Source organism: Carassius auratus, chromosome 29 (assembly GCF_003368295.1).
Source record: "Carassius auratus strain Wakin chromosome 29, ASM336829v1, whole genome shotgun sequence".
Lineage (NCBI taxonomy): Eukaryota > Metazoa > Chordata > Actinopteri > Cypriniformes > Cyprinidae > Carassius > Carassius auratus.
This window is the reverse complement of record NC_039271.1, coordinates 15,726,100-15,827,615: the sequence shown is the minus strand read 5'-3', so window position 1 is coordinate 15,827,615 and position 101,516 is coordinate 15,726,100. Positions and strand designations below refer to the sequence as shown.

At 36.5% G+C, this 101,516-nt stretch overlaps 3 protein-coding genes and 1 long non-coding RNA gene across 5 annotated transcripts; 1 reads left to right on the top strand and 3 right to left on the bottom strand.

Moving 5' to 3' along the window:
• Positions 1-4,834: 4,834 nt before the first annotated feature.
• gnai1 (guanine nucleotide binding protein (G protein), alpha inhibiting activity polypeptide 1) lies at positions 4,835-24,176 on the bottom strand. Its single transcript, XM_026209862.1, has 9 exons — positions 23,758-24,176; positions 13,857-13,899; positions 13,626-13,767; positions 13,168-13,325; positions 10,191-10,319; positions 8,132-8,261; positions 6,935-7,088; positions 6,576-6,783; positions 4,835-5,890 (listed from the first exon to the last, which is right to left on the bottom strand). Exons 1-8 carry the CDS (start codon positions 23,873-23,875, stop codon positions 6,593-6,595), a joined length of 1,065 nt encoding a protein of 354 aa, XP_026065647.1. The 5' UTR covers positions 23,876-24,176; the 3' UTR covers positions 4,835-5,890; positions 6,576-6,592.
• Positions 24,177-28,155: 3,979 nt separating this feature from the next.
• LOC113048218 (platelet glycoprotein 4-like) lies at positions 28,156-39,347 on the top strand. The gene is made up of 12 exons (XM_026209861.1): positions 28,156-28,422; positions 32,434-32,594; positions 33,424-33,568; positions 34,244-34,390; positions 35,599-35,690; positions 35,929-35,978; positions 36,302-36,371; positions 37,254-37,438; positions 37,536-37,654; positions 37,750-37,823; positions 37,932-37,986; positions 38,863-39,347. The coding sequence occupies exons 1-12, from the start codon at positions 28,300-28,302 to the stop codon at positions 39,040-39,042; spliced, it is 1,401 nt and encodes a 466-aa protein (XP_026065646.1). The 5' UTR covers positions 28,156-28,299; the 3' UTR covers positions 39,043-39,347.
• On the bottom strand, positions 28,549-31,916 carry LOC113048220 (uncharacterized). Of its 2 annotated transcripts, none has more exons than XR_003276421.1 (3): positions 30,471-31,916; positions 30,085-30,206; positions 28,549-29,236 (listed from the first exon to the last, which is right to left on the bottom strand). It is a non-coding gene; the product is annotated as an uncharacterized LOC113048220 (long non-coding RNA). The 2 variants fall into 2 exon arrangements; XR_003276420.1 differs by having other exon boundaries at positions 31,688-31,916.
• A 1,246-nt stretch (positions 39,348-40,593) lies between the features above and the next one.
• LOC113048216 (semaphorin-3C-like) lies at positions 40,594-86,004 on the bottom strand. The gene is made up of 18 exons (XM_026209860.1): positions 85,746-86,004; positions 81,899-82,064; positions 67,871-68,031; positions 67,176-67,238; positions 65,705-65,824; positions 64,045-64,135; positions 62,438-62,557; positions 61,785-61,927; positions 61,505-61,619; positions 59,680-59,743; positions 54,920-55,064; positions 52,072-52,294; positions 50,018-50,106; positions 49,307-49,348; positions 49,031-49,188; positions 46,411-46,478; positions 44,202-44,332; positions 40,594-43,686 (listed from the first exon to the last, which is right to left on the bottom strand). The coding sequence occupies exons 2-18, from the start codon at positions 82,029-82,031 to the stop codon at positions 43,300-43,302; spliced, it is 2,253 nt and encodes a 750-aa protein (XP_026065645.1). The 5' UTR covers positions 82,032-82,064; positions 85,746-86,004; the 3' UTR covers positions 40,594-43,299.
• Positions 86,005-101,516: the final 15,512 nt, after the last annotated feature.

Below are 101,516 nucleotides of genomic sequence, written 5' to 3'. Positions count from 1 at the left end.
AGAATATTGAGTGTTAAAGTTAGAGGGTCAAATAAAGATGGAAGAGATGAATATATCATAGCATCTAGAATACAACTCTAGACTGTTTCCAATGATAAATGGGTCTCTGGGAAACATATTCAGCTTCATTTTGATGACTGACTCCATGACTCCCATTAAAGAGCTTTGCCTTCCCACACAGGAAACAGCAGAGCCCCTGGGAATGAATTAATCAATCCCACAACACATGACTCTTCGTTAATGCACAAGCTTTCAGAAAAATATTAGTTTAACCATAAACACTATTTGTTTACATAATGACTTTAGTACTTAAACTAAAGTACTTGTATATTAGGTGTTTGATGTCTGCTATATTTGGCATATGTGTAAAAAAAAAAAAACTCCTCAGAAAGTGTGTGTGTGTGTGTGCGCGCGCGCGGTGAACGACTCATTCCTCGCGTGTCCTCTGGGTGGCGCTGTGACACAGGACAGCGTCTTCCACTCAGTAAATCAGAATGAGGAACTGAACAGCTCGGCGTCTTTTCATTTCGAAATTGAGAGGGTGTGAAACTGCTGATTGCTTTGACCTAACCCACAGTAAGTATTTTCCGATTGAGCAATTGGACACTTTTTTGAAACACAGTATGTTGTGTGTTAAGGGAACATTATGGCTAAGTGGCTATGGCTAAATGTATTGGCAAAATGTTATCAAAATCCTGAGTTATAGGATAAAAAGTGCTTACTCACTAAAGTCACTAAATCACAAAAAATGAAGCAGCCATCATTTGAGCATAAAGTGCTCGTCCACATTTAGCATGCATGAGGAATGAATTAAGCCTGTGCATTTTTCATCCTTATAAATTAGGGAAGGAGTTTCTGAAAGCAGCAAGTCTAAATGACAAATGAACTGATTGAATATATATCTGACGGAGCTCCAGTCATTGATTAAGTGTTTAAACAGTGGCCCTGCTCTGTGTGGTCACAGTTTAATGACTGGAGGACAGATGTTACTATGCTACCTGCTCAATATTCATTAGCCATCTTCATCTGATCACATCCATTTTGTTGCAGGTTAAAATGGTGCAACCAAAGACTCTACGAGTACCAGAACCGAGCCGAATAATGGCATGATGAACATTTCTGTTTGTGTAAACACATTGTATTTTCTGTTTTCCTTGTTTACAGACGCAGGAGCGTTTGTGGGCTGCCGCTCTGCATATTAATTGTGTCTTCATGTCACAGTATGAACTCAGACTCAGAAATGTAGGCCATGCTTTGGATGATTCATTCAAGAACTCTCAGCGTTCTGCCCACAGATTCTCTCGATTCGGTAAAACAACATAAACACATGCTGCTATTTCCAGCAAGTCATCATCCTGTGATGCAATGCAGAAATATAACAGATATCCATTGTTTGTTTTCCTATTTGAGCCTGGACTGAAAGTCTAAAAAGTGTACCAACTGAAACATTGAAATAAATTACTCAATTCAGTTATTCAGAATGAATGAATTTTATTCAGCAAGGATGCTTTTTAATGGATTAATAGTGACTGTAAGAATTTTCATTGTAAAAATATATATATATATATATTTAAAATAAAAAAATATTAGTTTTTGCACAAAAACAGGAAAATAATTGCATTTGACGATTTATTTAAGTATTAGTTATTTAAAATCTTTATAATATTTCACAGTATTACTGTTAAAAATAGAAAAATAAATGCATTAAGACCCATTATGATCCTTAAAGTGCTGCTAGTGTGAGTATATGAGAAGTTCTCATCTATTTTATTGTCAGCTGTACAAAAATGATCTGACTCTTTCAAGTTATATTCATGTTTGTATGAATAAACTGTGTTTTTGTTGAGTTTTCCTAAAATGATATGAGCACTGTGCCTCTGTACTGCGTACTAAAGCAGCAAGATGTGGGAGGAATGTATGCGTAACACGAGAAATTAGCAATAAAGAGCATAAAGGGAGAGCGAGAATGAGCGCGAGAGAGAGACCAACAAACTGATCAACGAGTGGGCGACGAAATCGTTTTGTGACCCACTTGAACCGCTTGCTATCAGCTTGTGGAAAATGATAATAGCCTCTTTTCACTGTCGATGAATGTTCATTTGTTTTTAAATGGACTCTTTAGTGCTATTTCTAGGTAGCTGTTTTATGAAAATATGTGTTCAACTGACAGGAACCACATCAAAAATGGGCTCTGAGAAGATCTATAATAGCCCGAAACATGAGTCCATGTGCATCTTCACGCGTGTCACAGTGAAAACATCAGGAGCTATTAATAACAGCCCGCTGAACGTATCACCAGACCTAAGGAATATCTCTGTTGCTATGGAGTCCAGAGTGGATGACATCACGGGGCACGCGTTAATATGAAAGAAAGGCTGCTGGTTACAGGTCAAAGATATCATACACGTGCATCAAGCGCAGCTTCTTTCTTTATTTATTAGGTTTGTGCAACTTATTTCAAGTTATAATTTCTTTAGATTACCAAAGCTTTGGGTATGTAAACCGAAACGCTAATTTGTGTGGTTGGTTGTGCGGTTTCCATGTTCAAAAGCTTCTTGCTTCGGTGGAAGTGCTGTCTATTAATCAAATTAATGCTTTACAACATGTCTAATTGCATGAGAAGGTCACTAATGGAAAATCTAATGCTTCTGGTCTCCCACACTCAACTGAGTGCTCAACAATTAGACACACTCCTGATTATCATCAATCACTTTACAGTACACGAGCCACCAAAAAGTGGTTATATAACTCCATTAATATGAGCCTTTAAAAGATTTCAAATAGAAATGTTAAATTCAGGTGCATTTTGTCAAACAATTTACTCCCTCCTCACGCCATCAAAATTGAAAAAACACAATCAAATCTGTTTTGACGAATGTCTTTCTGAACTGGAGCTGTTATGTTACGAAAAACCACCTTCTGAAGCAATTTGATAAATTAATCTGAGGAACAAAGACATCTGAGTTATTGTCAAACAGCTTTGGGAGACTTAACAGAGGATGTACAGATGTCTTCTATCACACTTTTATAGTGCTTTTTTCATTTATATGTTTTTGAAACCAAGGTAAGGCAAATGGCATTCATTCTGTGCTAAATAGGTCCCTGATACTGACATTGTGCACAGGGCTGGAACAACACTGATAAGACTCATTATCACTGCTCTGCTAACTGGTTTTCACAAACACTAATATGTATAGAAAGAAGCATTACGGTAATGCTCTTTGTTCTCTGACAAACATCAGTCGTTCAGCTTATTTGTGTCCGAGTTTGTCAGCAACGCAGCTATTGTGTCAAACTGCTACATCATCATCCCCACCAGCCCACCCCCTTGTGACATCATCACTTACTTGCAGCATAATCTTTTCATCTCGTCTTGTCTTGTTCTTCCTCCACAGGCGTAAATCCTAGCATAAACCTGCACTCAAGAACGTCAGCCCTGAATCAAGTTGAAGAAAGAGAGAGTTGGATCTGCACCGTGGTTTAGCTGTCTGGGAAGGTGGGGAAATGTTCAAGTGAGTACAAAAACGAAGAATATTTACATGAGCACCAATGCTTCTAGTTACACATCATATTAGATTAGCAAGAAATTTACAGTTTTCCATTAGAAAACCTGCTTTTGGCCTTAACTTTTTGGATAAGCTGGAGTACACTTTTTGTGGAGATGGTTAAATAGCACAGGCACTCCTAGTGGACATTTAGTTTCAATCACCTAGAAATGTCCATCACTTTCTTGAAAAAAAAAAAAGGAAAAAAAACAAGTTTACTACTGATTTCCCAGTTTCAACAAAACTATGAGCACTAAAATGCTGTAGGCAATTTTCTATATCCTCCTCTACTGGCCCCCTGCCTTGTGACCTATATTCATGCCAGGTTTTCTAGATGATTCCCTACAGTAGCTTGTAATCTTCAGTGTTTCCATTTGCCCAGCTCTGGATCCAGCAACTACACTTGATGGCATGCTTTCACTATAAACGGGTTAGGAAAACACCACCCCGAGTCTTATATGAGGCAACAGTGAGCTGTAATTGTCTGAAACTTACATTAGCACTGATATAATTACATTTTTTCTTGGCAGTCAGCGAGCTAGTCATAATGTTAGCCAATAGCCAGGCAGCTGTTTGGGAATTGTTTTAGAAAACTCTCATTCAAGACTGGCTCCATTTTTCTTTGGAACAACCCCCTCCTGATGGATAAATAAAACTCCATTTGTACATTATTTTCCCATTTCACTGGGAAAGAAACTTTACAAAGTACACTGAATGTTGACTGACGAGGATATGAAGGCCTTTATATAAACATCCTAGAGACTCCACAAACCATTAGCAGAGTTAGCTTTTGCTCCAAAACCCAGTGATCTGCCTCGCTGCCTACTGTATATTGGCAGTCTCTTTCTAAACATGGAAACATTTTGGCAAACTGTGTCCAAAAAAAAGAGTCTTATTTGCTGTTTTATAGTGTAGCGATGCACAAAGCACTGCACACACCAAATTCACTTTCGAGTTTTATATTCCACTCAGGAGATTTGATTCAAAATTTATTTGAGTGGAGTTTGACGTTAGCATGAGGCTAAGCTAATAGTGTGGTATTCTGGTTCGGAAAAAATATTAGGTAAAATAATCAATTTTAAAGTACACCAATACTAATAGCAATACTTTTTGGTACAGAATGAAGTGTACTTGTACGTTGTTTTGCCAATTTTGGATTTGCTTTTTCACTGAGCTTGTTGGAACTTCATTTTGTGATTGCTTTCTCCTCGTATCATACATGTCTTTCTCAAACCAGTGAGAAGATGGGGATGAGTAGAGGGTGACAAATACTACAAATACACAACCCGGGAAGTAAATGCCTTTTATTAGCAAAATAAGGGAAATGAGTGTACAAATGTTCCCCCAATATGGAGAACACACAGAGGTGGCAGTTTTCTTTAAAATCAATCAGCAGTATCGCTTGCCTCAAACGTCTGTTTGCAGACATGATCATATTGTTGTTGTTTTATTTCTCCGTGAATCCCGAACCCCTTCTCAGTCCCTCTGTCTCTTAGTGGCGTTCCTCGTGATATGTAATTCTCCGAGCAGTACGCCGTTAAAATGGCGGCCAGTGTCTGATGACAGGTGCTCGAGAGACAGATTCCAAGTCCTGTGTCTGACAGCTGAACAGCACTCATCTCCATCTGAAGTGGCTGTTGGGTCTACTCTTGTTGCCATGGAGACCCACAGGTTTGGACCACCGCTCACTGTATTAACCATTAGTTTTCTCGACATTACGTATTATTTATATATATATATATATATATATATATATATATATATATATATATATATACGCAAACAGATAAACACAAACTCTCTCTCTCTCTCTCTCACACACACCCACATTATGCATATGTGCTCTGATTAGTAACATCCAGTATGAATTGTTTTAATGTTGGAGAGATATTCAGCAGGCTAACTCAAAGCAAATGGACAAGGACTACTGAAACGCATGCGAAGGCACGAGAACCAACAAACTGGATTGAGAAGCACAATCTTCCTCTCTCCCCATAACAACAACCGCAAAGGCAAAAAAAAAAAAAAAAAAAACACATTTTACAAGTAAAGGGGAACTCCTCTGATGCAAGAAAGCGAAATAAAAAGAAATCCATCGTCTAAAAGAAACAAACTTGTGTCAGGGTGAAAAATAAACAACATGGCTGCGACAGCAACGACTGTACGAACATTCGACACAATTCATTTTTCAATGCTACGTTTGAAAATTTCCAGAGACAGAAACCATAAATAAAGCCGACAAAAGTTGCGTAATGTACAGCACTGGTCCAAGACCAATTTTCTCCGGACTTATTCTTGCAATCTTTCTCCAACAAAATGCACGTCAAAACTGGCTTCCGTTGCACCTAAAAGAAAAATAGAAAGAAGAAAGAGTTACTTAAATGTGACAAGCCATATTCGAACAAGGCATAAAGAGTAAACTACTTACATTTAACATCATGATTAAAGAGGAGGATAAGATTTTGTGCTTATTCTTTCAGAATCAAAAAATACATTAAAAAGTAATAGTGTGAAATAATAGTATTATTACAATTGCACTTAACTGTTTTCTGTTTTAATATATTTAAAAATTATACTTATTCAGATCAAAGCTGAATTTTCTGCATCATTACTCCAGTCTTCAGTGTCACATGATCCTTCAGAAATTCAAATATGCTGATTTGGTTCTCAGGAAACATTTTTAATTCTTTTAATATCTTTGATGAATAGAAAGTTCAAGTTTTTCATCTGAATGCCTCTTTGCGGAGTAAAAATATTAATTTTTAAAAAGCTTTTGCCCCCTAAGGAGGTAGTCCGGCCCTACACTAATGCCATGAAGAATCAGTTCACCAAAAATGCATCATTCTTTACCAAAACAATGAACGAACTGAACACATGACCTTCAAACCCACATTTGTTCTGCAGTGTTTATTCCATGATGCCTCCAGGCCAAGTATGTGACTTCCTCCTCACTATGAACATTGATTATTTTGCATATAAACACACCAGCATGGCATAGGCACGCATGACTTTTACGAAGCTGATCCTCACCAGATACAAGCCAGCTTCTAGAAGAGTCCACAGTCCTTCAAGTTGTTCTTGATAATGACATCGGTCACTGCGTCAAAGACAAACTGCACGTTCTTGGTGTCTGTGGCACAGGTGAAGTGAGTGTAGATCTCCTTGGTGTCTTTCCGCTTATTCAGATCTTCAAACTGACACTGGATGTAGGCGGCAGCCTCTTCATATGTATTAGACCCTGTGAGATGGACAGGAAATATTTTCTATATGAGGAAGTGATGTCACGTGTTCCTGTGGTATAAAATAACTGGAAACAATGGTATATATAAAGGACCACTCAAATGTTTCTCTATCAGTATATTGTTACAAATCCAGTATGGGGGTCTGACCTGCGTATTCTGGATAGCAGATGGTCAGCGGGCTCTTCTTGATTTTCTCCTCAAACAGATCTTTCTTATTGAGGAACAGGATGATAGAGGTGTCTGTGAACCATTTGTTGTTGCAGATGCTGTCGAACAGCTTCATGCTCTCATGCATTCGGTTCTGCAGAAAGAGAAATTGGTTGATGGAATATAAGAAATGAGGACTTTGAGAAATAGAAAGGGGGTGTTGATTAAGCATCTTGGCTTGGAAGCAATTTTAAACACTACACAGTTAAATGTTACACAGTGAATATACACAGTCTACTCAGAGATTATTTACTGTAAAGACTACATCTTTGTATCGAGTTGCCATTCAACACAACTCAAAAGCTTGATTTATGGAATACAGACTGGGGATGGAGATGTGCTTTAGCCCATTTATCATTAAATCAATTAATACCTGTTTGAAATCCCTTATTAAAGTAGGACTGAAACTGAATCGATATGACTTTTACAGATTATGTGATAAATGCAAGAACTGGTTTTCTCGTCAGGCTTAATTTACCCTCCATTCACACATTCAAACAGATTTCATATAATAGGAGGACCTGTATACAATATGATCATTATAAAATCTAATAGGTTTACAGGGATAAAAGTGTTATGTAGCGGAATGTCCTAGTTGCTAATAACTTAAATGACAGATTGTTGCTCAAACAAAGCTATCAGAAGAAGATGACATTTACAGAATTTTCTTTTTTGGGCAACTATCGATTTTAGACCACAGTATACAGATTAACATTTTCTGTATAAAATACAGAAATACCAATGCTTGCAAGGCATTTTTTTTTCTTTTACTTTGTTTTTCATTTAATATTAATATTTGATTTGATTTAAGCTTTATTTCAGTTAACAAAAATGTTTTAATAGTCTTTTATTCTTAAAAAAATGCAAGTAGAAAGAAGACTTATCACAATTCTATACACAAATAAACTCTTAAGAAATGTAAGAAAAATATATTAATCTTTCACTGGGCATTCAAAAACGAACATTTACTACTACAAAAAAAGAAAGTTTGGATCAAATTTGCACATTTCATGCTTCCAGCTTGAACCACAAAACGTAATAACAAATTAAAGAAAGAAAACATGGATTTTCTATACACACTGCCTTGCAGGCACTGTAATTTTGTATTTTTTGAAACCACAGGAAGTACTTTGGTACCATCTCTTCATCTTCGGCCAGCACCAGGTCATAATCGCTCAGTGCCACGCAGAAGATGATGGCAGTTACACCTTCAAAACAGTGGATCCATTTTTTTCTCTCTGACCTTTGTCCCCCAACATCAAACATCCTGAAATACATGACATTTTAAAATGGTTATCAACTTTCTGTAACTCTGTTCTAAACTAGAGAGCTGCCTTACTAAGGGAGCATACTAGCTGACGTGAAACCACAGAAGTGATCGTTGTGGTACTCGCAATAGTGTGCCCCCGAAAATAGTGTCCTTATGAGACATGCACCTGAGATAGTTGCTTTTAATAGAGTTCAGTGTTTGCATGTTGCTAAGCTATTGCTGCTCTGATTGGCATAAAAATACATAACATACACAAATAGTGAGTTGAACAATAGAGAGGTCTATAGCTAAATATGGGCATAAAAACTGACGATATGTACTTCCTCTTCCTGTCTGAAACAGAGTGCAAACCAGTCCGAGACTGACACTTCTCCATTTGTCTCTCTCTGCTTCTCTTTTCTATCACTCGTGCACATGATTACAATCACACACTATCTGCACGGTTAATACTATAAAGTACTTCCTAATAGTTCAATCCGTGGATAAGCAAATGCATATGATATTATATTAAGTGTAATAAAGCTAATACATCACTATGGAGTCATATTTATCCTTGGAAAAAAAAAAAATATATATATATATATATATATATATATATATATATATATATATATACAGTACAGACCAAAAGTTTGGAAACATTACTATTTTTAATGTTTTTGAAAGAAGTTTCTTCTGCTCATCAAGCCTGCATTTATTTGATCAAAAATACAGAAAAAAATGTAATATTGTGAAATATTATTACAACTTAAAATAATAGTTTTCTATTTGAATATACTTAAAAAAAAAAAAAAAAAAAAAAAAAAAATTCCTGTGACGCAAAGCTGAATTTTCAGCATCCTCACTCCAGCCTTCAGTGTCACATGTAACATCCAGTCTATCACATGATCATTTAGAAATCATTCTAATATTCTGGTTTATTATGAGCATTGGAAACAGTTCTGCTGTCTAATATATTTGATGAATAAAAGGTTAAAAGAACTGCATTTATTCAAAAAAAGAAAAATCTTATAATATATATTCTAATAATATATTTTCTTTACTATCACTTTTTATCAATTTAACACATCCTTGCTGAATAAAAGTATTGCTTTTATAAAAAAAAAATCAAAAATTACTCACCCCAAATTACTGACCAGTAGTGTATATTGCTATTACAAAATATTTATATTTTAAAAACATAGAATCTTTTTTTTTTTTTTTTAACAAAGTATCCTAAAAGTATCACGTTCTGAAAAAATATTAAGCAGGAGAAGTGTTTCAACTTTGATAATGAATCATCATATTAGAATGATTTCTAAAGGATCATGTGATAATGATCCTAAAAATTCAGCTTTGCATCACAGAAATAAATGATAATTTAAAGTATTATAAATTTAAAAACAATTATTTAAAATTGTAATAATATATCACAATATTACATGTTTTTCTGTATTTTTGATCAAAGAAGACAAATTTTTTTTGAAGAAGAAACTTCTTTCAAAAACATTAAAAATAGTGATGTTTCCAAACTTTTGGTCTGTACTGTATGTATGTGTGTATATATATATATATATATATATATATATATATATATAATATTATATTGTTTTCCTACATATTTGAACAGTTAAAAAAAAAAAATTGTTTTATAATTTCAATGACAATTAAAAAAATCCCCAAAATTCCATTACTGTATAATACTATCATAATGTATGTACAATTATATTCTACAAGTGTACATTATGGTAATAGTGAAAAGTAAGAGATTTTCTTGCATTATTATAAGCTACTGAGAATTGGAGAACAGAAAATGTCCAAAATGGTCCTAAAATAGGCTTGATTTTTGTGCATACTATAATTTCTTTTTCTTGTGATTTTGGGTTGATTTGCCAAGAATATGTTTTGGATATATTTTTTTGAATAAAGCAACCCTGAAGTGCTCACTTAAAGTGGAGGTCTTTGAAAGTGAAGTGTGTCTCAACAATGCCTGTGGTTTTGACTCGAGTCCTCAGCACATCCTGTTGAGTGGGTATATAGGTGGCCTGTGATATTCTGTCCAAATCATTCAGGTAGCTGTGGAGATATAACAGGGAGGGAGGTTTTAGTTCAGATGAAATGAAAACGTCTTGAGTGCAGTTCGTGCTTTCATTAAATCTCTTGGCACAGAGGTCCCGACTGGGTCTCTCACAAGACGGGAATGGGTGAAGACAGGGATTTAAAATTTCAACCTGCCAAAACAGATTTTTATTCGCGTCCACTCAAACAGTTGCACAACAGTCAGCAAGGCCGTTTCCTGAAAAACAAACAATGTGTTGTCACGTCTGCCAACTGCCTACTCCATATGATGTTCATGGTCCTGTCTAAAATGGTGAGACAGAGGCTACACTTTAGCTCGCAATCTGGTAATGCTTAGTAACAGCGTAAAAACAAAATCCAAACACCATTATGCACTCACAAATATACAAATGAGACATCTACCACATACACACAAATTTGCATAGAAGCTCTGTTCCAAAACCTAGCGAGCTACCCACTTTTCTAAATGGCATCCTTATATCACGCTTCATTTTGGATGAACTGTAAACCACATTGAAATGAGTCTTTAACAGAGAAGGCAATCCCGGAATACCAGATCACTCCACACCGTACTGGTTCAGTTTGCGCAGAATGCATATAATGTGGGCACTAACCACGGAACTCGAGACACATCACACTTTCTGCACGACATAAGTGATAGATTAATTAAGAAACATATTGCGCATGTGAGAGAACCAGGTGTTACTGCACCACAAACAACTCGAACTAAAAAGCCACAAAGTTAGCATTAGGACGTACTCCATTGTGCTGAGCAAGAACTCGTTTCTTCCCCTATTTTTTACGCTTGAATCGTAGTGCCGTAAGTGTGCTCAGGCCTGTTAAAGTGCAATGTGAGTGCAGGGCAGCGGGACATTGAGAGGGGGGACAATCGTGCCTGACCACTGGCAAGGCAACTGTGCCCTAGTGTACCTCAAATAGACAGTAAGACAGCTCATTAGGTTTTGGAACTGAATTAAAGAAACTCAAACACAAACAGTTGTACGAAAACAGCACTGCCATAACAGTTCGATTAAGGGGAAAAGGAATTTCTACGTACACTTCATAACTGTTATCTCGAATTGATTTAACTTGTTTATCTTTATCACCAGTTTGATTCAACATTAAACTTTAACATACATCCACACATATTTGCATGCTTCAACTGTAGCATGTGACACACTTTCTTCTGTGTATTTCTTTTAACGTGAATATGAACATATGTGTGTATATGTGTGGCTAGTGTCGGACGGAGGTTTTCTCAGTCCAGGGCAATGGCATGTTCTAGTAGGCAGGCAGCTATAGTGGGGCAAATATTGACAAACTCGTTCAGTGAGAGTCTGGATAGGGTAAGACAGGAGATCTCAGTGTACCGGATAAAGCTGTTCGAACTTGCTGTTTTGGCAGTGGCTGGTGTTCAGTGAACAAGAAAAACAGAAGGGGAGGGAACTAGAAAAACAGAAGGGGGAATGAATGGTTGAGCACCCGAAAAGGTGAACAGACTGAGAGAGATAGGAAGTGAGGATGGTATGTGAGGTAGACAGATAAAGAAAGATAAATAAAGAATGGCTGTGGAGGACAAAAACAAAAAGCTATGAGGTGATTCATGTTCGTCTCAACTTGGTGAAATGTGAAACAGCCCTGCGGAAAGCAAAATACTGTGCGACTTGAAAAAAATCAAAGCCAGTGTGGGCTTTCAGTCATAAAACGTTACAAATTATTTTTTTAATATGTAGCTGTGTTGAGTGGAATTTTGAGCCAATGAGAATTCAATGTGGGCGGAGCAATTAAAACACCGTGAAACAGTGTCTGCCCACTTTTTTAACTGCCTTGGTTCCAGAAGTACAAGACTCTGTACTTAACGGCTTCAATCCAGGAAAACACTAACAGGCCCATTGTGAAAGATAGAATCAAATTAAAACATAAATTAGAAAACCGTTCATTTAAACACTACATGTATTGAAACAACATATTTTACATTTATTGCACAGTAATCATATACATGCAAATATTTAAGCCGTTTGACAGTGTAAGGCGACTGACTACGTCATTCATGGGAGTGTTAAAGTGTTCTTTTGGTGTGATTTGCTTCTGATCAAAATCATGGGTAATGTTGTTTTTCTGTTAAGCAGGAATTCCACTATTAAACATGATTATAAAAAAAAAATGTAGGCTGATGGCTTCAACCGAAGCATATGCCATTGATTAACAACCTCAGAAATCACAAGTCTCAAATTAATGGTTTTTAAGTTAAGGTAAAAAATCTATTCTCCTATGGAAAAAATGAATGGGATTTTTACTTTTGGAACCTGATTGCTGTACTCTATAGAAACCAAATGACTCCCAATGTCACAAAGAACAGAGATCGCCGAGATGTCCCAGAGGAAATCTCCAACCAAGAGGTTTCTCAATTACGTTTGATTTAAGAGCCAACTTTGACTCTTAAATCTGTTAGAAGTCATAAAAGTAAGAGTTACTGTAAGACTTAAATCATGCATATAATGAAAATTGGATACCATAGCTACTAATATGGTTTTTTGAAAGAATTTGTTGAGAAATGTTGAGGTTGATTGCAGGCTTTGTTGTACGGGCAAAGCCGAGTACAGTTCTATACATTCTGAAACCCTAGAAGAGACACAGATTACTAAGGTCATTATCGTAGATGCTAAAGTTTCAGTTTGCTCTCAAATTGAAATATTAAAAAGATCTCGGATGTGATTCATCACATAACATATCGCTTCACACTTGGTTAGAATGTGGTGTAAGGTGAAGCAGAGAACATATATGCAAAAAACACATGAAAACATCATGGGGGCTTAAACGGCTAGAGGAAGACAAAGATACCCACTATGCTGCTGAATCATTGAGCTGGTACTCTCTGGATCGACTGAAACAGGCCTGCACTCCACTGTCCTTCCACAAACGCTTTATCACTCCAGCCAGCTCTGCTGTCATGAAACCCTCCTCAGCGCTGCCCGCCAACACAAACAACTGCCTCGCATCATCCTGAGACACAGAGAGTACAGCAGCTTTCAATTCTTGCACACATTCAATTAACGTTGTCCTGTTTTATTGCAACAAAAAAAAAAATCTTAAAATTTCTTAAATTAAGTGTATTTCAAGTGTACTATTTTTCATCAACTGCAACATTGACTATCAAAGGCAATTCATTTAATTGAACTTCCAGCTAGCATACTGACCAGTACAATTTCTCCTGTTCATTCACATTCTTGTAGTGTCTGTGAATCTACACAAGTGGGCTGTAGGTGACATGAAGGGCACCAGGGCACCAATCCTGTGACTCACCGCTCGTGCTGCGTCTCCGAAATCGATCTTAAGTCGGCCCATGGCACGAATGATGGCGATGATAGACTGAATAGTGTTGCTGTAGACAACAGCTTTGTACTGTTTGCACTCCTCCTCCGAGTAGCCTGCCTCGTGGATGATTCTATGTAGAGAGATATGAGTAACCAATAAATCATAGTCAGACTAAACCTGAAGTCTAATTAGATTAGAAAATGAAAACGAGTTACTTACTTCATTTGTTTGACTATTGTACTCTTCCCAGACTCTCCAGCACCTGTCAAAGAGCAGTTGCGTAAGAGATAGCTTACGTCTACAAACAAAACAAGAAGTGCAAGCGTCTAGACATAGTGAATTTCAAGAACAACAGTGGCTTAATGAAACTCGTATGAGCCCCACAAGACAGAAAATGAAAATAAAAAAGATGCAAAAGCCTGACAGTTTCATCTTGACGCTTTGTTTCCGAGGGGCCCCCCCTGAATTTTTAAAACCCTGTCGAGCGATGTAGACATGATCCTGAAAATACGAGATCTAAGACAGTGAACATTGTTGTACATAGTTGTTCTAACACTTTCATTATTTCATTATTGCCTATGAATATTTCATTGACTTCTCAGAGTGGTGCTTGAAGGAAAAACATTTCTCACATTTACTCCCTGGTGTCATTCCACGCAACTACAGCTTTCTATCTTCAGTGATGTAGTTTCAAAGAATGTTTATGGAGTCGGGACAGTCGCAATCTCCATCCTCTTTCATTGTATGAAAAAAGCAGCGTGAACATTGTGCTAAACTTCTCCTTTTATGGTTTATAGAAGAAAGAAGGCCATACGGCTTGACAAGAGAGTGAATAAATAAAATGCTGAGTAGATAAAATCATCAGACCACACCTGCTGGTTCAGTTCCGTGTATGTTTACAAATGTGCACTGCTGGTAAACTCTGTCAGCCTTCTACTGCTGCATTGATTGGTTCAATAATGGCTCCACTTATAAAATCCCATTTAACCTGCTTATCTACTGGGATATCGTTACCTAGCACAGAGACCGGAAACTCCACTGCTATGTGTGTGTTGTCTTGACCTGAACAGAAAGTTGAATGTGCGTGTCTCGCTTTGTGTCCGTCCGGCAAGCGGGAGAGCAAAAGTTTTTCACCACAGTCAAAATGTTGTAGCTTATTTGAAAGTCTAAATTCCAACAAATATGAACCGAAGCAGAATATTTCTGTAAATAAAACGAGACTTTTGGAAATGATTACATACATTATTTTTCAATACATTTTTACTTTTGTATGCTCTGGAGTTATTGGAAATGGTTGAATCAGATTAATTGGAAAATAAATTATAAGTAGCCACCACTGGAATCATGGTCCATGAATAAATGCATCTGTAATGATAGTATGTACAGTAATAATAAACATTGTCACAGTCGCAAAAAAAAAAAAAAAAAAAAATTATTAGCTTTTTTTATTTTACAATATCAGTCTTTTAGCATTACACTAGCATAAAAATAATAATAGGCATTATATTATTATTATTATTATTATGATTATTTCGTCGTAACATTGAAGTAGGCTATTATTGATAACAGCAAGGCTATAGACTGGATGACAGCAGTTGTTGTATTGGAAGTGTCTACCCGGCTTTTTTCCGAACAGCAATTTTAGCTTCGCAATAGAATATAAAAACAACTAGAACAAAAGATCCTAGACGACAGTTACGTGCATCTTTAACCATTGGGGAAAAAAACGCAAAAGCAGAAATTATACGCGGTCTGTGTATAATGGCGGATTTGTGTTATTTATCTCATTGTCTTATCTCATCTTAAAATTATCTCAGTTTAAAAAGAAAACATTTTAGATTTTAATTCAGCTTTATGGAAAAAATAAGGTATTTCCACCCTTATGTGTTTTGCTCCCTGTTATCAGTGTGTAAAATCAGCTCCTGCCATGGAAAACAAAACAGATGTTTCATTTCTATCCAACTGTTTTTAAAAGCCAAAACATTATTACACCTGTAATGCAAGAATTACGACAGGTTGTGGCGGAATATTAAACCACTCAATCGGAAAACAGAGGTGGTATGTTTTTATAACAAGAAACTGTGTGAGCAGTGCTGGAAACAGCCCTTCAGGGCTAGAGCAACCTGGGAGAGATCTTAATAAAGCAACGGACAAACCCAGAGAAACGTGCCACTAGAGGAACAAGGTGCGAGCCAGTTTCTATTCGTGAAAATGAACTGTGAAGGAGCTGTGAGCCATGGCACAATTACACTCATCTAGCTTTTGTCTGTTTGACGCATAGCCGAGTCCGGACTCTTATCACACTGCCATAGAAACCAGGCCTGTTTCTGAGGACATGCTGCCAAACAGGGCCCAGATACCTCATATGCATGCCTTTCCAGTAATGCATGATAATCCCTATTTGTCATAGTAACTTGCTCTTGGCTTCCTGCTGATTGTATGCAAAAATGCTTGTGCCAATTTACTGTGGCAGATAAACCTCTTCTCTCTGATCGTTGTTTCTGGCGGCCCATGTTGTGTGGTCAAAGGTCTGGATGTAAATATGCAGTGTAAATTGTTAGAACTGTAATGATTTGTTGACATAACCATCTAGTATGAAACAAAAAAAGGGTGTACATTTAAGTCAGTCGTAAATTAGTAATTTATTTACAGTAGAAGATTTAAGCTGTGCTTTTTGACAACATCAAGATTCCAAATGGGAGAAATCATCAGATAAAGCTTCACTTAGTTTGCCGTTTAGCTGCATGGTAGTAAAAAATGACTACAGCTCCAAAATTAGATCGTTTATGAGAAAATGTCAACATTCGACAAAACAGCTGATTAATCTGCCTGGCTGATAATTCACTGCATCTTTTGTGGACTGAGCGAACCAAGCAGTTCCTCACGAGAGAACACACACCATGGACACACTTGAACACCTTGTACAACTTACAAATTAGGTCAGAGTTTTGGGACGCGGTGAGCAGACCTGCTGATACGACTGCTGGAGCGTGATAAACAAATGTCAACAGATGCTGGAATTGCTTTGGATGAAACCATTTCCTTCTATGGTGTATCTCACAAAGTAGTTTTTAGGTTATATTTCACCCTAAAATTATTTTGAATTAAAAAGCATTTTTTGCCTGTTATAGATCCCATTCAAATATCTTAATAAATACAAATTTATACATTTATATTGCCTTGGAAACTAGGGATGCATCATAAATATCGCCTGATATTTAATGCGCATCTTACCGCTGATTACAGAACCAAAGATGCGCATTAAATATCGGGCAATATTTATCATGCATCCCTATTGGAAACTATTTGTATTGTGAAAAGCATTCAAATACCTTTTTTTTTTCACAACATAGTAATTATATGTCTGATTAATTAATAGACAAATAAGCAGACTTGCAAATACCAAGAAATATGTATTATTTCTGACATTTCAAAAATGACAATAGTGCATCTATCTCCTACATTTGTATGAATTTCTACGGTTGAACCCAAAAGAAGATATTTTGAAGAGTACTGGTAAATAAACAGTTGCTGGTAGCCACTGACATCCATAGATTTGTTTTTCCATACAGGTTTGGAACAACGTGAGGGTGAGCTATCGCTTTAATATATGAGGGGGAACCTCTGACACCATGACTACTACTTTCTGGACTTTCAAGGATGCCTCTACCCATTTTTGTACAGTTAGCAATTGATAACAGACTTGCATCACTGCCCTATCTGTGAAACACAACTCCAGGGTGTCTCAATACACTGACACCATGTGACAACTTTAATGCAATGCTTTGTCGCACTGCCCGGTCTTATTAGATTACAGCAAACACACGCTCCGTATTACATTACACACTTTAAGCCCTTCCAATGAACCTCATACGCAGATACATTTTCACGTCTTGTTTTTGCAGGTGAGATCAGTTAGCATTTCAGAATATTCACTAGCAAATTCATAAAGATGACGTGTGTGATTTGTAGTGTAGTAATATGCATTGCTAAGAAATTCGTTTGGACAACTTTAAAGGCAATTTTCTCAATATATATATTTTTTTTTTTTCCAACCTTAGATTCCAGATTTTCAAATAGGCCAAATATTGTCCCATCCTTACAAACCATACATCAATGGAAAGCTTAGTTATTTTGCTTTTTGAGACTTAAGACTGGTTTCGTGGTCCAGGATCACACATATATGCATCTTTTAAGTGAATTTTTTTTTTTTTTTTTTTTTTTTTGATGCAGATTGTGCCTGTAAATTTATTTACTAATCAGCCAAGTAAAGTTATTTTCCTGGCAGACACATATGAGAAAATTGCAAAAACTTATGTCATAATCTTGGTAGCATCAGTAAAAAGGGGTTGAATATAACAAACAAGAAATCGGAAATTTTGACATGTATGGAGTTTTTCTAAATGTATTACTTGAATTGTCTTATAAATGTCTTAAAAATGTATAATAACTGTATTGTTTGAATTATTGATCTTTTGTTTTGTTTTTTTAGAAATGAAAATTTAACATTTGATAATACGTAAAAACTGCTTAATTTTAATGTAAAATATCAAATCATACATCTATATAAAATTCAGAATTTAACTTTTGTGAGACCAACTGAACAAAATTCTAACCAGCACCTCGTCTACTATTGGTCGAAAAACAGTTAGCCCCACCCCGAACTCACGCCATTGGTTGAATCATAAGTTGACTGCTTACACAAACAGATCAGATTTGAAAGCACCACAGGGTCAATGTACAAACAGCTTACTTTTGCAGAAAAAACAAAATGAAACGGAAAGAAAATACACACTTTTCCTTTAAATCCCAAAGCACACTCTACAGTAGCTACTCTATTACTTTTAATAACAGCTCAATGTAAACATTTGACCGGGCAGCGACATAGATGAACAGACACCTGTAATTGGAAAGACTCCTTCAGAAGGAAAGAGAACAGGAATAGAGAGGCCACATTATTTTAATTATGTCTCACCACAGAGGCCTGTAGCCCAGGGGGACTTATCAATGTACCCATCCATGAGAACGCCAGCAGGAAACACAGAGCCTTGCAGATGCAAAGAGTTTATTAGATGACCCAAGATGAACAGTTTGTTCTTTTGGAGCCCAATAAAAACAAGATGTGAACTCTCATTTGAGCACGTAAACACCTAATGAGGATTAACAATCACATTTGGTATTCCCAAAACATCATCTACTGAGCTGACTCATCAAACAGCTGATGCTCACAGGAGTTCTTTGGCTTTTTCATTTGTAAACTTCTTCATTCTCTTCTGCAGGGTTTGGATTAACCTTAAAGTCAAACTGTGATGGCGTTAAACTGGATTTAAAAAAGGATGTGACTTGATTAGGTCAGGAATTGACTTAAAAGTGATTTTACAAAAACTTAGAATGCCTAAATAGGAAGTAAATCAATTTAAACTTGTAATTATAAATAGTGCATATTTACACGCCGACTCCAAAATTGTTACAATCAAAATAAAGGAAGCGTGTTTTATAATATATTGATTTTTAATAGACTTTCAAAGACAGCAAATATCACAGGCCGGTATCACAGATAGGGGTGCCAATTCATTCATTTATAAATCAACAGAATTTTTTTTATTCTTGGTAAACAAATTATTTTGTATAAATCATTTTATTTGATTTTACCAATTATATTTTAAGATTAATCTCTTTTTTTATCAATTTCTAAGAATGAGTAAATAGTCATTTATTATATTTGAAAAGTGAATAATATTATATTTATTGTATTATATTTTAAAAGTCCTATATTTGAAAGTCATTTTTTTGATTAGCAATTTTTTATGTAACAGTACAGTATAACCGTACACATTAATGAATGTGTTTATTTCCTCAGCCCTACAAAATTGTTATCAGCCGAATAGGAAATTCTTTTCAGAGTTGGAGAACGTGAACACAAAAGGACATGTCAGCCAGAAAAAAGAAAGTCATCATTCACATGCACCATGAATAAATGGTGACTGAGGCTGTCGATCACTGACATTTTTCAAAATATTTCCTTGTGTTTGAAGGAAAAACAAATCCAACATACGGTCATTTTTGTTTCTGTGCTGACTTTAAAAGGCATTACAATACTACACAAGTGAAAAACACTCAAATGTGTTGAAGTGCTTTGTGATGGTAATTTATTGAACTGACCCTCTGATGACATCACCGGTATGCACATCAGAGCCTCTTAAAAACCCTCAAACGGTGACGCGTCAAAAGGCCGATCTATGCTTTTGCTCACCCACACAAACAGCTACCTTATAACAGATAATAACACCATACACCAGCTTTGAAAAATGACCAAGATGAAAAAGCTTTTCCATGACGGATATATTCTGCACTGAACACTCTTCTTGATTCCTTGTGTTTTTCATTAAAGGAGATATTCAAGGGTATGGTGATGCTAGGGCTGTGCAATTAATCGAAAAAACGATTCGATTTCAATTTCGGCCCTAACGATTATGAAAATACAATAATCGAGATAAAATGATTATTGCGCTCCATTCCGCCCCCTTTGCAGCGATGCGTTTGTTCATGCATAAAGCCCAATTTATATAGTATATTTATTCATGTTTTTAAAAGCGTGAAAGAGAACTTGCAGTGCTCCTCAGGAAGAGATATAGCCTAAGCCCAGAGGCGGAACACAACTCGGACATGTAAAGTCATCTTATAGCTCAAAAATGTGTCAAAATGTTGCGCTTGGTGATTTTTCATATATACCTTTGTTTGCCATGTAATTAATGAACGTAAAGACTTGAGAATGAAAATATGCGTGTAATGGTCATTTGGATCTGTGCAGCTCTTAAAGGGACAGCGGGCTATGTTTTATTTTACATTTGATTATTCATTTCTGTAGGAGGTTGTACCACGCTACATGAACCTTTTCATATAAAATAAAATAAATACACATCAGAGCCAAACTGAAATGAGACATTGAATAGTATAGTGAATAAATAAAATAATAATACTGCTCGATACTTGCATGAAAAAAAAAAACATTAAAGCACAGTTTGTTTCATTTGTGTCTTTTTATTCTGTTGTATTTGTCTTTGTTTTAATTTCTGACAGTTTAATTATTTTCAATAATTTTCAAGACTTTTTTTTTGTTTTTTTTGAAATTCCGCTGGCCTCTGCAATGTAGATGTCATAGCAACCTTAATTAAATTAAATTAAATGTATGTATTTACAGGAAACAGATATTTAGATATTGATCGCTATATTTTAAATAAATCACTCGTATAAAGTTTTGGTCATATGGCTCCCTCACAATCGTTTTAAATAATTGTGATTCCAAAATTGACCAAAATTATCGTGATTATGGTTTTTGCCATAATTGAGCAGCCCAAGGCGGTGCATCACAGTAGTGTTTCTGTGTGTAAGTGATCAAGAGAGAGATGGTCTGAGCGGTTTACATAGACATTAGTGCTGTTACATTAGATCCAGTCAGTTTGCTTTCATCCCTGCAGCTCCACACACACACACACACACACCTCCGCTGAGACCAGCTGTCCAGCAATCAGTTGGGTTATCACACACAAGCTTCAGGTTATGATCCGCAAAACACCACACCCTGATCTCTATGGTGCACAAACACTAGCCATTTCCTGCCGAAAGCTGCTAAAGCAACATCTACTGAAAATCAACCAAACTGGAAAAAAGAGACGGTGTCAGTGATAGACTGATACATATCAGCCAAAAAATAATAATCGGTCAACATTTAGCTAATTTGATATTTCAGCCAAAAACTGCACTCACTTTGCTTTGGAACAGAAATGTTAATTTTGTGTAAATAACCAGAGACAGCCTTGTTAATGGACCGACCTTTTGTTTTTTAAAAAGCATAATGTGTTTCTGGTTTTAGATATTTTTTGTAAACTTTGAGAAAATATTGTCTAAATAAACTAATCACCTGGTAACATTAAATCAGATTATATATTTTAGTTTACATGTAATTGATAATGTACAGTCGGGCGATCAATACCGCAAAAGATTCCATTTGCTTATTTTGTATAAACCACCTGAAAACTAATTTAAATTATCATTAAATATTAATATTTAACTATAATTTATGTATTTGTTATAATGTGAGAAAGAATATTTAAAATAGTTCACCAGCGAATGCAAACATTGACCAATCAGTACAAAGAGCTACATGATAATTCAACTAAGGTCACCACTGAGAATCGACACTAAAAGAAAATCATATTTGCTCCACCATAAATCATTTTGAGCAAATCTGTTATGTATGTATGATAAATTACTTTCATATAAATCTACAAGATTACTGTCCAAAAAAGCCATAAAAAATCTCATATCTGCCCATGAAATATATAAAACGTCTCTTTTTTTCTAATGGATTGGATTTCAAATATTACTGGATCTTGATTCTTATCACAGTTGAACCGCTTATTGAAATGCTCATATTACACCATTTTGAAGCCAAACATTCGGCACGTTGAGCGATTGCTTCATCGTGTGAGTGTTCTGGCTGTTAAACCATGTCAGGTGTCAATGCACCCCAGTGTAAGACTCACGGGCTCGACTATGACCCTGTGCCCGGTACGGTTCTGTTTTAGACAAACAGATGAAGTCACCAAATCCTCCATGTGCTAGTTATTTCAGCAAACCAAAGAGGCTCCATATTTAATGCTCTTAGAGAGAGAGAGAGAGAGTGTGTGTGTGTGTGTGTTGGTTCCTTCCTTTCACCAGACTCCATTGGTGCCACTGTTATGGGTAATTTCCTAATTTGAACACATTAAGTTTGTGTGTCTGTGTGCATCTGCGTGTTGCCTGGAGACGAGTGGCAGCATTTGAGACACCATCTCGCTAGCATCTTAGTTGAAGCAGCGTGTACTGAGGTCAAGATGACTGCAGATTCAAAATAATTCAAAAGAAACATCATGAGAAACGCAAATGATGTATCTCTTGACTGGTTTAGAGTATGATATCTAGCAATCTTTTACCTTCTCGCGCTCACTGAAGAATGGAAAACTATTATTTTGTAGCCCTTAAATACATCACAACTGCTGTTTCATAAAAAGGCTGTAAACTAATATTTTATAGCAGAACAATAATAAATTGCTCATGACAGTAAACAGTTTATGAATAAATGAGGTCTAGTGTTAGTAATTATAGACCAGGATTAAGGTTAGATAGTTGGGGTTAGAAAATAATTGATACAGATTACCAAGACTCAACACAAAAACAGTAAGGCATATATATATATATATATATATATATATATATATATATATATATATATATATATATACATACATACACACACAATTGCATTGTACTGTGTTCTGTGTATGTTGTTTTGTACTAGTGACAGCTATATTTTCAAAAATCTGAACTTGTAACATTTACATTTATTTAATATTTGGAGGTGGATTCGATATGGGCGGAATTTAGGATTCAGTTGATGATAAAAAATTGGGGTTAGTTAGACAGTAACATTTAATGAGATTAGTTAGTTCGGGTTTGGATTAGGGTTACAGCAGTCCAGAAATCACCCACAAATACGACTCATTTAAACACGAGACTTGCCATCATCTATCATGAAGAAAGCAACAGGTCCCCATTGACAGTCCTCTTCTATAGATGAAACCATCATCAACACAAGCAGACCCTTCAAAAAAAAAAAAAAAAAAAAAAACTTTCCGCCCATTTAAATCTGTTTCCAGGGCATCACATAGTGTGAACTGGTTTGTTTTGAGTGCACTGCGACAGTTTTCTATGACAGCTCTGTTACTTTGTGGCCATTGAGCCTACTGGGACGACCAGTAATTCCTTCTGACCAACTGTTTCACTTATTATATTTCTGAACAAAGTGAAATGTTGACCATCTCGACAGTTATCAAGGAAATAAAGCAATATAAAGATATCAAAACTATAAAAGTAACATCCCGAGTGCTGACGGGTTGAGTAGTGTAACGTTAGCCTAACGGGTGGGCATCAAAATACTTACCATTACCGCACAACCAAACTTTCCGTTACTTTTTAAATGGTAACTACAGCGTAATACAGTTTTAGTGACTGTGTAATGCAGTTGCAACCAAGAAACGAGACAGTTTAGGCCTCTCGGATGTGTTGAACTGTGTCTTACCGAGCAGCAGGAGTTTGACCTCTCTGGCCGCTTTCTCTCCGTCGTCTCTCAGGTTTCTGTCGATCATTTTACTCCTCTCCACTGCCGCCTTATCCTCCGTGCTTAACGTGCAGCCCATCCTCGCGACGATCCGAACCGTTTAAATCTCACGCGCAGTACTCAACATGCACCAGCTCTCTCCGGAAAACCACACGCCCTTCTTTAAAAAAGAAAACCGAGGGCGAAAGGGGGTCTTTAAAATCTGAAAAATCTGAGGATGAGGTCTGGCACTTGCCTTGTTTGATCCAGACGGTTTCTTTTGCCGCCGTTATTTCACCGTAAATCCCTTCAAAGGGATGAATAAAGGTCCGTAAACGCGTAGCGATCCGCTCCCCAGCGCGTCAGTCCTCTTTGACGAGCTCGCGCTGCTTCCTGTTCGCGTGCATGCAGGCGCGTTCACGTGTGTGCGAGGCGTTCGGTCGAGACGGGGACGCGCGCTTTGCCTCAGCATCAGCAGTAAAAGGACATGAATGATGGAGGGCGCTGGTGGAGCTGGCATCTCTTGATGCCAATGAACTGCTGCTTTGCTCTTCTCATGTCCAGTGTCAAACAGACTGACAGGATGAATGGGAGCTTGCTCTTGAATGATTGTTGTGGGGTTCAATCTTATAATGTAAGATTACAATGCAAGGAGTTGTACAACTTAAATATTGTTGGATTCGTGTACTTAAGTAAATATCTTGGGTGAATTTATGTTAAGCTGTCTTAATGGCCGAAAAAAACAGCCATAACTGTTAGTTAGCCTACTTTTTTCGATTAAAATATCAAAGCGATAGATTTCTTAAATAGTTTCTAGCCAAACCCTATAAAGCCTGTTATATTTTATAAATTAATTTCTAAGGCCTCTAAATGATCAGAATGATCAAAACTTGCCAAAAAACTGGCTACTAAATGCCTTCTGATTGATAGTTTCTACATGCATTCTAGAAAGTGTATGCATCAAATATAAAACACTAGGTTTTTGATTAGTGTTTCTATGTACATCTCCTCTTCATTTTATTGCATTACTTTTCATTTTCTTTTTTTGGCTACAAAAACTTTAATGTTCACTTTGCTCAGTTTGAATGAATAAAAAGGATTGGATGAATAAAGGTTTTTAATTTTCTTCTTGAGTAGCTCAATATTTTCCTATATCATACTCTATGGGCCATAAAAGCCTGATATATCAAATATGATACAAAACTTAAAACAAATATGCAAACTTTTGTTTTGTTTTTCATTTTTTTTATATTTTATTTATTTATTTATTTTGAAGATTCAGTGAACTGTTCCATTTCAGAGTATCTGTAAGAGTTAAATCATTAACAGCGCATAAACACTCATCAAATACAATAACAATAACACAACACAAGAGTTACTCAAAAAGGGTAACGTAAAGTAAACATGGCATCTAAATCAACAACAACAGTGTAAATAAAAGCGGAAAGTAGTCAAACAATCAAGCCATATTAATTATTCATGCTCCAGTGCATGCAGGGACGAAGGTAAAGGAGACCAAATCAAAAAACCCTTTTTTGAAGGGCTCTTTGAGTTAACACATTTAAACTTACATCCTCATATTTTGTTTTCTCTGGGTTTTTTTTTTTTTTTTTTTTGGATATGCCATTAAGGTAGCTCTTTCAGGTAACAACTGCACATGCTGACTTTTGTTTCCTGGATATTCTTTTTTCTATTCTATTCTTTTCTATTCCCTTGTCATCCTAGCATTTGCAGAAAGAGCTTCAAAAATCATTACACTGTCACTCCTATGCTGTGGATCAGCCTTTTAATATACGAGCATGACTGAGGTTAAAGCAGATAAATTAGGCAGTGACCACAGACCTTACAGTTGTTTTGGGCCAGGAAAACACATCTGCTTTGAGTGAGCATTTGCATTGGATCTCAAAGGGTTACAGCACTGTAACCACACATTTACATATCATATGAGGGTATTACAGCTTGTATGCAAAGTATGTGACTGTCTGACAACAGTTCTACAGTTCAGCAAGGACATGTGCGAGGCGATAAGACAAAATAAAAATAACGTGTTTGTCAAAACTTTGGAACCGGACATAATCTGTTATTTAGAGAGTTGACCTTTCGTCCCCTTGGAATTGTAAGGTTCTATCTGCGTTCTGAGTAGTTTTGGGATATTGAGCTTTAAAGTTTTTGTGTTCCACAGACTTCTGTTGATGGAACCTTTTTGTTTTTTCAATAAAAAATCCCAGAATGTACACAACTTAAAATAAAACATCACATAATGTAAATAAATTGTCACAGAATAAGAATATGTGAATAACTCAGTTTTGACAAAAATGTCAGATAGAACCTTAATAATTCCAAGGGGACGCTTTACATTTTTGGCAGCTTCTGTCAATATAGCCATCATATGCCACAAAATGCCCCATTTTTTTAATTTAATTTTAATTTATTTTTATTATTTTTATTTTTATTTTGTCTATCATAAATCAAATATATTAATAAATTTACTATATTTGGCAATGTTAAGCAGAAATCTGGTAACACTTTACAATAAGCTTTCATTTGTTGTTATAAGTTAACATGAACTAACAATGAACGGTACTTCTACAGCATTTTTTACATTTTTTAAAACCAGTTTTAAAATCTTACACCAATACACTAACTTGAACACTAACATGAACACAAAGAATACAGTTGTATTTTTATTAACTAATATTGTCAAATATTAAGAAATGTTTCACAAATATTGTAAATTGACAACACTAACAAAAAAAGACCTTGTTTAAAAGTTTTAACTATATATATATATATATATATATATATATATATATATATATATATATATATATATATATATATATAACAAATTTAGTTTTATTTAAAAAAATATATATATATATATATATATATATATATATATATATATATATATATAATAATGTTGCTACACATGCTGAGAAGTTAAACTCTAGTGATAATAGCTCTGTGGACATTAACAGTTATTCGATAAATATTTAAACATTACTGTAATACAGACACAGATAGTCATTGTCATTCTGAAAATTGCAATAATTCCTGTCACGGTTTAATGTGACGTCACGGTAAAGCCCTACCAAAATTAGCCAATAACCATTAATACGTTTTTCACAAATACCTGAACACTGCCCTCTAGTGCCCTATAGATATGAATGTGCGTTAATTAGCAGACGTATAGAGTGCACGGGAGAATACCACTTCATCAAAAAGTATTTTGCACAATTTAGAAACAGAGAAAGGAAAATGTTTGCTTATATTCGTATTTAGATGTATGCGTTTTATATTCATTTTCTCCAATGCAACTTAGTAAATTCAAGCTGTCCGTTTTTACTAGTAGCCTTTGCCTGTACCCTGAAAGGACCCCACGAAGCCCACAGGTAACTACAGTTATAGTGTCTCAACCCACTCTGACAGCCGTGTCATGAGACATCATCACACTACAGGCTTACAGACCCATGAACACTAGAGGACAGTACAAACTAAAACTTCATTCTGATAAAAACATTACTACTCAGATAACTCGGAAATAGAACTCTCTTTTATAACACACACACACACACACACAGAGAGAGAGAGAGAGAGGGAGATGTGAAATGTACTCCCATAATGCAGGGCAGCAATAACAACCGTTGAACTTTTTATTGATTTACTGTGTGATATGTCCATTATCTATAGATAGCTACCTCCACAGCTGCTTGTAAATATAATATTATTTTAAATGTCAGGAAAGGAGCATGTTTGTCGTATGAAGTGAAGTGCTCGATTCTGATTGGTTAGTTTGATGCATTTAGTGGTCTGATATTCTATTCCATTTTCTATTGTCATTTTTCCTCCCTCATGGTTGTCCGGGGTTGATTCTGATTGGTCAGTTGGAGTATTCACTGATCTGATCTATTCTGTTCAATTCTATTCTAAATTACACACAAACACATAGTTACCTATGCATATATGAGAGTGTGTGAAATGCTTTATTCTGATTGCTTAATTGCATATAAAATTTTATTTCTATTTCTATCTATTTTTTAATTATTCTGTTCAAATATTATAACATAATGCTCAAAAGTAAATTAAACGCAACATTTAATAAATAGTCTATTAGGTAATGATAGAATCCATTGCATTTGCATTTATTAGTGTTATATTTAGTGTTGAAAGAACTCATTTTTTATATATATTTTTATTTTTTTCGAGTCTCCCAGGTCTTTTCGAAGTCGATTAGATACTTCAAAGTCGCTCTTGAGTCTTGTGTTAAAGCTCAGTCAGCTCTCTTCTGATAGCGACTTTGGCCTTGGCTGCTGAATGCCCGCTCCCCGCCCCGCAGCGCGTTATCGCGCTCAGATAACTCCGTCTTAACAAGGGTCTCCGGGTGTGATAGGCAGCAGTCCAGACCTAAACCTCCTCCTCTGCAACCTTCGGTCGCTGGAACTTACATAAGTCCCAGGACGTCCTCGTGCTCGCACCTGACGCGCCTCCGCTCGGTGTTGGTTCAGGCTGCTGCTCGCCATCATGACCTGCTGTGATCTGAAATGCGGGCTCATCACAGGGACCGTGCTGGGCGCCTTGATCGCCGTGCTGGGCGGGATTCTCATCCCTGTGGGCAACGACTTCATTGAAAACACCGTGCACAAGGTAAGTCAAGTCGACGTGTTTTCATATCAATATTCGGCGCACATGCATGTGCAGATCCCCCAGAAACCTATGTACATGATGAAGTTTTAAATATTATGTATAATTTAGAAACTAAATTATTCTACACTGTTAATTATTTGACTGTAAATTTACAATAAATTGCAGGTTAATAATTGCATGACTTTCACAGTAAGTTACTGTAACATTTTTACAGTAAATTATTGTGAAATGACAGCTGTATACTGTGACTTCACAGTAATTATGACATCGCATTACTGTGATTTAGCGGTAAGCTGCTGTAGAATTAATGTATTTAACTGTGAAATTAGTTAGTGTCTATCTATTACTGTAATTTAGCAGCAAGCAGCTGTAGAATTCATGTATTTAACTGTGAAATTAGTTAGTGTCTATCTATTACTGTAATTTAGCAGCAAGCAGCTGTAGAATTCATGTATTTAACTGTGAAATTAGTTAGTGTCTATCTATTACTGTAATTTAGCAGTAAGCAGCTGTAGAATTACTGTACATAACTGTGAATGTCTATCTATTACTGTGATTTAGCATAAATGATGGACCAAACAAAACTGATAAAAACAGTGACATAAAATACAATTTAATTACATGAATAAAACACTGGGCAACAGGGATTGACACTGGGTAACAGGAATGTGTGTCAAAAGAGAAAGAAGGAGACAGAGAAGAGAGAGTGAGGGAGAGAGATGTAAGAAAAGACAAAAAGGTGGGAATAGAGAGGGTCGCAGGTGTCTCGCTCCTTCCCTCGCAGCTGGCACCTGCATAGTGTGGGTTCTATCCACTATATACAAAAGATAAGAAGGACAAAAAGTTTAAGTTACTCTGTGGTGGACTGACTCCCTGTAAGTATGGTGCTCGCATTGTAACACTAATCCTAAAATGTCTACAATTTAAGTAATTTCAACTATTAAAAAAAAATTATGTGAATAGTACTCTCAATTAATATTAAATCAACAAACCAGGACTCTAATCACTCCTGTTACTTTTACCCAGTCCTATTATTTTTAACGTGAGTAACAGGACTGAAAGTAACATGATTGAGGTTAAAAGGTTAGTTCACCCAAAAATGAAAATTCTGTCAGTAATTACAAAGCACAAATTAAGATATTTTTGATGAAATCTGAGAGCTGAATCACTCCTCCATCGGCTTCTAAGGGTTTGAAACTTGCTGGCCCAGAAAAATGTATTAAAGACATCTTTAATATAGTCCAAGTGACTCCAGTAGCACAATCTTAAGTTTATAAAGCAACGAGAATACTTTGTGCGTAGAAAAAAAACAAAAAACAACTTTATTCCACAATTCATTTCCTTCTATGTGGGCCTTGAGTTTTTTCATGTAGTATAACAGCGTACACAATATGTAAATAGGAAAATGTTGGCGTTATTATTTCACTTATTGGGAGCAGTATGCTAGCTGGAGCCGTTTACCTCCAGTCTTTGTGCTAAGCTAGGCTAGCGGTGGGTGCCTCAGACAGACTTACGGCAAGCACGGAGATGAGAAGGGTATGTATAGACTTATCTAACTCTGGGGGATACAGGGAATAAGATAAAGTCACAAAAAGTCAGCGTGTTCCTTTAACACAGATACTGTGTTTCATTAGTCCGTTCTTAAATTGGAACACAGCTTACATTAGATTGACATCCATTCGAAGTCAATGAGCTTCCTGATAAGGGTGCAGACTTGCTGGTTCATGTGACCTCTCTGCCTCTTAGATTTTGTGCCCGTCTCTGGGTTGATGCCCAAGAAGCACCTACAGACAAAAAGTCAGAAGGAACCTGTTAGTTTAATTCAAGTGTGATGAAAAAGGTGTCAGTTCCCAGTCACCACCTTCAGTGGGTCACTGCTTTTGCAGTACAGAGTCAAACTAAAGTTAGCTCAGTTTAAACAAAGGTGTAATTCAGGTGTAAGTACTGTAATTCAGAAAAAAAGAATGCATGGAACTGAACTGAAAAACATTTCCATCACAAACACAGTCAAGAATAGACCTTCACCAAAGTAGAGGTGTGTGATTTACCTAGGCAAAGCATTCGCACACAACAATTTACATAATTTACATGTTCCGTTTGCAGAGGATGGAGTAAGAGCCTGTTGCCTGTCCATCTCCCTATGGCTGTTTCTACTTGTACTCTTCCTCCTAGAATTATTACCCGTTCACAGATGATGTGATAAACATTTCATTTCTTATATCTTTTTCACAATAAAGCACCCAGTTTTCTAGTTGTTTCTGACTTTTTTTAAGCTTTGTCTCTGGTCTAATCTGGTCCGGTCTCCAGCACAGACACACAGATTAAGGCCCCGTCCACACTACTGCGTTTTCGTTTAGAAACGGAGAATTAAAACGAATACGATCTCCGTCCACACTTTAAAATGAACAGTGTGTAGTGTAGCTAGAAAGCTACATCACCACCCTGTAGGCTACTGGAAACTAAACTATACGGTTTGTATTTAAGTTGTATATACAAACACCATTACCAGATGATGATTAAAAGACAATAATTACAAACGTATATCCTACAGATACGAATCACTGCAATTACTTTGGACTGTCTAGTTATAACCAACATTAATGTACTGGCAAAACACAGATAAGTGCACATTGGTCTAACAGCGGGAAAACTGCCACGCAAAACATTTATTTTGGCAGTGGAAAATTCCAGAGACAAGATAATTAAAAAAAATACATGGACATGCGCACTTCATTTTTCTGTTGACGAGAAAGACAACGGTTGCTCCGTTTCACACACACAGAAGGGAAGAAAATTATAAAGTTACTAATTTGAGATGAATTTAATCCACCTTTGCCCAAATCCACAAACACCATAATTTATCTAGTTGATAATAACTGTCATAATACCCACATTAAGGCCACATCTTACCGTATAACTTTATTTATCGTCGGTCAATGTAGAAAATGCTGTGGTAAAAGAGAGAACGCTGTTAGAGTAACTAAGATAAGCTTTAAGTAAAGCTAAAGTTAAATGTTCGACGGTGTATCTAATCAGACATCTCAACACGGTTAAGTTAACTTAATACGGTATAATTAACACTACAACCAACGTCTTTTCATTCAAATTTGCACGCTTAAATGTCGATGCAAGTCTGCTCCAGCTAAGTTACAAAAACATGACAACAGAACCTACAACTAACGCTAATTTGGTTCATACTTTTAAATTACATGCACTATCATATAAAAAACATCAAATTGATAAAGTTTGACATTTAAACTCTTACCGCTGTCTGAATCCACCGAATGAGACCACGTAGATCAGAGAGCTCTGATGACGCTGCCGCAGTTGCCACTCAAAAAAGATGGCATTTACAGTAGTTTCTTGTAAAAGCCCCGCGCCTGCATTATTTTCACAGTAAAAGTCTAAATACGGTATTATATTGTGAATTATCACAGTTAAAGCCTGTGAAGTGGTAATAATGTAATTAACTGTGAAATATTACAGTTATATCTTGTGAAAAATTTTACAGTGTAGGATACAATGTACTATCAATGATGTAGGAGATTAAATAAAAAGGGGTTTATGGGTCAAGGGTTTTTTTCATAAATGTGTGGTTGGAGCCAGTCTTATTGATTGATTTGAATTTCACATCTGCTCTTTAATCAACTTTTTATTTATTATGTTTAAATTACGCTGAAAAGCCATTAAATAGCTTTTATTTTTAATAAAATATGTGTATCTTAGATAGTATTTTATATTTAATGCATTTAAACAGCAGGTTCTTGACTTACATCATGGTGTCAAGGTCTATGACTGTGTGCATTAAATGAGATATATTTCTATATTTAGGCAAAAAAATAAAATTAAATAAAAAATGGAAATGTCCGGTAACATTATTGTAGATACATTATTCACTAGTTCGTGACGAACTGCCCCGGCCTGCCACATTTTAAATTATAGCCTACCCAAGTACACAATGTAATATAAAAGTGTATAGAGTATATGATCCTATGTTTTGTGTCTCTAAAGGAAACGGTGTTGGAAAACGGGACCTTAGCATTTGACACCTGGACGTCGGTAGACATTTCAATATACAGGCAGTTTTGGCTGTTTGACGTGCAGAATGCTGACGATGTTGTAAAACAAGGGGCCAAACCTGTGCTAGTGCAGAAAGGACCATACACATACAGGTAAGACTTGCTATAGAAATAGATTTCCGATCAATACTCGTGTAAACAAACCATTCCTCTGTATCTCTCAAATGTAGAGAAAAATTCACTCTTTATAATTTACTCAAGAGCATCCATATCTCTTGAGCTACCTGAAATAACGCAGAGAGAATTCTGTTATGTTCTAAAATAATATAAATAGCAGTTTACTGAACCGTGTATACTTTTGCATGTTTTATTTATTTATTGATAATTTATTTTATTAATTGAAAATTGGTCTTTTATCTATTTTTGTTTATATATATATATATATATATATATATATATATATATATATATATATATACACACATATATATATATATATATATATATATATATATATATATATATATATATATATATATATATATATATATATATATATATACACACACACATATATATATATATATATATATATATATATATATATATATATATATATATATATATATATATATATATATATATATATATATATATATATATATATATACATACATATATATATACATATATTATATATATAATTTATGTAGAACTATTTGTATTACTTTTATATTACATTAGGGGCATCAGTTGACTTAATTACCAAAGATACAAATACTTAATATAAGTTATTCATAATCTACTTGGCATGACATTTCTGTTATACATTCTTAAAGTATGGCTTTTGTTCAGCTGTATAGTAAAATGACTAGTAAAACACCACCTAACCTTCCTTTTCATGGCAATTTTAAGCCACTAAATGGTCTTAATGTATTTCTTAGTGGTTTAATATACTCCCATGCTCTCTGTTGTCCTCTAGGACGCGTTTTATCCCCAAAAAAGATATCACCTTCTATGATAACTACACTGTGTCCTTTGTGCTGCCGGCGGGTGCCATCTTTGAGCCTAGTATGTCAGTAGGCACAGAGGAGGACACATTCACATCGCTCAATCTAGCTGTAGCGGTATGTATCATGACAACCATCTCTTGCCATCTTTCTCTGTCCTCCTTTTCATCTGTTTTCTTCCCTTGTTCTCCATGCCTTGTTATTGTGATGCATGGCTATCGGTTAAATAAATGTTCAAAGGAAATTGCATGTTCATATATAATAAAATAGAAAATATTTATTTTAAATTGTAATAATATTTCACTATATCACTGTTTTGCTGTATTTTCAAATAAATGCTGCCTTGGTGAGAAAACATGAAAAATCATACCAATCCCAACATGTTGAACGATAGTGTCAGTGTGGGTATAATAAAATAAATACATGAAGTCTTAATTTTTGCTCACGTGCCTAAGACTGCCGACCCCTCATATTGATTACATTGCTTCACATTGGTTGTCAGCTGTGAAGAAAATCAGATAAAGTTTATCATATCATCAATAAAATGTTGATATCTGCGATTATCTGTCTAGAGTCAGCACAGCACTTATGTTATTATGTAACCAACAATGCTGCACAGTCTTCACCTTTGTAAATGATTATATTCTTAATCACTGGTGATGTTTAGTCATACGTGCTGTAGAAGTAATAAATGCAAAGGAATTTTATTTTCATTAGGCAGGTGAATTTATGACAGGTTATGGTTTCATACTTGTGCTTGATCAACTTGAACTTTATTTTCTTCTCTTCCAGGGTGTTTACAGTTTAATGCCTCATTTTTTAGCAAACATTCTCATCCAAAGCTCCAGATCCACACTCTTCCAGAAAACAACGGTTAAGGAATTGTTGTGGGGCTACCACGACCTAATGCTGAACAGCACACTTGGAGTTTTTTATCCAGTAAGGTTGCTTACACTTGATGGCATTCACTTAATAAAACATATTTATAGCTTCATGATTGATAATGCAGACAAACAAACGCAGTTTTTATTACAAATAAGAAGACCTACAATACAACATATGCAAATATATAAGTTTGTGTGTAATAACAAGAATGTAAGGTGTAAGAATATTTAAAGGTATAGTTCACCCAGAAATGAAATTTGTCGAATATTTAATATTCGTCAGGCCTCGAAGATGTAAAGGAGTTTGTTTCTTCATTGGAACGGATTTGGAAAAAATTTAGCATTATATAGTTTGCTCACCAATGGAGTGAATGGGTGCCGTCAGAATGAGAGTCCAAACAGCTGATAAAAACATCACAGTAATCCACAAGTAATTCACACAAATCCAGCCAACCAATTTCACTTGTCTTGTGAAGTGAAAAGCTGCATGTTTGTACTAAACAAATCCATCATTGAGGTGTCTTAACATTAAACTGTTGCTTCTAGCCAAAATATGAGTCCATAATCCATAATAACGCTTCCTCCAGTGAAAAAGTCCATGTCCCGTTGTCCTCTCACATTGAAATCCACTGAAATATTAGAATTCTTCACTTGTAAACAGTGCTTCATCTAAGCATATTTCTCTCCTGATTCAGATAATTAGGCTTTTTTACTGGAAGTAGAATTGTTAATATGGACAGATGACTTTTACATTTTAATGCTGTATTTGGTATGTATTTCTTGCATCACACAACAATAATTGATTGACTGGAGTGGTGTGGATTATTGTGATGTTTATATAAGCTGTTTAGACTCTCATTCTGATGGCACCCATTCACCGCTGTTACTAGTCCATTGTGGAGCAAGAAATGTAATGCTAAATTTCTCCAAATATGTTCAGATGAAGGAACAAACACATTTACATCTTGGGTAGCCTTAGAGTGAGTACACTTGTGAGTACAAGTTTTTGTTTTGAGTGGAATGTAAGTAGAAAGGTACATTTTATTTTTAAAGCACGTTTAAATTAATCTTACACGGATCATAGTTTAATGAAAGCTGGTTATAGATTAGCCTTGAAGCTAATCCATAAAATGTCTCTTTCTTCTGAATGTCTTTAAATAATAATAAAAACATGCTTATGTCTCCAGTTATGTTTCCCCATTTGTTGTTATTTATGCTCTAACATTCAGAGAAAATCTTACCTTTTTTTCTTTTTTCTTTTAGTACAATGGCACATTGGATGGACCGTACACTGTATCCACAGGCAAAGATGACATCAAAAAGGTAGCCACGATTGAACGCTGGCAGGGTGAAACGTGAGTATATGTTCCACTAGCATGAAAAAATGGTGTAAAATGAAACATTTATAGAAATCTTCGGGTTGTAGATGGGTTTGTAGTTCTCTAAAAGAAAAAAACGACCCAGACCTTAAATGTAGATATGGTTCATAGAGAAACAACTGTCACTCATTTTCTTTATGTTTTAAGTAATCAATGAATCAATCACATTCATATCTTCAACACACAATCTCATTAAAAACTTGATGTTGTGCAGATCACTGAGTTACTGGAATGACCCTTATTGCAACAAGATTAACGGAACAGGCAAGTTTACCTCTTATTACATTGATATAGAAATAATTGTGACGTAATTACATTATTGTTGACATGTAAGCAAATATATACTGTAGTATGACTTCTGTCCCAACGCTACTGGCCTGAAACCTTGGCGTATGTGTCCAATAAAAACATAGTGGGCAGGTCTCAATGCTGTAAATTTTCAACTCGTTTAATTATTAATCATCTTTTGATTGTGAGCACTTCTATAAGGACACCATGTGTTCAAAAATTTCTGATATAAAGGTTCAACAAATGTAAACTGTCCCACATTAATCACATTATTCAGTTTTGTTTTCATATGTTAACAGATGGTTCCTCCTTCCACCCGTTCCTGGACAAGAAAAAACCCCTGTTCTTCTTTTCTCCTGATATCTGCAGGTATTTTCAGTTTGCTTACTTTTAGGACAAAATATGAAACAAAGGATCTGCAAACATCTGATATTAGACTTTTTCTCAAAATTCATTATCTCAGAAGGCACTTTTAACTAGCTGCTCTCAAGGTGATTAGTCAAATGCTAATGCTTATCTTTCTTAAAGAAATAAATACCATTTGTTACGGCATTCATACATTTGATTGGACGCATTAATTTCAGAATCCTTTATGAGGACACTGTTTATCTTGAAATGCCACTCATCAGCAATGTTCTCATAATCTATTGATAAAGTCTGTTCCATGAGGGTTCGTGGACATTCATCTCTGCGCATCTGATTAGATTTGATCTGGAATCCTATTTTTTAACTATTAAAAAAGAATGCACACCCGAGGCGGTGATACATGTTACAGAAATAGTGTTCCTGTAGCTCAATTGGTAGAGAATTGTGCTATCAAGCATAGGGTTGGGGGTTTGATTCCCTGGGAACACATGATACGTAAAAACTGATAGCCTGAATGCACTGTAAGTTGTTTTGGATAAAAGTGTCTGCTATAAATGCATAAATTGAATTTAATTTAAATGGTGTGTTTCAAATTGATGCTCTTATTTAGATTCCAGCTATTTTAAAATAGAAAACAGTTATTTTGAATAGTAAGCATTTTTACTGTAACAATTTTGCTTTGCTGAGCATAAGTGATTTAAATAAATAAATCATACAGACCCCAAACTTTTTGAATGGTAGTGTATTATATCAATTATAAAACCATTTATATACTGTTTCATTTAGAAGACTGAGACTACTCAGACACTTTCTTGGGGGTCAAAAGTTGATGAAACATTCCTTGTAACACTTACACTTGTGATAAATATTGTGCTTGTCCTCTAGGTCAATATCTGCTCAGTATAATAGCACTATTGACCTGAAGGGAATCGATGTGTATCGGTACATGCTGCCCCCTGAAGCTCTGGCTTCTCCAGTGGAGAACCCAGATAACCAGTGCTACTGTACAGACCCTGTGCTAACCAAAAACTGCACTACGGCAGGACTTCTTGACCTCACTGCCTGTAGAGGTAAGCACTTTAGGCCTCTTATAATGTTTAAACTGAAGTATACTGAATGCATTGTTCTTTTACATTTGAGTATGTTCTATTCTATATTTTTCAACAGGAGCTCCAGTGTTCCTCTCTCTACCCCACTTTCTCTTTGGCAGCAACGATCTCCTCCAAGGTGTGATCGGACTGAACCCGAACTTCGATGAGCACTCCATATTTCTGGATGTAGAACCGGTGAGGAACCCATCTGAGTTTGCATACATTTTCTTTTATTAAAAGGATGAAGCTTTAAGATAAGATAATGGCTATGCATCTTGTGTCATCTGTAGATTACAGGTTTCACTCTGAGATTTGCAAAAAGACTTCAGCTTAACATGTTGTACGGCCCGTCGGATCATATTGAGTATGTAAACCGACATCACACATTGTCATGGATGCATGTGCAATAGTTCACTTCGCGTAATTCATAAATGCACGTCCTAACATAACTTCTTGTCTGTCTTTCTCACAGAATTTTGAAAAACATCACGGAACACACAATTTTTCCTATTTTGTGGGTGAACGAGGTGAGCGCTAATGAACCATCTATTTCATTAAAGCATATTGGTCCAGTAAAAGAGCTATAATAACCTAAGTATTACTAAGTACTATATATAAAATAAATGTGTTTGTGTGTGCATATGATAAATTATTGTTGAATTAAAGAGTTTATGCTCATATAAAACATTTAGGTTGAATTAATGAATATAAGTCCAATTAAAGAATTCATGCTCATATAAGCTTAGATTTAAATAAAGCATTTAGGTCCAGCTAAAATATGTGGGTCCACTTAATGCATATAGGTCCAAACAAAGCATCTAGGTTGAATGAAAGCATATAGATCAAAATAAAGCATTTAGGTCCCACTATAGCATTTATGTTTGTCTAAAACATTTAGGTTTAATTAAAGCATTTATGTCAAATAAAGCATTCTGCTCCAAATAAAGTATTTGCTGAAAGGTCCAACTAATGCAAATTGGTCAAAATAAACCATTAAGGTCCAGCTAAGGATACGTCTAACAATAGTTTTTTACGTCCAACCAGTGATCTAAGTTAATCAAGTCACTAAAATCATATTTAAATCCTTTTTTTAAATACAGCATATAATATATATGTGTTATGTATAGTGTATGATTATATGCTGTGAGTTGTGATGGGTCCAGCATTTAAATGCAATAAGTCCAGTCTGTTATCTCAGCTTTAAATAGGTACTTTAGACCAATGGGGAGCAACAAAGTATTTTCTGTAATCTTGTATCTGATATATCAGAAGAATTATTATGGTCCATAAACAGCTAATCTATCACATGTCTGACCCCTGCACCATTTGATTGCTTCACCGGAGCAGTATTAGGTGCCGCCTCACTGCTGACTGTAAGGTTTTTGTCTCTTATTTGTGTTAAGACGGCAGCGCTGGACGATGAGACGGCTGAAATGTTCAAGAAAGAGCTGATTGGTCGGATGGAGTTGTTGGAAGGCTTTCAGATCGGACTCATAGTGGTTGGCTTAATCTTATTTGCCAGCTGTTTAATTGCATTGATTGTGGTATCCATGAAACCGAAAAATGCAAACTTGTTTAAATAAATAAAGGGAGGGATGCTTGGTGCTTTGCGTGTTTGATTTTTGATATCGCATTTTGTGGGAATTGTATATTGTAATTGTTATTTGCGCTCAGAGTATCGCAATACTATTTATATAATTTATGCACTCTGCATTTTTGTGGAGCAAAATTTTTTCTTTCTGTAATTTGCTTGATATTGTATTAAGCCATACTTTAAAAGTTATCAGAGCAAATATTCTGCCATATTGTGGTACTTTATTGTGGTTAATTTAAATATGAAATAGTTTTGTATGTCAGAGCAAGTTCAGTAAAACAAAGAACTGTGAAACTTGGCCTCATTGTCATTTTTGGTTTTCTGGTTGTTGTCTTTTTTTTTTTTTCCTTCTTTTTTTTTCTATTCACTTTGCGTAGTTGTTGCTTTCTACACATCTCAAATCACATATCAACTTTTGCCTTCTCATGCGTAAGAACAAGGACCAGACTGAAAAACAGGAACAGAAGAAATTCTGGAACAGATTTCCTTGTTATACCTTGTAAATCCATGTGACAAATCAGAATAGGAGGTTTTGTAGAGCAAGATGCTTGTGTTGAGTGGGAAACTGGTTTGTTAGTAGGCCTGGGAGCGACCCCCTCTCCTGCTTTATTATTTCTAAAATACAACTGGTCATCTCCGACTGCTTTGGTTGGTTTGGATTGGTTCTTTGGTTTGACCCATGGGTTTTAAATCGCTTAAGGCCCAAGTGAACAACATGTAGGTTTATAATCTACCTTGGAATAAAGACTTGGTGGCAAATAATCTTACTGCTAACATAAAAATATACACAATTGTTTTTAAACAATGACATTCCAACAACTCTTCAAATAATATAAGACCATATGATGCAGTTTAAAATGGGTGCACAATATATCAGGACCAAATTGGTATTAATGAATTGGTATTAGAGGTTTTTGTTTGTATTGTACTGTATATCGACTGAAATTACTAAGATTCATTGTGTGTGCTCATTTCATTCATTTATAATGCTGTGGTAATTAAATTTTTATCATTTAAAAAAATATTTTAGTGTTATATTTTTTGAATATCGCCCGTTTATCGGTCATCATCATTGTAGTTAAAGGCCATAAAGACATGGTAATATATACATATACATTTAATTGCCCGATAAAAAGTAACATAGTAATTATAATAGCTAACGTTAAATAGGCCCATATCAGCTGTCTGAATAAAGCAGAAAATTAAGTATTTAAAAAATTGTCTAAGAATATAAAAGACCGTTGGCACCTGTCCGATCTTTTCTATTCTCGCGATAATTAGGCATTCATTTGCCAGTAACCGACAACAGCTTGTGTACCTGCGTGAAGCGGCCCATAAAACTGACCGCAGCTACTCCTGTGAAAGACTGGATCTTCAGATGACACATATCGTTTCTGGTTCTTTGTAAGTTATCGAAACCACACATAAAATACCCTTCAAACACCAAAACGCACGAATTTGCTGCGCAACTGGTTGTCCTACATGGTTCCGTTCACACGGCACATAATAATAACAACCGACAGTAGGCTACGGTTGTATGTTTTTATGTTTCATATGTCAACTTCACCTTGACTTACATTTGAGTTTAATCTGAATACTGTTCCGTAACGTTACAGATAATGAATCAATTCTCAGATTAATTTGTAAAACATGAGAGAGATTCAGTTTGTTTAATGCAGTTGTCCAGGCTTTTATCATTAATAAATATGCCTATACAAATCAAGACATTTAATAAAGTAACATTAACATTCACAGGGAATACAGCATATAGCCTATTATATTAAAACATTATTAAAATAAATGTTCTTTGAAGAGGACACTAAGTGAACATGAAATGTCTGCAAAATGCAGATTCAGTCAAAAACATCTGAAGTTTGGCATTAAACAAAATCCAATTCATCCAACAAACTGTGTGAATGAAGAAAAATCTATTGCCAAACTGTGTGACTCAATTTCTCATTTGTTCTCACTATTTACAGACGCTCAAAATACAAAAAGAGATAAGTTACACAGACATAGATTAATCCAAAAATCAGAAGCTGTACAATGCTATACATCATCTAAAATGAGAGACAATCACATTATGGCTGTGCACACTGAGCAAACCACAAAACATTAACATGACATTCATTTCCAACATCAATGTGTTCCTGTATAATGATGAACCATGCCTGATCACATTCCTTTTTTGGCCTATCCCTACGTGATTTAAACGCTATGGTATTTCTGGGGCTAAAGCAAATGTTCTTTACAAAATATAGACTTTAAACTGATTCATTGTGGTTCAGTATTCACTTTATTTTTCAAGACAAGAGCAGAATGCAGCCATTTGGAACTTGAATATGTGAGGCTTCCATTGTCATTCACTTTCAATTGTCCATATTGCTGCTTGATATTAAAAACTGGGGTTTCTTATCGTATTATTTTAATGTATTGCCATGATTGTAAACACTAGTTTGAAGCACATATAGTTTTACTGTTTACTGCACTTTGTTATTCTAGTTTTTTACATTTTGCGGCTTATAAATCAGGAGTCTCACACATTCACAGAAAATAGATTACTCTTCTGTGTTGCAAAATAATGTGGATACCGTGTTAGTAAAAGAAGAAAACGTGCACATACATTTTAAACCAGTAGTTCACCTCTGAAAATTCTGTCCTAATATTCCCTCATCTCATCCTTTCTTTCAGAAATACAACAGGAGATATTTTGAAGAATGATAATGCTGCTCTTAAAACATGACCACTCTGTCGTCTTTTAAAGGCTAAAAAAGTTCCATAAGAGATGTCCATATGACTTGTGCACTATATTCAAGGTTCTTCTTGTTTGGAAGGTCACGAGGGTGAGTAAATGACAACTAAACTGTCATTTCTTTAAATTATGTGTTGTGGATTAATGATGTTTCCCAAAGCACAACACTTGGCAAAAAGACAACACTCTTTAGTGTTATGAGGTCAGAGAGCCACCTGTCTGATACAGTTTGAAACGTCTCCAAACCATCTTCTCTCCCTCTCACTTCCCATACGAACATCTGTGGTGCATCTGGGTTGATGTACTTTGGTCTAATGTGTAATCTCCAATGTCTCCAAGAAATATTATTCTAAACTGTTCAGAAACCATAAACATTTAGTTTTTTAACTAACAAACTGGAGATACTGTAAGCTCTAATCCACAAATGATTGCCTTAATTCAGGGGTATGGAAGAGTTGTAGGTAGTAGAATTGATACATTTGTTTCATTAATGGCAATTTTCCAAAATTGCTTGGCCTAAACATGTCATGTAAATCAAACTTGGATTGCTAGAATAAACGCATTTATAATCCCAATGTTCTGCAAGGATATTAAAGAGAACGTACAAGGTATCAATACTGAGATTTTGTGGATTTCTGTAAATTTCTTTTCACTTAGAAGCTAAATCTAATTCAAGTTTACATCTGTAAGTTTACAAATTCTCTAATGATGCATATCTAATAAGATATGCATTAGAAACTGAATTTCTTTTAGTTTATGAAGTCTTAATTTGAGAAATCTTAAGCATTTGCAATTTACAGTCTTTATCTTCCAGTAAACAAACCAAAATACTGATGACACCGGTTGCACTAAGGGGTATATCCAAATGTATGTCCAATGAAATGCACTATAGATTGAGACCGTCCCATTTGGCAATACTTCACTAGCATTAGCAAGAATAAATAAAAGTTCATGTCTGTAATGTAAACTAAAGGCTGTTAAAAAAGGGATTAGCCTCTCCATATGTCCCGCCCCAACTAGGAAATAAATCAAAACAGAATAAAAACCCAGAAAAAACCTTGTCCTCATTAGCTATTTCACTGGGACTTGAAGGACATTGTATTACTTCATCGTTTGTTGTGAAATGTCACATGCACATAAAATGACAACAATACTACTGGATGACAGATGTGGCATCTTGTATAATGCAGCTTGAAACATAGATTGGCTTGAGTGCCTGTGTGTGAGGGTGTCCCAGAGTCCTCTGCTCTGGGTGTTCATGTATATAAGACTGCCGAACAGGAAGCACCTGAGATGCTTTAAGTTTAAAGAAAAACAACAAATGAGGTTCATAACACAGGAATCTTCTCTAACGTTCTCCTTTTTTATTTTCCATCCGGGTTCTCTCCAGATGCATGTCTTTTATTCCTTTTCATCATCTCTCTATCCATCTCCTTCCTTTTCATTATCTCTGCTTCGATCTCCTTACTTTACATTTCAACTCCATTCCTGTAGTCAGTGGTTCCGGCGGTTCCTGCTCTTCCTGTGGTCCAGCAAGGGTTTGAGTTTACCCAGCTCGCCTCTCATGGGGCTCTGTATGTTCTGCAGACTCTGCATCTGTTTGCGTTCCTTGCAGTATTGTTGCATGGCCAGTGTCTCAGCAGGGCTGAAGGCCGACACCAGGGCTTTAGGGTGCAGTGAGGCTGCCCAGCCCCAGGGAGAATATTTATTGCTCAGAGCGCTGACCAGAGTTTCGCTCAGAACCTGGAGACGGATTTTAGCAAGTGTGCGCTTGAAGCCATTCTCTGTGGCCAGGCAGTAATACACACCCTTATCTGAAGAATGCACTGAACGGATGAGCAAACCGTGATCGGTGGACACCACACGATCACTCAGCTTCACCTGCACACAGAGAAAAGAGTGACCGGTGAATGTGTCATTTTTAAATGCTTATTAAATGCAAAAACAGATGATACGCATGGGATCCTTTTGGGTAGGGACGTGTTTGTTCTGGTGAATAAATGTATTTTATTTTTTTGCAATTTAATGAACTCCATGTTTATTTTACTTTTATGTAAATCGAATTACATTTGCATAAAATCTACAAGTGTGGGAGATTATGCTTTATTTAATAATAGCACTTACATTATCTATAGAATATTGAATATTGAACTTGTAAGCCAGACCTTTAAAAGACAAAGATGTTTTTAACATCCCTGTGCATCCATTATTTTCTTATTCTTCAAGCACAGAGGGACCAATGGCAGTTTATGAGGATTCGGTCTGTTTGATGATTACAAACGATTGATGATATTTCATTGTAAGCATAATCCACCCAATAGCATGGAGCAATATACTATGCATTGGCTGTCGAGTATCAGGGTTTAATGTTGTCATTTTGGAAAGGGTTGTCTGACCTCTTTCCTGCGATCGTTGTCTCTCTGAATGAGCCATTTAACTGAGGCCTGTGGAGATTTGGGCTGACACTCCAGGAAGGTGGTGTTGTTTTTGACTCCATACTGAGTCATCTCCACTGCATTCCTGTAGGCTGAAACAAGACCTCAAGTTTTTCTCTCGCACAGTTAGTGCATACTAATTGTAATTGTTCTACTGCAATTCAACTGACAAGCTAACATCTGCGGATGAGGGTCATGGTGGGGTTCAAGTTCACTGAGGATGCAGTAAATTATACTCTGAAGAGTGGTGGGCCAGATTAGTGTGTAATTGGATAAGTGACCCTGTACACTGGCCAGTGATGTCATACATTCAACATCTGTTTTGACATTATGCTACTTTTGTTTTGTGCATACAGCTGGGATAACTCGTCCCCTCATCAAGACTGCTATTAAATAATTCTGATGCATCCAAGTGTTTAACATCTGGACGACTGACAAAATCAGTGCCAATTGTATTCAACTGAACAGGTCTTCTAGTTCCATGACAGATTCTTTCTGAAGGAGAGAAAGAATTCAACAAACGTGAGAGGGAAATAAAAGGAAATGAGCAGTGGAGTAAAAGGGAAATGTGTGAGTCAATTAGCATTTAAGTTAAGCACCGAAATGTATTTCACTAGGAAAATACATTGTATATGTATAAAAATATGCTAGTATTGAACAACTGTCAACACATCATAAAATGACTTCGATGCATGTGCATTTAAGCATTAGCTTTGGTTGCGTTCACTTCAGTATTTGCATAATTACAAGATGACAACTTTGAGATTCTACTACGAGCAGTTTGAAAGGATCAGATTCTATGGCAACGTTCATAACGCCAAAATGCATCCATTTGTGTCAGTGTTGTTGATGAGTAAAAATACTTAGTCACTAGATTGATTAACCTAACCAGACTTCATTTCTAAAACAGTTCGTCCTCACAATTAGATAGCAAAAATGCAGCACAATGTGGCAAAGCCAGTCATTTCATTAGGACTTCACATGGAATTCTGTGAAAGAGCTGAAGATTTCCGTTTTCAGGTTTTGCAACTGGTTGAAGTTTGTCTCGCAGATTCACTGTGCTAACACACAGCTGCTTGGTTTGAAAGAGGCATCTGTGTGAATGCTGATTCATACAACTCTACACTGTTGACAGCAGACAATGGATGATGGCCCGCAGCCATATCACCCTGTAGCCTATGGCTGGTTGCCCACTGAAGCTAAGCAGGGATGTGCCTGGTCAGTACACTCTTCAAAATAAAGGTGCTTCATGATGCCATATAATAATTTTTTTTGTCCAAATGGTTCCATAAAGAGCTTTTAACATCTGAAGAAGCATTCTGTTTCACAAAAGGTTCCTTTTTTGTCCCAAGAAGGTTCTTCAGATTATAAAAAGGTAAGAAAGAGGTGGTTCTTTAAAGAACCTTTGACTGAATGGTTCTTTGTGGAATCAAAAATGGTTCTTCTATGGCATCGCTTGAAGAACCTTTCGAAGCACCTGTAGTTTTAAGAGTGTACCTGGATGGGAGACCTCCTGGGAAAACTAGGTTGCTGCTGGAAGAGGTGTTAGTGAGACCAGCACGGGGTGCTCACCCTGTGGTCTGTGTGGGTCCTTTATGGTGACGGAGACAATATAATAAAAAAAAAAAACACAGTCCTTTGGATAAGATGTTAAACCGAGGTCCTGATTCTCTGCGGTCATTAAAACTCCCTTGGCACTTCTCATAAAGTGTAGGGGTGTACCCATGTGTCCTGGCCAAATTCCCACCACTGGCACTTGTCAATCATGGCCTCCTAATAATCCCCATCCACTGAACGGACTCTATCTCTCTCTCCTCTCCACCTATAGCTGGTGTGTGGTGAGCACACTGACACCATTATACTGTGGATGAGGCAGACTGGTGGTGGTTGAAGAGAGACCCCATCATATGATTGTAAATTGCTTTTGGTGTACAGCAATACAAAATAAAGCACTATATATATATGCTTCATTCATTTGCAATTGTGAGATATAAAGTCTCATTATGAGATATAAAGTTGCAATGACTTTAAATTCAATAAATGTAAACAAGCTTTTCAAACTGCCAGTCACAAAACTGCTTACTGAAATCTTAATTAAATTCTCTCAGTACATAACCTTGGGACTTTTTCTTTTGCCTATCCCAAGTGTTGACATGCAGGTACTCATTACCTTTTAGATTGAACCCTCTGCAATGAGTCAGTGGATTCCCATGCATAATATCCTGCCTTCTGTTTCTCCTGGAAAAATATTTGCATATGATTAATCCAACATATTTTCATATGCAGGTGCATCTCAAAAAAATTTGAGCATCATGGAAAAGTTTTTATTTTTGTGATTGAATTCAACGAAACAAACTTTCTTATATTTTAGATTCATTGCACACAATCTGAAATGTTTCAAGAGTTTTTTGTTATAATTCTGATGGATATGACTTATTCAGTCTCTCAAAAAAAAAATTGAATCTTTCCTCAAAGATCAATCAAAAAAGATTTACAAAAAAAGAAATGTCTATGATCTCCACAGCAATTTTAATTAGGCACTCAATACCTTGTAGGGGCTCCTTTTGCACAAATTAATGCTTCAGTGCAGCGTGGCAGATCTGTGACACTGCTGAGGTGTTATTGAAGCCCAGGCTTCTTTGATAGCGGCCTTCAGCCCCTCTGTATTGTTTGTCAGATGTTACTTATCTTCCTTTTCATAATACCCCATGGATTCTCTGTAAGGCTCTGGTAAGGTGAGTTGGCTGGCCAGTCAAGCAAAGTAATATAATGGTCATCAAACCACTTGGAAGTGGTTTTGGCACTGTGTGCAGGTGCTAAAGTCCTGCTGCAAAATTAAATCAGCATCTCTGTAAAGCTTGTCAGCAGATGAAGCATAAAGTGCTCTAAAATCTCCTGGTAGACAGCTGCATTTACTTTGGACTTGATAAAACAGAATGGAACAACACCAGAAAACATTACGGCACCCAAATCATCACTGACTTCAGAAAATTCACTCTAGTCTAGACATTGGAGTCTGTGCCTCTCCAGTCTTCCTCCAGACTGCAAGAGGACTTTGGACCATTGAGCAACAGTCCTGTTCGTTTCCTACTTAGGTGAAATGCTTCTGATGTTTTTTTTTTCTGGTTCAGGAGTGGCTTTGTTTTAGGAATGTGACAGCTGTAGCGCTTTTCCTGAAGACCACTGAGTGTGGTGACTAGGGGTGCACTGATCGCGATCGCCGATCGTTAATGTGCATCTCACCAGTAAAGCCGGTTCTCTAATCAGCGGCAAATTCCATCAGGTGCGTGATTTAACACAGAGCCGTTGTTAACGGAGAAGATGTGCAAATAAACACTGAAAATGAACATGGATTTGCGCAGCTTCTCAGTTAACAATGGCTCTATGTGAAATCAGGCACCTGATGGAATTTACCGCTGATAAGAGAACCGGCTTTACTGACGAGATGCGCATAACGATCGGCCGATCTCGATCGGTGCACCCCTAGTGGTGACTATTGATGCGCTGACTCCAGCTTCAGTCCACTCCTTGTGACACTCTTCCAAGTTCTTGAATAAGCTTTTCCTCACAACCTTCCCAAGGCTGTGATGATCCTTGTTGCTTTTGCACCTTTTCCTACTACATTTTTTTTTGCTTCCAGTCAACTTTCTATGAATATATTTTGATACAGCACTCTGTGTACAGCTAGCCCTTTCAGTAATGACCTTCTGTGACTTACCCTCCTTCTGGAGGGTGTTGATGAACATCTTCTGGACAACTGTCAAGTCAGTAGTGTTTCCCATAATTGTGGTTGTATGTTCTAAACTACCCCAAGAGGTACGCAGTATTTATACTCAAAATGAATCGAACTAATCAAGCTCTAAATGGAATATTCTAATATTTTGAGATACTGAATTTTTTTTCACTAAGCTGTAGATCGTAACCATCAGAATGAATTCTGTTTGAGTGAAATGAATGTAGAATATAAAAAAGTTAGCTTTTTTTAAAAAAAATTTATTACAAAAAGACCTTTTCCATGAAATTCACATTTTTAAAGATGCACCTGTATGCATTTTTATCTTTCACTCTTACATTCTCTCACTTTTTATCAACATCAGTGCCTGGATATTTGCACAATTTAGTTTTTATAAAACACATTCCTTGTCATGAAAGTAAAATTTGATTAATTTCTCAAAACAAAAACAAAAAAAGGCTGTGCCTTCTACAAACATTTTCCATTATTAAAACATCTGGCATTAAAAAAAAACAGTTTGGCTAAGGTATCAGATTAACGCCCCATTCTGAAAGAAGCCACAGTTTAAATACTCATGAATATGTTATATGAGGGCTGTTCTGTTTGATTGACAGACTGTACAGTATGTGTGCGGTCAGAGTTCTGAAGACTGGGCGGTTTCTGAAGTGTTGCCACACTGTTACTAAAGTGTTCTGAGGGATTTTTACTTGAGCTGCTATGCACTTGCTAGGGTAGTTAATCACTGGCCCAAATTAGAAATGTCTGCCCTCAAATCTCTGATATTCTAGCCCTCAATGTTTTTTTTTTTTTTTTCATCTGTTTTATCGTCTGCCAGGAAAATCTTAAGCCAGAACTCTTTAAATGTGACACTGAATTTGAATATGTAGGTTAAGAGGTTTATTCAAATTCTATGAATAATCTTTCGACCCAGACTATGTATCTGCTTTTATGACTAAATGAAACCAAAGCAGTGTCTCATCATTTATTTCTGTCCCACTGCTGCTGTCGTTTATGCCACCCTTGTCCACCCTGGGTGTTAGTGTGTGTGTCTGTGTACCTCTTGCTAGTAGGGTAGAATCGAGAACAGCTGAGCCCATCCCAGGCGCAGTACGGGTCCCGTGCTAAACAGCAGTCCGCACAGGCAGAGCCATATGCGTTGCAGCGGTGCAAAGACACCTGGGACACTCCATGCTCAGAGCTAACATACAACTGTTGCTGTAACGAAAACAAGCCAGATATCTCAAAAGCTGCTCCTTTAAACCACAGGACTGGTGACAAGATAATTACGCAGAATTAAAGCAACAACATTTCCTCTGCCACTCCCACTAGTTACCTTTTTAGATGAGATTCTTAGGTCGGTGATAGGAGATTGCTTCTGAAAATCAAAAAAAGTAATTGGATGAAGTTAAATGTAAAAAAAAAAATACATTTTATATATATATATATATATATATATATATATATATATATATAAAAATACATTTTATATATATATATATATATATATATATATATATATATATATATATATATATATATATATATATATATATATATATATACATTTATATATTACATTTCAACAGTATTTTTGGTAGTAAAAATATCAAGGTGGTGTAACTGTAAGAATTTGATATTTTTTATGAAATTATTTTCAACAGTGTAGATTCAGTGTGGTGCAACCATCATGGATGTGATAAGACAATAAGAAAATAATGTAAGAGAAATTGCCTATTTCAGGTGGTTTTGAGTTTTGATGTGCCAATTTGTGACTGTGTTGAGATTTAACTGAGCTATGTGTGTGGCATTACATAGTCCATGAATTGATTCTTTGTGATCATTTCGATTTCAAGCCACTCAAAGCAGATCATAAGAAACGACACAAGGTAACCTTTTCCTTTTCTCATGCCCAGTCTTTGTTTCTATAAAAAAAATCTGCATTCCCTTAGAATAACAATGAGTTTAATAAACGCTTTGTGGCACTGCCAGCTCTGCTCCTACAGTCTCCTCTTTAGATACTTTGATATGTGGTGAGAACTCAGACCTTAAACACTTCCAGCTCCTCCAGGATTAGATCCTCATCCAGAGAGCCGTTTGACGGCAGAACCACGACCTTCTGTACTGTGCCTTTATCTGTGAGCAGAATATCAGAGCATCAGGAGAGCATGGACAGTCCGGAAAGCAAAAACAACCTCAGTAATGCGGTCTGGGATTGAACCGCATATGAACTTTCTATTGTTCACAGATTTTCTCTTTGAAATCTTTTAGCTAGTGTGCATGTCTGGGTTGGTTTTTGGTGTTGTTGAACGTCTGTTCTGAGAAACGGATCTGCAAACTAAACTTCAGAGGAAAATGTGTGGTTGCCTAGGTGTTCTGGGTGGTTGCTAGGTGATTTTCATGTCATAAGAGCCCACCCACTAATCCCTAGATATGGCCCGTGGCCCTACTTAATGTAAGTTTAAGCTTTTTATTTTTGGTCATCTGCTTGGTGGAAATGATTGGATATCTTGAGTGGTGAATTTGATGCCACTTGCTGCTAATGACCATTAATTGTCAAGCTCGTTAATTCTGTGAGCTCATGATAGGGGTGTATATTTTGCTGCAGACCCTCAGAGAAATGGACGATGGGGAATTCAGCTCAAACCCTGGAAATTCCCATTTTAAATAGCCAACATTTCTAGATGAAACCCTGCCAAGGAGAAAGCAGGTTGCTGCGCACAATGCTCCTGGCTTTCCATCAGGAATTTTGACATGCAAATACAAACAGCTGTGATTTTGAATTCTCTCCAAATGTCCCTAGTAACTACAGAGCCTGTCTGCTGTCGTGTTTCTGAGTCTGTTCTCAAACACACACACACACACACACATACACACACACACACACACACACTCTCTCTCTTTCTCTCATTCTTCCATTGCCATCCCAAAAGTTAAGTGTATCTTGTGCTGTCTTACAGCAGGAATCATAATTTCTTCCATTTAGCTAATACAGAAGACATAGAAAAAAGAGGTTTATGATAAAAATGATTAGTTGATAATAACTGTTTAGCTTGTGTAGATTCTCTGCCCCCTAGAGGTGCTCAGGGCAGACCGATTTATGTCTGTATGATCTTTTTTATGTATTTGTTATATTTCTGAGAGGAATGAAGTGGTAGAGAATCTTTATTTTATTTTTTTGTTTAATATATTCTACAATATTCTACTATATTAATATATTCTATTATTATAGTATTGAATACACTTTACAGCACTGGTTATCAACCTTTTTGAATCAAAGGCCCCACTTTATTCAACATAATTTTTTAAAGGCCCCCGTATAAAGGAAGACATTTACCACAATATTTCTGCTGGGGTAAGCAAAAAAAAAAAAAAAATTAATTGAAAATATTTGTTATATTTCTTGATTTTATGAATAATGTTTTAGCATTATAATTAAATTAGAGTATTTAATTTTTTGAATAATAACAATCATTTGAATATGAATCTGCATTGTACTGAAATATTAAAGTCAATATAATATTAAGTGATCCTGCGGCACCCTTGGAAGTTTGTTGAGGCCTTATAATGGATCCAGGCCTCCTGGTTAAGAACCACTGCTTTAAAATATAGTATAGAAATGGTTTAGAAGATCTATAGTAAATGGGACATGTTGCAGGCCAGATTAAAACCTACATCACCTACATTAGCACCACAGCTCAACATTTCATGAGCATGGGAACTAACTACTGCAATGCTCCTCTTAAAACGCCGTTTTAAAATTAATTAAAGCACAGTATCATTTTAAAGTATATTAAATAATGCATAATTTAACTGATAAAATACTTTTAGTAAAACCTTATCAGTCGGTAAAAGATTTTCCAACTTTTCTGCCTTTCTCATTTTTAGTTGGAAAAAGCTACTTAGTCTGTTGAAAAGGTCAACAAGCAGTCAAGTAAAGTGTGCCAGTTCCTTACACAAACAGATTACATGAGGTAGTGGTTGAAATCTGTTTTGGAACATTTGAATTATTTTCATTTGACGGTTGTAACTCTTGAGAATGTTAATGTTCTAGTGTAGTCGCTTATTTTTCTTGAGATTTGTCATGATGTGGGGTTGTACCTGTGCCCAGGAATAGAACGTGGTAGTGTCCGTCTGCAGCGGGGACCTGGTCCACAGCTATAGAGGTGTATTTATAATCGGCATGTGTCCGCACCACAAGAGGTTTCCTGCCGACCGGGTAAATGGGGTTAAACATGACGGGGTGATTCCTCACGAACGTCACCACATCATCTGGAAACTCTTTAGTACTCTGAATATGAGGGGTGAACGCGCCACCAGGACACTGACAGGAAGAGGATCAAACAATTGAAGGATTAGATAATCATGCTTTAGATTATGAATGCTCTGTCACTTTAACTGGGTCTTTTTGTCACTCAGACTCAAACTAATATTAGTGAATCTTTATCTACTTAGTGTGCTTAATTTTAAAAGTTCCCCCTAATACTAAAAGTACAAAACTTTATTAATTTAAGGTTTAAGTTTGTTTTTATAATTGAAATACACACAATAATAGTTATGATGATTATTTAGTATTACATAAATAAAATTGTATATATATAAGATATAATAATTTTTTTTATCTAAAAAATAAATTACCATAAAATATAAGTTCTTCAGTCAGAGGATGAATGGGAAAAGAAACTGTATATATATGTATATATATATATATATATATATATATATATATATATATTAGTGCTGTCAATCGATTAAAAAAATTCACTAATTAATCGCACAACTTTTTAAAATTAATCGCGATTAATCGCAATTAAAAGACTGAAACTTTTTGGATATGTAAATGTAAAATGTAAATAATTAATGTAAACTCAAGACAAAGAAACTATTTAAATTCAAAATATGATTGTTTATTGGAATTTTTGTTTAACTTGTAACACAGATTTTCTCATGTAAACAACATACCTGCAATAAACCATCAATATCCTCCAAATTAACTGTTGGCTTGAAAGCCATATTTATTACAGAAATAAAAACACAGGCATGTAAGTACCATTTGAATTTCAAAACAATCAATGCCAATAAAAAACAAAAATGATTTCCATGTGGAATTCTAAGTGGACTGCAAAAAAATTCCAAAGTATAGTCATTGCCAGTGCTTTAAGTGGGCCAGTACACACCGGTACTCAGTACCGCCACTTCCAAATATAGCTCTTGAGCGTACCGCCACCTCTCTGTGCGCCCAGAACATGCTTTTAGCGTACCGGTACGCTCATTTGGACATCTGTTTTAATAGAGGTTTTAATCTTTTACCTGCACTGCCGATTTTCAGAGCGCCCTTCACAATGCAAGCTTCCTAATTCATCCCACCCAGAGCAGAAACTACATTACCCATTCACCCTTAAGTTATACAAGTGAATAGCGCATGTGTCGCTTTTCCCACTGTTAAGTGTCAACAACTCAACGTGGCCGGAGAAGGTGTGTGAAACTCGTTGTGAGTTATACTAAAGCAAAATCTTGAGTATTTATTGTCTGATAAACATTAAAAACTGTCTGCGGAGGTTGAGTCGATCCCCCGCTGGCTGTTCATTGGCTGCAGCATCTTTTTTCTAAGTTCTAAAAAAATACCGTAGACGGCAAGGCACAAATTTAGATATTCATTTATCTAATTAATCTATAGCCTATGCACAAAGACAATATGATCTTTTTGTCCCCTTTTTGTTTTAAAGCTTGATGAAGAGTGAGAGCGCAAGTTGCTGCAGCTGCAAGGAGGACAGTGATGCACGCGTACAGGAGTGATTGACAGTTCGTGGCACTGTGTACAAAAAATACTCCGCTACACAATTATTTCGTTATTTTCGTTTAAGCTTATTAACGTTAGCGTTACAGAAAGGTCTGATTTACGCACTGTTACAGTCATTGTTTTTTTTTTTTTTTTTTAAACAATGACATTTGAGTTCATGATTTTAATGTTGCTGTTTCTTGTGGCAGACTAAATGAAGAGTAATGTTTCTTGTGGCAGACTGAAGAGTAATCCGGCAGAGTTTTATACTGAAACTTTCCGTCTAAAAGTCCTTCCTTGGTCTTATCCATATTTCTTTGCACGTTGAACACACATAGGCCACAACTGGAAATAAAAAAAAACTGCAACCGCGTTAATTGCGTTTTTTTTTTAACGCGTTAAATATTTCAAATTAATCGAATGCGTTAACGCGCTAATTTTGACAGCACTAATATATATATATATATATATATACACATGTGTCTATATATATACATGTGTGTATATATGTATATATTTCATATATATATATATATATATATATATATATACATACATGTGTGTGTGTGTGTGTATATATATATATATATACATGTGTGTGTGTATATATATATATATATATATACATGTGTGTGTGTATATATATATATATATATATACATGTGTGTGTATATATATATATATATATATATATATATACATACACATGTATATATGTATATAGTGATATTATTTTATAGTCAAATATTGATTAAAAAGGGTCACTTCCTATATATAAAAATAATTTACCATGAATTATAAGCTAGAGGTTTGAAAAACAATATTTTATATATATTAATATATATATATATATATATATATATATATATATATATATATATATATATATATATATATATATATATATATATATATATATATATTGATTTATAATCAATTTTTACTACTTTTCTCTAAAAAATAAATGGCTTTGAAATATAAGGATGACTGAGGACAGACCAGATTTCATGTATGAACTAAACTAAACTAAAAATAAGATTATGATTATGATTATTTCAGCAAACATTCCTCCCCTGTAATTATTTGCATTTTCAACTAAAGTGTGAATCACAAATATTTACTCAGTTTAATGGCATTATACACAGAGAGACATTAATGTGTGTGACTCACGGTTCCCGGTCGTGGGTATGGGATCCGGCCCTGGAAAGCCACCCACTGAAAGTGGGGCCCTTCCCTGTGTGCAAACGGTCCGTTGAAGACCGTCAGGACGTCGGCCATGTTGTACACACAGACAGCAGAACCTCTGAACACAGAACTGGATGGAATAACACAAAACACACAGACCAATTTAACATGAAGCAAGTCAGATGGTAAAGAGACGGTCTTGCGCATCCTTCCTAAACATTTGGGTGGAAGGGATGATGTAACACAGTTACACTGGAGACTCGATCCACAGACAGTGGAAAATTGCAGTGTAAAGGAAAGGGAACACCACTTTGGTTGAAGTGTGGTTTGGCTGGACATCGTAGATTTTGATCAGACAGCAAGACAAAGCGTTTATTTGTTTGATGTCAAAACAAGGGGAAAGAGGCAAAATATAATGATAAATAACAGAGCAGGTCATGGGCAGAGAAGCTGTCGCTGTTTGGATTGGCCTCATTAGGAAAACCACAGCGATTCAACGAGGTTGGAGAATAAACCACAGTTCGGAAACCTTGAACGAAATCTCACCTCATTAAACCACAACTTACATACACCCAAAGAAACCCATCATAACAAGCATAATGAAATGATCCATAGCAAATATCCCAAATGACACCTCATATCTGAACTGTTTTGCCTAAACAACGAGATAATAAATGAAGACCACTGGCTTCTCGGATCTTTCTCTTAAGGAAAAACAAAGGCATTTCAACGTCTCTAAATGTGCTACAATCAAACGACTTCTGTACTTAAACATTTTTTTATCCAATATTATCCAGAGTTATGCCTGTTGGTAGTGTTAAAACTGGCATTACTTTATTATTTTTTGAAAGAGACGTTTGCCCCTAGAATTTATTTTTGACCTCTTATTTATATAAAACGCAGTCTGCCATCCTTTTTGTGTTGAAGACTTCAACATTAAAATATAGAAAATATTTTTATAAACATTTTATAAAAATTATATAAATATTATGTGTAAGAAAATTATAAATTATTATAAAGTAAATATAAATTATATATTTCAGAGTATACTATACTGTATAATAGATACAAATGTTTACAATCTAGAATATATACAAACATTTACAATAATAGTAATTAAATATATTAATCATGTGCAATAAAAATACATTTATAAACTCATATTATTAGATCAAATTAAATATTATAATAGTATTTATCAATGAAATAGTATAACAGTATACAGTTCCTTCTCAAAAAATGAGCATATTGTGATAAAGGTCATTATTTTCCATAATGTAATGATAAAAATTAAACTGCACACCAACTGAAATATTTCAGGTCTTTTATTGTTCTAATATTGATGATTTTGGCGTACAGCTCATGAAAACCCAAAATGCCTGTCTCAAAAAATTAGCATATTTCATCCGACCAATAAAATAAAAGTTTTTTTAATAAAAAAAAAAGTCAACCTTAAAATAATTATGTTCAGTTATGCACTCAATACTTGGCCGGGAATCCGTTTGCAGAAATGACTTCTTCAATGCGGCGTGGCATGGAGGCAATGAGCCTGTGGCACTGCTGAGGTGTTATGGAGGCCCAGGATGCTTCGATAGCGGCCTTGAGCTCATCCAGAGTGTTGGGTCTTGTGTCTCTCAACTTTCTCTTCACAATATCCCACAGATTCTCTATGGGGTTCAGGTCAGGAGAGTTGGCAGGCCAATTGAGCACAGTAATACCATGGTCAGTAAACCATTTACCAGTGGTTTTGGCACTGTGAGCAGGTGCCAGGTCGTGCTGAAAAATGAAAACTTCATCTCCATAAAGCTTTTCAGCAGATGGAAGCATGAAGTGCTCCAAAATCTCCTGATAGCTAGCTGCATTGACCCTGCCCTTGATAAAACACAGTGGACCAACACCAGCAGCTGACATGGCACCCCAGACCATCACTGACTGTGGGTACTTGACACTGGACTTCAGGCATTTTGGCATTTCCTTCTCCCCAGTCTTCCTCCTGACTCTGGCACCTTGATTTCCGAATGACATGCAAAATTTGTCCAAAAGTCCAGTGCTGCTTCTCTGTAGCCCAGGTCAGGCGCTTCTGCCGCTGTTTCTGGTTCAAAAGTGGCTTGACCTGGGGAATGCGGCACCTGTAGCCCATTTCCTACACACGCCTGTGCACGGTGGCTCTGGATGTTTCTACTCCAGACTCAGTCCACTGCTTCCGCAGGTTCCCCAAGGTCTGGAATCGGTCCTTCTCCACAATCTTCCTCAGGGTCCGGTCACCTCTTCTCGTTGTGCAGCGTTTTTTGCCCCACTTTTTCCTTCCCACAGACTTCCCACTGAGGTGCCTTGATACAGCACTCTGGGAACAGCCTATTCGTTCAGAAATTTATTTCTGTGTCTTACCCTCTTGCTTGAGGGTGTCAATGATGGCCTTCTGGACAGCAGTCAGGTCGGCAGTCTTACCCATGATTGCGGTTTTGAGTAATGAACCAGGCTGGGAGTTTTTAAAAGCCTCAGGAATCTTTTGCAGGTGTTTAGAGTTAATTAGTTGATTCAGATGATTAGGTTAATAGCTCGTTTAGAGAACCTTTTCATGATATGCTAATTTATTGAGATAGGAATTTGGGGTTTTCATGAGCTGTATGCCAAAATCATCAGTATTAAAACAATAAAAGCCCTGAAATATTTCAGTTGGTGTGCAATGAATCTAAAATATATGAAAGTTTAATTTTTATCATTACATTATGGAAAATAATGAACTTTATCACAATATGCAATTTTTTTTAGAAGAACCTGTATCTAAAGACTAGAATATGTAAATGTAAGAAAAAATATTTCTTAACTCATTTTCTAAATGGAACACACTGATCCATTTAAATCATTCAGTGAGTCCTCCTTATAATAAAAATATTAAATTCATCAGAGTGAAAAGCTATTGGATGAACTAAGATTAGATATTTGTTTGTAAAGGAGTGACCTTTCCCTTCATTTACCACTCTCCGGTGTGATCACATTTTCCCAGAAACCCTGTCATCCCCTCAGCTCCAACCCTGTCTGACCTACAGTATTGTTCAAAATAATAGCAGTACAATGTGACTAACCAGAATAATCAAGGTTTTTCGTATATTTTTTTATTGCTACGTGGCAAACAAGTTACCAGTAGGTTCAGTAGATTCTCAGAAAACAAATGAGACCCAGCATTCATGATATGCACGCTCTTAAGGCTGTGCAATTGGGCAATTAGTTGAATTAGTTGAAAGGGGTGTGTTCAAAAAAATAGCAGTGTGGCATTCAATCACTGAGGTCATCAATTTTGTGAAGAAACAGGTGTGAAACAGGTGGCCCCTATTTAAGGATGAAGCCAACACTTGTTGAACATGCATTTGAAAGCTGAGGAAAATGGGTCGTTCAAGACATTGTTCAGAAGAACAGCGTACTTTGATTAAAAAGTTGATTAGAGAGGGGAAAACCTATAAAGAGGTGCAAAAAATGATAGGCTGTTCAGCTAAAATGATCTCCAATGCCTTAAAATGGAGAGCAAAACCAGAGAGACGTGGAAGAAGACGGAAGACAACCATCAAAATGGATAGAAGAATAACCAGAATGGCAAAGGCTCAGCCAATGATCACCTCCAGGATGATCAAAGACAGTCTGGAGTTACCTGTAAGTACTGTGACAGTTAGAAGACGTCTGTGTGAAGCTAATCTATTTTCAAGAATCCCCCGCAAAGTCCCTCTGTTAAAAAAAAGGCATGTGCAGAAGAGGTTACAATTTGCCAAAGAACACATCAACTGGCCTAAAGAGAAATGGAGGAACATTTTGTGGACTGATGAGAGTAAAATTGTTCTTTTTGGGTCCAAGGGCCACAGGCAGTTTGTGAGACGACCCCCAAACTCTGAATTCAAGCCACAGTACACAGTGAAGACAGTGAAGCATGGAGGTGCAAGCATCATGATATGGGCATGTTTCTCCTACTATGGTGTTGGGCCTATTTATCGCATACCAGGGATCATGGATCAGTTTGCATATGTTAAAATACTTGAAGAGGTCATGTTGCCCTATGCTGAAGAGGACATGCCCTTGAAATGGTTGTTTCAACAAGACAATGACCCAAAACACACTAGTAAACGGGCAAAGTCTTGGTTCCAAACCAACAAAATTAATGTTATGGAGTGGCCAGCCCAATCTCCAGACCTTAATCCAATTGAGAACTTGTGGGGTGATATCAAAAATGCTGTTTCTGAAGCAAAACCAAGAAATGTGAATGAATTGTGGAATGTTGTTAAAGAATCATGGAGTGGAATAACAGCTGAGAGGTGCCACAAGTTGGTTGACTCCATGCCACACAGATGTCAAGCAGTTTTAAAAAACTGTGGTCATACAACTAAATATTAGTTTAGTGATTCACAGGAAAAAATGTTTGTACAAAATAGTTTTGAGTTTGTACAGTCAAAGGTAGACACTGCTATTTTTTTGAACACACCCCTTTCAACTAATTGCCCAATTGCACAGCCTTAAGAGCGTGCATATCATGAATGCTGGGTCTTGTTTGTTTTCTGACAATCTACTGAACCTACTGGTAACTTGTTTGCCACGTAGCAATAAAAAATATACTAAAAACCTTGATTATTCTGGTTAGTCACATTGTACTGCTATTATTTTGAACAATACTGTATATTTGGCAAATATACACATAAAAACATGCACATGCATATTTATACACACATTAGCGGCAAGCTCAATATTGCTATTGGCTTTACCTTGTAGAGGTGAAAACTCCAAAGATGAGGAGGCCCCGGTCCGTCTCCAATAAAAACACATTCTCTGGAAAGAAAGAGACAAACACTCACTCGATAGCCGAACATCTGTCCTACAACATTGTGACACGGTTCTAGTTTGGCTTAACAAGAACAAAACAGGTGAAAGCGTGTAAATCCATCACAGGCTTTAACTCTCCAGTGTAAACGGTGTGTGCTGAGTGTTTTATGATCGTAAAATGATTTTAATGAGGTGAAAAGATTTACAAACTTCCGAGGTCCGTTGTTGGATACTGAAAAACACCAAAATGGCTGGTTTATGATTAATGACCAGTAATTATAGCAAGCTGTTTAATTATACTGTGAAATTTGTAAGGCTTTTGAAGGAGTGTTTTGGGTTTAATACAGGTCAAGACTGCATCTAATTAGGATACAATGGAGTTAAAGGTCCCTTAGGTTTTTTTTTCTAGTCCCAAAATATATGGCAATGTGTATATATATATAAAACATATATACATATACACACACACATTCATCAGCCACTTTATTTGGTACACGTTCAATTGCTTGGTAACACAAATTGCTAATCAGCCAATCACATGGCAGCAATTCAATGCATTCAGGCATCTAGATGTGGTGAAGATGACTTGCTGAAGTTCAAACCGAGCATCAGAATGAGGAAAAAATTAGGAAATGGTTGTTGGTGCCAGACAGGCTGATCTGAGTATTTCAAAAACTGCTGATCTACTGGGATTTTCACACACCACCATCTCTAGGGTTTACAGAGGATCTGAAAAAATATCCAATGAGCGGCAGTTGTGTGGATGAAAATGCCTCATTGATGTCAGAGGTCAGAAGAGAATGAGCAGACTGGTTAGAGGTGATAGAAAGGCAACAGTAATAACAACTCATTACAGCCAAGGTATGCAGAAAACCATCTCTGAACACACAACACATCGAACACTGAAGCAGGTTGGCTACAGCAGCAAAAGACCACACAGAGTGTCGCTCCTGTCAGCTAAGAACAGGAAACAGAGGCTACAGTTCACACAGGCTCACCAACATTGGACAATAGATTGGAAAAACGTTGCCTGGACTGATGAGTCTCATTTCTGCTCTTACAATTGGATGTTAGGATCAGTATTTGGCGTAAAGAACATGAAAGCATGGATCCATCCTGCCTTGTCTCAACGGTTCAGACTGGTGGTGTTGTAATGGTGTGGGGGATATTTTCTTGGCACACTTTTGGCCCCTTAGTACCAATTGAGCATCATTTAAATACCACAGCCTACCTGAGTATTGTTGCTGACCATGTCCATCCATTTATGACTACAGTGTACCCATCTTCTGATGGCTACGTCCAGCAGGATAATGAACCATGTCACAAAGCTCAAATCATCTCGGACTGGTTTCTTGAACATGACAATAAGTTTACTTTACTCAAATGGCCTACACAGTCAACAGATCTCAATCCAATAGAGCAGCTTTGGGATGTTTTTTTGCATCATGGATGTGCAGCCGACAAATCTGCAGCAACTGCATGATGCTATCATGTCAATATGGACCATTATCTATGAGGAATGTTTCTAACACCTTTTGGAATCTATGCAGCAAAGAAATAAGGCAGTTCTGAAGGCAAAAGGGGGTCCAACCCAGTACTAGCAAGGTGTACCTAATAAAGTGGCCAGTGAGTGTATACATATATATTTCTTTCTTGTTACGGTAAGGGGATAGAAAATGCAGTTTGTAAAGTAGAAAGTTTATTGTGCCTATGGAATGCCCCCTTAAAAAATAGAAACCCAGCATGTGTGTGTGTGTGTGGTCTCACCGAGCTCATCAAAGTGTGTCTCTGTACTGTCCTCCTCTAGAACCGAACAAACCAGCCGAGCTTTTAAAAACGTGGTCCACTTGTTCACCAGACTGCGCTGACCACCAGTGTCATTCTAAATAGAATTTACAACGACACACAAAAAATTACTAATACATTTATATATTATACAGTTCATATTAATGATATTCATATTCAAAATAAGATTGAGATTGCACTAGATTGAAATTCATTTAAAACAAATGTACCTCCCTGAACATGATTGCATAACTTGACTTACAGGGCACACTCGGGCCACCATAGTGTGGATGTTCTTAGTGTTTCCACTACTGTCTGTCAGTCTCTCGCGCAGGAAAAAGTAAAGTTTGGCGTCGTTTGGGTCTGAGCCATCAGGAATCAAATGGGCATCAATGAACACTGGCTCTAGTCAAAATAGAAGAATAACTACAGCTTAAACACTCAATTTGCTCGACATCAACCACAAAAGAGAATGAGAAGATTGTACTGTATCATTTCTTGCCTAAAGAATCCAACCTCTCCGCATGATGCTAATGTTTATATGAAACATAATATAGCTGCTGGTGAACTGAGTTAAGAAACTGCATCCTACAGACCCTGACCAAATATGCATTTCATTGTGTTAAAGAAAAATGTTGACGTCTTGAGAAAACCATCATGCATGTATGCTTTCATTTTCCTGGTGGAATGATTGTGAACAGATATTAAGTCCGCCCTGTCTTCAGCTATTTCCTTTGACATGGGAAATTAGGTTTTTACTTTGTGGTGTACTGTTTTACCGAAATGGCATGGAAGGTGAACATGTAATTTAATGCTCCACATAAATAATTATTTGTAGCTTCAAGAAAACATGCCCAATTTTCTAAAAGAACAGTCATAATAATGTAGATGGATAAAATCACATATGGTTTGTACCGCTCAGCCATTTGGAGTTATGTTGGTCCGTCCTCACTGCGTTCCTTGTGGTCAGGCTCCTGAAGATAGCCGCGTCTGTCCCCATGAAGTCAATGTGCATGCCAGAGAACAGCTCCTGATCTAACCACAAACAGAATCAGTGTCCCACTGTTGCTTTATACAGATTTTCTTTACACATTTTCATTGTGCTAGGTATGGGTTTCATATCTTCTCAGATGAATAGGAAGGTTGGGGAATTAAACTAGGAAAGAAAATAGATTCAAATAATTTAGTAGGATTCATCTGATGTAGATCATTGTGAATTTGAATTTTCTTGAACTTTTAAATTATATATTATATAATGTAATCTATTTCTGTAGATAGTTGTAATACATTCAGTTCCACATTTTAAAATGTACTGATGTGGAAGACACTTAAATAAATAAAAAGTAAATAATACATAAATCAATAATAAAACCTTTACGGCACTTGATTGCATGTACGAAATGTTTTTGCTTTAACATTTCTGTGATTGACAGAGATTTTTGTTGGTGATTTGTTGGAGCTTCAATAATTTAATGTTATTGAAAGTCAACTATAAAATAAAAATGACAAATTATTTCACATATATGAAATATTCTATCTGGGACTGATTTATAAGTAAGTTACTTGTAAAATATTACATTCATTTTAAATGAGTGCTTAGCTATAGGGTGTGTGTGTGTGTGTGTGTGTGTGTGTGTGTGTGTGAGATCTGTTCTAGTCGCGTTTTAATAATTACACAGAACAGATTGAAAAAGTCATAATGTCAAATCAAATAAATGCATTAATGTAATTTCCTTTTTTTAAATAACGCTATTAAACATTTAATCCTGTGCGTCAACATTAAATTTGACAGCCCCGTTTAAAATACATTTATTTTGTAAACTCAAACGCTTAAAAAAAATGTTGTTTCTGCTACTGGCTGAGCACATCTGTCTGTTGAATGTGAGACCTATGGATTTATTGTGGCTGTGCTTTTCTCTGCGGTGTGCTCCACTAATGACCTGCTCAAGTCTCCATTCCCCAAATCTCTCCTTCCTTTCATCAGTGCACTACTCCATCACTTCATCACTCCATATTGCTGGGGCCCATGGTTGACATGTGCGGCTAAGGGCCAAGTGTATGATGGAAATTGTCAGACGGACATCCGACAGAGAAAGCTGTAGGCTGTCATGTCAAGGACTGTCAGTCTTTGCTGCTGTCTAGACGGGTAGGAACTTTTACTTAATAGTATAACCACTTAAAACCTTTTCTCATATACAGATGATTCATCGATGACTCATAACATTATATTTAGGTGTGCGTATGTGATTTTTGTAGGCATGTATGTGTGGCACATGCAGTTAGTTCTCATATGAGTGCATATGTGTTTCAGGGTTATTACAGTTAAACCAATACAAAAGAGCTTAAAATAAAACTAAAAAGCTAGTTGAAAGGCAACACCCTCAAAACACAACAAAATTACTTGTTTTTATGACACTATAGGGTCATGAACAAAGAGATCACAGAGAAATTGTTATACGTGTCCGAGACAAAACGGCACCTGTGGTTAAACACACAAAACACTACAGACACACAGCACTTACTGAGCATGACCGAGACGGTGTTGACTTGTGGGTTAAAAGAGCATCTTCCTTTCCCTGATTCTGCTCTGGAAGAGATTTGGAACACTTGCTCCTGCCAATGACACCAAAAACATAAAATTTCTCATTTCACACATACTCAAAAAATCTATTTCAGATAAACCATCCAGATAAAACAGACAGTGCTCAGTCCTTATATGTTGGTCTTTCTGCAAAGTTGACCTTTTAAGTCAAATAATCGACATATGCTCTTGTTATCATTTTATCCCATTTACCATCATCAAAACTTTCAGCTCGATCCGAAATGTTTCACAGCCAGTCTATATAAAAAGATTTCTGAGTAATTTCCTAGCACTCATTAGTGCAGTGGTTCTAGCTTTCTTCTGATTGGTTGGACAGACTTGCCCAGAGGCTTCCAGGTTTCCGACTGCCGGGCCAGTCAATCCTCTCCTTTGGGGTCAAGATGTTGGGCAGTTACGTGAAGTGAGAGAAACCAGAGACGTAGAGAGCCTCTGCTGGTGGTAGAGCTTCTAATTTGTCCAGGGGACATGTGTATTCATTAACGAATTGGCTCTTTACATCACACGCAACTATAGGCAAAGATGAGTCACATGGTCACTCCAGGGTGGCCATGTCATTATGTCTCAAAGCTACTCTGCACACTTTTAAAGGTCATAGGTCACCCTATTGCAGAGTTTTCATCTTCTGTAATAGTCCAGCTGGTGTGCAGCCAATAGAGATGGACACAGACAGAGGGCTGAGAGAGTAAAATGCTTTTCAAACAACAAAAAAAGAATGATAGAAAACAAGCTGATGGCTAGCAGGACTGCTCCTAATCTCATCTGGTCCCCTCTCGTCTCATCCCATCTCAAGGTTTTAATTTTTTTATGCACGCTTAGGAAACGTACTGTTCTGGTGATGAAATTTATGTTGCGCACTGAAGTATAATTTGGGCTTTATTTGCTCTCCTCTCGATTGCCATGTCTTGCCTAATCTCATTTTGTCTCACCTGATCTTTGAACTCCTGACTACCTTTATTCCCTTTCTGGCCTAAATTGTCAAGGGCTTTTTAAAGGAAGTATGATGTTGAACTTTACAGCAATACATAAATACATTTGTACCAGGAAATTAGTGGAATATATGCCTACAGTCTATTTCCCAATACAGCATTTTAGAAATCTGAAGCAGTGAAAGTGACGAGACATGTGGCCAAGTATGGTGACCCATACTCGGAATTAGTGCTCTGCATTTATCCCATCCCAAGTGCACACACACACAGCAGTGAACGCACACAAACCGTGAACACACAGCAGTGGAAAGCAAATTCTTGCTGTGGCACCCGGGGGGCATTTGAGGGTTTGGTGCCTTGCTCAAGGACACTTCAGTCATGGTACTGAAGGTGGGAGAGAACGCTGTACATTCACTCCCCCCACCTACAATCTCTGCCGGTATGAGACTCAAACTCGCAAACTTTGGGTTACGAGTCCGACTCTCTAACCATTAGACCACGACTTCCCCCAAAATGAACACAGAGCGAGCCAGCCAGGAGTCAAACCTAGAATCTTCTGATCCATGGTCAGACACGTTATCCATTGCACCAGTGGCCCACCCAGTAAGGTGAAGCTGAACTAAATAACCTTTTCATTAGCAAGTGTAAACTGACCTCAGGACGCCTGCCGCGGTTAACGAATGCACACACTGGGCTGTAGGCTCCACTGCCGCAGATGAACAGATGCGTCCTGTTATATGGCTGGATCACTCGTAAGAAGTTTCCACATCCATGCTGAGGTGAACAAAAGAGAGAGGGAGAGATCAGTGTTCTTGTTCTTAAAAGTTAGACTAAAATCTCTTTGAGTGTAATTTGAAAGTCATTTAGTGCTACATAATTCTATTAGCAAGCTGATACACTTATTTGAACCTGACAATGTCAATTCAGATTACAATTTGAAAGACAAAAAGACAATTTATTTTGATTCACTGAAGAAGTTAAAGTTTATATAGGAATTCAAGGCCTATCTTAGAATATGGGAATCCCAAACTAAACTGACTGCACATGATCCAGCCCAAAGAAAGAGTGAGAGAGGGATGAGTAGAGAAAGAAAAGCACCAAGGGAGCAGTTAGGAACTTGGCAAAGTGTGTCAAAACAGCAGCTGCATGAGCTCTCGGTTTGCATGCGCACACACGAGTCCTTCAAGAGCAACTCCAGAAAATTAACAGCACTTCCAATAGCACACACCCAACCATCCACTCCTCCCATTTCCCTTTGATCTCTTTCACATGTTCTTCATTAATAGTTCTTTTTTTTGTGGCACACATCAACATTATAACTGTATCCTCTACTGGCTTGTATTCACTACTAATTTATGGTAGGAATCCTTTTCCTTCAGCTCCATAAACACGTCTTCGTATCATTTACAGCTCTGTTAAAGAAACATCTTAGTGTTTCCCAAACGATGCAGAAGGATTCAGATCAAGTGAGGTCACACGCTGCCGCTCCTGTGGCTATAAATTAAAATATTTGGCCATAAACCAGTAAATTGGGACATTTTCGCTCATCTCAGTGTCAAAATGTAGATAGGTTTACATTCATTTGCCCTATTTTCCAGTCACTTGCAATTAAAATATACAACTTCATTTAATATTTCAGTTCAGCGCACAAGTCAATTCCTGTATTTCATTAGTATATAAAACATAGGTTTAAAATTATAAATTGTGGTATGGGTGTGAAGCACAGTATTTTTCTTTGGCCGGTTGAGAACAAAAGTCCGTTCCTGCATTTAATTTGGTTTAAGACACGTAGTTGATGACAAATAGAAGATGTGGCCCCCAATTGTGCTACAGATAACATATATGGAACATATATTGCTCGTGCTTTTAGGCACTTGATCAAGAACCATCTGTTTCTGATCCAACACTGATTTAAAATCAGCTCATGCTTGGTGCTCTTATGATTGATTTGGGACAAGTTTAATTAATTGCCGATATTCACTGGATTCACTGGACGGTCACTTCACCAAGAAACAGACAAATAGGAGTTGAATCAATAATGCTGCTGTATTCTCCGTGAATTAGAGGCAGAAAAGATCTGGCCAACCATAACATCCCAAGAGTTTAAAAGTGTCAATGTTCTTACTGTGGGGTCTTTGCCAGCCATCTGACACTCCTCAACCTTACTAGTGGATGGCGGCCAGAAGATCTGAGAAAAAAAACAATGAAAAAATTGTTATATTATTTTGACTGACAAATTTATGTTACAATGCACGTCTAATGGTACTATTACACAAGCAAAAATGTAATAAGCTAATTTATTAAAAAGATTTTAATCAATATTTGATTTAGAATTTTAATAAAACTTGACAAACTAAGCAAGTATTAAACTGATCAAAAGTCACCGTTCATTATATGCACAAGGGCAGCCTAGACATTCTGCCAAATTTCTCCTTAGACTTTCATGAAAAAAAAAAAAATGTCTAGTAGTCATTTATCCAGTTGTTAAAGTAGATGTACATTAACTCATTCTGTATTGTACTCCAGCTTGGGTGAGGCTTTTACTCGTGAACTCATGTTTGGGGTTGATCCCTGCACTGGAATGCAATGAATCTCTAAAGTTTTGCCAGCCTTTGCTGAATGAGGAAAGATAAACTTCCATAATCTTTGCCAGTTGTGTTCAAGCTGTCTGCTCAAAAGCCAGCTCTGTTTAACCGAACTGCCACACTCCCATTAGTCAAATAAGAAGGAAAGAAATGTGGTCGCCATTGGTTTCTACGGCTGCAGAACTGTTGTGCTGCATTTCATGTGGATAGAGAGAGGTTTTGACTGCTCTCTCACCTTCAGTGTGGTCTGGCTGATATTGTTGATGTCCATCGAGAGTACATGGTCTTTGCAGCCGACATACATACGGTCTTGATCCTCATCCATGAAAAGGATTCTATAGTCCATGGCCTTCTCAGACAAAGTGTAGAATTCAAAAGACTGGGTTTTCTGTAATTCTGTAATGCAAACACAAACATGTTCTTTGCATTTGTATGTGAGGTTTAGGTGTTTCCTTGGCAATCTTTAGCCTTATTCCAAAACACACACACACACATACTCTCATACTTATACAAAGACTCAAGGCCCTTCACCATACCATCAAACTCTCCAAAGACCAAACTCAGGAATATTCATTGCTGTTTCTCATTAGTTATTCACTAATTTATAGAGAAGTGGAAGCCACTTTGGTCATTGACAATGATTCTAAATACAACCCCTTATTATTTTTCTCTTGAGTGACCAGATAACTCCAACTAGTCCCAATAAAAGTCCCATTTCTCTTATCTACAACCAATTTATTTTCTTTCACGTTTCACGTTCGAATAAGATGTCAGTATAAAGTACCTGCCAAATAGGTTTGTAAGTTCACTAAGCTGCCTATAAACACGAAACCTGTGCAATTCCCACCTTTTTTTAACAGATTTGAATTATTCCATAGATTTAAAGGGACCAGCACACAAGACAAGGTGAAGATAACCCTAGGCTCTTTGATCAACATTGACAGTAGACAGCATGTCTCGCCAGACTATTATGGGATTGTATTAGGCCTTGTCTTACTCGTCATTCTAATGTAGGCTTAATAAAAAGTGGTGTACAGGGCAACAGATTATATCAGCCAGGCTTCAAAGCACCACTGATAGCATCTTAGTAAGAGAAGAGTGGCATTATTACTGTTGAAAGAACTCCTTAGGGCAAGACTGAAGTGAGTGCTTGAGAACCAGACGGAGAGGAATGAAGACAGATGATACGGTGGAGGAAGCATATGTGAGGAAATAAGCAATCAATAAAATATCTCTGATGCGGGAGCAAAAGAGAGAAATCCCGCTTATGGTTAGGTTTCAGGAGACTAATTAGAAACATGCAGCTTCTGTAACCTCAGACAGAAATCCCAAAATCCCATTTCACCCTATTCAGCAGACTCATTTAAAGAAATTTAAATTGCGTTGTCAGGTGCCTTTTAATTTTTCAGCACATTTCAGCTTTTGTTTCAGGCTCTATCTAATATGACAATGCTGTGTTGCTCAAAAATCTTAAAGTACGTAACTTAAGGTTAAGTTTCTTTCTTGACGTATGTGCGGCACAAAATATTTCCCAGATGGTAATTCCTAAAGTGTAAAGTCGAAACAGTTTTGATTGGCTGTAAAATATTTTTATAGCTTAACTTTTTCAAACTGAAGAATGCTTTTTGTGCTATTATCTTAACATTACAGCCCATTTTTTAGGCAGATTCGCTCCAGGTAGCTTGAGTTAGTTAGGTGGCACTTATTCAATACAGTTTTCAAACTGTGCCAGGCCAGTTGGTTTGGTATCAAGGCTTTGACTGCGACACTGCATCAGTGGAGAGCATTCATCTTTTTGTCGAAGAGCCACTGCAGTGATAATTTGTCCCTGTGTTTTGGATCATGAACTTTCTCCAAAGCTGAAGTGTGCACCTCACAGAAACACTGATTGCTGCAAGAGAAGCTTGGCAGCCACATCCAAATGAGACATTATTAGGGTCTGAATACTTTTGAAAAGGCAGTGTTTTCAGATGTCATCTGATATTTCAGTATGACAAATAGGATTGCAATAATATATTTGGGTCAATGACAAATATGAATGTTCAAGATATTAAAAAAGAAAAATCCAGTTTAAAACGATGGGCCACGTTTTGTCCCAAAATTTGAGGGGGATTTGAGGGGTAATTCGAAATAATTCGAAATGGGCAAATAATTAGAACCCCCCCCCCCCCCCCCTTAGTTACTAAAGATTAACTTCTTGTTTACTGAACTATTGAATAAAAGCAACATCACACTCGATTTTAAACATAGTGATGTTACAAACTATAGTTCTCAAAAGTGTGATGATAGTTAAGCCAAAACTTACTATCCTGTTCTTTCTCTCATGTGTTTAACATTGGACAGTCAGGATTGTTTGGATGATGGAAATGAAAATTCCATTGGATTTTTTTTTTTTTTATAAGTCTTTATTTATATTGAGGTATAATTAAATGCTGCTGTTCATTTTCATTTGTTTTTTGAGAAGCTTCAATGTTGCAAACAGATTTCAGCACCCACAAAGCTGAGTATTTTTTACGTTTTGTGAATAAATGAACGGGTCCAGACTCCAGACACTATAAAAGCTCAAGCAAAAGCCGGGAGAGCCTAGTCATCAATGAAAGGGAATTACAAAACACATACGTGTTTTTTTTTTTTTTTGTAATTGTAAACAACAATTTAAAGCATATTATTTATTTAAAAACATATTTATTAATTTATTCCAACCATGACTAGTGTAGAGGCACTATTGATGAGGGTTCTGATCTCAGAGTGGATAAAAGATGAAGAATGCACAGATATGCTACATTGTGGAAATTTGGTAGACGTCAATGCATTCAACCCATTCCAGCAATCAAACTCACTGTCAGTAGTTCATGCATGATGAATATGAATCAGCGTCAAGCAAATCAAAACCATACTCCATATTTTAAAGTTTGATATGAAACGTTTAACCCCAGGCTAAAACATGTCAAGAGAGCTTTTAATAATGAATACATTTTGTTTGTGATATTTCCCAACATACATGCTGTATTAGTCATGGGCTGGACCACATTCCTGCATGGTTAAATCAGTAAAATTTAACCATGTAGGAGATGCTCATCACACATCCTAGTAGGATTGACACAAATCCTGGTAGGATTGGTCCTGGAGGAGGCATTCTGGGTGTTGTTTTGTAGATACGGTTGACCATGACATGTGACTAGTGTTGCGCTTTAATAGGGATGCACGATAAATATCGGTTGAAATATGATTGTAGATTGGCGCAACTTATCAGTGAACCACGGCTCTGTGTAGTAAATGCTGCTCCACATAAAATCAAGCACGTGTAGAGATTTACCGATGATTACAGAACCGGCTTTACTGAAAAGATGCACATTAAATATCAGCCAATATTTATTGTGTATCCCTACTCTTTAAACTGCCGATGGTGTGGTGGAGGGTTGTATTGACGAAGTAGTGCTGGGAATGTTTTCCTCGGAAGTGTTATGTCTAGGCCTTTTCCTGAGCTCTTCATTGGTTTGAAATTTGATATATGTTGATCAAATCACTTATGAGCTTGTGTAGTCAATACCAGATGGTTGATTCTCATTATACTATAATTTGCTTCCCTTTAAATCAGCTGTGAAAGGCTACTGTTCTATTGCAAAAAGCAAGTAGTGATAACACTTTGAACTCGTGGTCGACGGTATAAAACAGTTATGTGTGTTATGTTATGTGTAGAGTAGGAGATAGTCTCAAAATGGGGATGCAGGATTTAAAATGTTTTCAGACCTTTAGTAATAGCAAGCTTTGAGCAGCCAACCAAGAGATGAACTAAGATCCTCCAACATGCCAGCTAGTTATATATGAGTTTCCACCTCCTCATTCCACTCAGAACCTTTTTGTTGTCATTTATACAGAGCAGTCGATCAGAACTGGAACAAAGTCCATTTGTGCTAAGAAACTCCTTAAACATCCATTATAACAGCATGAAAGGGGTTATGGGTCTCAATCTGCTCAGAGGTGACCATCAAGGTATGCATGACCATATGTTTAAACATAAAACAGAAACTTCCAGAGAAATCCATACTGCATGTTCGGGGCACCAGGTTACAGGTTGGTAGGTTTAAGAGTTTAATGAGTAAACATTCACCGTGACATGGATCAAATAATCCATATCTTTTGCTAAACCCATTACCAACCCATTGTTGTCAATACTGTTTTTGCTTAGTTCATGTTAGCATTGTAAAGCGACATTACCTCAGTGATAAAAACCTGGATGCTAAAACTGAGATCAAATTAAGTAAACATGTTGGTCCTGTCAAACAAACAAAGCAATGTAATCTGCTGTTACATTCCAAATTAATATAGCTTTACAAGGCAATTGTAGAATTATTTTTGAATAAATGATGATAGCTAGTTTTTATATATATATATATATATATACCATAGAACTATTTACATGACCAACTCAAACCTAGTATCTAATATGTTTGGGGAAATATCTCACCTTCACATAAAATTCCTGATTACATAGAAATAGCTGTATTTCGCCCACAAAAAAATTGGCTGAACAGTGGTAAATGAGACTGCACATCTGTTTCAGGTAAAAAATCATAAGCCTCAGTTCTTACTCAACTCAAAAGTAGTAGGAGAAGTCTAATCCATTTTACTTGTGGAATGAAGTTCAAAACAACAACCAAAAGTAAATGTTAAATGCATTAAATGTAATCAGATCAGAGTATCATCAGGTTCTTAGAGCTGGCTAACAGAATACCATCAGTCTGTTAGCCTTACAAGGATCAGGTTTGCTCTTGGAGAGATCATAAAACTGAGATCAGCTGAGCTATTTTACAAGAGAACCTGGACTTATTTTAAAGTCACGATGCCAAATGTCTTTAGGTTACCTGCTAATGTCACTGAAGCGTCTCTGTCTCGGCTGCCAATACATTAACCAGAAATCAGCTTCCTTTCAGATTAGAATCATTACAACTGATTTCAGACTGGAGCTCAGATTTTCCATGTAATTTGAAAGTAAAACAAAGTAAATGGTGGACAAACCATTGCATGAACCTACTGAGAGACACTAATTGCAGTTCAAAACTCAAGCCAAAGTTTTCCAGGCTCCATTACCTTTGCTTTACCAGCTTAAGCTCCAATTACAGCAGCAGCTTTTGTTAACTTGCCCCTCATCACCTTAAAGTTAAGAGCTGGTATGCATAAATGAACTGTATGCAAATATAAAGGTAATGTCCCATTCATTCAGAACGCTACTGGTGCCAGTGCTCCACAGGGAGCAAGTGGCTGAAGTCCCCAGATGAATTGCCCCTGGCCTTCAAGAAATGTCTTTAAACCCCTTTCAAAAGCTGCCGCTGTGTAGACAATAACATGTTCATTTGGTTTGGTTCCACATGGTTAAGCTCACACATGTGATGTGTAAGTGATTTCAAATTTACTCGATGACTCTGTCAAGGCAACCGTATACGTCATCCTCATTAAAGCTCACAATATGGTTGTTGGCCCTGGTTCAGTTGCATGATCTAACATGATGTAAGATAGAAAAATGAAGGCTCTCAATTGATTGGTACTTGCTACCATTACAGTTATGTTATTAGTTTTCAACAACCTATCAACTATGGCTGGGTGGTATATATAGAATTTGTACAATATATCATTATATTTCTTATAAGCGATATGGCATGAGGCAATAGCGTTAATATTGATATACAATATTTGATACAAATATTTCTGATTAATAGAGGAGGATGCAGAGTAAGCTGCTGCAGGGAAAGTGATTAATTCAATTCACTCTAAACATGAGACATGCTTATATTAAGGGCTTTGAAATAACTCGTAAGATATAGTTAACAGGTATAGTTTATTATAGATGCTGTCACAGACACTCGCTACTGACAGATAGGATGCTTGGTGTTTTCCTCAATGCATATCTTACATTTCACAGGTATATTCTCCATTTATAAACTTTAGAAAGTCATGGAAATATTTCCATTTTGTTCTCAGAAGCCTTCTGCATACAATTCTTCGCTGAACTTCTCCGACTTCACGGTGTATTTTATGATAGCGGATAACAGTGTTGGGGTGATCAAAATATGATGCAATTAATATGTGCTCTTGTATTTATTTACTTTCATTTTTAGTTTAGTGAATTGAACTTCAGCTATCTTATCGTTAACTTGAACTGAAATAAAATGGAGGGGGGGGGGGGGGGGCTGAAGTTAAATGGTAAAATCATTAGGTAAATCTGAAAAATGTAAGCTAAAAAAAGAATAGTAACAATAATAAGCGCATATAAGCAAATAAAAGTAAAATGTCAAATAAAAACTAAAAATGAAATAAAAAAAACTGATAATAGTAATAAATGCTGTAATGGTAGAAGTAATATTAAAAATAACACTAGAAATCACCCCAAACACCCTGTTTTGTTTTGTTTTTTACGTTTTCTACAGACACTGTAAGAAACTTTGATTTAGGGTGATCAGGTGAACCCATGAAGCAGGTTGGGATGCGCTTAACTAATCTCGACCACCCAGACTTTAGGGTAACATGCGACAGAGTCGTCAGACAGTCTGTCCTCTTGACATTAGGCACATTCCTCCGGCTTCTAGAATGCACGCTTACACACTCACACATACACAAATACACTAGCACTCTCATTCAATAAGCATTTATAAATACCGGCAGAGGGGAAGAAGACCTGCATGCATTGCATTTCACACTGACAGCACTGTTAGCAACTCACTACATCAATTTGCATTTGCTGGGCTGCCATTTTCCCCCTAAATCCTTCAACACATCTGTCCCCTGGGGTCGCCAGTCAGAGAAGAGCTTTCTCTGCCTCACTATTACAATGGTTCTCCTGTGCATGAAAGTGTCATAAAAATAATTGTCATAAAAATTATAATACAGCCCCAATTTGTGGCATACTTTGAGTGTTATCATCTAACAAAATAAAAATGAAAATAGGAATAGAAATTCCTTAAAATGCATCATTTAATAATATAAATAATAATTAACAATTGCAATGCAATATACCAACAGAACTAAATGTATACAATTGTAAATTATTTGTATACTTAATATTAAATGATTATTTTTGATTGTTTATTATTCATTTATTAGTTGGATGCGGTAGTTGCCATTAACTTTACAGTTAGTGAATAAAAATGAATAATTTATAAATGAACTTGTTAAATGAAACTTTACAAATGAAACTGTTGAGGCCAGCAGAGGACAAAGCAGGTCCTTTAGAAAGTCTGCAAGAAAAAGAAGTGCCTCCTGTTTGAATATGATTGGGCTTCAATTCACATTTATTGGTTATACAATTTACTGTTCTGTCAGATTTCTGCTACAGCAAAATATTAGCACAGAGTTCAGATAGGGCAGTTCTCTTGGCAGCATTGAATTTGATCAACAGGCTTAGATCCTCTGTATCTCTGCGTCAGATAGGGCTCGGTTACAGTGCTGTATTTCTCTGGCACCGCACAGGGTTCTCCACAGGAGCTGTAACTTAACACGTTAACCTCCCCATCATGCTAATGGCTGCTTTGCCCCAATTAGCACATGGCCACATCTTCACCTGTCACCGATCCCCTTGGGGCCCCCCGTGACCTTTCACCTTAACACGAGGCACCCCTCGCTTATCCATAAACATGCATGCATATAAGCCAGAGTGTTGCATGCTGATTTCCCTAAAACAAATAATGGAAATACTGGGATGAATCTCATGAAAATTGGCATATTTTATCCCAAAATGTCCCCAAAAAACATTTTGAGATAGTATTATTATAAAAGTAGCCTACTGGAATTTGGAGGGAGCCAAGTGAACGCAATCATGTAGACTAAAGACTCATTTTGAAAATGAAATTCACATTTGTTTATAAAGGAACACAGGAAGGACCTGTCTACTCCATCACGCCAATGTTTCCTTTCTTTTTCTTTTTAACCAACCTCTTTCCTTTTACAATTTAGAGTTTTGGCCGCTCGGCTGGAAAAGCTTTAGGAATCTTCAAACCATAGACCATATTTGGCTTTAAACATCCTTAGGCCTGCACAGATTGAGCAAACATGGCAAAAACGGCTTAGAAACCCTTGAATACATTAGCATGAATCAATAGGGCAGAACATGCATGTTAACTCCACCATTATGACGGCTGTTCTCAGTATTGACAGACATGGATTGATCATGGTATCTGCAAGCAACAGTAAACTGTTTTATTTACCAAGGCTAAAAAGGTGAGCAAGGTGAAATGGGGGAAAGAAAGAGGACAGATATTGTCCTCACATTTGTTGGCCTTAATATGGCACTGCTGACAGCTTCGACAAATCACATTTTGTATAAAATGGAATTCCCCAACTATTCTGCTCAGTATTTGCGTGTGTTCAATGCATAATATTTAACATGTGTCCAATGTCCATAGCTATCATCCTTTGCCAAAATAACCAGTTTTACAACTCCAAAGAACTATTTGGTCTGTTAGTCTTTACTTGAAATAGGCTGACACTCCATTTATAGTTTATCTGACCTCATTCTAACCCTAACCTGACCTAACCACCACCTCTTGACTTCAGACACAACTAAGAGGAAGTTGTAGCCAAAGATCTTTCACCCAGCATTGATTGAATTGGTTAAAGTATTAGATTTCTTTGCATAACTTGCCTAGCAATTACTTTTTGAGCTGACTAGACTTTGATTCTGAAACACTGAGACAGTAAGAATGCCTTACTGTCCTTACTGTGCTTACATCACTTTGAATGGTGATGTAAGCACCTTAGGAACCACTAAGCAACACCCTAGCAACCATCTAGAAAACAAAGCAAGATCGTAGCAATGAGCTAACAACTATTTCAGAACATAAAAAAAAAAAGTGAAACAAAAACCATTTACAACTAAAAACAGAAGTTTTGTATGTTGTTTCGGCCATTCGTGTACACAGTAACAGCCTTTTTGGGAGCATTTGGGAAAATTATTTATTTATTTATTTATTTTTTCATTTCTGTTATTCTCTCCCTGTAAACTACAAAAATGTGAATTTGTGAAAGCGGTGACATCATGCACATGCAAAGTAGTGAACTCAAAGTTAAATGAACTCAAAGTGACATCGCCAACTACTGGCTTGGCATGTGTAATACAGCCTTTTTAGCCGTTTGAGGATCCATGTGAATGGGGAACATTGTCATCTGTGTATGAAACTTCAAAAAAAATTATAACGGTGAATCTGCCATTTTGTCTGACAAACAAACCAGACAGGAAAGTAGATTAATGTCGGTGGAAGTGAACTTAAAAAATATAAGAAACTAGATAACTGAGATTCTGATGTTCATCCATGTTTATGTTGCGCTATAAGAAGTAAAGAGAAATAAATGATCAGTTCATGTGACACTAAAGTGTCATGACACATTAAAAGAGCCACAAAACAGCATTTGTGGTTACATAAAAAAAAGGCCAGATTTTAAAGCTGAGATTTTGCTTAATTCCAAAACTAACTGTTGGCATGTTTCAGTGTCCTGTGTTTTTTCACTGCGTGATGATGTGTGTCGTAAGAGCGCCATGGCTTGTCAGGCTTAGCAACAGTAACTAAGGGAGGTGGGTCTTTGCGAATGGTCAATTGTGTCATTTAAATATGCACTTATTGTGAGATATCACATGTTACAGGGCAGGAACACCATCATTATGGTCAAACCAAAGTAAAAGTTTTAGTCTTTTGAATGGATTGTTCAACATCACTCTTCTGGGCTTCAGGCACAGCTCAGAAGTGATTAATGGCTAAGACGTTACCTTATAGCCGATGAATATTATGTTGGCAGATTTCAATCCTCAAAGTGATATCTGGGGTAGAAAATTCAGAAAATGCTTTACCCTGACCATGACTGGGTTTGAGCAAATGTTAGTCTTGATTTTCTGCTGTAAAAGGACTACAATTAAGATCAAAATCAGACCTTCATAGATGGGGCTTTTTCAAAGTTCCCATGTGTATTTTCATAAAAGTGAACAGTCTCAATTTATTGCATCAGTGCTAGTATATGGCACACATACACTCTTAAATGCTGTGTTGTGGCCTGCTGGAGGATAAAAGCGTTTTAATACTGCATAATTGCATGCAACTAAAACAATCTGGGTGCAAAAATTTGTGGTGTGTGTTTTTGTGGAAACAAAATAATTTGTGCATGCACGCAAACTGGCAGACATTTGTCATAGATGGCTTCCAGTCACAACATGGAAACAACCAGCAATGTTGTGCAATACAGCTGTCTTCTCCATCTCCTATTTTTTAACAGAGATGAAATGCCTTACTTGCCTCAGTTGATACACTGTTAAATATCAGTTTATAAATAACAAAGAACAGAACTGTCAGCTGATATAAACATAGTTTGACATAGCTAGTAAAACAACGTGAAGGTCATACTACTCATGTTCGGAGTCACATGAAAGATGCTGAAAACAATTGTGTTCGTTTCACGATTGGAAAGAATATCTTATGATGGATTCCTAAAATGCCATACTTTTCTGATGGTTAACTGAAAACCACAACAACCCACCCATGGACCGATCAAAACCAGTATCGATTAAAATGCATGACCTCCTTTATTTGCAAAGGGTGTTGCCTTGTGTTACCTGGCTCAAGTTCACAAATGTGGTTTAAACCACATTTTAGACTGGGTGGATTCAGGTCAGAACTGATAAACAGACATTATCGTTTTAAAGGGGGTGAGCCAAGTTAACACCCAACTGTGTGCGATTGTGTCCTAATTGAAGTAAATGTATTATTAATCAGGCTGACTTCATGAAATTGGCACATGTCTGGCTGTCTCCTCCCTGTTTGGGAGGAGGGGAAAAATTCTAAATGGATAAATCTCATATATGAAAATCATATTTCGAAATGAAAAATATTTATACATGATTGTAATATTTTACTTATGTACTTACAACTCCGACATGTTTGTTAGATAATTTCCTGATTATTTCATTATGGTTTATTATTGAGTTTCTTTTGCCTGGCAATTGCTTTAGATGAACAGATTATTAGGCAGAGATAGGAAAAATTTCATAGACCGCAGTTCTCCTCTCAGCACGACACAAGCTCTCAACATCTTGCTTTCCGCAAAAATCCCTCAGACTCGAGTTTCAAAAGAGCTCATGCCAGACTGACCAGCAAACAGTTAAACATTCTGACGCCAACTTCATCGCCCAGGTTTATTTTTTCTCAAGGTGTTAGTTCAAATCACATTGAGTAACTGACCCTTTGCTAAGTTATTTTGCCATCGGTTACTGTCGTTGGCAAAAGACAAGATTTTTCAGTATGAATTGATGTTGGAAAGCATTGTGATTATCTTTAGCTTTTCTTAATATGTTCAATTAGCCTCCAAAATTTGCATTATGCCATTTATTAAATGGATACTCCAGCCCAAAATGAAAATTTTGTCATTAGTCACTTACCCCCATGTCGTTCCAAACCCATAAAAATGTCTTCGGAACACAATTTAAGATATTTTGGATGAAAACCTGGAGGCTTGTGACTGTCCCATTGACTGCAGAGTAAAATACACTGTCAAGATCCAGAAGAGTATGAAAGACATTGTCGGAATAGTCCATCTGCCATCAGTGGTTCAACTGTAACATGATGAAGCGACGAGAATAATTTTTGTACATGAAGAAAACAAAAATAACGACTTTATTGAACAATTTGTCTCCTCTGTGTCTCTCCACATCACCGTAGCACCATTTTGGAGAATATGAGCTGGACGCAGGCGGCGCTGCACTGATGCGCTGCTTTCATTTAAAGCAAAGCATAAATACATGTAGAAAACATATGCTTGTGGCATGGCTGATACAGAAGTGTGTACACCGCCTGCGTCCAGCTCATATTCTCCAAAATGGCACTACCGTGATGTGTGGAGCTGGAGCTTTTCTGGACCTTGACAGTTTATTTTACTTGGCAGTCTATGGGACAGTCACAAGCCTCCCGGTTTTCATCCAAAATACATTAAATTGTGTTCCGAAGATGAACAAAGGTTTTACGGGTTTGGAACGACGTGGGGGTAAGTGATTGATGACAAAACGTTCATTTTGGGGTGGAGTATCCCTTTAAGGAATAACTTCAACTGGAATAGTGAGGGTTTTTTCCTTTCTTCTCTAGTCATGGACACTGAGAGACACCCAAAGCTCCCAGCTCTCTCCATAAAGACGCTTTCAGACATAACTTTACTGGAGCTCCTCAAGAATACAGTCAGACCCTGTTGGCTATAATACTCATGTTTTTTAACCTATACATCTGTCTTCTTTCAAAACTCTCCGAAAGATGAAAATGATCCAAAAGGTCTAAGAGACTAAAGGGATGTCTAAATCATGCAGATGACAAACTGGGACCTCATCAATTGTTTCTTTTGACACATTCCCAGACTATACATTACACTGTTCATTTACTGTGTGAAACTCTCTCCAATATACAAACACATCTGATTTTTCAATGATTAAGATGTCTTCTGTAGTTCTGTTATTCGTTTCTCAACCAAAAAGGTCTCTGAACTGAATGTCTTCTCCAGAGGCCGTCTCAACCTCACAGAGACTTTACTCAAATCCACACCTGCTGTGAAGAGTTATAGTCTAAGATGAAGCTGGCTTGATTAGTACAAACTAATCTGGCTTTAATTTGTTTGCAGCACAGTGACAGCTGGCTGTTTAGGATGTTCTTATTGATGTCAAACAGAGCGTGTTACGTGGCGTTCTTCAGAAGGACGCAAAGCCGTTCCAGAATGCTTTGAGTGTGAGCATAGTTTTTCCATGGCAAAATCCTCTCTGACACTACTCGTATCACCTTTTCCAAAGCTTCCCACTGCTTCTTTTCAGCACATAAGACATAGACGGATAACTACACTTGGGAATGTGCTGGAAAGACGAGGAGAAAGAATGGAATGACAAATTAGGCCAGAAACATAGATTGAAAGAAAAAAAGAGTGCTGGAATGCACATAAAAACAGTGTGTTATGGTAAGAACAAGAAACAAATGTCCACTACTGGCAAAACCAGACAATGTCAAATACTGAGGAACAAAGCATAAATTGGGCTCTTATGTTTGAGTCAGTGACAATATGCTCAATATTTAGCAATTTAAAAAATGGTGTAAATGTTTTTCAGGAATGCATGAAACCAAAAAAAAATCAAATTCTCCTTTAACTTTCTTGTGGAAACATGTATTGTTTAATATGCCTGAATCAAGCTGTCTACATTTTACACCTGGCCGTTTTACACCAGCAAAATAGTCCGATCTGTTCAGATCAGAAAATCATCTCAAAGTGAACATGTTTTCCCAGAAAGCAGAACAACTGGTTCTCCGTGAACGTCTAGCCCCCGAATGCACTGACACACCCCCTTTTCCATTACTCAACTATATTAAATGTTTGCTACAGCAGATAAGAGGAAAGATCACCCTTGACATCTGATATGAGACCAGCTCAGCCATTTCCAATGATCATGGAAACATTATTATTGAGTTTACACCCACAGATAATGTTTCAAGCACATAATATAAGCTTTATGCCATACTGTGGATATATTACATTTAGCATTTATGTTTGGCACTTCAGCTCAAAGCACATTTTATTATTGGAGACCATTAAACCATCTGCAGCAGTGATGCATTTCTTCTGGAGGAATTAAACGGCAGTTAAAACGGCATATTGTGCAAGTCTGGTGTGACTCACAAGCAAAAGGATCTAAAAAAGATATTTTCCACAATTTATTCATCATTCGTAATTCAACCAGTAATATAAGGTCATATTTTTTTCATAAAAGCTCAGTGTGCACCCCAAAAAGTATTTTTCCTGGCCACAATTTTATCAGATTTAAAACGTTTGACTATGTCCCAAATTATATTTAACTTTACCATATAGGAACTAATCCAAAAATAAAAATCTTTCAGTTTTTCAGTTTAAAACTGATTTGAATAAATGTGAAGCTTTTCTCTGCCAATCAGTGAACAAAATACCTAGTACAGATCGATCAATAAACAGCAAACCTTAATTTAATATAATAAAAGCTTTATTTCATCCTATCCTAAGTATGTTAGCACTGTTGAACGCATTGTCAAAGCCCAAGTAGCACATTCAGACCTCCTGACAGTGGCACAGGCACATAATGAGGGACAAATAGACCCCTCAATCTGGTTTAGGGGACTCTGATGAGAATGTTTTATCTTAAAGAGGACATGATGTCATTGCAAAGGGTTTTTGTTCTTAGAGAAACCTCCATTTAAAAGGAAATGCATTGATTGGAGTCTGAAGTTCTTACCTTGAAATGACAGGAAGACCCGTGGCTGTGGTGGAAAAAGACCATGGACGCCGGTGACACAGAGGACGAGGGGAAGTAACAACCTCATGCTCGTCCCAAACGGCCAAACCCTGAGCGCTCCTGACCTCCCCATGACTGCTGAGGAGAGACACCCAGACCAGCCCACCTGCACAGACAAGGTGAAGGAACTGTTCATGACAAAAGAGTTGTACTGAGGAGAAAATACTTTTCAAAGGCTTCAGATGGAAAGAATAAAATGTATGCACTGTATGGAATCCTATTAGGAACATGAATGTTCCTGTAGCTCAACTGGTAGAGCATTGCATTAGCAAGCGCAAGGTTTGGGGTTCAAATCCCAGGGAACACATGATAGTAGAAAATTGTTAGGCTGAATGCACTGTACCTTGCTTTGGATAAAAGCATCTGCTAAATGCATAAATTTTAATTTAATTTTACATTTTAGTATTGATGCCATATTTTATTAATTTAAATTATTTATATATATATATATATATATATATATATATATATATATATGTGTGTGTGTGTATATATGTATATATGTGTGTGTGTGTGTGTGTGTGCGTGCATGTATGTTTGATATCTAAACAGAATTTACTATAATTATCATACAACGTAAGTCTAAGGGCCAAGGCATTACAGTCATGTGCATAGTTCTGCCACTTTTTCTATTTTAAACTTGCCGTAATCATGTAAAAAATGTGATGCAACTGGCAAATCACAAGAATTATGTTGGTACTGTAAGTCGACTTTTGACTGTAAAAAGGTCCATTTGTACAACGTCAAGTAATGCATATTTTTGTACGAATAAAATTAACATACCAGCTTCATTTAACTTGCCCCATAGACTTCCATTCTTAATGCCTTACAGCACATGCATTTTTACAAACAACGGAACAATTCAAAATGTGTGGTTATTGACGTAAGGCAGCAGAGTTAGAAAAAGCTCAACTTTTATTGAACCCACAACATTCCTTTAAAAGTTCAACATATTTCTTTGCGTTTGAAACATTAGCCACTTTCTGTGAGAAGAACTGGCTTTGATATAGTGCACAATCAACAGGGTATCAAAAGCAGCCAGTTAAAATACATATTTCAATAGCTCCTGTCCAGGTGGAGTCAATATTTTACCTTTACACGAGAAAGACTTGTACAGTATAAAAGGAATGTTCATGTAGGAGTAGCTCAGAGAAATGGACGTTTTTGTTTCTAACAAAATAATGAATGGAAACTCATTTGTGTTTCTTTCCCCTCTGTTCTATTATGGGACAACAAAAAGTTCAATAATACATGGGGAGGAGATTGATTTCATCTGGAACTCTTGCTTTGTGCTCCAAGGAGAACAGACAGCCTTCTCTGACCAGTGCACTCTTGGAAAATAAGAATACATGCGGTTCATAATTATATATTAATAATATGTTTGTTTTGTAGCAGAGCGAGTGCAGAAGGACAAAGAACAGAGTAAGAATAGCACAGTCTCAATGCTCATGTCTTATACATGAATCATGTGAAAGATTGATAGCAACTTTTTACAAGACATATGAGGTATGAGCACACTGCACAGGGTGCGTTCAAAGTGAGCAGCAATGTATGAATACAAGAAAACACCACTTAGGGTGCTATTCGCCCGGAATCCACTTTTTAAGTTGTTTTGCATGTAAATATCCTCTATAAGGACGATGATGAACCTATTTCATTGGTTTTTCAGCATCTCACACCATGAGTACCACATTTTTAGAATGCCATGCTAGGTTAATATTCAAGAGTTACAGTTAGATTATTCTCTTTTAAATCAACAATATGAAAATACATTTGAGCTATTTCACTGACATTTCCAGAGTCCTTATGAATTCGGCGATGAGGTGATTTCTGAGCGGCTTTGAACCAAAACTCGATGCAAACTGGATCACAGTGTGATCTGAGAAAGTCAAACGTCTATCAAAGCTGTCTTTCATACCACTTCAGCTCGGAGCACAGCAGCCTGGAAACGTATTACGAGCGGTTTATCTTCAAGCTTATCATCTTGTGTTTGTCATGGCTATCTGCGTAATGAGTTTTCCATCATTCTCCTTATGGAAGTGTCAGTTGAATCCAATTATTGCTCACTAGAAATATAACAGCCAACTTCAACTAAGAACTGGCTCATCTTAAGTAGGTTTAACAGATTGAAAGAAATTAAGTGTTTTTTTGTAATGTTCTGAAACAATGCTATGGAAACTTGACTATACAGTATGAATGCTTCTAGATTTCTAGTGCTACCTGCCTGTGCATAACTGCCATGAAGGTGTTCTTGGTGGTTGAAAAAGCAATGCTATGTGCTTGCTAGTCTCTGTGATATTAAGGTATCTTCTTTAATATAAGTCAGTGAGATTTAGTTTGACAGTTTATTGCAATGACCAACATAAAGCTGTTTGGTTTGCAAGTGACTTCTGTGTGAGCTGTGCTTCATGCATTGCTACACTATTGACAATACACAATGGACTGAAGTGATTGCACCTTTTGATATAAAAGCAAATATTCATAACAAACTGCATGATTTAAGGCACCATTCATGTCTGTTGCCCAAACATCACCCAGCGTTCCTCTGGAGGCAAAACGTCCTCTTAGGCTTCGGCTATGTCTGTAGTGTTGTTGTGAAGGTAGGGGCGGAGCATAGAGACTATGCCGTTTCTCGTTTGTTACTCTTGAGTAGACCAATTCACTTTATTGAGGCATACTGCCCCCATCTGGAATAGAATGTGGAGTATGACTTGATTTTTTTGCCAGACATGACACATGGCACCTTTAAGTTAGAGATTCAAATGTTTGATAAAAATGTCATATATTAGTTTTTAATATAATAACTGCTGCCCTAACCTTATGCAGATAAAATGTATTCTGGAAGTGCATTGTGGATTATCATCACCATACCACACCCTGTCATTCACCAGCTCATACACACTCAGTGCCAGGCATGCACACTCTACCACAGTGTGACGACAATAAAAGCACCCATTCAATATTGCATTTTACATTGGACTAAATCCCAGATACTATCTTTAGTGACACTTATAAAATAATAACATCAGTGTCTTCAGTCTCAGACTCCCATAGACTCATTCACACTCACTGCTGTCTTGTCTGTGAGACACACAGCACACATTCCACAACGTCTCAGGACGCATTGAATACATACCAGTGGTCAAACTGAGACAACTAGACAGCTCTTTTTCACAATATCTAAAAATAAAGACAATTACTAATATATCAAGAAATAGAAAATCAGTTAAGAAATCAGATTTTGTTCAAAAATGCATCAGTGGAATTCGTTGGAAGCAAAAAAGCACTTTTTTAAACAAGCAATACACATGTAAAATAGCATTTCACTAAAGTCAAGCAAAATCAATTATTAAAAATATATATTAATGGGGTAAGAAAAATGCAAGTAAATGTATAAGTAAAAGTGCTAACAAGTAAATTAACAAGTAAATATCCTAATATATTAATAAATCTTAGAACTAAATTGAAATTAAGCAAAATTTTTGGGACATCATCAGGTATTAAAATAATTCCTCTTTTTTTTTTTTTTTTTTTTTATAAGTAGCTTTTTTGAATGAGTAGGAATCATATTATAACAAAGATCAGAAATAACACTATATACGACTGTCTATTTCCGAGATAAGCATTGTCTATTTTTTTTTTATATAGACTCTTCTCTCATCAGGTCTTATGATTTCCCGTCTCTGGTGGGCATCTGCACCTGTTAGCCTGAGCTTGGAGTCCCCCCTCCCCTAACGCTGTCCAGTTCGGTCCACACAGGAGCTCATCTGCCCCTAACGGGACTCACCTTCTAAGGCTTCCTCCCTGAGCAGAGAGCGGGTGAGTGCTGTAGTCACAGACGTGGTGAAGAAATACAGGGTTGTGTGGACTTCCCCAGTGAGAGTGAAGAGAGGTGTTAGTCCAACCGGCTGACTGCGGGACAGAGAAGAGAGCGGTTGAGAAGACTGAGAGGTAGAGAGAGAGGGAGAGAAGGGTGGACTGGTTTCCTGTTACACTCCTCTCTTCTTGAGCCCCCCTTCCCTTTTCTTTCCCTTTTCTTTCCCCTCCTCTCCTCTTTCTCTCTCTCTCTCTCTCTCTCGCTCTCTGTCTCTGTCTATAAGTCACTGAACAGATATTCCAGACCTCCGAGTCTGACTCTGCCTGCTCAGTGAGCAGCAGCAGTCTTTGGAAACAGTGCCTGAGCTCCAGAGTCGCATTCTCCTTATTAAAGCCCTTTTAGATCCATTAGTGCATGCAGAATTTACAGTACGAGATTTACATTTACATAAAAGTGCAACACAGCTCAGCAGAGAAAAAAAATCTTTCTATGATGGCCATTTTTATTTTTTTTTTTTTATCAAAAATGAAAACAGTTAAGCCTATTTTATGGAAGCAATGTATATATATTTATTTATTATTACTATAGTTATTATTTCTACTTTCTTTGTCTTTTATGTTAACTGTTAACCAACAATATACAGATTGCATAGATGAGTTTAATTCACAAAAACTGATGCTATTTCTGTGCCGTCAAATTGCATTGCAATTTTTCTTTTTTTTTAAAGAGGTTTCCTGAACCATGCATTCCGTCAGTCTTCAGTCTTCCTCACGTGGGAAAGTTATTTTCCTGTTTAAAAATTCACAAATTCAAAATAATTCACGAGTTACCAGAAAATGAATCCCAACAGGGTGATCAGGGCCAGGAATCCTATTATTTTGTTATCCTATCTTGATTCACAAATATATGGTTAGTAGGTTTTTATATTTTAACATCCCTGCTATGTGCGGCTATCAGAACAGCCCTGCGGCCCATTTTTGAGGCACAGCCCCCTAGTTCAGAACCACCGGATTAAACAAGCATCCTGCTATTAATATAAAGCACCATAAATCAACAGTAAAATGTCTCCATACACACATCCACATCCCAGATTAAATGTTATTTCTGTCTAAGGATTCCAGTTTCAAAGGGAGTGCAGGGAGCCGGACGCTCTGGAGCCAATTTTCAAACCACATTGTGCAGACTTCAGCAAGGAAAGTCAGAATTGACCTCACCACCGCAATTTATTAATTACAGATGGTGAAAGCTGGATCTGTATCATGTGAATGATAGCCAAGTGTTCAATGGAATTACAAAGAGCCCAAATACAGTACTCTAAATGAAATGCATGACAGCTACAGTGGCCCCAAACAGAATTTGGACAAATAAGCCACTACAAATTGTAACTTGTTTTGCTTTCTTGAAGCAAATGCCACTTGGTTTCAAATTGTGTGTCTAATGCAGTGACTTTTATGCATTTTTGTGTGACTTACGTTTATAGTACAATCAGTTTTTCTCTTAAACTTTAGCAGATTCAACTTTACTGGTCAAAACTAACAAAAGGATGCTGCATTTGTCTGAAAATAAAGCACACACTGGGTGCAAATGATCAATTGATTTTAGAAGACCGTTTCCTCTATGATGTGACATGACCTATAAAGATATCTTGTAATACTTTAACCATAAAAATCCACAATTGTCCCTTGGAGACCCATAAAGAACATCTTTAGAACAATTCAAAGCATTGAATTCTTAAATAAATAAATTAGGCTATTGTACGGATTTAATATGCAATAAAAAAGAAAAAAGACAGAAAACAGAAACATTGCTTTTTCTGAAAGTATTCATATTTTAAGCAATATACTAATAATATATTCATTTTGACATTTATATTTTTCTCCATAATTCATGCAATAGCCTATTGTATCTATTTAATTTTGTAGGGAAAAGGATAAACTGCTAAATTGTTAAATATCTGCTGTTGTTCACTGATGTGTGAAGGGGTTTCCTAAAGTTGTGAGCTGTAATTAGAGATTACTGTGTTGTAATTACAGTCTCAGGTTAAATACATTAGCAGTCTGCCTCGACAATAAGACTAAGTGTGTGTAAGTGTATGGGTGTGTATTAGTATGTGCTTGGTTGGGACAGCAGGAAATAATTAGCTCTTCTCTCTTGAAGTGATTTACAGCTTTTCAGTGAAACGGGTTGATGGGTTGTTCATTGGGCTGTAAATCCACACACAGACGTGCCGCATTACTTACTTGAGTAAAGAAACATCACAAACCGTACACTAAAAAGAGTTTTAGATAATATTTCAGGCCTCAAACCACAAAAACACACGTGACTTGCTGAAATGTCTGATCATAAAGAATTGTGTCTATAAAGACTGATGACTCAGTCTGCTTTGGGAAGCATTATTCCTGGATATCTGTGATGTTAGAAACTTGCCTAAAATGGTTGGGTTGGCTGCCAAAACAATGCTTTGCCTGAAGGAAATGTTTCTGGAATATTAAGGTGATTATTTTAATGAAAGGAAAATAATACATAGTAAATGGAGACTGTCTGAGTCACACAGCAGAGAAGTGCTGCATTTGCGTTTTTGTCCACTTGTACTAATGCGTGTGTGCTTCCTTACCTCTTTACAGATGTTCAACATTTGTCACACAGATGTTAAGTGGCTCATACATAATCTGGGGTCAGAGGTGGCTTAAACTCTGCATTAGTAATGGTCATCACAAACGGACACACATGCTAATGTAAAGACACACAGACATTCTGCACAGACCACCGCCTTTACTAATGCAAAACTTTTTTTGCAAGTCCTTGTGTCAACAGAAGAAGTGGAGAAAAGTTGGGTATTATTTAGATTTAGATCCGGATATGAAAAATTGGACTCAAACCTGGACCCTGGTGACACTGCTTTGAAAAGTTTGCACATATATTTAATCCAGTTTAAGCTCTATTGACTTCCACAGAAAGACTTTTCCCTCAGTTTGTAAAAAAGAAAAAGAAAATTGTGTATACATAATTTTTACACTTAATTAGCATGAATTTATAGCCACTACACTTTGTCATGAGGATGATGTGATAAAATTGTTTACTAACATTGCCTTTGCACAGTTAGTTCCAGTTTGATTGAAGAATTGCTGAAGTTGGACTGTCTGAAAAGTCAAAACGGTTCACATAGAAATGCATTTCCCCTAGGGGGATTTAGGGAAGTGCAGGGGGTTTGTGAGGTGATGAAAAGCTAATCATAAAAATGAAAATAAATAATAAAAAAGCAAAATAAAAGCAATCAAAAGAAATCACTCACTAAAAATGAAGTATTTTGTTTACTTGCATGTCATGTGACCATGTGAATGTGTTGTAAATTATTAAATTGTTAACTTTAAATCTAAAATAATCTAAATTAAAATCTTACTATAAAAAAGGCTATCTAATTTGACCTGCATGTCACCATCAACCAACATCAAATAACAACTGTGAATTTGTGAATGTTTAAATTATTGAAATATTACCTTAAAATTGCAGGAAGCACTTCAAAGGCCAAAAAACAAAAACAAAACAAAAAAGATGATTAATACAAATTTACAGCTCAAATACCGGTAAGACATTTTGTGGATACATAGGTGAATTAACTAAAATAGAAGATGTACATTTCAAATTTCATTGTGCATCGGTTAAACCAAAATTATCTGTCATTATCAAAATTTCACAGTCGCTGTCAAAAGAGTTTGAATCCAGCATTGTAACAGCCCTTAAATATATTACCTTTCAGGTTAATCTGCACTATTACACCTATTTTCAAACCTTTAGCTGAAACACACAAATATTCCCTGTTGAAACAAACTGCATATACTGGTTAGGAACAGCTGGTTCTTTTCTTGTTTAAGATGGTTCTTTGCTGGTTTAAGCTGGTTCTTTGCTTGTTCAAGATGTTTTTTTTTTTTGTTTTTTTTGCTGGTTTAAGATTGTCCTTTGTTGGTTTAAGATGGCCCTTTGCTGGTTTAAGCTGGTCCTTTGCTGGTTTAAGCTGGTCCTTTGCTGGTTTAAGATGTTTTTTTTTTTTTTTTTGCTGGTTTAAGATTGTCCTTTGTTGGTTTAAGATGGTCCTTTGCTGGTTTAAAATGGTCTTTTGCTGGTTTAAGCACGTCTTTTGTTGGTTTAAGCTGGTCCTTTGCTGGTTTAAGGTGGTCCTTTGCTTGTTTATGCTAGTGATTTGGTGGTTTAAGTTGGTCCTTTGCTGGTTTAAGTTTGTCCTTTGCTGGTTTATCCTGGTCCTTTGCTTGTTTAAGTTGGTCCTTTGCTGGTTTATCCTGGTCCTTTGCTTGTTTATGCTGGTCCTTTGCTGGTTTAAGATGGTCCTTTGCTGGTTTAAATTGGTCCTTTGCTGGTTAAAGCTTGTTCTTTGTTGGTTTAAGATGGTCCTTTGCTGGTTTAAGCTGGTCGTTTGCTGCTTTAAAATGGTCCTTTTGCTTGTTTATGGTTTTGATTAGCTGGTTTAAGCTGGTCCTTTGCTGGTTTAGGATGGTCTTTTGCTGGTTTAAGATGGTCCTTTGTTGGTTTAAGCTGGTCCTTTGCTGGTTTAAGCTGGTCCTTTGCTGGTCTAAGCTGGTCCTTTGCTGTTTTAAGATGGTCCTTTGCTTGTTTATGCTGGTGATTTGGTGGTTTAACCTGGTCCTTTGCTGGTTTATCCTGGTCCTTTGCTTGTTTAAGATCATCCTTTGCTTGCTTAAGCTGGTCCATTGCTGTTTTAAGATGGTCCTTTGCTTGTTTATGCTGGTGATTTGGTGGTTTATCCTGGTCCTTTGCTTGTTTAAGCTCATCCTTTGCTTGCTTAAACTGGTCCTTTGCTGGTTTAAGCTGGTCCTTTGCTGTTTTAAGCTGGTCCTTTGCTTGTTTATGCTGGTCCTTTTCTGGTCCTTTGCTGGTTTAAGCTGGTCGTTTGTTGGTTTAAGCTGGTCCTTTGCTGGTTTAAGATGGTCCTTTGCTGGTTTAAGCTGGTCCTTTGCTGTTTTAAGATGGTCCTTTGCTGTTTTAAGATGGTTCTTTGCTTGTTTAAGCTGGTTATTTGGTGGGTTAAGCTGGTCCTTTACTTGCTTAAAGGAACACTCCGACTTTTGGGGACTTTAGCTTATTCACAGTATCCCCCAGAGTTAGATAAGTCCATACCTTTTTCATTTCTGTGCGTTCTGTAAGTGTTATATGACGCACCCACCGCTAGCCTAGCTTTGCACAAAGACTGGATGTAAATGGATACTGTTAGCATTGTAATCCCAATAAGTGACAAAATAATGCAAACATTTTCCTATTTACATGTTGTGATCTGTATAGTCACAGCATGTACAAATAACAAGGCTATATGAGACAGAGACCATTTTTAATCATTTAAATACTGGGAACTATATTGGGCGGAGTGGCTACTTGGGCGGAGTGATTAGCGCAGCACACGAGACGCGCTGTTGATGGTTCCATAAACAAAACAAGTGACTAGCTAGACGTGACTCGTGATCATGGTTGACTTTGAGGAATTGTCAGGAATTTTACTGTGTATCAAACCAAGATCCAGAACCATATAGTTTTGAGCCAGAATACACAGACGAGGAGTTACAAAATTTGGAATCTGTAAGACAAGATGTCGAAGGGAGAATCAGAACGAACACAGACTGGTGCTGTAAATGTGGAACAAACCAACCTATGCCGACAGAACCGAGTGCCTTTGTTGTAATGAATGGGACCGGGTATTGCCATCAATATCAAGGCTTGATGACAATCAAAATATTTCCGTCACTACCAGGGAAGATTTCTCTGCCCTAATACACCCGGCAGTTGTCGTTTTTTTTCCTAATGTGACAAGATCAACTGGAAGAAACGCCCCATGCCGAGTGAACCTAATGGTCAGCTGTCCACCAAGTAAGTGATTTTGTTATAATGATCACGAGCAGTGTGTTCATGACAACACAATAATAACAATAAAGGGGATACACGGAGCCCCTATTCACGTAATAGTGTCACTACTAAAGTTATATTACATTAGCATGGCAGTGTTACAGTATGGATAATGTTAGTCATCTCAAAACATAACGGAACACTTACCGCAGCAACAGGTGATCCAATTTGTCCTGTCTTTATTATCGATGGGATGGCTGTATACTTTAGCACGCGTTTCATGGTCCGTGCGGCAATTTGCATTTTTTCAAAATAGTCGTCCACAGTAAAATGTTCAGAGCAAACGAAATACTTCGTGATGGTGTTTACAGGCGTGTTTGGATCTATTTCCAGAGCAAGTAGCCATTGATTCATCAGGTCAGCATTTTTGGTTGGAATTCTATGAAACATCATAGTATTTCCTGGTCTCCCCTGTTTATTGTCACAGCTCTTTACAATACAGCAAACACCCATGATTGTACATTATAAATGTACTTTCTAGTAATTGCTGACTCTATTACTCCAACTCTGAGCGAACACTCTGCTCATCACCACGGCGCGCCTCGTGTGCTGCGCTAATCACTCCGCTCAAGTAGCCACTCCGCCCAAGTAACATTAGCTGTGCTCCTACGCCAAGTGAGAATATAGTTCCCAGTATTTATACGATTAAAAATGGTCTCTGTCTCATATAGCCTTGTTATTTGTACATGCTGTGACTATACAGATCACAACATGTAAATAGGAAAATGTTTGCATTATTTTGTCACTTATTGGGATTACAATGCTAACAGTATCCATTTACATCCAGTCTTTGTGCAAAGCTAGGCTAGCGGTGGGTGCGTCAGATAACACTTACAGAACGCACAGAAATGAAAAAGGTATGTATGGACTTATCTAACTCTGGGGGATACTGTGAATAAGCTAAAGTCCCAAAAAGTCGGAGTGTTCCTTTAAGCTGGTCCTTTGCTTGTTTAAGCTAGTCCTTTGCTGGTCATGTGTTGTCAAAGGACCCGGATAAACCAGCATCGCAGAGTCAAAACATACCTAATCAGCATATGCAGTTTTTTTTTTTTTCAGCAGGGTTCCCTTTTTTTTTTACCCAGCATGCTCCAGGGAAATTTCACCTACAGTCACCCAGCATGGCCCTTTATAGCTCTCTTCGGTGAAACTTCTTTAGTTCTAATAAGGTTCTTTGATGAATAAGTCACTTCTTAACGCCAGATCTGCTGATTGATAGCCTTGCTTGTTAGCTATTGACTCTGAATAGAAACGCATAGTTCCCTGAAAGGCCAGGGGACCTAGCTTTAGCATATCTAGCATAGCTGCAGCCGGGTCTGGAAACTGGGAAGCAAAGCTTGGATAAATAAAAGGAGGAAAAGTGTATAATGAGAGTGCTAATAAGTAGCACAACAGAGTATAAAGTGTTAAGCTACTAAAAGATTTTGTCAGTGGGCTTAAATCACTGACAAAGGATTGACAAAACTGGACTTTGGTTGGCCACCAACTAGACTATGGTGGTACTTGTGTCTGTGAGGAATGCTTCAAGCACTGAGAGTTTTCTATTCTGTGAAAGTCATGCTAAATCAAGTTGTTTATACCCTGGAGAACACATAGATCTGTAGGTTTAGCGGTCTCAACTTCAAAGAGCTTGAGTGAGATTTCCACTAACATTTGTTTCTTGAAAAATGAAACTAGACGTTCAGGCTTGGTTATTGATTTCAGGCTCTTGTGTTGTTCGATGGAAGATGACTTGCCATTCAGGGGAGAGACATCAGAATACTTCTATATCTAAGCAATATCGACGGCACGTGATTTTTAGGATTGAACCAAAGGGACGGGGGAAATTTGTAAGTGAGCGATGAGGAGGAAAAAGACAAAGTCAGCTTTATACCAGAGCTGCGTGATCTTGATCTAACAAGATAAGCTCATCCTGACTCACTCAGCAACCATTTCTGTCCGAGTACGTGTTGTTGTGTCAAAATCGGTCTGTTTCTTTCCCATATGGTACCTCAAAATAGTGGTGAGAGCATCAAAATATGGAGAAATGCTCAACTTTATGCATATGAGAAATGAAAAACATATATCGAAATCTGAATTTGAGTTTAAATTCAATGGTAATAAAGCTACATTTGTAAAGAATATTTATGGAAATAATAATTTGGCAAACTGAATGTAATGTTTTCAGACTCTTAATTGCATGTAAACTGGAATTAAATGAAAATTAATCATAGATTATGTTAAACATATATTTAATTAATTTCATAAGTACACCTATATTTCACAATTATTATGAAATTTCATAATTATTTTGTCTTTGAAGTTTGGTTCAAATGTACCGCTGAATGTAAAAACTAACATTTAAGGCTAAAATAAATAATTTAATGTAAGTTTCATTTAAAAACATTTGTAATCATGCTCTATTGTATTAGATTTAAATATAAATTACCTTAAACCTAAATGTAATATTGAAGAACAAACTATGGTTAAAATGATAATTAGTACTTTACATGTGCTTTAGTATGCTAATCAACATATCAAAACAGGTTTGCTTTAAAGCACAACAAATGATTATTAAAACAATGATTTAAAATCTATTTGACATTATTACAAAGTGCACATTTTAAAAATGTTTAAAAAAAAACAGTCATGAAAATGTACTTTATTCTTATTTGGCATTTTATTTATACACTGTAAAATTATCGCTGTGATTGGTTAATACGTCTTAAAATAAGTAATAATGCTGTTTCAAATTAAAGTGTTTTTGCTTGAAGTAAAATTTTAAGTTTAATTAACTTTAGTTAAGTTGGATATTTAGGGGATCTCAACATATTTTAAGTTGTTATAACTAATTGCAGAACCATTTTTATTTTTACAGTGATATAGTATATTATCAGCAAATACAGTTTATAAAGCTCAAGTACACTACAAGTGCATAAATATATTTTAAGTGCGCTTTTAAAAAAAAAAGAAATCCCACTAAAATCATGCAAAATAGTGGTACTTTTCTGAAACTCAAAACCATAAAATGGTTTTACTGATATGGCATTTTACTACTAACAAAGCCTTTGTTGTGTCTTAAAACAGGTTGTTGTGACATTTTTAAAGCAGAGCAGATCTAAAATTTACAAAATCTGTCAAATATGTGTATTCGCCAACCAGTTACATCTTATTTTTTTTCTCTACACAGTAATCCAGTCTGATTGTAGCCGAAATGAAGCATAGTTAAGTGGTGTGAACCCTCCTTTAATCATGTTACCAATAAAAGACAAATCCCATCTATTTCCGTAAAATATATGTATGATAGTCACACAGTATATTTAATAACTTCCATTCTCCTAGTGCTCAGTGGGAGCGGATATTTGGGGGGAAAAATGTGGTATAAACATCGATCAATTAATTTTGTCCCCTACAGCAAATTTTAATACTAACATATTTCATAAAGCTGACAGCAAAAGACATGCTTTCATGATTAAATAATCACTGGATTTTAAATCAATTCAGACTTGTGTTAAAGTTAATATCCCTTTCATTTCAGAGCTTTATCCTCATAAAGAATATGCTCATGGAAAGATCCCCTGGACAGATCACATTTCCTGCACTTTAAAGTGAACCGCTATTTTGAATCATGGCTTGATTTGGGCTGCAAGACAGCGTGGGTGTAAGTTTCAGAGAGGTTAACCTTTTTGTCTTTTGTTCTTTGGCATAAATTCAGTTTATATATATATATATATATATATATATATATATATATATATATATATATATATATATATATATATATTTTAATAGGGCTGTCCCTTTAATGTGTTAATTTACTGCACTCAAATGTATTTTTTCTTTTATGTTTTGTTTGTTGCACTGTATCTTATGTTTTTTGTGGTGTTTTGTTCTGTTTTGTTTTTTTGTTTTGTTTTGTTGTGTTGTGTCATGTTTTGTTTTGTTTTGTTTTTTGTTTTTTGTTTTGCTTTGCTTTGATTTGCTTTGCTTTGATTTTTAAAAGCATTCAGAAAATGTTTGTATTCTGGGCTATGTCACTGATTTAAGTGCCCTTGACATACATCACACTTGCCTCTTTTACAGCCCTATAGGCTCTTAAGAACGGCATATAAAAATGTCCATTAAACCTCGGTCTTTGACAGAACTGCTCAGAGCCAATGAGTAAAAGAGGCAAAAGTGAGACATATTCTGAAGACCTACTGTACATAGCACAACACAACATAATTGACAAAATTTGGGCATTTAGGGGACAATAGTCTCTCATTTTTTATAAGATTTTGCACTTTCCCTCTTCCCCTCGCTCACCAGCACTAAAGGAGCCCCTTTCACTGCAGATACACATCTGTGGGACATCACAAGATGGATATAATTATTTGCTATAATGAGTTATTCAAATTAGCAACACGAAGATCCACTGGAGTGAGTGACAGAAAAGAAAGTGTATCTCTCTTCCTATCAACAAATTAACAACTTTTGAACCTTTATTGGACATGGATCATTATGCAATTCATATAAAGAGAGATAGTTCATGTATACAGATTTACATTTGCATAGATTACCCATAAATAGACATGTTTCTTCATTTACTCACCCTCAGCCATGTCATTCCAAATTTTTCTTTAGTGGAAACCAAAAGAAAATGTTTACTTTTATTTATTTTGTTCATAAACTGAATGTAAAGCATCCTACAACTTATCCATGCAGTAGATTCCAGATTTACTCAAGTGACATTGCTCAAGTTTTATGTGAGTAACTCACAATTTTTTCTGTATTGGAGCTTGAAAGCGCCTGCTTACTTTGTAACCACAGCTGCATGAGCATTCATCAAAACATCTACTTTTTGGTGTCCCACTAAAAAAAAAGAAAGTCATACAGATTTAAAACAACATTAGTGTGAGCAAATACAGATAACGGTGAACTTTTTTTCCTTTGTACCTAATTTAAACTTACTGTATCTGAACCTGTGCTTGAGGATTATTTGGAGGTATATAACTTTAATAGCGCAGCACCATGTACTAATCAATGTGATATACTGCAGAACATGCTCTTTGCCCTGGTGCCTCCAGAACACCTGTAAACAATCACCTTCTTCATGGTCTGTCTGCTCTCTGAGTGTCTCTTGGACCAGATCCAACAGACTCACCTGAAAGGAAATCAGACGGGACAGAAAAAAAGAGTGGTCGGTCCATCGACACGGTATTGTTTGACTCGCTGGTATAGACAGGTGGAACCTACAGCAAGTGAAAACAGATGAACATACCAACCCAACACCTTAGAAAGAATGTGTTACTTAGTGTACGTGGACACAGAAGGTTGCTTTTTCAGACAGGAAAAACAAAAACAACGCTTTTGAGGGCTACCCTCAGGTTTTCACCAACCTACTTGACCTTTCTTCAAGGGGTCACGGCTTAATTTCTATACATTCTGATGATGGTCACAGACCTCCCTCAATGTAGATAGTTCTGAAACAAGTGTGATAAATTAGACCTGTTAGGAACAGGGTGCACCAGGTTCAACATTCCCTTCATTTGACTCATCCATCAAAATTACTCCTTTTACTCCATTCAGTGGTGATACATTCTTGAATACACATTGTTTTGGGTCTTAAAACAGCATTCCTGTCAAACAGACAGATTTGAATGTTGAGGCTTCAGCTGCATTCTCGGGTCAATCACATATAATACTGACCACAGTAAGTTAGTGTAGCGATGTATAAATCACAGCTCACAGTCATTTTCAAATCAAGGAGTTTTCTGTTAATCGCCATGGCAATTTTGTTGCAAAATTAGCCAAATCCATGTTGGAAAATATTTTGCGCTCACACAGAATTCCTGTTTGTGTGGATTTCTATTGAAATAATAGGATTTTTTAAGTAAATGTGACGCACCTTCCCACATTGCATATAATTTTTTTTTTTAATTCACACATATAAATATTAAATATGATTAAATATCAAATATAAAGTGTATACATATAAAGTTTTGGGAATCGCCAATATTCCAGAGACTTTTTGCCCTTGACACAGTCATAAAGATCTTTGAAGGACCTATCTATGATATCATTTACTGATTTGATGGACAACCATTTTTCACAAATTAATAAGCAGTGATTTTTCTCTCTTTCTTTCTTTCTTTCTTTCTTTCTTTCTTTGACTTTTTACAAGTACATTGTTTTAATATAATTGCCTTTGCGGGTCTAGTATCTTGAAAAGCTCAAAAAGACACACCAGAGGAATTTCAATTTGCTTGTGTTCATGGAAAACCTCTTATCGAGTGCAATTGGGACACAATAGATCTTGTCCTGTTGTCTTTCTCTTTTAGAAAACCGCATCAGTGTTGACTGCTGTGAATGGTCGGGATTCTCCTGTTGAGCTTTTGGAAAGGTCATAGGTCAGCTGTCCGTCTCAACTGGAGTGGCAGTCTCAAGGGTGACCTTCTCGACCTCAAGGGAAATAAGGTCAGAAAGAATACTCATCTGGCAAATGGAGTAGCCTACTCTTGTGAAAAGTAACATATTGATTTTAATTGGCAGTGTCAGAACAGATATGGTATGAAACTAATCAAGCGAAATGCAACCAAATGTGCTCCATTCTTTTATACAAAAAAACAAAACAAAAAACAGGGACTGATTAAAATAAATTAATAGTTCACTTTTATTTACTCATACCATTTCATTGCTTTATTTTGACTGAGAGACTAAATAAGTAATATTTAGAAAAACCTTAATACAATTCATATATTAAAAGTTGGTAGCTGTAAAAGCTAAACAGAATAACCTGAATGGCTGAAAGAATATAATATTATGAATATATATTACCTATTATAATCTTCTGAAGTCATACTGTAGTTTTGTAGCTCTGACTGGAGAACTGCTATGATCAGTGAATTGAACATCCAATTCAACTTTTATTTCTAATAGATCATTCAGTTCAGCTTAAGCAAACAAAGCCTTTACAGTGAACCAGGTGATATGTTACTCATTTCTTGCAAATATAGCTATATCGTACTGCCATGAAAGGGTTTAAAACATAATTTTGGGAGTGCTCTTTGTGGGTTGTTGGCTCCATATTGGTATTGGCCACCTAGACCATCCATCTACCTCCAAAATCCCTATTTAACTCCTGCATAAGGCCAAATTCGAACTCTTTCCACCCAAGTGAGCACCATTGCCACCACATCACAAAGAGTGCAGGAATCAGTAGATTGAGAAAGAAAACCATTTAAGACATAGAAACTACCACATGGTTACCAAAGCTCAAATGGTCTCAAAACACAGTTGAAATTCTATTTTACTAAGAATTCACAACATGTGGAAGGATCTTGAGTCAGGTTCCATTAGCAGCTATTCATCATGGATGGGAGCGTCGACCGCTTCTGACAGATGTTCCAGAAGCCCAGTCCTGCGTGACGAATGTTGGCCTTTCTGTTGAGGTCAGTTACCTCTCCAGCTATTGAATGTAGATGCATGATGTGACATTATTAAATCCTTGGGACCTTGTGTGGCTCTGAGGGAGGTAGAACCGTCTCTTGTGGAATAATAGATGTACTTCAGAACATACATTATGTAGTCTTGCAGCCACCTTTTTGCCCTAAATGAAACTTCCTGCACCCTAACTATCCCCAAGACAGCTACTAAAACCTGTCCCAGCATCCCCTTGAAACCTACTAAGATGAGTCACCTGTGGTTAAGAAACCAGGGCAGGATGTCTTCTGAAGAATAACCAGGTCAAGGCAGCATTGAACGGTGACCTGAAGTTCACCCAGTCCAGATGTGCATTCATTTCACTGGGAAACACACTGACAGATGTACAGATGAGAAGCAATTTGATCAATGTGATCTGATTTAGTGCCATTTGTGACATTCTATGGACAAATGGTTTTGAATAATGAAACTAAACCGTATAACAGCGTTGTCCCAAGTCACAAATAAATAAATAAATCTCTCATAGCACACTACACTAATTTTAACCTTCATTTTAAAAGTATTTCATATCCTTTTATATATCTATTTATTTATTAGTTTGTTCAGAAAACAATAACCAGTAAATGCTGTGATGATTTTAATGTGCAACAGATCATGACATTAGGTCTGTTTTTGTACTCCTTGTGTCACAACTCAAATGTGAAGACTTTGACACTGTGTTTTTCTCTCTCTCTCTCTCTCTCTCTCTCTCTCTCTCTATATATATATATATATATATATATATATATATATATATATATATATATATATATTAGGGATGCACGATAATATCGGCACAATATCGGTATCGGCCGATAAAAGCTTAAAATGACCATTATCGGTATCGGCCGATATGAATATTTCTGCCGATGAGCCAAACCGATATTCTCCAAGTGAAATAATTGACCTGTTTTTCAGATGTGAATGTCTGTCTACATTTGTAAAATAATACATTTATGGTAGAATCAGTACAGAAGAGATACATGGATTTCTCTTCAGTAAAATTAAAGTTTAAATATATCAGTATATATTTGTATATATATCGATATCGGTATCGGCATCGACCAAAATTATTTTGAAAATATCGGCATATCGAATATCGGCCAAAATCCAATATCGTGCATCCCTAATATATATATATATATATATATATATATATATATATATATATAATGTTTCTTCCTTCGGCTCTTTTAAAAAGAATAATTTTACACTAATACTTAAGAACTTAGAAAATAATTTGCATTCTTAAAAGTATTAACATAAATGAATATACTAAGTAAATTGAACCAATTTTATTTCATGGTTTAAATGGTAAACCACATTCATGGTTACTTTCATAATCAAATAAACTACTTTAGATCATTATTGAATAATGTCAAAAGATGGAATAATATTAAGACATGTTAGTTACATTTATCATTAATGTAAAAGTAATAGATTGCACACAAGTATTTTCTCAGACCTGGCAAAAGCATTTTTTATGTTATAATCATGTTATTTCAGATTGTCATGCAGGGCTCCATGACGCTAATTTTACCAGTAGCTGCTGAGCAAATTCTGCCTCAGGACAATGTTGCCAGTTTCTCTGCTTACAAATATTTTAGACTTATTTTCCACTCTCTGAGTCATTATGGTTTCATTTTCCTTTATCATTATTCAATAAACACTCCCTAAAGAAAATCTGACTTCAGGAAGTCAGTGACTCCCACTGAAAGTGCTCTAGCGTTTAACTAATAATATGAAAGCCTCCTCTGAAAATTGAATTGTATTACAGCTATAAATTTCCTCCACCCTAGAAAAAGATCTGCTAAGACTGCACAATCAATAGCAATGCACTCAACTCAAGACTTTGTTTTTACAATTAAGAATAGGGCGGCATGCATTATTCCTGTGCATACTGGGTGAATTAACGTGGGACTACGCCACATTTTTTCTTATTAGTCTGGCTGGGCGGGATGAAAGAGTATATTGGCTAAACATTCAGCAAGCTGTTATGAATCCGCCCTGTCTAAACATCTTGCTGTTTTATATGCTTCCTGGGGCCAGAGGTCATTGCAAACAGGCATGACCAATCATCATGTAAATCTGGATCTGAGCGGGGCCTGTCTGTCAGGAATCACTCGACAGAATCCAGTAGCGAGTAGAAATAAGGTTTATTTCAACAGTCAGTAGACCAAACAGAATTGCTTGCAGACAACGGGCACCAAGCAGGTCCTAGGGAACACAACAGCTGTAGTGTAGACTCCAAGCAGGGCAGACCAGAAATGTGATGTGCTGAGACGATCCTCAAACATAAGCAGACCACAGATCAAGCAGACATATAAGCTGGATCTCCGAGCAATCCAAGAGCGTGACCAGAACTGCACAGAACAG

Excerpts from the sequence above, each read along its gene's own strand:
- gnai1 (XM_026209862.1), bottom strand. The coding sequence starts at position 23,875 with ATGGGCTGCACGTTAAGCACGGAGGATAAGGCGGCAGTGGAGAGGAGT. Across the intron at positions 13,768-13,856 it reads ACAATAGTCAAACAAATGAA|AATCATCCACGAGGCAGGCT; the intron begins GTAAGTAACTCG and ends CTCTCTACATAG. Across the intron at positions 8,262-10,190 it reads TTCAAAGACCTCCACTTTAA|GATGTTTGATGTTGGGGGAC; the intron begins GTGAGCACTTCA and ends CATGTATTTCAG.
- LOC113048218 (XM_026209861.1), top strand. The coding sequence starts at position 28,300 with ATGACCTGCTGTGATCTGAAATGCGGGCTCATCACAGGGACCGTGCTG. Across the intron at positions 35,979-36,301 it reads CAACAAGATTAACGGAACAG|ATGGTTCCTCCTTCCACCCG; the intron begins GCAAGTTTACCT and ends ATATGTTAACAG. Across the intron at positions 37,655-37,749 it reads TATTTCTGGATGTAGAACCG|ATTACAGGTTTCACTCTGAG; the intron begins GTGAGGAACCCA and ends TGTCATCTGTAG.
- LOC113048216 (XM_026209860.1), bottom strand. The coding sequence starts at position 82,031 with ATGGGGAGGTCAGGAGCGCTCAGGGTTTGGCCGTTTGGGACGAGCATG. Across the intron at positions 50,107-52,071 it reads CGTTCTATTCCTGGGCACAG|ATAAAGGCACAGTACAGAAG; the intron begins GTACAACCCCAC and ends TTCTGCTCACAG. Across the intron at positions 49,189-49,306 it reads TAAGAATCTCATCTAAAAAG|CAACAGTTGTATGTTAGCTC; the intron begins GTAACTAGTGGG and ends TTTTCGTTACAG.